The following is a 144179-nucleotide window of genomic DNA, read 5'->3' on the forward strand; positions in this document are numbered from 1 at the left end:
CGAGGTCAGCCGCCGCCGCCTGCTCTGCCTGCAGACGCTGCGCGCAGACTCCCCAGCGAGGCCTCTCTCTTGATTCAGCCCATGGGCAGACTTTTAGCCCGGGGGGGTCCTGAACTGCAAGTGAAAGAAAACCCAAATCCTCCGGATTATTTCAGGTTCTAAGTGTGCTCCAAATGCGAAGACTGCAGGAACCAAGCATTTCCCTGGGGTCCTCTGATGAAGGAAGGGGAAGGACAACAATGGCCATTTGGAAAATGCCGGCTATGCCCTCGTCAGGCACCGCTGGGTCCCCCCGATGAACTTTGTTACCAAAGGCTCAGAGGACCCCTAGGAGAGGCCCTGACCGAATCCTGTTTGAAGGCTGGAATTTCAGACCTCGTGGCACAGGTCCTATGCTCAGAACTTTCCAGAGACACTTGAAAGAGTAGAGACAAGCCAAGGGTGTCAACACAAGCTCCTTGAGGACAATTGCAGGTGACACTGTAGTCACTGCAGGGCGGGACTTGCAAAGACCCGAGATACTGACCATGCGCCGCGAAGCTTCTTTCTGCCTTCACTTGGATGACCAGCAGGTGGCAGCAGAGCACAATGCAAAACGGAAAGCCCATTGGCAGGCGCGCTGAGAAAGAGGTTGGAACCATTATACTTTCTAAAATGATTTACTGATGTTTTCTTCACTTCATAAGTAACTTAATGAGTCCTACTCCGATGGGCCACCTCCTGATTGTTTCCTAACCCCTTGGAGATGTGGAGTCTTCTGACATCACCCACCGTCCATTCCAGTTTTTACAGCAGGAAAAGCTTTCCTCTCCAAGCAGCACACTGTTTAACAAGCTGGTTTTAGTATGTACAGGCCTTTAGACCTGGATTCCTAGTCTGGTTTTTCTATTTACTATTTATAGTTATGCGTTATTGGAAAAGTTACTAAGTCCCCCATTTTCTCATGGGGGATCTTAAGCATTATGAGAATGTAAACGAGAACATGGAGTTGAATGACCTGCACAAGGCTTGCCACATGGGAAGTCTTTAATAAGTGCCGGTTATCTTGACCCTTCTCAGACAAGTGAGGTGAATAAAGAAAACAAAATGTATTATGGGGAAGGATGTCATTTCAAATAGTTTAAAAGAGGAAGAGGAAATGCTTCTTAAACCAGAATTTTCCTTGTTAAGTCATTTTTAATTATCTAGTGGAGTGCAAGCAATGTAAGCACTTCATTGTCCTAAACATTTCACTCAATTTTATTGTGTTCAACTGCATTCAATAAAAATTTCCCAAAGATCTATTATGTACCAGGTTTTATCATAGACACTGGAGGTACAAATACAAGTAAGCCACTGCTTTGTGCAGCTCTCTGGAAAGGGACAGTATAGCAGAAAACCAACAGAACTAATAAAACAAATAATCTGCTAGAAGAGCCCCAGTTTCAAGAACCAGGCTCACAGTGAGCGTCCAAGACTGGGGCTGGTCCAACACAACAGAGGATGTCCTCTGCTCCCACCACGAGCCCAGACTCCAGTAACAGACAACAGCAGTCCACCACTGGGAGAGAAGCCAGTGAATAGAGAGACCTCTGTGGGGAGACAGACCTGCAGGGGTGGCTGAGAGTCCAGGGAGCAGCTCAAACCCAGAAAAACCCTAACCTAAGGCAACAGTGTCGCAGGATTCCATCTAGCCTTCCTGCCTTTCATGTTTATAACTTCATTCTCCCAGTTTAAGAAACCTAGCTCTTTTAATTTATATTTATTTGTTTGTTCAATCCTAGTATCCAAACAAATTAGTTTCAGAATTTCTAACCCATACTTCTGTGAGAAGCAAATGTATCAGCTAGAGTACAGTGTTTGTGTATAGTTCTTTTGTCTTTAGTCTTACAGCATCAATCCAGTTAAAACACTTTTCCAAAGTTCCATAGATCAGCTGCTTTCTTCCCCATGTCACAGCTTTCCATCATGTCCCCGTATCTAGCTAAGATCTTTAACTTACATGCAGCAAAATTCACTTTTTGTTGTGTGCAGTTTTACAGGTTTTGACAAATGCATAGAGCCAGGTATCTACCACCACAGATCTATTATACATAAAACATTTCCATCATACATCTGCGCCTCCCCCCCATCCCCCAGGCTTCTCCTTTATACAAAATCCCTCCCTCTCCTCCCCAACTCCTTGGCTCCTGCTGATCTGTTTCCTTCCTGTGGATTTGCCTGTGGAATCAAGCAATATGCAATCTTTCAGTGTGGTTTCTTTCCCTTAGAAAAATACATTTAAGATTCATCCATGTTGGTGGGTGAATCAATGGTTTGTTACTTTATATTGCTGAATAATATTCCATTGTGTGGATGGACCACAGTTTGTTTATTCATTCACCAGGTGAAAGACATGTGTGTTGTTTCCAAGTTTTAACAATTATAATTTCGAATTATAAAGTGGCTATAAAGATTTATGTACATACTTTTATGTGAGTGTAAGTTTTCATCTCCCTTGGGTAGATAGCTAGGAGAGAAATTGCTGGATCATTTGATGGTACACTGTGTATGTTCAACTTTATAAGAAACTGTAAAACTGTTTTCTAAAGCAGCCAAATCCTTTTCCACATGACCAGCAGTGTCAGAGTTCCAATGGCTCCACATCCACTCCAGCACGTGAAAATAACAGGATTTTTTTAAAAACTATAGACATTCTTGTAGATGTATAGTGGTATCTTATTTTATTTTCCCAAATTTTTAGTGATTGTGAGCCCTTTTCATATGCTTATTTCCCATCCAAATATCTTTTTTGGTGAAATGTTTGTTCAGACCTTTTGCCCATTTTTAAAACTGAGGTTTTCTTATTGTTGAGTTTTGAATATTCTCTACATTCTGGATGCAGCCCTCAGTCAGAAATGTGATTTGAAAATATTTTCTCCCAGTCTGTGGTTTGTAATTTTCAAATACTTAACAGTGTATTTCTCAGAGAAACATTTTAAATTTTAGTATGAAGTCCAATTTATAATTATGCCTTTGGTGTCATATCTAAAAATTCTTTGCCTAACCCAACACTGTGCAAGTTTTCTTTTAGGGTATCTTCTATATGTTTTATGATTCTAGATTTTGCATTTAATCTATGATTAATTTTTAGTTGATGTTCTTATACAGTATAAGGTATAGACTATAGACTAAGATTCTTTTTTGTTTGTTGGCATATGTATGTCCAACTGTTCCAGCACCATTTACTGAAATACTATCCTTTTTCTATTGCAATGCTTTGCCATCGTGTCAAAAATTAGCTGATTATGTTTGGTTGAATTTATTTCTGGGCTTTCTATTCCACTGATAAATTAGTGTGTCCTTTTGCCATTATTACATTGCCTTGATTACAGTAGCTTTGTAGTAAGCCTAGAAATCAGGTAGCGTGAGTCCTTTAAATTTGTGCTTTTTTTTCAAAATTGTGCTGGCTATTTAGTTCTTGTGACATTTCATAAAAATTTTAGAATTAGCTTGTCTAAATCTATGAAAAAGTTACTGAGATTCTGATTGGAATTGTGTTTATTCTATAGATCAATTTGGGGAGAACTTATATCTCAACAAAACTGAATCTTCTAATCTAGCAACACAGTATATCTTTCCATTTGCTTAGGTCTTTGATTTCATTCATCAGTGATTTATAGTTTTCAGTATACATATGTTGCATATATGTTTGTTAGATTTATACTTAAGTATATTTTCAGTGCTATTCTAAATGGCATTTTAAAAAATTTCTAATTTCATTGTTAATGCAAATACAGTTTATTTTTATATGTTGACTTTGTATCCTGTAAGCTTTCTAAAATCACTTCTAGGAGCTTTTTTGTAGTCTTTGGTATTTTCTGCATATATAATGTCACCTTATCTAATAGACGGAGATTTTTTTTTTCTTTTCTTCTGGTTTGATCTTTATGCCTTTTCCTTTTTCTCTTTCTCCGCTTTCTTCCTTTTTTTTCTTTAAATCATAGTGGCATGGATTTCCAGTGTGATGGTCCATAGACATGATGAGAGCAGACATCCTTGGCTTGTTCCCAATCTTAGTGGAAAAACATTCCATCTTTCACCATTAAGTATGGTGTTAGCTGCAGGGATTTTTTAGATGTTCTTTATCAGGTTAAGCACCATGTATAGTCTACCAAGAGTTTTTACCATGAATAGGTGTTGAATTTTGTCAAATCCCTTTTTCTGCATCTTTTGAGATGAGCATATGGTTTTTCTTTTTAATCTATTAATATGATGAATTACATTGATTGATTTATAATGTTGAACCAGCCTTCTGTCCCCAGAATAAACCCCATTTGGTTCGTATATAGTATCCTTTTTATATTTAGCTAGATTTGATTTGTTAATGTTTTCTTGAACATTTTTATGTCTATGTTTATGTCTGTAGTTTTCTTTCTTGTAATGTCTTTGTCTGTTTTTTGTATTGAAATATCCAAAACCAATAAAATGAATTGGGAAGTGTTTTCTCCTCTTTTTTTTATTCTGGAAGAAATTTTTTAAAATGCCATTTAGAATAGCACCAAAAATATACTTAAGTATAAAGCTAACAAAAATATGTGTAGGATGTGTATGCTGAAAACTATAAATCACTGATGAATGAAATCAAAGACCTAAGCAAATGGAAATATATACCATGTTAATAGATTAGAAGACTCAGAATTGGTATTATTTCTTCCCTTAAGGTTTGATTGAATTCACCAAGGAAACCATCTGGGCCTAGAGTTTTCTTTATGGGGAAGTTTGCAATAGCAAATTCTACTTATAATAGATATAGAACTATTCAGGCTATTTCTTTCTTCTTGAATAAGCTTTAGTAGTTTGTGTCTTTCAAGGAATTGGTCAAATTTATTAAGTTGCTGTGTCCTCTAAATTTTTATTGAGCTGTGCCACTCCGAGCTATTGAACAGAGAGCAAGATGGGCAGAAGATAATGCTTAGAAAAAGGCTGCCTTGGAAAACATCTGGCTTAAGAGGTGGCGAGAAACTCGGTGGTGCTGCAATTATAATTAGGCTTCTGGCAACTCAGTATGTATTTAATTGGGAAAAAAAATAACTGGTTTACTCTGTTTCGGGCACTCTTCTAGGAATTCAGGTTCACAGAATTGAACAAAACAAATCCCATGCCCTCTTGAAGCTTATAAGCTTAGATTTCAGTGAGACACACAGACAACAAAAAATATAACTTTAATTGAAGAATGGTCTTACAGAAAAAGAGTGAAAAGGCACAACTTTAGGTAGTTTGGTTTTGGATGGTCTCTCTGAGGAAATCAACTTGAGCAAAGACCTGCCTGAAGTGAAGGAGTGACCCAGGCAAAATTATGGGGAGCGGCATTTCGCGTTGACAGGTACTAAGTGAGAACCCAATCATCGCGTTCTGTCAGCCCAACTCCAACAGGTTCTCATCCAGGTTAATCCCCTTTACTTCTTGACAAGGACTTTGAGGGGAGGGAGTTCTCTTCCTCTGTGGGTTTCTCCAGCTTCCTTCTCTCTTTAGGTGGAGCAGGAAAATACTATTTTAACATTTCTCTATTTTTTACATTTATCTGTTACTAACGCTGGAATAAATACAGCATTTTCATTTTTATTTATAAAATTTGTCTATTACCAACATGTTGGCAGAAATGTAGCATTTTCATTTCTACGAAGTCACTACACTTATTTATGAATCTCCATTTCTTTTCTGCTGAATGGAGACCCCCACCTTTCCTTGTTGGTTCTCCCATCTTTCCACAGCTCCCTCGCCCTCCTCCCGGGGTGTGTTTGGCCACTGTGGTCCTATGAGAAAACTGGGGGCAGGTGAGGAGGGCGATGCTGAGGTGTTTACTCCCCTGGCCCCTTCCTGGATCGCCTCCAGCTTTCTGCATCCCTCAGCGGAAGTTCATTACTCCTCTCACAGTGGCTAACTTTCATTCTCTTCTCTGGTGAGAGCTCCCTTCTCTCAGCTTTTTGAGCTTAACGGTGATAAGAGATTGGCTGCTATCCTCTTGACATGCCTTTGGAAGAGGAGTCCAAAGTCTCAGAGAAATCAGTATGTTGGAATGGATCTATGATGTGCAACCTGCTCAGCCATCTCTTATCACACCCTCCTCAGAGGACGAGAGGATACCTCCTTCACCAAGTAAGAAATGTCTGGTGACTGTCCTCTGAGGCTGGAAATGACCATGCCCTGTGATGCGGTGGAATCGGGTTCCCTGACTTCAATGGGAGGAATAGGGTAATGGAGTGGTAGGCGTCGGTTAATGGCACTTAAAAATCAGTGGTAAGATGGCACAAATACCAGAATAAACCACAGAACAGGAAGCTAATCAGAGTGTTTAAGAGTGTTATTCAACCAGCAAAAGAGGAAAGATAGCTAGGAAAATAAAGAACAAAAGAACAAAAATTAAAGCATGACCATCTATGGTCTTGTTCCATAGAAAGCTGTCTCTCTTTCAGGCAGTCATCTACTTGGTTTGAAGGTCTGGGGTGGGAGTTGTCACCTTCCAGTAGATCATCAGTTTCTAGAAGGTCCCTAAGAACCCCCAGCTTGAGATCTGGTAGGAAGCACCACACGTGGAGTTCCAAAGTCTCTTAGCAGTGGCAGCGAGCTCTGCAGTTGGCCCTAGGGTTGGAGCAGTTCCAATAGCCAATAGCTCTCATTCCATGGCTCAGAGGCCCCACGTGGTGATTCTGACAGTTACAAAGATCTATTTCCGCTTATACAGTCTGAGACTGGGAAAATTAACACAGAAATATGTGAAGCTCAGGCCAAGATTCCATCTATCACTGTCCTCTGTAAACCCTCCTTAACCTGTGGAACAAAGTGGTGTTTCTGATCTCTGGAAATCGGTGTAAATTCAGAGCCAGTATTTAATAACTCCTGGAAGATCTAGATATTTCCCTTTCCCCAGTGTACAGTCGATTTGCTAATGGCTGCAGTTCTCAGTGGAGAACACTGAATTACTACTACCGATAGGATTAGTATTACATGTCTGTAAGGGATTTTTATTTTAGAAAATTAATTTCCTCATATGTGTTTTAGAACCATATATTTTTATAGCTTTAGGAGTGTATATGTCTAGTGAAGTTAAGGGTGATATGTCTGACCTACATCTCTTCTACCTCCAGGTACTACTCAGCATGAATCTTTTCCTTCCAGGCCTGGCTATTTTTTTCTCTGAAAATTTTCTCTTTTCTATTATACCATGCTCCCCACAGCCATACACCTCAATCAATTCCCTTACTCTCTGGCACTCTTGGCCTACACATCTGGCTGAGCTATTGAATCCAGCTATAAATCTCAGTTGGAAGCAGTTTTTCTGCTCAGTCTTCAAGACCAGAATGTGCGTGGTAGATAACCTTGTACCAGATAATGCTGGGCACATGTTGCTGAAGTTACTGAAAGGGGAATTTAGGGAATTAGAGCAGTCAATTGGCACAAGAACTCTAATGGGTCAGTTGCCCTGGAGAAAATAATTAGTATTTCTCACTTTAAATGCCTTCTACTTTGGGTCAATCACCTCCCAGCTCTGAAAGAATAACCTCCTCCCCTGCAACTCTGATCCACTTCACCAAGATTTCCTTTCAGCTTTCTCCTATATTAATGGTCTGATTTGTTAGATATGAATCATACCTTCCTCTGAAGTTTTGACATTTGCCTTATGAAGTGCAAGAGATGTGATAATTCCATGTGTAGGTGGTATGGGGGACCTTATTAAAGCCCATAAGAACTTAAGCACACAGCACTCAAGGTGCTCTTCTGCCTTAAATTCCCTCCCATCCCCATTCCTGGGAAGAAGTAACAGGTAGTTCCTTCTATAGTGTTAGCCAGTGATTGCCAAGAGAATATCGGCCTGGAATTGAAATGTATATTTACCTTGTGGTGAGTAAAACAACAAGCTGAGAAGTTAACATTCTAAAAGATTAGTAGTGCCCCTGACAGGAGGCAGAAGGATATGCAGATCCACTCTGAAAGACAGCATGCTTAACTCAGACCTCTTAGAATTTCTAAAAATTAAGTTCAGCCAAACATGATTCCACATTGAAAAAATATATAAGAGTAAACAACCCACTATGAGTTAGAGTTAGCATAAATAACAATATATTTAGGTGACCTAAGATTTCAAATATTGGCATGCAACCCTTTAGACTAGATGATGTCACACCCCCACCAGAACTGTCACCCTCACATACCCCCAAACTCAGCACCACTGAACACCACCAAAGTAAGCATCATCATATCCCCCACCCTCCCAAAATAAGCATCACCATGTCCCACTGGACCCAGTGCTCACACATGGCCCTTTAGTGCCTCCAGACTCAGCACCACCATGCACCCCACCCAGCCACTGCTCTTATACCCAGCCACTGGTGAAGATCTTTCCCTATGGATTAATGACAGTCAATAAAGTCTGAAAGAGGTGACTGCTTCTTCAAATTTACAGACATCAACACAAGCCTACAAGGAACACACACACAAAAAAAAATCAATAAAATGTGACACTACAAAGAAACACAATAAATTTCCATTAACCAATCCCAATGAAATGAAGATCTGAAAATTGCCTGACAAAAAAATTAAAACAATTGTTCTTAAGCTCAGCAAGCTACAGAGAACACAAATGCCAACTAAATCAGGAAAACAATACATGAACAAAATGAAAAGTTCAACAATGAGGTGGAAATCATAAAAAAGAGCCCCCCAAAATCTGGAGCTAAAGAATGCACTGACTTATATGAAAAAGGCAATACAGAGCTTCAGCAGTAGACTCAATCAAGCAGAAAAAAGAATCAGTGAACTTGAAGACAGTTCATTTGAAATTATACAGGAGAAATAAAAACAAATTTAAAAGAGTGAAGAAAGTCTATGGGGATCATGGGACACCATCAAGCAAACCAATATGTGCATTGTGTGAGTTCCAGAAGGAGATGAGAAAGAAAAGAGCAGAAGGCTTATTGAAAGTAATAATGTCTCAAAGTTTCCAAATCAGCATCTAGCGAAATATCATAGAAGCCTGGACTGGAAATTGAGGCCCAGAGATTGGGCAAGGGCGGGGTATCTACAAAGGGCACAAAATGAGGTAGAGGCAAAAACAGACTGCAAATCTAGAATTGTTCTGGGAATCCTCAAAACAGACCACCTGTTGGTATACAAGAGAGAATATTTTCGGGAAAGTTTTACTGGACACTTTAGCATAACAATTTCCAACGGCATTCAACACACTATCCTTTTGTATTGAGTCCTATTTTGTGAGAAGGAATTGGAATATACTTCCTGTATCAAATATCCTAAAATTTTCTGGGAGAATCCAAGTTCAACTAGGCTGGCTAGAACCTCTTATGTCTCTTTAGTTTTCTTTATCTGCATTTTATCTCAGGGTCAACAGATGCTCACTTATCTTCATATTACTGCTTGAGGCATGGTGTGCAGTCAGAAATTTCTATATTAATAACTATGTGAATTGCATTCATTCTTTCTAAAAGAAGAATAAACATTTACTAAATATTCCTCAGTTTTACTGGGCTCAGAATTTGTGTTGATTTTTAAGACTGTGATTTTCCCTCAACCTAAAATTAGTCTTCCCCACCCCCACCCCCAATTTACTAGGGCTGGTTCTCCAAAACCAGAAACAGAATAACTATCTGTCTGCCTTCTAGGAACCAATCACACTGTGTGGCTATTTTGTCATCACACTCACCCCACTCTCAATTCAGTTTCTATTTCTCTCTCTCAGTTGAGATGCTTCTATCAGTAGATAGCCAATTGAAATGGCCTAAACCAGAGGTGGAAAGGATCTCCTCCTTTAGGAGTTGAGAAGTAGGAAGTTACAGGATTGGCTCAGCAGTTCAATACTGTCTTCAAGCACCAACCCTTTTCCCTTTTCCCCTCTGCCTTCCTCCAACATGTTGGCTTGGTTTTCCGGTCTTGGTGGTTCTCATACTGTCATCTTTTGTTCCCACTGACTTTCCCTAAAGGGGCCATGTCCTTGTGTGTTAAGTGATTTTGTTAATGACCTTGAATTCCTTGGAAAGTTAAAATTTTCAGGATGTGAGCTGAGGACAGATTTCCCCAGAGGCTATTTGCATGTGTTTCTGTGATGTACCTTAAAGGCTCAACCAATCTGGGACTCTTAGAACTAAATAATTCGCTTTTTGTTTTTCTGTATCACCCAGGTAGCAGGAATTCCTGCCCCAAATCCATGTGAATGGAAATCTGAGAATAGAAATCTGAGTGATACAAACCTGAGGGAAGGGCAGCTTTTTTTTTCCTTTCATTTTTTTCAACTTAGTTCAGCGCAATGAGGAAAAGAAGCAATAAGCCCTGCCATGTTCCTCTGCTGGGCACAATTTTATCCTGCTCACTTCTGAGGTCCTTGGTTTAGGATAAGGTCTCCCCCTTTTCTTTCTCCCTCCATGTTGCCCTCTCAAAACACCCTATATATGGGGAACAATTTCTCTGAACATCTAGTTCACCACATTGCTGGGTAAAAAAAGCTTTTATCTTATTTTCAAGGAACAGATACGGATATACAAATATATATACAGATATTTGCTAGTAGGCAGCTGTTTTCAGGTGATACAATAGAAGTAAATCACTATCTTTATGTTCTTCAAAGTACACCATGATTTCCAAGAGTTCTGTGCCTGAACAAATTTGAGAACCACTGGTACGTTATAGTGCCAAAAGCAAGAGTAACAATTATCGTCAGCAATTCCACTGTTAGGTATATATCCAAAAGAAGGGAACTCAGTATATTGAAAAGAAACCTGCACTCCCACGTTTATTGCAGCACTATTAATGGCCAAGATTGGCAATCAACCTAAGTGTCCATCAACAGCTGAATGGATAAAGAAATCACAGTACATATATACAATGGGATATTATATAGCCATAAAAAGAATGAAATCCTGGAGAACATTATGTTAAGTGAAATATGCCAAGCACCGAAAGACAAATCTCACATGTTCTCACTCATATGTGGGAGCTAAATATTAAAAACAATTGATCTCATGGAGACAGAGAGTAAAATGATAGTTACCAGAGCCTAGGAAGGGTAGTGAGGAGGGAATGGATAAAGTGGGGATGGTTAATGGATGTAAAAATATAGTTAGGTAGAATGAACAATATTTGATAGAACAACAACGTGACTATAATCAACAATAAGTTAGGATATACTTTAAAGTAACTAAAAGAAGGGAATTGGAATGTTCCTAACACAAAGAAATGCTAAATGCCTGAGGTGATGGACACCCCAATTATCCTGATTTGATTAATTCACATTGTATGCCTATATCAAAACATCACATGTACCCTATAAATATATACAACTATTATGTACCCATAATAATTTAAAAAATTTTTTTAAATAAATAAAATATTTTCAAACCCTTTCCAAATGCAGGTTTGTAGGAATTTTGAAGACACAATCAAAGGCTAACGATGAAAGAAAATCTTATAACTATTTACATAACCTACAAGGGTTACTTATTTGTATTTTCAAATGTTAGCTGAAATAATATTGTATTGTCATACAATCAATAAAATAATCCTAGAGTAACTTAAATTCATAATAATTCCATTTGGACTTTCACTTCTCAAAATTCTAACATTTCTTTTGATTAATAATGACAAAAAGATGAGTATACAGTCACAATGTACACTGCTTTCTCCATGACTTTGGAAACATAAAGGAGAATTATCATAATTAAATTTTATAGAACAATTAGAGATGCGTATCTCAGCACTTTTGTTTATAACATTTATTAACATACCAATTGTGACTAAAGAGAAAATGTTAACTGCATGCCAAACACTTAATGACAGGTTTTTAAAGTGCAATATCTACAATACAGGTATTTCACTGCAAAATTAAATACCTTGCAAATTTATTCTCAGTTCCAGGTTTTTTGAATAAACATGTTATTTAAAATACTCTGGCCGAGAGCCTCAAAAAATTGAATTTAATGCCATACATGTTAATTTTGAAAAATAAACATTTTCAGCAGCTTTCCAAAATACGTATTGATAAATTTTGTATAAAAATAATTCATTCAATATAAAACTCCATGTAAACCATTTCTTGATACGCAAATACATTAACAATATCTCAGTTCTAATGCAGACTTTTATATTTTACATTGTTCTCCCAACATTGTGATTAAGTACGAGTGCTATTTTTCTAACTAGCTGCTCAAAAAGAGTAAAATTACTGACTTATCTAGCTTCCTTTTATAAATAGGTATTCACATTTTTTTGGTAAGTATGCTTAATTGTTTTCTAAAATGCAACTTATTTTAATTATAATAGAGTGAGCGATTTCCATTTTGTGATTTAAAATTTGAGTATTTATTGTTTCTCAATAATGAATACTTAAGAGTTTGTTAAAGTAACTATTGAGATGAGTCATAAAAGATGAAATATAGAAGAAATTTCTTTTAAAGCCCGCAGAAAATAATTTAAAAAGAGGTCTTTTTCCACCCACATTTAGGTGATGTAGAACTTTACGGTTGCCATCAGCATGCTGTCCAGCTCTACCTGTGAGCACTGTACACACAACTCTCAACAAGTCTCACAGCCTAAAGTGTCTCTTTCTTCAGCTTTCAAGCAGTTAATATGAATATTCATAAAGAAATGTGACCATAGTTTGATATTGGGAGAGAGGGAGTTGGTTTTATTGGAAAACAGTGAAAGGAAGTAGAAGAATGTCATGCCTATGGTTATAAAACCTTAAGTCCAGTGAAGTTCACACTGATTTGGGAACTTTATCCAAGTCCTTTTACTACTTGAAGACTAGGTTTAAAAAGAAAAGAATAACTGTTCCTATTTCTCTTGTCAACATGTGGCTCATCTCTACATGGGACATAGGGCTCCAATAGCAGGTCCCTACCCTTAGTGATGTGTGCCTCAACGTTTTTCCAATCTTTGTTCTTGGGGACGGTTTAAGCTAGGAAACCAATAATCCTGTTAACTTGACAAATGCTTTATCTTCAAACAGGCTGTTTAAACTTGAAGCCATAACTCAAATTATTAATTTCTGAGTTGCTTTTCATGAAGTTCAGATTTAGGGAGACCATGATTAGTAGCTTGTGTTGCAATTTAAGGCATCTATTTATTTATTTATTTAGAAACAAGGTCTCTCTTTGTCACCCAAGCTAGAGTGCAGTGGCACAGTCAGCTTACTGCAACCAACTCCTGGGCTCAAGCAATCCTCCTGCCTCAGCCTCCCAAGTAGCTGGGACTATAGGGGCACACCACTGTGCCCAGCAATTTAAGGCCTTTAAATGAAATGTTCAAAATTTCAGATTGATCATAAGTTTAAAAGTCCAAATCTAATACTTCTCCTTCCTTTAAAATTTATCTATAGAAGCCCTGGGAAGAAATGGACAGTGTCTGACCATTTTGAAATATAAAACATTCTAAATTTTCCCTGAATTTTATGAAAATCCACTATTTAATAGCAGATAATTTTCACAAGGACTCATAAAAACATAATAATGTATACAGTGAAATAAACCTTCAGGAGTAGAAATCAGAACTCAAGCACACTGACAATAAATATGATCTAATTCTATATACGACCATAGGCCAAAGTTCAACTTTCTCCATGAAAGAAAGTACCTTGGAATTTCAGTATTTCTGAAGTGCTCTTTTGTTTATCTGTGTGCTTGTTTTGGGAACTGAAGCTACAGCAGGATGGTATCAGTGATCTCAGGTTAATATGCTGTCACTAAATTCCTTTAACTCAGACCTGCAGCACTGCAGTGCTCCTGGGACATCTGGGTCACACTAGCATACACACAGCGTGGTGCATCCTTGGGCTGACTGGAACACCTATCAGTTTCTCTTTCCTGTTGTTCTGGGTCTCAGACCACAGGAGAATGTTGTGTGTCAGTGGACATGCTCAAGGGTTAATCTCCCATTACATGCAGAGTGGGGCAAAACATAATTTTCTACCTCTTCTATACTGTACCTTCAATTAAATGTCTACATTCTAAGTACACATTAAAAATGACAATAGTCAATTTTATGAAAATTTCCATACATGTAATAATTTCTGTCTGTTTCTGAATCTCGAAAGCCACTTGAAAATCAGTGAAAAAAAAAAATCTTCTCCATTTATCTTTGCATAGAACTAAGGCTTTCCTACCACACTAATTAATGGGTTGGTATGGGCCCTAGACCTTTTTCATGTAAGAGAGTCATCAGTTCAGTATGTGAAATCCTGAGACCTTTTAACAATACTTATGACATGAAACAGTTTTATTGATTTCTGAGTGGCAAATGATCATGAAGTGCGAAAAATATCTGTCAGATAGGGCCTGGGATCTTTGTCATTGTTTAGAACTGCTCATTTCATATGGCTACAACTGCAATAGAGTTGGAATGTAGAGATTTATTTAGAGTAGCAGTAAAATCAGCAGAATCCTGTCTCAGTTGATGTATAAAACCCTGATGATGTTTAGCAACCCACAGGAATATTTTTGAGCACTAACGTATTTATTGTGATGATATCAATAATCTTGAACATCTTACTTCTTACCACTGAACATCTACATGTACGGGTTTCTTAATTTATTAATAGTTTGTTGTCCAACAGGCTGCCTTCACGTTTTCTTGCCCTATAAAGCTGTATAAGTGATAAACTTCTGCATTGATCTTGTCTTTAAAGTTAAGCATGAGATTTGTGCAATTCTCACTTAATTTTTCATGCAGTATTATACTTCTTCTTAATACATTTTATTTGATTACAAATCAGTGTTTTAAATGGATGGCAATGTAAGGTATAGGTTTAAAACATAATCATTAGCATTACAAAGATCTGAATTGAAATCTGAATTCTGGTTCCATCATCCACTCTGTGACCTTGGGCAAATTACTTAATCTCCTAATCTTTAAAAGCGGTATAATATTAATAGTAAAATATGTCTCATACAACCATTGCAATAATTAATTGACTTAAAGTATACAAACTATTAGCACAGTGGTTGGTTTATATCAAGAGAACGCTCGGTAAATAAGGAAAAAAACAGTGTATGTGCAAGTGGGTATGAGGAAAGACAATTCCAGGGTTATATACAGAGACATTTGACAGTCTAACTGTATAAAAAGTGATGATTTCAACATTTTTTGAGAGAAGAGCCAAAATTAACAATATGCCTTCAAAAGTGCTGTGTTGTCATTAGAATACTGGTTATGGTATTGCCATTCTAGTAGGTGTCTTCATTCTATGGTATGTATCTTAGATTTGGTACATACCAATTAACTTAGTTATTAGTCTTCACAAGTATCACCCCTTAGACAAGGGCTAACTTTTCTATTTATCTACAACATTTAGGGAAGTGTCTACTTCAAATCACACAGTCTGGTAGTACAAAATTCAAACACATCACATACTCTCAAAATGCACAAGGACACCCATTAAGTATAAATTGTGTGTGTATGTGTGTGTGTGTGAGAATTAGCACAACACAAAGACAACGCAAGGTGAAACAAACACACCCCTGAAAGAACAATTACATCTCACAAATATTAGTTTGAAGCCTTGTTTCAGAAGTAGGTGTAATACAAAAGATTAGCTCTTTCTACACAGGTCTAATGTTCACAAAAGATGGTATTTGTTATTTGCTAGCTAATTTCTAGTTAGAAACAAGAGCCCTTCCCACTACAGCTTGTGAATAGAATCATTATAAGAGTCCATCTACACTATGAGGCTCATGAAGGCTTTCTCACATTTTTTGCGTATGTTACTGAGAGGACAAATGGACAACATTAATTTTCAAACAATCATTTTCCAATTTGACTCTGACCATTTTCTTTTCTTTCTTCCATCTTTCAAAGTAATATATACAGCTATGGAGTAATATATTACACTTCATATGACCCATTATAATGCAAATCTGAAGATGTCTTGAATGAAATTACACAGTTAGATCACACATCTTGTTTTCCATTATCTTATGAGTCTGAGTGGAACAAGTTTGAAATTGAGGCATGTAAGATACAAAAGTCTTCTTACCAGAAGTTCCTATGTTGAAATTATTTTCCACAAAGTGTGAGCAACTCTCCTGGAGGAGTCTGATGTCAGTGAGCAAACGGTGGGCTGGGAATGGGCACAACACTCTGGACTCATCAGTCAGAAACACATCACTCTCTCTTTTTTTGATTGAGGTGACCCCTAAATAATAGATAGACTTTTCAACATTATTTTCTTCAGGAAAATTTCCCTCCAGTTTCAAAAGTTCATCCAATCCTTCTGGGAATGTAAGGTGTGGTGATATTTTGTTCAGATGTTGATCTGATAACATAAGAAATGCCTGGCTCTCTATTTCCCAAGAGCTATTAGAGAAAGAATCTTTCAGTGGAGAATTTTTGCCAGAGAAGCACTTGCTGACCGAACTATTTATAAGCCCTTGTTCTTCATCAGTTTCACTTGATTTAGAGTTACTGACCAGCGTGGCATATTTAACAGAGGGTTGTCTCCTGCTGTCGTCCTCACAGGTTACCTGGGTGCCCTCAGCCTGAGAGAAGTTAGCACTGTTGCATTGATCACTAATACAGACAGAACCCTTTCCAACATCGGGAGCTGTCAAAAGTAGAGGGACCACAGTTGCTGGCACCATCTCATCTTTATTTTTCCAGGATGTATCAACACTGATATCTTCTGAAATGGTTTCAGGCTCCAAAAGAAGAGGACCAAATGTCACTGATTCTGTATGCTTGATAAAAAGATGCTCAAACGTTTCTGGCTAAAAGAAAAGACACATTTTAATGCTCTATTATATTAAAATTTTTTTTTCATTAAGTCATGCTTGCAGAAATGGAAGTGTGGAAGGTTAATAATAAAGGACATAAATCAACCACAAATTTAATTAGTTTCATACTGAAACAGATATATAAAAAAAATTTAAGGGACAGACAGTTTAAGATAGTGTTTAAAACTGGGACAAGACAGACTTAGGCTTGAGTTCTAATTCTTTGACCATGAACAAGTACATTCACCACTCTGCAGTTTCTTCATCTTAAAAAGATGCTCAACCCTTGCTTCATGGCATTATGGATAGAAATAAATTAGTGTCTGCAAGTGCTTACCTCTTGGTTACTGAAATTGGAAAATACTGTCTTCTGAAAGAATCCCTAATTCTTTATAGCAAATCAACCAAAAATTTAAGCCCCAAATAGAAGAAAATGAAATAAAATCAAATGAGGAAAATGACTTGTCCAAAGATAGTTAAAATGACTATTTTATGACATAAGATATGGAATGAAAGTAAAATAATTGTGACTGAAAATTAAGAACTTATCTGCTTCGCATCATAGTGAGAATTTGCTTGAGATTATCTGAAAAAAAGAACTAATAATCCCTATTTGTTGAATATAATGATGGTGAAAGAGATGATCATATTGTCAATTCTATTCCTTATAAATAACTTCATATAAAAATATATACTATGGAACATGTGGAATGAAGACAAATACACAAGACAAATGTACATCATATTTTTTATAGGAACAATGGTTACATCACAACAAAAATCCTGCTAAGCAGCTACAAATCAAGAATACGTATGCAAAAAGCTCAATTCATACAATGTACACACGTTGAAAAAAATGCAAAAATAAAAAATACTGTCAATACATCACATTAAAAAATTAACAAAACTAAATTAAGTGCTATAAAATGTGTTCAATTTATGTATCATATATGTAATTTAACTTTTGAATTTTACAATTTTTAAACTTACAGAATGAATTCAGATTTATTGCCTGAAATCGCCATATACTCAGCTGCTCTTAATAATGGCATATATATTCCATATAAAAATACAATTTATTTAGCATAGTTTTGAACTCTTAAGTGAAATATATTAGTGGTTAAAAATGATAAAAGAATAAATATACCAAATACTAAATATGATAATGTAGGTATTAAAATACTACATAATGACAAATACTGTGTTAATACAACTTTTTCTGTTATTCTATGAACATAATACATGAAGAGAAAAAACTGTTCATATGCCTGTTTTTTTCTGACAGAAATCTATAGATGTGTGACTTCCTTCAAATACTTGCTTGCTCATTTTGTTTTTTGTCTTAAGGTTTCTACTATATACGCATGAATTGTCTTGTAAATTTAAGTGAATCTAGAAATTAAGGTTGCAAAATAAAGGAATTAGATGCCATCAATATGAAAACAAAAAATACATACAGATAACCCATAGCATGCAGTCAAGCTCACATATATTCTTCAAATGACATGCTTAGTATATTTCATGCTCTCTAAAACTTCATAATTGGTAACTAATTGCTGAAACAAAATATTGTATTTGTCTTCAATGAACTCAGCTGGAAGATTTCACTAATAATTAATAAAAAAATCACAGACTCATATATTATTGAAATATATCTCATCAATGGGTCACAAAACTTTATTAAAAGTATGTTCATTAAAAAGTTATTTCACTAATTCATCTAAGTTTTTAGAATAGTCTGGGCACATATTAAATATGTAGTCATTCAGCTGCTAGGAATTAAAAAATATCCTTTCATAATTTCACACAGATTTTACATTCCAATGACATTTGTTAATAATCAACAAAAAGAAAAACAGACATGTTCTTCCTATTTTTTAGCTTTTTTTACATTCAAAGAAAACTATGAATAAAATCTAATTATAAGTGATCTTAAATTTCAATGCTATTTGGGTTCATCCAACAGAGGCTTTGGTTTTATCTGAATGTGAGCAACACAGCACACTTCATCTGCCAAATTCATAGAACTAGTGAGTGGTCTTTTTTCAGGTAGAGAAGCCCTGTCCTCACCATGGACTATTTGCAAAAGCTCTAAAAAGTCTCCCTTTCTTGCATCACTGCCCATTTCCCTGCCTTCCAGAAGTCTTGGATGGTTCAGTGGAAATAAATTAGATTTAGGGAAGAGTTTCACAAGGAGGTTGGACTGGAGGCTGATGTTCTCTTCTGATCTGGTCAATCTGACCTAGGTATGTAGGATTATGCTGATATGAACTGTGACTTCCACTGGCCTGTGACCAGTACTAACCACAACTTTTGGCTTTCTCTGAACTGAAAGAGAAAGTGCTAGCTCGGAGCTAGCACTTAAGCCATTTTCAAGGATATTGAATATTGAAATTCATAGATTGACCAAAGTTATGTAGCAAAAAAGCTATAAGATATTCAAAAGAACAGCCAAATGGGTCAATTTGTAGGCTGGAGTGTCTATAAGGGAATCTAAGATGGAAAAATTTGGACTTAAAAATATAAACTAAACACTTTGTGTTCTGTACTTAGAGTCATTGTATTTGCCAAGCTATGTGTCAGAAGTGGTAGTTTTAGAGTTCACCTAGTTACAGCACTGCCTTCCACATATTTGATGATATTGAATAGATATGTAATGACAGTAACAGTCACAACTTTTTAAATGTTTTATGACCAGGAAAATGATAAATCAAAAGCCAGAACTCATGAATATTACTTTTAAACTTTAGATGACCTGGAAATTTATCACACATCCAAACTGAACTGGACTGGAACCTATGTCTTGACCCCAAATGTACATATCTATTTTAAGTCCTAAATCAACATGATGCACCATATGTTAGTTTTCAAAAGTTCAACTGAAATGTTTTTAGATTTGCTCCCCTTCTTCAAAATGTAAAAATCTTCTAATACTCTACAGACTGTTGGGAAGTTGGTACAATGGGTTCATCTGTAGTGATCATGATTAGACTTCAAAGAATGTCCGTTCTCTGTTTAGATAAAATAAAACAAAATAAGAATGCAGAATAAAAAATCACTCAGAAAGCAAAAGATAAAAGATTTTAAAAACATTTTCTGTCAAGCATGGGTTCTGAATTATAAATTCTTATGTTATATTATAGTAACACATCCTTTTAGAAAAGAGTAAAATTTTGTGGAAGGCTAAAGCTCCCGTTTTCTTATACTCTAAGGACATTTTTAATTACCCCAGAAAAGGAAAAACTATAGAGGAATAACAGCATAGCTAAAAGGAGAGAAGAACAAAGAGCTGGGAAAATAAAATGGAAGGTGGAGGAGAACCAGTAACAATATTGGAACAAGAAAGAGTAAAAGAGTAGAACAGTGAAAAGAAAAATTAAAAAATAAAGAGAAAGAAGAGCTAAAATAGAAATAATGAAGAAGAATAGAATCATAGAACCATTATTATGAATTTTTTAATCTAGACATAAGACCTAAGAACTCCTCTGGTCCAAATTTCTCTCTCCCTTTTCTTTCTAGACAAAGCAATTGAGTCTTGCCAAGATTATTTGCTTAAGGTCATAGAGCTAATTAGAGCAGAGTGAGGATCCTGACTTAGTTCTTCTTTTTCCTAGCCCAACAATTTTTCTATAATGCAATGGAAGATAAAAAGATGTCCCAAACACAAACAGAAGAACATGTTCTTTGTTTTCCTTTTACTACTTGCTGTGATAAAGCTGAGCTGTTTAATTCATACTCTCTCCTGGTTCCTTATAACTGGGGGGCTACGAGGAACAAGAAAATAAACAAAACTGAAGTCATATTTTAAAGGAGTGAAATATAGACCTCTAGGCCCAGTGATATGCACTTCAGAGCATAGAGGAGATGGTTACTGCTAAATAGAATTTCTAACTAGAAAATGTACCAGCTCTTCCACACATTCGCAAGGCCATTCTAGCAATTTCAGGGATGCTTCTGATTCAGATCTGTGAAGATGGTATTCTGGAAGTCCACGGGTTGGTGAGATGCTTTTCTGGAGGCTTACGGTAAGCTGAGGAATCTAGGATAGCTTTTAGATCCCAAGGAAAAATCTATTTGTTTTTAGCTTTCGCCCTCCTAAAGTAAGTTGTTAAGTGGAGTACACTCTTGTGAAAACTCACATCAATGTAAGCGAAGGAGCAGAGTTGGGCCAAAAAAAAAAAAAAAAAAGAGAGGATGAGAAAAATATTGCAAAATAAATAAAGAATAAAAAGGAATGGAATGAATTAAAGGTAAATTAAAGAGGCTTAAAATATCTTTAAGGGGAAAAATTCAGATGATTCGGATTTAAAAGAAAAATAATTAATTTGGCAAAAATATTAAAGAAAAAAGGTACAAAACAAATTGAGAAAGATAATAGTCTTTTACACTGTGAAATTTGAACTGGAAGAAAAGTAAAGCTATTGTGTCATTATAGTACATTTTCCTACAAAAATTCAATCTATGTTGAAGATTCTAATTGTTAAAGTACAAAGAGAAATGGCATAGGGAGGTACATATTCTAATTCAAGGTGGCAGACTGAACATATGTTTCTCTCTTGTCTCTACAGAGATTCTGTTACAATGACAATATGTAAATAAATCAAATACAGATCCACAACAAAGATGATCTGAGAGGGCTAATATGGAATGAGTAATTTTCATACATTCCTAAAACGTGAAAAACATTCGGAATAGTGTAGGCCAAATCAAATGAGCAAAGGAAGCTGATGACCAGAATATAACCAGAGGGGGCTACATCTGAGGAAGAAGTCAATTAGCCTGCTGAATACAGTAGAGATGGCGGGTGAAGAAATGGCAAAAACACATAGAGAAACCAGGCCTGAGGCTGGAAGCCAGGGCCTGAGGGCAGTTCTGCATGTGGAGCAGGGGCTCTTCTACTCCTCCAGCGAACATGGAAGAGCCGCTTCATGCCCAGATTGAGGGTTTGTTCTCAAAAGCAACTAAGGAACTGTGTGGGGAGAAAGAGAGCAGCCTTGGGATACTACTAGCTCAGAGTACATCTTTCCTCATCTGGCCAGGAGCCCTGTCTACTCACATGGAGCAACAATCCCTGCCTATACGCATGAGGCTCCAGGGCAGCCTGTCTACTGTTTCATCCCTAAACATGAAGGGAAAACAAAGGATGACCAGAGGTGAGAAAAGAAAGGCCAAGATAAACAAGAGAGAAACATGACCTAGCACAAACACAGAATTCAGGGAATAGAGTAGAGAATTTTTAAAACAAGTAAGCAAAAATCCTCTAATTGGTATTTTTAGTAATTAAAAAAAAATATTGCACACAAAAACCAGAACAGAATACTCTGAAAAAGAATACTTGGAAATTGACAAATATAATAGAAAATAAAACTTCAACAGAAGCACTGGAAGAACAGGATGTGGCAAGGTCTCAGAATGTAAAGTAAAAAGACAAAGAAACAAAAGAATATTATTTTTAATTTTTTTAATGACATCCCTTGAGTCATAAGAAACAGAAAATATTATATAAGAGGTAAGAAATATGAAAAATCTATGCACAGGGTGCACAGGGCCTAACATCCAAAAAATACAGATTCTAGAAAAAGAACCAAAGAAACATGAGGAGAGGAAATTACCAAAGAAATAATATAATTTCTCAGAGTTGACAAGAGACATGGAAACAAAAGTCTGACAACCAAGTTAAATGAAAAAAGAACCACCCTAGACTCATTAATGAAATTCAAAACCATAAAAATATTTTAAAAGAAAGAAAATTGCAAATAACCAGTAAGGAGTAAAAATCAAATGGCCTCTGACTTCTCAGAAGTCACACTGGATGGTAGATGACAAGGCAAGAATTTTTCGATTGGAAAGGCTTTTTCAACCTAGAAATTGATATTCCACTGTCAAACTGTCAAACGAGCAAGTTAGAATAAAAAATTTCAGGCATGGAGAGACTCAGACTTATCACACATTTCTTAGGAGGTTACTTAAGGATATATTAATAGTTAAGAAGGAGGAAGGAAAGGACCCCAGGAAACAGTGCCGACTAGAAATCAGTGAAGGGACAGTTCAGAGTGACAGTTTATGGCAATTTTAGAAAAGGCCTAGTCCAGATCAAAGTAGAAGGACAGAGGATTTTCTCGACAGTGAACTAGAACAAGGTCTCCAGTAAAGATTGGAACAGGATAAAATAGCTTAAATAATAGCAACACACAGAAGGAAAAAATAAAAAAAGAAAGAAAGGGGGGAGGAAGAAAGGAAAGAAGGAAGGGGCAATTAGAAACTTTAGGAAAAGAAAAAAGGATGCAAACCCAAAATGAAGCCAACTAAAATTTGACACAATGTTGAACAAGTAGAATATTCCTAATATCTTTTTTTAAAATTCCTCTTTGACATTGTAATCACTAAAAAGTGTAATCACATTATATTACTCGGTTCAGGAAGGAACAATATTTATATAACAATGTAAATTCAGTTTATTGGTGTTCTATTTTTTAAATGAACCTACAGACATATTACAGCACAGAACATAATGTCAACCCTGGCTTAAGGAAAGGTGTAAAGTTTGAGTTTACAAGAATTGGAAGGCAGAGGGAGAAATGGAGGGAAGGGTGAGAGGGCTGATGTCCTTATTTTACAAAAAAAAAAAAAAAGTAGTGGAGCTCCAAGAAACAGTCTCTATTTGATATAACAAGGAATGGAAGTTTAAGTAGATCTTTCTGAGGTTGCAGAGGTGACTACTCAAAGAACTGAAAAAAGGGACAAAAATAATATTTGCCAGAAGCATGAGGAAAGGAGAAGGGGAGGAAAAAGTATGTGCATGAGTAAATCCCCATTGTAGCCAGAAATCAGTAGATAATGTCTACATTTCATAGTGGCACAAGCAAATTATCTTTAGAAATATAGAAGTGACCTGCCAGGAAAAGTCAAAAGTCAGACAGTTCAAACCAGTAGTATTGGGACAGCAGCACTAAATGTAGGGAGGGGTGGAGGAGGGTAAGATACTTTTCAATAAATGTTCTTCCATACTATTTTATTATTAAATCACACTCACATATTTTTTTCAAAAAGCATTTTTTAAATAATGAGAAATATCAAGGCATATACCCTAGAGAACAAAGAGACATATACAACCATACTCCTGCAGTATTGTTTGTAATAAATAGAAAAAAAATGTTCAAGCACCTTAAATATCCACCAGTAGAGGAATGGAGAAATGAATTCCACTATGTTCGTATGGTGGAATACTATGACTAGTCCAAATGAGCAAACTAAATTAACTATGTCAACATGGATAGGGCTAAAAAATGCTGGAATTGGAATGATATGAAATGTACCGTAACATGAACAATACCCCAAAGGATTACTGTTCATTGGTCATGGATACACACATGTGGATGTAAGAAAGTACAAAAGCACAAACTATACAAACATGTACCGTATTCTTAAAAGTGGGTTCCTCTAGGAAGGGAAGGAAGAACTGGAAATAGTGAGGGGAACAAGCAGTACAAACTTTATCTGTAGTGTTTATTTATTAAAAAAATGAGGAAAATATGGAAAATTTTAAGATTTGTTGGTATAGAACTGTTTTTATATTATTCTACATTTATATTATCTGAAAAATTAATTTTAAAGGAGAAAAGGAAGTGGAACATACAAAAGAAAGAAGATCTGGGGGAAATTATATTAGCTAAATTATCTTTAATCACATATAGTATCCTATTTTTATTAGCAATATCTAGCATATAGTAGTTTTAAATAAATGTTTTATTTTTATTTTTCCTTGGCTCAAAATATTGGCTCCTTTTTTTCATTTTCAGCATCTAGCATATTTATATGTTCAGCATAGATTTAGATTTAATATAAACCAAAGGGAAGGAGATAGATTAATTTTAGGGAAAATTTTAGAAATCAGATTAGATGTCTAGGAATTACACATATAGAGCACATTCATAACAATCATTCAAAAAATCTAAATATGGATAACAAATTAAGGAAAATACTTTATATAAACAATTGTTACTTTCTTTAAAAAATGCTATATTTGTATTTGAATTGTTTTTAAAAACAATGGGATCCCCTGGCTATTTTCTTTGTAATATATTGTGGCTTTTTTGTTTGTTAGGTTGGTTGGTTGGTTGGTTTCAGAATTGGATGTATCACATTTTGTTTATCCATTCATCATTTGGGTTGCTTTCATGTTTTGGCTGTTATGAATGATGCTGCTATGAATATTCATGCTCAAGTTTCCATGTGGATATATGATTCCGTTTGTGTTAGGTATATACCTAGGAGTGGAATTGCTGGTTCATATGATAATTCAGCATTTAACACTGTCAGACTATTTACCAAATGGGCAGCACTATTTTATATTCCTGTCATAAATGTATGATAGTTCCAATTTCTCCATATTCTCACCAACACATTATCTGTCTTTTTTATTTTAACCTCTGTAGCTGGTGTGAAGTGGTATCTTATGTTTTTTATTTGCATCTCCCTAATGTCTAATGATATTGAACATGTTTTCATTTGTGTTTATTCGCTATTTCTATATTGTCTTTGGAGAAATGCCTATTCAGATCCTTTGCCCATTTTTAATGCATTAAAATATACACAACAAAATTTACCATCTTAACTATTTTTAAGTGTATGATTTAGGTAGCATAGTACATTAAGGAACACATTGTTAATACAAAATTGATGGCAAGGGTATCACTTTGAGTTGGATGGCTCTGTGTTTGAACCGTGGTTTTTACATATACAGGCAGGGAGGTCAAGACAAGCTACTGAACCACTCCATGCCTCGGTTTTATCATCAGAAAATATAAGGCTATTAGCCCTAAAGAATAATTAATAAAATAATAAGAATATAAAAGCACAGAGTGGATAGTAAGTTTGCCTTGTCCTCTTTAGTAATATAAAATGAGTTATGCTGTATTATTTTTCCTTAAAAAAGTAAATTTTAGTTATTTAGAAGATTAAAGCAGAAGTCTAGATAGAATAAAGGTACTGAATTTTAGCAGATTTTAATCATTTATAAAATCTTTGAATTTATATTCTTCTACACTCTTTAAATGTTCTCATTATATTTCAAAACCTGATTTATCCCTAATAGTGTTATTTATGCACCTGTTAAGCTCTAGTAATAAACTAACTGTGGGTTAGCTGTGCTTAAAAAATATACAATTGGAAAGTCAAATATTCGCAGAGGTAAAACAGTCTTATAAATAAGAACATTCACACTCACTGTATCTTAAAAATTCTTCACATTTCTTTAATTTATCAGAACCTGAAAAGATCTGGAAATATTTTAGTCTACTTGTATATAGTGTCTGTCAGATGATCTGCTGCCGCAGGATCATGCTTATTTTCAGGGAGCGTAGGTGAGACGGTGAGTAGTACATAGACTACAAGTATTTCCCAATTCAACCTGCATCCACCCAGTAGTTCCTCTGAGCCAGACATTTTCTGGAAAAGGGAAAAATAATACGGTGCAGGTTCAAACTGCATTTTGCTGATTTGGGCCTGATAATTTCCTTGCTCTAGTAAACACTTAGAAACCATTTTCATGATGGTTCATAGGTAAGATTTCAGAGCTTAAATGCTGATGCTGAAGAGAGTTTTAGCTTCTTTTTAAATGATAGTAAGATGGTCATTCTCTGAATTAATATATAGTTATATAATGAAGCTTTAAAATTTTTATTAGGCATTTAGGGTTTTTTGACAAAAAAAATTCTCATATTTAAGGGAAAAAAATCTCCTAGTTTTTGTCTTAGAGTCTCCCTACTGCCAGGTTGTGAATGTGCTCTGGTCCTTCCTGCCATGTGACAAGAGTCCAGGTGTTCTCTCCTGGACTCTACATCTTCACCACAAAACCTGGTTAATGACTATTCATCTACCAGATCTTGGCTCAAATGTCACTTTCTTAATTTCATCTACTCATTCCCACCCAACACGCTAAGCCACATTCCCACATTATAAACTCTAAACACAGGGTCTCCTTCTTTCACAACATGTAGTTTATAATTGTAAGGTTATTTCCATGATACATGGATTAATGCTTCTCTTTCCCAGGAGACTGTATATTCCAGAGTGCACAGTGTTTTCTCTAGCATAGTGACCAGCATAGATAGGATAGGTATTCAATAATATTCTAAATGGATGAAATGAATACATGAATGAATGAATGAAAAAAATAATCTATATTAGAGAGGTACAAGGAGACAAGTTCTTCCTATTTCTTCAACCCAGCCACTCTTCTCTGACTCCACTGTCTTATTTCTTGGGTGGTAAGAAGAATATGTTTAAAATCTACTTTCTCAAAGCCTAGGAATAGCCTAGCCTTACATATAAATATTCACTATGTGCTTGTTGAACAAATGAATGAATGACATATATATATGTATATATGCCTGAAATATCACCATAACTACAAGAAATGTTACTGTATGAATTCATAATGGAAGGGAAAGAAGAGGAATATTTTATCAATTGAAAAAATCAGCAACCCTGTTTTAATGAAAGAAGACTCCATTGCTTATACTGAGCACAGCTGAGGAGTGCATAAGCGAGGGTGGTTAGACTCAGGCCAAGTGAAGTTTCCATTAAAAGAATGATTTGTACATAAAAATACACTGCCACCTCTTCTGAAGACAGGGAATTGTTTATTCTGCTGAAATATTACAATTCAATCTTTTGTATTGCTCATTATGTCTACAATATTACTTGTTTATTCACTCATCAATAAACTGTAGAACACTGTTTTTCTAACTGCAAATTATAGGCAATTTGAATGTTATGAAATCAATTTAGTGGGTTGCAACCAGCATTTTTAACAAATAAAATAGAGTTTTAAAATATTCTATTTTGTGCAAGTAGTAAAAATGTTTCATTCATCTTGCATTTCACTTTTGCATATCCATATCTATGTGTATACTGGGTTGGAAGGTAAAATGTATTTCTCACTGTGGGTGAATCATGGTAAAAAAAAATTCAAAGCCACAGAGAACAGCTGCTATTAATATATATAAAATTACGTATTATATGTATATAATATATATTTTATATACATGGAACAGGCTCCAAAGTCAGACAAATTGATAAACTAATCCTGGCTCTAAAACAAGTTACCTAACCACTATAAGCTTTAGTTTTTACTTCTATAAAATAGAGATAATAATACTTATCCCAAAGGGTAACTGAAACAATAATAATAATGTAAAATATGTGTAATAATAACTAATATTTATTGAGACCCTACTATGTCACCAGTACCATATTCTTTAATCCCCAAATCCAATAAGGTAAGTGCTGTTAACCTTATTTTACAGTAGAAGAAAGTGAGACACTGAGAATATGAGTAATCTTAATTAATGTAAGAGTATGTATCTCAGCAATTTGCACATAAAAAAATGGACACTGTTGTTATGAATTGCTAGCAATTATTTAATGAACCACTACTTTAATATCTTGTACATAGCAGGAGGAGTTCCACAAATATTTGTGATGGATAAAACACAGTCCTTCAATTCAGAGAATTATCCACAATAAATTAAACAATAAAATGCTCTAGGAACTTAAAGGGAGTAGAACTTCTTCTGAATTACATTTGTTAAAGGAAGGCTTAGGGAAAGAAGGGTCTAGAGCAAGATATTCATCAATGAGGAAGGCTCTGTATAGGCAGAAGGGTATATAATAAAGGCCTAATCAAGACCCAGGGACAGAAAAAACTGGATATGTAGGTTGATAACAGATTGTAGGAAGAGGTTCCTGAATACTAGCTTAAGGGGACTGTATTTTCTCTTGTAGCCAAAAGGAAAATCACTGAAGACTTTTTAACAAGTGACTAATGATAAAAATGCAATCCTTGAGGCTGCATAATAACCTTCAAATAAGTACTGTTTTTAAAATCCTGTATTTTTACATGAAGACTAAATTCTGTTTTTCCAGTCTTATGGGAGGAAAGCCAACTTTGCTTCAAGGGAAATTATGAGAATTAATAAAACATTCATTAAACTCTAGAGCTTTCTAAAAATTTTCACTGTAGAAGTACAAATTATTTTATTATAGTTGACTAATTGTCTCATAAGGTACTTTTACATGATGAGACTATCTGTAGACATATGAGTTTTATTATGATAATTGCATTTTTCAGATTATGGTGTTTGAGGATAAGATTATTTATTTAATACTTGAATTTATTTAAATAATTATGGAGGTAATTATAGAGTTTAAAAATATTGATTCTCCAGCCTTTTGCCTAAAAACAATTTATACCAAAAAAGTATATACCAATTGCTGTTCTCCATCAGATTTGACCTTTCATATTCTAATATTTATTTTGTTTTGCACTATGACACAGTTGGCAATATATGTATATATAGTCAACTCTCATATGACAAACCATGTACTGAATTTTGTTTCCTCCTGTTTCCAAATCCCTGCATCATGCTATTCTTGAAAATATGTAGTAGATTAAAAAGACATATTAAAATGGATTGAATAAAATAAAAATTTTTAAACCCTAAAAATGTTTAAAGCTCTAGAAGACATATGCATCTAAAATGCACTGTGATATATTCTAGATTTTAAAAAAATTGAAAAAGTGACCTTCTGAAAATTAAGTCCTTGTGCCCAGGAACAATTCTTGGGGTTAGGAACATCTTCCCAAAACAGCTTTTTCATTCTGCAAAAGATAGCAGGCATCAGAACTACAGAAAATCATTCAGATTGAAAATGTTAACAGTTAAGGAATACACAACCTAGAAATTAGTCCACTGGACCAGCTATGCTTCAGTAGAGTGAGATTCAGTTTCACGTGCTAGCCCACAAAGATTTCCACCAAACTTCATTCTAGAGCAAAGTTAATAAGCCCTATAATAATAAAAAGCTAATATTTATGAAAAGCTGTGTAGTAAGCATTGTGCTAAAACAGTACATAGGTTTTTCCTGGAGAAAATGAAATATTAAATGGCCATCAAGTGGGTATCAGAAACAATTCCACTTGATATGACCCCATCAACTCAATTAACTAAAATTCAGATTCTAAAATATCCTCTCGCTCTTTTTTACTAAAAGAAGTTTCTATAGAGATTTGGCACGTGTAAAATAACGTCATTGGTCTGGACTCAGCACAGAGTAGTGTGGCATCCATAGAACCATCCAGGGAATTCAAGGCCATCTGCCTGACCAGTCAGACAGACTGGAGTCACACAGTGCCAATCTCTAAAGAGCAGAGAGCCTGCTGATCGTAAATGAACTGACTGCTCCAGGTCGCCACTAGAAGTCTTCTTTTAACCTCCGCTTCACCATGAAAGTCCTCCACTCAAATTGAAGAACTCTGAAAGCTATTTTTTCCACCTCGGAGAATATATTGCCCAGGATTTTCTGTTACAAGCCTCTTATTTCCTGAATACAAAAAAACTAAATTCTTCCTTGAGGTTTATGTTGTCCTAGCAAAATGAAATGTCATTTCCTGAAAACGGGCCTTTCTTTTTTATATCATCTTAATTGTATACTGAATATACATAAAACCATTTAGAATAATTCAATATTCCTGATTTAGGCTTTAAATCAAGGTTTAAATACGGTTAAGGGCTTTTGCCATGAAGGTTCTTAACACCAAGTACGATACCTTTGGTGGGATATTAACAATGTTCCAACCAGTAAGATGGAAGAGGAAATAATTATTGGCACAATTACATATAGACCTGCATCGTTCTGGTGTTTTTCAATATCATCTGAAAAAGAAATACAAGTCACACAACTCAGAAGCTTGAGGAAATATTAATTTCTGTCTGTATCAAAAACTATAGTAGACTTTTTTCTGTATTACCTTCAAAAACATAGAAAAGGAAGATAAAATTGTATTTTGATCATACTAATAAAATAATTATTATTTTATTCAGTATTATACCTATAAATCAGCAAAACATTTTTTCAAAATTATTTATTTGCCAATCTTCTCCATCTGGTCACTTTTAGGCTATATGAGTCAAAGGTGTCCATTAAAGTTGTCATGATGACTCTGTGTCAGCATTGGCTTCGACACCTGCCAATTTCTACTTTGTTCACTCCAGACACACAGATCTCCTTGCTGTTTCTTGAACCACCAAGCATACTCATCCTTCAAGGCCATTGCCACTATCCCTTTGCCTGAACCGCTTTTTCGCTTTGTACAGTATGTTCTCACTTCACATCGTCCATAGGTTCTTGAAAACTGCAACTTTAAGTGAAATGATGTATAATGAAGCCGATTTTTTTTTCTCATCAGCATTTTAACACGACTACATCGAAGGAAACAATGTAACAACATTATTCAAGGACCTGCTATACATACTTTCACTTAAAGTTGCGGTTTCCAAGAACCTATCTATGGGACACGAAGTGAGGCCTTACTGTACTTCCAGGGCTTTACTCAAATTTTACCTCCCCAGAAACACCATTTCTGGCTGTCTTGACTGAAACACCACGTTTTAACTCTATACCTTCTTCTTACTTTTATTTTCCTTCATAGCACATGTTTCTATCTGACACTATATGATACATTATTTATTGTCCATCACTCCCAGAAGAGCACTGGAGTTTAACAGAGTCTTATGCTCGGTATTCAATCCCCAGTGCTCAAAACAGTGCTCAATAAATATTTGTTGAATAACACAAAAATGAATATTTTTAATTATTTTTATTTATTTCATTATTGGATTGCTTGGATTTGAAGACAATTTTGAAAGTAATAACAAGATCCAAATGTTGGTACTCCAAGTACAGTAAGATGAATCAGAAATATAGGAGGCCCAGTGAGTTTATTTCTGTAACTATGTCTCCAGTTTTATTTTTAGAGGAAAAAAATATTTCTTTCAGAATCACCTCATGATACATCTACTTAAGACTGTAGACTCTTCCATAATTCCATCAGAAAAAGAATAAACAAATGGTAACATTACTGCTAACAAATTAGGTAACATCCGTTGCTGTAAAAAGAAACTAAAATTGAAAATTTTACCTTGGGTGAAACTATTAATTATCTTCGGTTTTCCTACTCCTTCCATAAATATTGGATAAAGACTGAACTGATACTTCTCAATGGGGATAAAATGATCTGAGGAGAAAAGTATATAGGCTCATTTGTACTTAATTAACATCAATGAGTGAAACATATGTTAAAAACAATGAAAGTGTCTATCCTATTTTTCCAAACATAAAAATTAGTTGTTATTTATAGATTGAACTGATGATTAAGGGAATTTCAAAAATGATGGAAGCAAATTCTCTAGTAATGACAATAATTTTCCAAATAATGTTTTAAAAACCTTACCCAGAAATAGAAGATTGTAATTTTTTCAAAGGTTCGTTCCAGTGATAGCCAATGTGTTCAAGTTCAGTGTGTATGAGCTGTTTCTGTCCCTCATCTCCTTTTCCAGGACAATATGTTCTACCTCCTCTCTCTTAGCCCCAAAGCAGGCAATATTCCCTTTTTATAGGAATTTAGCTTACTTAGTTTCCCCATTCAAGGTAGCTGGGAGACTAAAGTCTTGTGAAAGCCTATACAAAGAAAATGGCGGTGAAGACCAGGAGTCCCCTTGCAATATCTAGGATTTAGATCCACAGAGAATGACCATCCCCATAACAAAGCTCCAAATGGATCTATCAATGATCTTCACAAATGCTAATAATATATATCATTCCATAAGAATAGAAGAAGACAAATCTCTTTGAAGCCTAAATTTTACATCCCCATGCTTTACAGAAAAGCACCGAGAGTAATCACCTGGTCAACAGTGATAATGGACTGAATTCAGTTCTCCATCAATAATTTGTAAATACATTTACCCTGATGCTAAATTCTAGGTCTCTGGAATGCAATAAAGGTATGAGTCCTTGAGATGACAGTATATAAAAAGATCATGGCAATCCTTAGCTTCCCTACTTAACTTCCCTTAATCCTTACTCAGATTTAGAGATGCTATACTCTACAATTATACTTTGTGCTTTACTCACCTCCTGGAATAACTGGTCTACCTTTGAGAGATTATGCTGACCTAGCCCCAGGTCCTAGATCCTCAGACCTTCAGCCTAGCACTCCAACCCATGATAAATGGCATTATTAATTGGTATACAGTTTGGGGAGACAATTCAGCAGTAGACATCAGGAGCAATTACAAATGATTTAACAGAAGGCAAAGCTAGAAGCTACATTAATAATCTCAAATCAATAAATAGCTTAGGTAGATTATGGAATAAAATGTTATATGATCATTAAAAATAATGGTAGAAAGGATTAGAGAGAAAAATATATGATATGATATAATTACAACTGTGCAAAATATTAAAATGAAAAGGTATCAAAGGAAATAGAATTAAAGGTTTTGATAAGGTAACAGGATTATATGTAGTAAGATGGTAGGACCATCTATATTTTTGAATTTTTCATTATCTACAGGAATTGAATTAATAATTTGTAGTGTCATACCAATCCATGAGAGAAACTTACTATAGTAAACTTACCATGGATATAATACTTCTTAAAAGATGAAGGGATTCTAAGCCATTTAATTTCATCATCTTCATTAAGATTTTTCCACTCAACAATAAAATACATTAGATTGTAATCACAGGGTGATAGTATCCAGGAAAGAATCACACAACTGCTGTTTAAAGGATAAGCGCTGAGTGACTGCACGATATTGACTGAGGGGGAAAACAACAAAATTTATTTTTAAATTCAAAAATTAATGAAAGTCTACTAATACCCTTGAGGAACTTATAACCTACTGGAGGAGGGGAGAAGGAAGAGAAGGCAGGCAACTTATACAGATAAATGTAATACATGGCAATCATTTTTGTATCATGAGAGTCATATAAGCGGAGAAATGTGGTTCTTTCTAAAACCTAAAAAAAAAAAAAAATTGTGATACAGTCAAAAAGTTTTCTCAGCTGGAATATTGCATAAGCCTACTAACTATCCTCTCTGATTCCTTCCAAACTCTTCTCTCCCGCTGACAGACTGATGCTTCAAAGAATAAATCTGTTATTTTAGCACCCTCTGCATAGAGTCCCACTTAAAAGCCTCCAATGGATTTCCACAATTGAGGATAAAATTCCTATCATGCCTACAAGGCCCCAACCTACCTCTCTGCCTTTCATGATTTTGCATACCAGAGCCAACCTGGTCTTCTTTCATTTCCTATCCTGGGCCATAAAGACTTCTGATCATGCTGTTCCTGTCAGGAGCCAATGCTTTTCCCACCCTTCCTCTACACCTCCTGTGAAAGTTTAATTCCTACTCACGTTTCAGATTTCAGTTCAATACCACTTCCTCAATGTGGCTTCTCTGGCCCTCAATGCCAGGTCAGGTTCCTTTTTTCTTTTCTTTTATAAAATTATATTCCATTCCTTTCCTGAGGGCACTTATCTCAGTTTGAAAAGATACATTCACTTGTCTGATTATTTGATTAATATCTGTCTCATCTATTAGATTCTGGATGCTGTGACCCTTATGGTTTTCCTCACACTGGAATTCCCACCACGTAGCACACTGCAGCACTCAACAAATATTTCTAGAATGTATTTATTGAAAAAATTGTAAGTGCAAGACATTGTGCTAGATGCTATGAATTTACAAGAAGCTCACACTATAAATACAAAAGTAATCATAATATAAGGCAGACATAAAATACCTTAATAAAGGTAGAAAGTGCTCTGAGATTTAAAGAAGGGATAGAACATATTCAATTAAAGCAATAAGGAAAGACTTCATGGAGGACATAACACTTGGAAAGACCTTTATATATTGGTAAAGATATAGAAAATTTCTGTTTTCTATTAAAAATTTATACTTTGAATATATAATCTAGATTAGAAACTCCTATGGAAAGTGGTTCTCAATTCTCTGATTAATCAAATATATCAACATTAATGCAGGAGAGTTCACCATTCCCATTAAATGAAGTCCACAGTAATTTTTAAGTCTCAGCAATTAAACTGCATCCATATAACATGTCATATTATTACTATTATGTATAGTATTTTACATATATAATATTGTATATATACTTATTTTCACAAATTTATTTAAATACTCACAGACATTTTATTTATACATACATACATATATGTAGAGAGACAGATGTTGACTCACAACCTCCATTGGCCCAACTCTAATACATCGATTTAAGCATTAGATTTATTAGAATATTCTCATTTATTGTAACACTGTTTCAACGATGTTCTACCACTTGAATTCAAGGACTGTATTACATAATCAGTACACAAGGTATTTTGTTATTTTTCAGACAAAGAAGAGATGAATGGTGAAAGAGAGACTTTCAAATGCAGACAATTGCAGGCTGCTTGGAAGATAATTTAGAATGGGAAGAGTTTACAAAGGTTGAATATTAAAAGGGGCAATGGATTATTACTTTGTACATCTTCTTACCTTTGCTCATAGGCCATGAGAAGGTTAAATTAAAATTTGCAAAAGAAGCACCAATTGAATTGATGGCCAGAACTGTAACCGTATGTGCTTGTTCTGTCCACAGGAAAGTGAATTTAGTGTGATTTCCCACATCTTCTGACCATGTTCCATTGCGGGAAGTATAATGGCTTATTACATATCTCCTCACACTGCACAATGAGTCATTTTTCATCAGGGGCTGTAGTAAACATAAAAATTGATTAATTTAAGGACTGCAGGGCTTTTTATACCAACCAAGCTCATGGAATTCTTATTGTACATTTCTCATCAGGAGGCAAGGATCATATCAGGACAGGCACTCCATATCATGAGGCTGGGGACTGGGAGTGGGAAGGTGGGGGTGGGGCAGGATAGAGGCTGCCTCTGCCACAGTCTCCATGAAGATGTCTGGGTGGTTATGAAGCACAGGAAACTTATTTTTCCCTTTTTGGGGTTTTCCTTAAGACCCAGAGAATAAATCACTTGAAGATAATAAATTAAGGATATAATTAGGACACTCTTCTATCAAGCAATTTCACTGTAATTTTAGAGAAAAAGACTGACAAGGAATAGTTCGCTTATCTAAAAAGCAAACAAGGAATAACCCTCAGATTATGTAAAGCCATGACAAGAGCTGAGAAGATGTTAATCATCACTTATACTAATCCTAGCAAGACGTGTCATTCGTTTTCCCTTCCTCTGATTATTTAAAATGAATAGGAAGAGTTTGCAAAGATTAACAAGTGACAGAAGCTATCAGAACAGTGTTTATGGCACTCCAGAATTTCTGATCTATAGTTTAAAAAAATTATACCAACCATTGGAGATTCTGATATAAAATACACATGTAGTTCAATTCTATTCTTCCATTCTGAAGAGTCTAACAAATACCCTACTTCCCCAATCACCTTCACCTGTTGCAGGTAAGACTAAATACTGTCAACCCCCTATAAATCCCATAGACAGCTGGACTATATACCATAGACTAGAATAGTGCATCTCAATTTTTTTTTGCAATGGATATGGCTCTAATTTAGAAATGGCAGAGAAAAATAAACACATATACAAGTATCATTGCAGAGCTCGGAATCATCTGGGTAGGTTGGGAGTAAGATTTTAGCAAATGCTGTAAGAAAGAAATGCCTCAAAAGTCATGCAAATTTTGCATTTTATTTGAAAAATCCATGTCAGTTTTAATATACAAATATTTTTTATAACCACAAAGTAAAAGTAATGTTAAACTTCCTTACTTTCTGATACTGCAAGATGTTCCAAACTCATCTTGTATATTTCCTGCCCCAGTCCTAAAATTAGCCACTTTTCCCAATAGCCCTGGTTGCTTTATTGCATGATGGTATTAGAAACAAATCCGGACACCCACCCGACTACTGGGTGTTATTACTTTTAGGCTCTCTTAGCTTACAAATCAAGGAAATGTGCATGCATAATAACCCAGAATCCGTCTATACATATATTGAGCTAAATACAGGTTTATACTGATGTCTCCAACTCTAACTCATTGCAACATAGATCATTTCGTTACTTGTCTGTAACTTCCTGATGCAACAATGAGAACATGCCACCATGTCCAGCTAATTTTTTTTTTATTTTTTGTAGAGATAGGGCTGGTCTCAAACCCCTGGCCTCAAGCAATCCTCCTGTCCCCTAAAGTGCTAGGATTATAGGATTGAGTCACCGTGCTCAGCCCTAGTTTCACTTTTGAAAGATATTTTGGTTGCTTCCAGTTTGGAGTGATTATGAATAAAGCTGCTTGAACATTCATGTGCAACTTACGTGAACATAAGTTTTCAAATCAGCTGAGTAAATACCTACGAGCACAATTCTGCATCATACGATAAGGCTACTTTTAACTTTGTAAGAAGCTACCAAACTCTTCCAAAGTGGCTGTGCCATTTTGCATTTCCACCAGCAATGAATAAAAGTTCTTGTTATCCTGCATCATCACCAGCAATTTGTATTGTCAGTTTTTTGGATTTTAGCCATTCTGGTAAGTGTGGAGTGATATCTCATTTTAATTTGAAACTCCTTAGTGACAAATGATGTCGAACATCTTTTAATATTCTTATTTACCTCCTGTATATCTACTTTGGTTAGGTCTCTATTCAGACATTTGGCCCATTTTTAATTATATTATTTGCCTACTGTTGCATTTTAAGAGTTCTTTGTGTAATTTGGTTCTAAGTCCTTTATTAAATATACATTTTGCAAATGTTTTCATCCAGTTTGTGCCTTAGCTTGAGACTATACACATTTCCAAAGTTTTAATTCTCTTAACAGTCTTTCCCAGATCGCAAGTTTCTAATTTTAATCAAGTCCAATTTAGCAGTACTCAAAAATTAAAGGGAAAAAAACTCCACAACGATGGGGCCATGTCAAAATGACACGAGTCATTAAGAGAGCACACAATGACTGACGCAGGAACAATTTGAGCAACAAAATAAAGTAGCATTGGGTTATGACACAAAGTATAGAATAAAATATTCATTGTCCATACTGTATGAATAAATAAATAAAGGTGGGAGAAGAATTCTAAAGAATGTATATATATCTTCCACCCTCAGGTAGGTGGACCGTAACTTCCACTCTGTAAGCATGAGCTGCATATAGGGCCTTCATTTCAAAAAGTAAAGTGTGGAAAGGGAAAAAAGAGTAACTGTCCAGTGGGCAAGAAGACAAATACTACCTCAGCCAGGTAGGCAAGGTCAACATCAACTATGTTAAGTCATGTTGGTAGCATGTAGCCTTAGTATGATGTGATGAAATGGCACTTTATATCTATGGTCCTCCTCCCCCAAACCCATAACCCTAATCTAATCATGAGAAAACATCAGACAAACCCATCTGACAGAGATTCTACCAAATACCTGACCAGTACTCCTCAAATGTGTCAAGTTCATCAAAAACAAAGAAGATCTAAGAAACTTTTACAGCCAGGAGGGGCATAAGGAGGCATGATCACTAAATGTAATGTGCTATCCTGGATGGGATCCTGGACCAGGAAAAGAACATTTCATAAAAACTAAGGAAATACGAATTTTAATAAATTATGGACTTTAGTTAATGATAATGTATCAATAATGGTTAATTATAATAATTGTAAAAATGTATCATACTAATGTAAGATGTTAATAACAGAGAAAACTGGGTGTGGGTGTACATGGGAATTCTCTGTACTATCTTTGCTATATTTTTGTAAATCAAAACTGCTCTAAAATAAAGTTTATTAAGAGATACTAGAGAAATGATGGTTTTGTTTGTTTTGTTTTGTTTTTTAAGTTCTATACTTATCCTGTGACCTTGTGGCTTATCCTTTACATACCCTGAGGCAAATCTTAACCCAGTTTGAGAAGCACAGGTTTGGAGAACTGTAATCATTGAACTATTTAACCTCACTTTAGGAAACCAAAACAAAACAATACAAAACAAAAAGAAATTTAATGAAAGACATTTCAGCTAACAACAGGCATTCAAGTTCCTATAAGGATGTTAGATTAGCAAGAGTGCTGTCCCCCTCCCACAAATCCACCCTAAAAGAACCCATAGCGCTTTGCTGACCAATATGACAGCCACTAGCCACTTAAAATTTTAAATTCAGTTCCGGAGCCACACTAGGCACATTTCAAGCGCTTAATATGGCTAGTGACTACCATATTGGACAATGCAGATACAAACCATTTCCAACATTACAGAAAGTTCTATTGGACAGGTTTGCTGAGGAAACAAGGAATCCATGATATAAGGAAAACACAAGAACTGTCTGGGAACAAAGACAATTGTTTTGTTGGAGTGGGAGGAGAAAGGGGGAGTAGCTGCAGCCTGGACCACAGGGCAGTTGGCTACAGCTACGAAAGGATGAATTAAAGCAAAAGAAATGCTATTTAAATTCTGCTCATGGCTGGCCCTACCCCTGCCTTGGGAACATCACTGCTGGTCTCTCACTGTAGATCTGGGAGGCAGTGTCCATGGAGATAAACAAAGAGGGAGAGAGAAAAATCTGTTGGGCAAGATTGGTGTTTCTTATTCAGCAGTGCCTCCTTCCTTTTTTTTTTTTTCTTTTTGTGAGGAAAAGCAGAAGTCTTTATTGATAAATAAGTTACTGTTAAATGAACACAGCAATGGTTTGCTGGGAAATAAAAACCCGAGCTGCATCTCAGTCTCTCTGTCCCCACCTCGGCTCTAGGCTTCCGCCCTCTTGCTAAGCACCTGGGATGCCGCGGCCTTAACGGGCTGCCCAGGCTTTCTTGGGCCCATGGGGGCCTCCGTCTTCGTGGGCAGGTGTGCAGGTGCCACCTTGGACCCACCACCCTTAGCAGGAAAAGCTGCCCTGGCGTTTGGTCCCTCCCCAGACCCCGGGGCAGCTGCCCCCTGAGGGGCCTTGGCCACCGTCTTCTTCCTGGTTGGGGGAGCAGCCCCAGTCTTGCCCTTGCTGGCTGTGGGTTTTGCACTCTTACTCTCAGATGTGATTTTCCTGTGGGCCTCCGCATCTCTTTGGCCGTTCCTACTGCCTTTGACCTTTGACTTTTTGCTGAGCCCGCTGGTATTGGAAGGGGCCCGTGTGGTATTGTCTGGCTTTGGGGGGCCTTCGTAGCCTCAACCAGTTTTGCCTCCATGTCCTTGGCCTTGTTGCCTTTCTTGGGGGCCTTCTGCTTGGCTGCACATGGTTTGGGAGGCGCCTTCCTCACCTCTCCAGGCTTCTCGGCTGCCTTTTCCACCTTGCCCAAGCTGGGAAGGCCCTTCTTTGCTGTGCTGGGTTTCTTGGGGACCTTCTCCTTGGCCTCCCCAGCTCCCCTGGGGGCCACCCAGGCAGCCGTCCTCCTGGGCCGGATTTTCCTCTTGTGCTTAAGAACTAACCTGAAGCTGCCGGTGGCCCCCTTGGCCTTGGAGTTGAGCGGCCTGGTGAGGAGGCCGCGACGCATGCCCGTGGCCAGGGCCTGCTTCAGCAGGTACTTGAAGCGGGTGACGTTCACCGTCGGGTACTTGTGCAGAATGTAGTGCTTGATGGCCACCACTGACATGCCCCGGCGCTGCTCCCCCGGCTGAAGCGCCTCCAACACCGTGTGCAGCGTCGCGGGGTTGCGGCTGCCCACTGGCCTGGCTTTTCAAACCCAGGAGACCCGGATGATCCTGCCATGGAAGTCCAGGAGGTCGAGGTTTCGCTGGTGATGCCCCCAGAAGAGATCATACAGGCAGCTGCAGCTGGCTAGCAGAGGCGTCTGTCTGTTTTTGTTTTTATTTCTAGCATAATGTCCTCTCCCAACCAATCATTGAACTAGAGGATCTCTTTCTGCTCTAACAAAACTCTATTAAACCTTGTCTGTGTTTAATTTCTCATCTCAACTTGTTTTCTTCCTCAGTTCAACAGCCCACTCAATCTCTTGGAGTATAGGCCCTGAAATCCCTGGGAAATGGAGACATCTATAAGGTTCTTGGAATACAAGAAATGTTTAATAAATGTCAATGTCAGATGTTATTAACTTTAATTTAGAAATCTTGAAAAAGAAAACAGTTTAGAAATTACATTGATTATAAAGCAAATAAAATTATGTAGTAATTGGATTTACAAACTAAATGAATACAAAGCCTTATATACCCCAATTCTTATATAGAGATTGATCTTAGATCAGGAAACCATTTTCAAACATGTGCTCATTCCGCCCCTTGGGGATTAAACTTAAATTTCACATTTGGAATGACAAAAACACTATTTTATTTCATGTGTGTATTCCCAAGTCAATCTTAAATTTGGTGTCTGCTTATCACATGTGGATGGTCCTAAAATAAAAGAAAAACCAAAAAAATGAAAACAAACAAAAAATTGGTATCTACTGAGCAAATAATCTAGTCACTTGGGATAGACATTAATTCATTTGGCAGAGAGAATGCTTTGAAAATTGCTAGGCTGAATATCCATCATTTATGGAAATATCTGTTGCTTATATGCCATCCTACAAATGGAATAATCTCATGTTTTAGATGCCCTTGGGATGTGTGGGGAAGGCCACATTTACATTGTTCAGGATTAAATGTGAATACTATTTTTGGACTAGAACAAACACTAGATATCATCTAGTTGAATCTTGCATTTATATAGATGAGGAAACTGAGGCCCAAAGAGTCTAAGTGACTTTGCCAAAATACTACAGACATACTGTACTATGTTAAACTGAGAAGAGAATTAAAATCTCCTAACTCCATGCCAATGCTCCAGCCACTAAACTAGAGCTTAGCTCTCTGCAATCACATCTCAAAAATGGAATAAAAACATGGAATTGCAGAGTTTTCTGGAGATTAATAATGACAGGATTATGAACAATGAAGTAAATTTTTTAAGAATATAAACATAAAATTTAAGAATAACATAAAAAGCAGGAATACCTTCCAAAGTAAGGTGACATTTCTCTCTTTTTTTGTAATATCTCCATTAATTATTCTCCAAAATTCAGGTCCTCTTATAGGAACTGCAAAATGACAAGGAACCCAAGTTGTACATATGTTTCTGGAAGGATTATTTTTTCAGCCATGTTTTGAAACACACTTATGCCTTTCAAAACACATTTACAAAAATCTCTGCAGACCTTTTATATCCATGACAACTGTGTAGGCTGGATTGCTCCAATTACTCCAATATCCCAGTCCATCCAGCCTCTTACAGCGCACCTGAACAGCATAGACTGTACACAGGTCTGGCACCGGAAGACTGGCAGATTTTGATTTTGCATCATACACCTCGTACATCTGTAAACATAAGTCAAAGCATCAGATTGATCATCACTAACACATATGTATACAAAGGGCCCTGAAGTACATTTTATTTTAAAACTTGAACACTATTTCAAAATTAACAGAACTGATTTTGCATTTTCTGGCTTCAGAAATAGTCACATTAGGCTTGGAGTGTCAAGAATTTTCTTATTCATCTTGTCATTTTCTTAATGATGACAAGATTTTAGACTGGTTCACATGCAACCTTGTTTCCCAAACACTGTTTTACCCTGCTAATAATCCTTGTCCGCTAATCCTCTACCCACAAAGACTTTTAACCTATTGGTTAGATAGGGCCTGCTATAAAGAATCTCTGATATTCAGTCTCCCTCAATAAGCAGCTAAACTGTCATGCTTGCTTTAGTTGATATCATTGTGATCTAAGGATATAATAAGGGTCCCTGATATTTCTAGGTCTTTGCAGGCTGCCATCACAAAACTGGTATGGAGAGTCATCACAGGCACTGTTGACATATGGAAATGATTCTGGTTGTTTGAAAAGCAGCTTCTCCAAAATACATTCTGATGAACGTATATGTACTGAAACCTATTAACAGATGTCAAGGAAAAAGAGTTCCTTGAGAAAATAATTTTGGGGACATGATAAAATAAAGTCACAAATTTTTCTTTAACGTGGGACCTCTTCAAACCTTTAATGTGTAAGACATACACCACGAATCTACACTAGGAAGACACACTGACACAGGGTTTACTAAACTTACTTAAGCACGTGATCCTTTTTCAAGGAACATTTTGTGAGACTGATGCTCTGCAAAACACATTTTGGGAACTGAAGGATTGCAGGAAATTTTGTTCCTTAAAAGGGTTAGACTGAAATAAATCTATGTAATGAAAATAGCTACAGAACACAGGCAGATGTACTTTTATGCCAATAAAATTAATCTGTACAATAAACCTCTTAAACATTATAAAAACAGCACTTAATGAGGAAGGCTGAAGAAATTTTTAAGTAAAGGTACCTTCCATTGTACTTCTTTTCCCCTTAAGCCATAGCGAATCTGGTACCGAAGGTTATTTTCTGGAAAGACTGGCTTTTCCCAAGATATTTTCAATAATCCAACGTTTACAGTAATTTCTGCTTTTACACTGGATGGAGGCAGTGGCTTCACTAGAAATGTAAAAAACAGTATCATGTAATGGTAATTTAAATAGTAATAATGCTTTAAAACATTGTTATATTTTTATGCCTTATATTTATAAAGCAATATCTATTTTTCAAAACTTTCTCATTCATTATCTCATTTGTTCCCCTATTAATTTATATGATACATTAAAAAAGGGATTATCTGTATTTTGCAAATGAAGAGGTTAGCTGAAAAAAAAGCAATACATTATCCATGTTACTCTGTAAGTTAATAGTAACACCAGATTAGACATTGAGCCATTGGCTCTGCATGCAAAAGATACCACACTGAACACAGAACAAGTATCAACAGCAAACTCCATTCTACATAGAACTTTAAAGGCAAAAAAATATTCACTGCATCAATTTCCACCTGTGTGAGTTTGGAACTCTTCTTCAGTTGTCTGTTATTAAGTATTTCTAGGTCAAGGGTAGAGATAGTCTCTCAAGTAAAGCCTTGGTTTTCTATAATCTGAGGAAAACAGGCTTTTAATACGCAGAAGTAGAAGCAAAGATGACCTGAATAAAGGCGGGTGAATTTTTTAAAACAGCTTTTTTAGTTACACACACACATACACACACACACACACACACACACACACACAGAGTCATAGAAATGCACAGAAAAAAAGTTATCTTTTTTGTTTTCTTAATATCTTTCTATTTGCTGCTTTGAGAACTAAAGTCAAAACTTTATCTTAGGCTTATATTCACTACATAAATTTTCTGCTTAATTTTTTACTTTGAGGGCCACTCGTTCTAAGAATAATAAAAGGCAATATGGAAATTTGACATATTAGACACTAAAAGCCTGAAAGCCCAAGCACAACAGAGAGCTTCTGAAGCTCCTAACTTTGTCATGACTCCAAGCATCAACTTTACAATGCAGAATTATACCTACATAGTCATGTCTTGATTATCTGCACTAACAGCAGAAGATTTCATGTAGAGGACATACATCAGGTGATATGCCAAACCAGTTGTTAAAAAATTTCAGCACTTCCATACCAACTGGTAAAGAGCTACTCCCCTGAGGAACGTCTCCTCCAGAACCAGTGCACATTGAATCCACACCACCCCTGCCCAGAACTCAGCACCTAAAAGCTTAATGCCCAGTAGTACATCAGTGGCCTCCAGGACTGTGGCTGCAATGCCTCTCTTCACCCCTGGCAGTGGACAATCCAAAGTGAGAGATGGCCCTCAGCTGAAATGCACAGGAAACAACAGAAGTAGCAAAAAAGAAGTCAAAGCGCTAATGGTATAAAACCAACCAAACCAACCAAATCAAACGAAACAACAACAAAAAGAAAACACTAAATAATCCAAACCATAACTACTGACAAATATAGACACTCTGTGTAGGAAAAATTAAGAGAGAACCTCCCTAAAGGTTCTTGGGTCTACCTTATCAATCTGCTTATTTCCTCATGTTTTATAACTCTTAATATTGTTATGATTCATAGGGAAAACATAATAAATACCTAGATTGGCACAATATGGGTGTTTGTTATCATTCTCTCTCTGCAAATCTCACTTGCCAAAAACCAACACTATGTAAATATGTGGTCTACCATTTGTACAGTATTTTTTCTATCATTTTTAAGCAATCAACAATAATACTTTAGACTGCTGATAGCAAAACTACCTGAACTTTTTCCTTAGTGTACGGTTTGTCATGATTATTCAATTATTCATAGACCAAAAAGGCATTCTTTACCAACTTGGAAAGATGATATATACTGTATTTCATCTCTTGAAAAGAGAATTTCTTCTTAGAAAAGGAAGTATCAATGTTTGAGAGACCATAAGAGATTAAATCTGTGGCTGTACTTGACTGAATTTTATGGATATATACAACTTTACCCTATAGTTAAGAAAATAAAGTTTTAATTCAAATGTGTATTAATTAATTGAAAAATGATTCAAATACTGATTTTTGACATAGCTTCCCAACAAAATAGTATACAGCACCAAAAGATATTCTTTCATTTCTGTTGCACAATCATAAGTGAGTCATTTCTTAAAGATTTCACAATGATATTGGAAGGATTCTAAGGGCTTTCTTAGTATCTTTGAAATCAAATTATCTTTTGAAAAGAATGTTTTAAATATCATGATGGATATCATCATCCTGGTCTATTTTCTCCACTTCAATTTAGTTTTTTGAATGCTTCTATACCTTCCCCAGCATAACAAATTAAAACCTTGGTTTAGGACTATTCAGATTACCAAGACTCTCAGAATACCCAAATTAAACTTTTAGATTAAAATACCAGATGTTTTCACAAGTCCACTGGGGAAAAAAATAGAAAACAATGCATTATTTAGAAAAACATTACTAAAATTCATTCACAGTGACCCATGTGACTTATCAAATAGTGTGCTGAAAATATTCTATTGCTGAAAAAGTATGCTATAAACAATTTTAAATGAATTCAAAACTGCAAAACTTCCCAAGGCTGATTATCCTCTCAATTCCACTGTAAACCAGAACGATTTTTTTTTTCAAAATGTGGTATGATCAGAAAATGGCAACATACATTAACCCTGAATCAATCTGCTTCAAATCTGCTAATAAAAACAGTTTTACATACCCACGGAATCAGGGAGGACACATGTTGGTGGAGAATCAAGTGAACCTAAAGAGTGATTGATCCTAATCCACATTGTATAGCCGGATAATAGGAAGATTGGCTGAAAAATGCATTCATAAAAACCATCCCTCTGCAAATGGCAATCTTTGGGTTCAGATATGGGATGAATAGATGGAATATCAGAACAGTAAAGGCTGCTCCTTAAAAGATACAAAAATAGTCAATTATTATACAACATTGATAAAAGCAGTAAGAAAATATCCAAGAATTCTGATTTGTTATTTAAAAGAGAGAGAGTCTTACTCCATCTAAAAATAGATGTTCTTATTAGAAAGACATTCTTAAATTCCCATCTATATCCCAATCTTAAGTTTTTCCATAGAAACTGACAGTAACTCATTAAGTATTTCATTAGATACCACGTGGGGATATAAACGAAATTAAATACTCTAGGAGAGAGATAATGATCCAGTTAGAGATAGAACCTACAATACTTTGAAAGTTAAACTAATGTTATATATTAGTGATATAATATTAAAAGTATAGATCAAAAGTAGTAACAGGGCATTCCTGGAATGGGAAGGAAGACAAATTCCTCACACTTTAAATAGAAGATTAAATTCCAACACAAACTGAGACTGTAATTGACAGTAAACTAAAGGTTAGTGGACAATCCCTTAATATTTTCTAGTTCATATTAATATAAATTAAAATAATACTAATCCCAAACATGTATATGAATTATACAATCAAGTATATTACTCATTTTCCCAGAGGAGAAAATTAAGAAAAAAATTTTATAAATGAGTCCTAACCAACACTTCACCTCAGAACACATAAAGCAGCTCTCCTTTTCTTTGAAGTGGCTCTTCTGCCACTATTGGCTCTGAATACAGTATATAAGTGGCTAAAGTAGCAATTACTCTTCCCATAGAGATGGAAGTGAGGAGGTTAGAAGGAGATAAAAAATCTGTATTCTTCTCCCATTTTCCATTTTTCGTAACACTTCTTTTTCTTAGGTCCTCAGAATTACAATACATGTGTGTGTGTGTGTGTGTGTGTGTGTGTGTGTGTGTGCGTGTGTGACTAAGTGGTGGCGAGTGGGCAAAAATGACAATGAGGGATGGGGGTCGTCTGCATGTATAAGATAAGAACAGTGTAGAAGCACAGTTACAGTCCACTGGAATCCAAAGGCCACATCATTATCATCATGACAGCAATAAGCATTTGTTGAATGTTTACTAAGAGTAATTACATCATTTAATTATAATTCAGTGAAATATGTCACGAATTCTCACAGGAACCCTGTAAGTCCTATTAGTCTCTCCATTTCACACACAAGGACATTGAGGCCTGGGGAAGGTAAGAGACGCACCCAAGTATATGCAGTTAGTTTCACAGTTACTCTGTAAACGTTACTAAAGATAAATGAAGCGTGGGATTTATATGATAGGCTTCCACAAACACCTTTTTTAACATGAAAACACCACGGAAAGAACATAAAGACGGATTATAAAAGTAAAATGTCATACCATGAACACTGATTTTAAAATACTCAGGTCAGGTAGGATGAAGGCAGCTCTTATTCCCACTGAAGAAATGTAATAATTGCCACATTTTTTCTAATACTACATAAGAATAAACTAACAGCATTAGGAATAGAATTCAGATCACAGTATTTGAGGGAGAAAATTTATTTTTTCAGTTGGAAAACTTAGATTTTGAGAATAAATCAGGATATTATGCAAATTAAGTCTCTAATACAAATAAAAATACAAATTTGCAACAGTGTTTAAGAGCAGTACACATGTCTGAAAACTACTACGCTATATTTTAAAAATAAAAATGTATCTATCTTCTAATCTTCTAATGTATCTATCTATCTATCTTCTGATATCATTTTAAATAAAATGCTTTGTAGCAAGACAGGGGATTTTATAAGAAGATGATGTCCTGAATTCTTTTTAAAACAGGAAAGAATAAAAAAAAAACAGGAACAAATTGCTTCTTATTAGAACACATTATCCTCTGTTAATTATTAAGTGTTTATTTCACAAACAACCTCACCTAGTTCTAAGAACTATTCACATTGTCTTTTAAATCTTTGTTTCTACCTGTAAGTTTTTTCCAAAACATTATTCTTTAGCCAAACGATGTTAAACTTTTATAATCCTCCACGTTCTCCATTAGTCAATTCTCTAAGTCAAATTAAAATGTATTTAAACTAATTTTTCTTGTATTTCATTCAAAAGTTAAAGTGCAATTATATGGAACTGATTGTCAGAAAAGATAATTTGAAGTAAAAACAAATTACAATTTTTTTTACCTCAGATGTGAATGCTTTTTAAAAATCACCAATTCATATTATCCCTCAAAAATTCTCCAGTTAATTGTACCCTACCTTCCTCTTTCAGGAAGACAATAATCTACAAGACTACTATTATGGTGATATTTCTATAGAAAATTTTTATCTCACCATACCCACAGAAAACCAAAACAGCAAAAATAATACATACCTATGATATCTCAATTGCAAAGTGCTTCCCACAAGTGATTGGATCGTGTTGGTGGACCATCTACAAGTCATTTTAGTTAAGTACCCATCAGTTTCACAGGATATTTTGATATTGACATCTATTTAAAACACATTAAAATATTAATATAAAGCCAAAACACCAAAAAATGTTAATGAAAAAAATTTTCCTTACATCTTCAATGGGACTCTAATATAGGGAGGGTCCATAATGAAAATTTAATTTGTGGAACAAAATGAACAAAACCTCAGTATTCTTACCAATCACATATAATTCAGCATAACGGTGATGGCATTCATGTTCATTGCAGCAGTACACTGCATCATAGGTAAATTTTCCTCGAGGTTTGGTTGCATTCAAATTGGGAAAGGTAACTTTGCTGATATGGTCACTCACAACATTATACTGGCTTTGAGAAATTTTCTCAGCTAAGTTCATCCACCAAACAATCTTTTTTGAGGAAACAATCTTGTTTTCATTTTTATAGATGCAGTGAAAAGAAACGTTAGATCCAACACTTGTCAGAATTTTAGGTGGAAAGTATATGACATCTGCAAAGAGAGAAGAAAGGTAGACTATCAGATGAAAACACAAAACATCATGTAAGCAACTTACATGGTCAAAAAGATTCACAACACATTCCAGAGATACACTGCCCAAACTGAAATGAGGGTACTAAGAGACTAAAAAGTCTGTAATTGCCTGTTTGTGTACAGTTATTTGGTGTCCCAAGTACTCCCATTCTGAAGTGAATTACACTTCCATGAATGTCTTCGCTGTCTTCTAAACACAGAGGCTTTTTCATCATAAAATGTTTTAGCCAGTAACCGCCACTTGCTAACTGATAGCCAGGAAATTAACTAAAATGAAATACAGTTTAATTCCATGATGACATGTTTCCCACCAGACCCTCCTTTGAAAATCAGTGAAACTTAGGGCAAGCTCTTAAAACAGATCACTATGAGGCAAAATTCTGAAGTAAAAATGATTGCTGCTATTGCTCTGTTTTGATATATGAAAATTTCAATTACGCAGATAAAGTAATAAAATAAAGTATAAGTTAAAAATAGTTAGGAGATATAATATGAACAATGCACCAATATAAAAGCAGAGAAAATTGTAAATGCTGGTCTATAATATCATTTTGATTTATTTAATGTCAGTATCCTGTGGTTGAGGACAAGGGGAACCCACATTTTTCGTAAACATGATTTTTTAATGTCTAAACACTATTATTTCATACTATTTTTTCAGTTCTCTATTGTTGGAAACTTAGTTTGCCTATTATTTTCAGTGACAAACAAGAAAAAAGTAAATGATGATTTACATAGGAAGAAATTATTTCCACCATAGTGCATTACAAAATTATCAGTACATTTCAATACTACAATATAAGGTAAATCATTTTCTGCTGATAGAATATTAACATCTATTTTCACATGGATCTCTGCATTACCCTAAAAAATACAAAAAGAAACTTAATTGGTTTTCATTGTTTGTTTCCTTTATTCTGCAATAATATGCTAAATATCAATGTCTTCATATTTACAATCCGTACAAGACGTTTATGTTTGGTATGTCTATAGTCATATGGAAGCAGGAAAAAACTTAGTAGCGTGTAATTACTGGACAGAAGCCAGACAATTAGATTTATGGACATGACTGAGTGTAATCCTAGCCCTGGGTGGCACTCAAGCTTCGCTTGTACATTCCTTACAATTCCTTGCAAGTACCTAGCACAGACCTGAGAGACCATTAAACAAGCTTCAGCATGCTCCACAATCACATTACTGAACTGCCTCAAAAGTCTCAGGACAATTCTTATTAAAAAAAAAAAATACAAATGAACTTTCATGAATTAAGTTGAAGCTTTTCATTTTAAAGATGATTAAAAAAAGAATTCAAAGCAATTCACTTTGAGATCCAATGCATATAGTAAGGCTTAATTGAGAAATAAGATTAAAGCCATAGAATTTTGGCATGATTAGACACTAAAATATTAGCTTAAAAATAAGTAAAACAAGTTAATAAAAACCTGAAAAATCTGTGAAATTTACATTAAACAAATTTATTAAAATTGATACAAAAAGGGAGGCGCCAAGACAGCAGACTAGAAGCAGCCTGCATGCAGTTCTCAGGGAGAGGATGGAAAGTGGCGAGTAGATATTCCTCTTTGGATGGATTGTCTAAGAGACAGCACTGGGAATCAACAAAGACGGGATGGAGGCTACCTGAAGTGAAGGATGGAGAAGTGGGCAAACCTGCTTGAGAGGATTGGAGGTACATAGGGAAGGCACCTGCACCTGGGGAAGGGACAAGGGCTCCACACTTCCCCTGTGGACATTGCAATCAGAGCTGTGAGAGGGCTGCTCCACCATAGCAGGCCACCAGACTGACAGGGAGCTGACTGCAGACTGCAATAGCAGCGCTCCAGAAGGGAAGGTACAGCAGGGTCCTACCGGCTTATCTGTGGATACAGTATCTCATGCCATTTTGAGGGCCCAGAGCCCTGTATCTACCTGGGAGTCAGATCCGTTGCTGATCCCTCCTCATTGTCCATGCCAGGTTGGGGAGGGAGCAGAGTGGCCAAGTGATCTCATGCATCCCACGGGCAGGTGCTGCACACCCCCACAGATGCTGGGGCACCCAAGCAGAGTGGGTGCCCACAGATCTGTTGCCCACTCCCCCTGACTGGGCAATCCCATCCAGACTCAGCTGCTACAGGGACCCGGATGGAGAGAGAGCTCATGTCCCTGGGCACCAGCCACTGCTGTCTGAGTGGTGTAGCTACAGCTTCAAAGTCCTGGGTAACGCCACTGCCATAATTGCCTGGGTTACACCACCGATGGTCCTGGGCAGGGTGAATGCTCATGCTGCCATGTGCTGACCCCCCACTGCCAGCAATGGACCTGAGTGGGGTGAGTGCTCACACTGCTGCTCACCGACAAATGTTGCCCCTAGACCTGGGAAAGAACACTCACTCTACCACTGACAGACCTGGGATGGCCATGCTCACAACACGGGTGCCTATCATGGCTGACCACCATGACAACCACAAAGGAACAAGGAGATACAGGAAAGCAGCACTGTTAAAGGCTTAGAGTGCATCCACCTCTCTCCTGTCTGGTCAATCTTCCAGAGTAGGACTCAAGTGTGACATCCAAGGACCTCTCCTTCTCATTGCTGAACCACAGAGTTCCCACCAGAGGAGAACAGGTGTACCACAAGGCCATCTACCTTGAGCTGAGAGAAGAGGCTTCAGATTAGAAGGAACCAGCAAAAGAACTCTGGCAACATGAAAAAACACGCTGTATTGACACCACCAAAGGATCACAATAGTTCTCCAACAATGGAGCCCAACCAAAAGGAAATTGTTGAAATGTCAGATATGGAATTCAGAATATGGATGGCAAGTAAGATCTTATGGGATTGAAGAGAAAGTTGAAAACCAACACAAAGAAATGGAAAAAAAATTCAAGACATGAATGAAAAATTCACTAAAGAGATGGATAATATAAGAAAAAATATAACAGAACTTCTAGAAATTAAAGATTCATTTAGGGAATTTCAAAATACAGTAGAAAGTCGTAACAACAGACTAGACCAAGCAGAGGAAAGAATGTCAGAGCTCAAAAACAAGGCTTTTGAATTAACCCAGTCAGTCAAATATGTAGGGAAAAAATCAAGAAGAATGAACAATCTCCCTGAGAAATATGGAACTATGTAAAGCAAATGAATATGAGACTCATAGGAATCTCTGAGGGGGAAGAAGAAAAAGTAAAAGCATGGAAAACTTATTTGAATAATTGAGGAAAACTTCCATGGTATCATTAGAGATTTAGACGTCCATATATAAGAAGAAGGTCATCAAACACCTGGAAGATTCATGGCAAATAGGACATCACCAAAGCACATAGTTATCAGTCTGGCCAAAGTCAAAGTGAAGGAGAAAATTCTACAAGCTGCAAGACAAAAGCAACAAGTTACTTATAAAGAAAAACCTGTCAGACTAATGGCAGACTGCTCATCAGAAATCTTACAGGCTAAAAGGGATTGGGGTCCCATTTTTAGTCTTATTAAACAGAATAACTGCCAGCCAAGAACTGTGTTGTGTAAAATTAAGTTTCATAAAGGAAAGAGAAATAAACTCTTTCCCAGACAAGCAAATACTGAGGGAATTTGGGACCACTAGACCTGCCCTGCAGGAAAATGCTTCAAAGTGTTCTATACATGGAACAGAACAATCAATACTCACCAGTGTAAAAAAAAAAAAAATGAAAGTTAAAGCCCATAGCTCTTATAAAACAGTAACACAAGGGAGAACACACAGCACCTAGGTAACAATCAACATGATGAACAGAGCAGTATCTCAGATATCAATACTAACATTCAACATAAATGGTCTTAATGCTCCACTTAAAAGATATACATTGGTGGAATGAATGAGAAAACACAGCCCAATCCATGCTGTCTCCAAGAAAACCATCTAAATCACAAGGATTCTCACAGACTCCAGGTAAAAGGATGGAAAAAAAATATTCCATGCAAATGGAAACCAAAAGCTAGCAGGAATGGCTACTTTCATATCAGATAAAATAGAATTTAATAATAGTAAAAAAAAAGACAAAGAAAGTCATTATATAATATAAAGAGAAAGGGAGCAATTCAGAAAGAAGATATAACAATCCTAAATATATATGCACCTGACATGGGAGCTCCCAGATTCATAAAAAATGATTCTGCTACATACATCTAAGCAAAGACGTACACAGCAGCATCATAATAGCCAGGGACTTCAACATTCTACTGACAGAACTAGACAGATCATCAAGGCAGAATGAAAAAGGAAACAATGAACTTAAATGGGACTCTAGAACTAATGTACCTAACAGACATTTACAGAACATTCTACCCAAACTGCAGAATATACATTCTTCTCAATAGTACATGGGACATATTCCAAGATAGAAAATATGTTAGGACACAAAACAAGTCTCAGCAAATTTAGAAAAATCGAAATCATACCATGTATCCTCTCAGACCTCAATAGAATGAAACTAGAAATAAATTCCAAGAGGAACTCTAAAATCTATACAAATAAATGGAAATTAAACTACCTACTGCTGAATGATAGTTGGGACAATGACAAAGGAAATCAAAAGATGTTTTCAAGCTGAATAATGAATATGACATAAGCTTCCAAAATCTATGGGATATACAAAAAGCAGTGCTAAGGGGGAAGTTCATACTCTTGCCCAAATACAGCAGCAACAAAAATAAATATATGGGAATTGATTAAATTAAAAAGCTTCTGCACAGCAAAGAAAATAATCAACAGAGAAATAGACAACCTACAGAATGGGAGAAAATATTTGCAAACTACATATACAATAAAGGGCTAATATCCAGAATCTACAAAGAACTCAAACAAATCAGCAAGAAAAATACAAACAACCCCATTAAAAAGTGGGCAAAACACATTAACAGAAGTTTTCTAAAAAAAGATAAACAAATGTCCAACAAAGATATGAAGAAATGCTCAGCATCACTAATTATCAGGAAAATGAAAATTAAAACCACAATGAGATTCCACCTTACCCCTGTCAGAATGGCTGTTAATAAAAAGTCAAAAAACAATTGATGCTAATGTAGATGCAGAGAGAAGGAACACTCATGCACTGTTGGTGGAAATGTAAATTAGTGCAACCTCTATGGAGAACAGTATGGAGATTCCTCAAAAAACTAAAAATAGAACTACCATTTGATCCAGCAATCCCACTACTGGGTATCTATCCAAAGGAAAATAAGTCATCTTATCAAAAAGACACCTGCACTTGAATGTTTATTATAGCACAATTCACGATCTCAAAGTTTAAATGCCTATCAATTCATGAGTAGATTAAGAAAATGTGGAATATATATACCATGGAGTATTATTCAGCCATAAAAAGAAATGAAATAATGTCATTTGCAGTAACTTGGATGGAAATGGAGACCATTAATCTAAGTGCAGTATCTCAGGAATGGAAAAACAAACACAACATGGGAGCTAATCTTATAACTGGGAGCTAATCTATGGGCATACATGGGGACAAAAAGATATAAATGGCATTGGAATCAAGACGGGAGGAAGGGGTGAGCGGGGGAGGTGTTAAAACTTGCCTGTGAACACTGCACTAAAAACCCCAACTTAAGCATTATTATAAAAGGTATTCATGTAATAAAAACATTTGTGCCCCTCTAATATTTTGAAATAAAAAAAGAAGTAAAATGGTAAAAAATGAAGCCATTTTACTGTGGAAAGGAAACATTTCACCAGCTGCTTAAATAAAAATGGCAAGCCACAGGCCACTTAGTGCAGATAGGAGCTGTTGATTTCCACTTCCTTTGTAAAATTTCCCTTTTCCCCCCACCCACCTCATCCCATGCCACTGGGACTTGGAAAAAACCCCCACATGGGACATCTTTGAAATTTTTTATTTTTAATTCATTCCCCTCTACATGTTGCATAGCTGGTCATTAAGGCCTATTAATCAATGACATCATTGAAGATAGAAGATTAAGTCACCCTTAGAAAATGAAAAATTCCAAAAGCTGAATTGTCAGCTTCATGTTACACACATTGTGATAGTCAATAATTATTTGAAAAATAGAGATACCAAATTCATGTCTACAAAGTCTGTTCACACGAGGTCCCTGACTCTCCCAGCTAGAATTATTTGCTCCCATTGTGTAGTACTCTGTTTAGCACCTCACATAATTTTACTGTGCTCATCAATTACTTATGCAACACATCAATTTCTCACCTGCATTAGACCTTGAGATTTCAAATACTGAGGTTATAGATTCACAAGCTATGAGAGTATATAACATTTATTTAGTGCTTACTAAGGGTCAGGTGCTCTGGTAAGCACTTTATGTGCATTATTTCATTTTATCCATATAAAACATCCTTATTTTAAAGATGAGGAAATTAAGTCATAGAAAGGTTAAGAAACTTTCCAAATAAGTGGTGGGGCCAAAACTTCCATAAACTCCTTCAAACTCCAAAGTCAATGCTCTTAAACCACTAAGGCTGCTTGCTTTTTGATGAACCAGGGCTTTTAAAATAGTAAGCAATCAATAAATAAATTTCTTGAGTTAAAAGGGTTGACTATTTATTTAATGTTTTACATGGCATTTGCTATCTCCATATAGCTATACTCAATCTGAGTAAGTTTGAACAAGAAAAATTTTGCCCGTTTGACATATCAGACAACCAGTCAAAGGAGTGTTGTCTTCCTTATAGTCACAATTTAGCATGTGGCAGGACTAGGACTATGGACTATTTCCAAGGGTCCTGAGCCTCTGTGTCAAAAGTTGCACCTCATCTTCACGAAGGAGTTGTGAATAAACTGCAGTTTTTCCTGATGCTAAAAATAATCTTAAAAATATTTTAAAAAATGCACTTTGAAAACTCTCAAAAACAAGCATCTGGAGCAAATTCATTTATTATGTAATATATAATATTAACATAAATGTTTAATATTTAAAATTTATGTCAAATAAATATACTTGGTTTTCACATGTAAATTAAGAAATTATCAATACAAGTGATGTTCTGAATTTGTTAATTTGGAACTGTTATATTAACTTTTTATTTTTTAATAAGAAAAGTAATCCAACAATATACTGCTATGGAAGCACATAAACCTAGAAGCTCTGACACAATTTTTTTTTAATTTTTAATTATTATGGGTACATAATAGTTGTGTATTTATAGGGTACATTTGATGTTTTGATACAGACATACAATGTGATTTAATCAAATCAGGGTAATTGGGGTACCCATCAACTCAGGCATTTATCATTTCTTTGTGTTAGGAACATCCCAAATGCATTCATTTAGTTATTTTAAAGTATACCCTAACTTATTGTTCCTTATAGTCACTTTGTCATGCTATCAAATATTGTTCATTCTATTAATAACTGTCTAACTATATTTATGTACCCATTAACTATCCCCATTTTATCACCCCCTCACCACTACCCTTCCCAGCCTCTAGTAATCATTCTACTCTGTCTCCATGAGATCAATTGTTTTTAATATTTAGCTTCCACATATGGGTGAGAACAGGCAAGATTTGTCTTTCTGTGCTTAGCTTATTTCACTTAACATAATGTTCTCGAGGTCCATCCATGTTGTTGCAAATGGCAAGATTTTGTTCATTTTTATGGCTATATGATATTCCATTGTGTACATGTACCACAATTTCTTTATCCATTATCCATTGATGGACACTTTGGTTGATTCTAAATCTTGGCTATTATAAATAGTGCTGCAATAAACATGGGAGTGCAGATATCTTTTCACTATACTGATTTCCTTTCTTTTGGAATTATACCTAGAAGTGGGATTGCTGGGTCATATGGTAGTTCTATTTTTAGTTTTTTGAGGAATCTCCATACTGTTCTCCATAGAGGTTGCACTAATTTACATTTCCACCAACAGTGTACGAGGGTCCCCCTTTCTTCACAACCTCACCAGCATTCATTATTGTGCCTGTCTTTTTGACAAAAGCCATTTTAACTGAGGTAAGATAATATCTCATTGTAGTTTTGATTTGCATTTCTCTGATGACTAATGATGCTGAGCATGTTTTCATATACTGTTGCCCATTTGTATGTCTGACACAATTTTAATTAACAAATTAACCTGTTCAAAATTTAAACTAAAAGTTAATATTTTGTTCCCCTTATGTTTTAAGGCCATAAAATTTAAGATGCTTGTAGTAAACCAAAGGCAAATTCAGGAAATATATTTCCCTCCCAGTAGAAATTACTATTGCGTAACCTACCTTGTGTGGTCAAAGTATGAGGAGTGGTCCAGTCACTCCAGATTCCCGGGCCATGCAGCCTTTTGCCCCTCACCCGAACCTCGTACGAAGCCCCAGGAAGCACACTGTCTACTAGCAGGGAGGTAGCCCAGACAATCTGGTCCGCCTGTTAAGTATCATTTTAAAACATCAGAGCATCAGGTCAATGTGAAATCTTACCAAAATTGGTCATAAGCAAGTCTCAACAAATTTCAAAGAATGAAAATCTTACAGAGTAGCTATCTGGCCACAGTGGAATTAAAATAGAAATCAATAAGCAAATAACAAATGTTTTGCACGTAAGTCAATGAAATTTTAAATAGACCATGGGCCCAAGGAAAAAAAATCATTATGACAATTAATAAATATTGTTAACTGAATGATAATGAATATATGATCTTAAGAATTTTGAGAAATGCAGCTAAACTTGGTGGAAAGCCTCAAGCCACTGCTGCCATCTGTAACACACAGCTGGCAGAAAAGGCCATGCAGGGGTAGACCGAGAACTGTAAGTGTTCCTAGAGGAGTGCTGCACAGGAAGACATGAATAACTAAGAACCTGAGCCTGATGGCGAGCTACAGTGCACGAATCAAAACACAGTTTACAAAACAGAGGAAAAATATCTGAGACCAAACCTTGCACCTAAACAACCACTAGCTAAGAATTACTTAGTGAATGAAGTCAGTTTCCCAATAATGTATCACAAAATTATTAAATTCTAAAACTGTCGGGGGAAGTCATAAACTAAAAGTTATTAAAAGCATCAGGAATGCATGAAACGACATCAGATCACTCATAGTTAAAATCCTATTGGCTGGGCATGGCGGCTCATTCCTGTAATCCTAGCACTCTGGGAGGCTGAAGCGGGAAGATTGCTGGAGGTCAGGAGCTCTAGACCAGCCTGAGCAAGAGTGAGATCCGGTCTCAAACAGAAAATAGAAAAATTAGCTGGTGCTGTGGTGAGCACCTATAGTTCCAGCTACTAAGGAGGCTGAGGCAGAAGGATCTCTTGAGCCCGGGAGTTTGAGGTTGCAGTGACCTATGATGATGCCACTGCACTACAGCCCAGGTGACAGACTCTGTCAAAAAAAAAAAAAAAAAACCTCAAACATAAATAAATAAATAAAATCCTGCTATCTCCAGTTTACAAACCAGAAGGCTGAAGTTCAAAGAAGCCTTAACCCTGCTTTTTCCATACATGACACTGAGGACTGCCATCTTGCTGTTTGTGAAAATAAAGCCTTTTAAAAATTTTCCCAGATCTAAAATGATTGATTTTAACCTCTCAATTAAATAACACTTGGTTTCACAAAGTTAAGTGCCAAAGTATTCCATGGCCCAAGAGGCCATTTATGAGCTTCTCCTCCTTCTCCCCCACTGGTCTCTGACTTCATCCACTACTATCTCACCTTCACTCACTCCCCTCGGCCACACGAGTCACACCGGCCTCTGCACTGCTGCCCTCTCTGTTTGGAACCCAATTCCCTAGATATCTACATCACCATTTCCTTCACTTCCTTGTTCAAATGTCACCCTCTCAATGTGGGCTTTGAGTGACCATCCCCAACAGCACTCCCAAACTCCTCTTATACTGTTCTACTAGCCCAATGTACCCTGATGCAAGCAGAACAGTTCCTGGCACCTAGGAGGTGCTAAATAAATACTTACAGAATGAATTGTTAAAGAAAAAATATTCAGTGATACTTTAGTTAAAGCACAGTAAGGAAGACTTTATGCAGGGCCAGTACAATAGGTATAGGGACCACTGCAACAGGGTCCTGCAGGGTATAAGAGAGATTGGGCTAACTCCAAATAAAGCCTGGGCAAGTGGGGTTTTATAGCAAAGGAGCGGGCTGGGGGTCAGGGGATGGAAAATTACTAAGAAGAAACATCAGGGGGCATTTTGACTAAACTGACCTATCAGGATTCTTGATGAAGACAGGACAGGGTGATAAAACACTACCTGGGGGATGGTGGAGGATGAGGAACCTGATCAGATTTCAATCGGTTATCAAGGATGGGGGGGGGGGTTCTTGCTAAGATGACTCAGCAGAGTTCTCTGCTAAAACAAGATTTTATAAGGAAGTACACAGATGGGCCTATCAAAGATTCAGAAGACTGACTAAAGTTTGGCCAAGCGAAGAATCTTTCTGTCGATAGATTTAGAAAAAGATTCAAATACCATTCAGCATTAAAAAAAAAAAAGGAGGAAATGTAAAATCAGTGGTCTGTAGGTGAAAAGTACTATAATTATGAATTCAAGTTTCTGTAACTAGTCTTCCTGCAGCCATATATATATGTGCACATAAGCATCTAATATAATAGTGAATTTTAACTCATTCTGCTCTACAAGGAGCATGCATATTTAATATGCAGAGGGTAATTTCTATAAGACTTAAGAGGATCTTTAGTTGCTTCTCAACTTTTCTTTTTATTTGCTAAAATATACTTACTTCTCTTATAATTGTAGAATTCTCTGAATATTTCACTTGATATTGAAGTGGAAATGGTACCCACGGGGGGCTGGACCAAGAAATTTTTAAATTACCATCATCTGTGATTTCCGTATGCAAACCTACTGGTGGATCAGGCTTCACTTAAGGAAAAAAAGAATACTTGTAAGTCAAGTAATTTTCATGATAATCATAACTGGGTAAAATAAAATCGAATTAATTTTCAGTAATATTCTGCCTTTCAAATACTTAAAAGGCAACTTTACCCAAGGACTAATTACTGAACCAGAACAAAGCTAGAATATTCAGTCTACTTCTCGTACTTTATCATGGGAATCCATGTGTCTTCAGTTCCTTCCCTCTAAGTGGTAAAGACTATAAATCAGTAAACGAGATTATTTTGCTAAATGTGATTTTTGCACTGTAAAAATCTGCTTAACTTTAACCCAGCATTTCTCAAACTCATTTCAAGCCTCCCCACCACCCTACCCACACCACTTGTTTTAGTGGGTAACAAGGAAAGCATTCCACAGAACACTATTTGGAAAATCCACAGAACTATCCAAAATTCAGCATATGTATTAATTTTAAATCACAATAATCCAGACACACCTACTCAAATAACCCGGAGCATGTATATTCCCAGGCAATAAACACAGTATCAGCATGCTGTGGCTTGTCACCAGAAGTAAGGATGGAGTTTCTTAGCTTAATGGGGAGTTTAACTTGGTAAATGACTTCTGAGTTCAAATGTATGTGTGCACGTTTATGTACATATATGTGTATTTGTGTATACAAGTATGTGGCCATATACCTGTACGTATCGTTTTAAACATACAAAAAAATCTTTAAAATATTTAAGTGTCACTTGAATAAATTAAGGTTCATACCAAAAGGGAAATCTATAAAGCCACTTAAAATGATATTGCTGCAGACCCCATCTCTACCAAAAAAAAAAAAAAAATAGGCGTGGTGGCACACACCCGTAGTCCCAGTTACTCAGAAGGCAGAGGCACGAGGATCATTTGAGCCCAGGAGTTTGAGGTTGCTGTGAGCTAGGATGATGCTATTGCACTCTAGCCTGGGCAACAGAGCGAGATTCTGTCTCAAAAAAAAAAAAAAACAGATGATGCATTTTCTTCTTTGTATATCTCTATATTTGCCAGGTTTTCACAATTAAGAATTATACATGTACATAGAAATTACCATTACATTGAAACATTTACTGATCTGAATTTTATTTTCAATAAACAAAATGACAAGATATTTTTCACATTCCATATTTTCAGGAATTTGAACATAGTTTTCCTCTCTTCCTTTATTTGAAATTGATGAGGTTTTACTTTCTGTGACATATTACAAATTTCAGTTACTTTAAAGCAGGGACAGCTAAATACTAAAGCCTGGGAAACAACAGGTGAAATTTACTGTGTTCCCATGACCAAAAACAAAAGAAAACAAATACCCCAAGGAGAAGTGAAATCATAAAATTACAAACTATTGTACATTTCCTATCTGCATAATGTGAAAGTTGTGAGTATCAAAATGGAGTCGCTAATGTTACACTAACAAAATGGACCCAGAGGCCATAGAGGAGGGGCTCTCAGGCACAGAGGCCTATGAGGGAACAATGAAAGGAATTCCTCAAAACCACAGTATTCCACAAAAGCCGCTTGACACTTGCCTAATAATGGCTGTCTTCTTCAATGAGCTAGTGCCAACTCCTGCAACAAGCCCCTGTAATCAGTGCTTTTTGTTTTCAGTTTATGATGCAGATTTCTTTTTTTGTCTTTAGAAGCTTCCTCTCTGTCCCAACCCCCTTGGATGCTCCCATGGTCACCTGTATCCTGGATTGCAGTCCCCTGCTATTCCTGAATAAGTTTTTTGCTTTGGAGAGTTGTTCTCTATAACTCATTTTATGTTGACAATACTAATATGCATTAATATTAGAAATCTAAGAATACACCCTGGACCCCCTATATGCCCAGTCCCAGGTATACCCCTGCCTACCTGCTTCGTTCAGAGCAACGTTCCTCAGAAGGGTGGGCATTACTCACTCGCCTCATCGCATCCCATTTCCTAACCAACCTACCCTGGTCAGATCTTCCTCCTCAGCAGCCCACTGAAACTGCTCGTATTAAGGTCACTAACCTTTACCAAATCCAGTGTCAACTTCCAATTCATCTCACTCTGCCTCTCAGCAGCATTCCTCACAGCTGTTCATTCCCTCCTTCTTGGAATACTTTTTTCACTTGGCTTCTAGGACAATACCCTCTTGTACTCATTCATTCTTACCGTTCACCTTTCAGTCTTTCTCTTCCTGAACTCTAATGGGTGATCTCATACAATCCCACAAGCCTCTATATGCTAACAACTCCCAAATATTTACCTCTTTAGACTCATTTGTCCAACTGCCTACTAAACATCTCTTGGGTTTCTAATAGGCATCTCAAATACTATGTGTCCAAAGTAGAGATCTTGATTTCTGCACACACACCTATCCTCCCTGAGTTACGCTACCTCAGTAACTGGTATTACCATTCACCCAGATGCTCAGGTCCAACTCTAAGGGTTATCCTTGATTCTTCTCTGTCCTTCACACCCTAAAACTCAATCTGCTATAGTCCAGTTAGCACCATCTCCCAAAAAGATCTAAATCTAATCAATTTTTTACTTCTCCATCAATACAACCCTAAACCAACTGAACTATACCAATAGCCTCCTATCTGGGCTGCTCCTTTCACTCCTCCAACTGTCCTTCACTCCCTTCCCTATCAATTTCATTCTCCACAATGCAGGGTAAATTTTAAACACACACACACACACACACATCTGATCATATCACTTCCCTGCATCAAAAGTTTCTGTTGCAATTATTAACAGAATAAAAGCCAAACTCTGCAACCCTGGCCTCTGATATACTCTGGACCCAAATAACTCTGACCTCATCTCCTAATATTCTCATACTTCATTTACTCGTAGCACAAGGGCTTTCTCTTTTGTTTCTCAAACTACCAAGTTCATTGCATCTCACAGATTTTGTGAATGCTGTTCTTTCTGCGTGGCGCACCTTTTGTTCTGGATTTTTGCATGGATATCTCTTCTTCATTCAGCTCAAATGCTATGCCCTGAAAGAGGTCTTCTTTGAGTTACAGAGCGGAAATCACAGCCCCCACTCCTGACGCTCCATCATACCACCTGTTTTATTTCATTCATGGAACTTACAATTTTGGATATTATTATTTTTATTCAATACAAGGAAAGATTTTTTTCCCAAAATTATCTCTGTATAAAGACAAAATTAAGAAGGTTTTTCAAGTTTATAAATTCTATCACAGCACTTTCCTTTAACTACTTCATTTTGAAAAACAATAGAATTCAGTGCTCGTTCTAAATGCCACTAAAAATCACCAGGTAGAATTCGTTTTGAAAAGAGAAGATATTTAATAAAGATATTATAATTTTTTTCATGTGTTATAACTTCATGATTGAACTGCTTGGATGCCATTATAATTATGTTGTAGAGATCACAAATATATCCTTAGATGAAAAATTATTTGAAAGTTCTAAACTATGATGTCATACACAGATTCAAAAAGTGCTATTTCTCAAGTAGGTTAGAAAGAAATGGAGGTGTATGGAAAATTGTGTCAGATACTTGAAAAAGTGGCTCTAGTGCCACCAAAATCAATGATGCAAAAATGGATGTGAAGAGTTTGCATATAATTATTTCAGGAAATATCAGTGGAAAATAGTAACACTGCTAAATTATAATTTAACATATGCATACAAAACTAAATTAATAAATTAAATACTTTAAGTTAACATTTGTCTATACTATTCACATTTATAATTAATTGTATATTTAAGTTGATCAAAAGAGATTTGGGGGATCTTTGCACCAAAAAATGGGGCATTGTCTATTATTTGAGGTTTCCTTATAATCAGGTTTATACAGTAAATTACTTATTTGTTTATTTTTTTTTATCATTTGTCTCTGCCCACTATTGTTTGTTCCTGCTCTATGAGGTAGGAACTTTGCCTCATTCCCCACTGTTTCTCCTGCTCCTAGAACAGTCCCTGACACACATGAACCTCTAAGAAATACTTATTGAAGGAATAAATTCAGGTAAGAAACATGCTTCGAATTATTTTCAAAGTTAGGTATCTGAGATGCAAAAAAGTCATAACCAAACAATACATATCCATCAGACAGATTCAGGATTTAAAGAAACCAAACTGTTTTCAAAAAAAAATTTAAGTGACAATTGCAGAGATAGATATTACTGCTAAATCATTCTAGACTGCTCTTTATACCCCCCAGTATTATATTTACTATTATTACAGCATTGGTCACAGTGAAATGAGCTAGTAAAAATTTTTGTTAGTAATTTTTAACCTGTTTGTATGGCTGGTGTTGAGGTCTGTTATTATTTTAATGCACAACTTACCGACATTTATGGGATGAACTGACATTAGAGGTGACTGAAAAATTATTCCACCAGATGTGATTTTCAAATACATAAGAAGAGTGTTGTTGAGTTTGGTTGTTGGCACAGGCACAAGACATTCACAACATTCATGAACACTGCAGTTGCACTGAACAATCTGAAAACTGCCTTTCTGGGGGACCAGAGGTGAGTCTTCTAACACTTCAGGCCTATATTTAAAAAATAAGAACTAAATATTAATATAGATGTGAAAGCACTGGATAGGTTTTAAAGAAGAATACTAAATACAAATTGAGGTAAACTATTCTGTATACTCAGCTAAAAAGATATCTGAAAAAAAAAGATACTTTATATTAGAAAAACAAAGATAAAGATTACAGCAGGTTAATCATCAGAAATAACATAAGAAGATAGTAAAGTATTAAAAGGACATAAAAACTGCAATCCTAAAATCCTACACCTAGCAAAAACATCTTTCAAAATAAAGACGAAATAAAGGCTTTTTTTGGGCATACCAAAAAAAAGAATTCATCACCAACAGACCTGCACTATAAAAAGTACTAAAAGAAGTCCTTCAGGCAATAACAATCTGGTTTCACATAAAGAAATGAAATTTAACTAAAAGGATACATATTTATTGACTATTTAAAGCACAAACAATACCCAGGTAGTGTGGGGTTTATAACACTGATAGAATTATAATGTCTGACATTAGTAACAAGCTTGGGAGGGGAGACATTTGTAATGTTCTTACACCATATGTGAAGTGGTATTATAGCACTTAGAGGTATAATATCATTGGCCTATGATAAGTTAAAGACACATATTATAAATCCTAAAGGAACCACTGAAATAATAAAACAAAAATATTTACCTAATAAGCAGCAAAGGACATTAAATGTAATCTTAAAAATACTCAATCCAAAAGAAGGGATAAAAAGAGGAAAAGAGTAACAAAAAACAAACGAAATGAGAAAAGAAATAAAAAGATAGATTTAAACCTAAACATATCAATAATCACAATAAATGCAAATGACCTAAACATACCATTTAAAAAGCAAAGATTATCAGATTAGATAAAAAAAGCAAGACCCAATTATAAACTGTCTACAAGAAACCAATTTTAACTATAAAACACAAATAGGTAAAAGAAAATGAACAAATAAAAAAGATATACCATCATAAGATTAGTCAAAAGAAAATTGGAATGGCTATATTAATATAAGATAAAGTAGATTTCAAAACAACTACTATTACCAGGGATAAAAAAAAAAAGGTCATTTCATAATGAAACATGAGTCAATTCACCAATAGGATATAACAATCCAAAATATTTTTGCACCTAATAACACGAGTTTCAAAATACATGAAGCCAAAGACTGATAGAGCCTCATAGACAAATAGACTAATGCACAATTATTGATGCAGACTTCATTTCCTTTCTCCCAAAAATTGACATAACAAGTAGACAGTGTTTAGTAAGGACAAAGACTTAAACAATGCTATCAACCAACTTGACCTAATAGACGTTTCAAGAACACTCCATCCAACAGTAGCATAATACACATTCTTTTCAAGAGCACATGTAATATTTATTAAGGCAGACCATATTCTGGGCCATAAAACAAGTCTCAATAAATTTAAAAGAATTCAAGTCACATAAAAATAGAATTAATAACAGAAATCAATAACAGAAAGATGTCTGGAAAGGCACTAAATAGTTGGAAAGTTAGTAATACTCTTATAAATAGCTCACAGGTCAAAAAGAAATCAAAAGATATTAGAAGGATTTTTAAATAAATGAAAGTGCAAACGTAACATATAAAAAATCATAGGATGCTGTTTAAAGCAATAATTCCAGGGAAATCTGTAAAACACTAAATATCAGAACTAAATGCCTATATGAGAAAAAAAAGAAAGGTCTCAAATCAACAACCTCAGCTTCCATCTCAACAAACTAGAGGGAAAAAACAGCAAATTAGGCCAAAGTAAACAAAGATAGGAAATAAATAAATATAGATCAGAATATAATGAAAAGAAAACAGAAAAATAATAAACAAAGATCAAGAAAACCAAAAGCTGATTAAAAATATCAATAAAACTAATGAATCTTTAGCCAGGAAAAACTATAAAAGTCACAAATTAATAATATAAAAAATGAGGGAGGTGATATTACTGAATATTTTACAGATATTGAAAGGATAATAAGGGAATATTATGAACAATTTTATGCCATTAAATTTATATTTGACAACTGATGAAATAGAAATTATTTTAAAGTATCATTTATAATAACATCAAAAGTAGAAATACTTTAGGGATATAGTTGACAAAAGACATTTAGGATCTGTACACTGAAAACTACAAAGCATTATTGACAAAAATTATTAAGAAGACCTAACTAAAATGAGGATTAAACTGTGCTCATGGGTCAAAAGACTCAATATTGTTAATATGTCAACTCTCCTTAAATTTATCTGTAGATTCAGTGCAGTGTCACTCAAAATCCCAGCAGGCAATTTTATACAAATTGACAAGATGAATATATAAATTCATATGGAATTGCAAAGGATCTAGAATAGTCAAAACAACTTTGAAAATGAAGAATGTGTTTTGAAGAATAGCAATACCTGACTTCAAAACTTATCATAAAGTTACAATAATCAGGTCAATGAGGTATTAGTAATAGAAAAACAGATTAGAGAAACAGAACAGAGTCCAGAAATAAACTAACATATATATGGACAACTGATTTTTTACAAAGGTACAAAAGCAATTCTGTGGAGAAAGGATAATCCTTCCAATAAATTGTGCTGGAACAGGGGATATCTACATGCAAAAAAAATAACAGAACTTCAATCCATACCTCACATCAGATTCAAAAATTAATTCCAAATGGATCATAAACCTAAATGTAAAACCTAAAGCTATGAAACTTCTAAAGGAAAACATGGAGAAAAAAAATTTTTTTTTTTTGAGACACAGTCTCGCTCTGTTGCCCGAGCTAGAGTGCAGTGGTGTCAGCCTAGCTCACAGCAACCTCAAACTCTTGGGCTCAAGCAATTCTCCCGCCTCAGCCTCCCAAGTAGCTGAGACTACAGGTGTGCACCACTACACCCAGCTAATTTTTTCTATTTTTAATTGTATGGCTAATTTTTTTCTATTTTTAGTAGAGACGGGGATCTCGCTCTTGCTGAGGCTGTTCTCAAACTCCTGACTTCAAGTGATCCTCCGGCCTGGGCCTCCCAGAGTGCTAGGATTACAGGTGTAAACAACCACACCCAGCCGAGGAAATTTTTTTGTGACCAGGAATGAAATACTAATATATACAACATTAAGGAATCTCAAGATAATCATGCCATGAGAAAGCATGACAAAGTACTATGATTGCACTCATATGAATTCTAGACAATGCAAAGTAATCTCTGGTGACAGACATCAATCATTCCCTGGAGACAGAGTGGGATGGGAGTGGCACAGGTAGGAGCAAGACGGTGGGATTACAAAGGAGCAGGAAGAAATTTTGTGATGGATGATATATTCATTTTCTTTATTACAGGGATGGTTTTATGTGTGATTTCATATATCAAAATTTACCAAATTTATACTTTAAATATGTACAGTTTATTATATATCAATTATATCTCAATAAAGCTATTACATAAAAAAAGAAAATCTAGGAAAATTTTTTGCCTATTATTGTAAATTTAGATTAACCTTAAAAAATAATTATAACTAGCTGAGTAAGGTTACCTAAAAAGGCATAAAAAATAGTAGCATGCAACCAAGACACAGAAAGCTGATATTTCTTATTTGTTAGAATTTTTTAATCTGTCTGGTCCCTTAGGGAGTCTAAGCCGTGTAAGTGAAACAACGGTAGAGTGGGAGTAGTGGGGGGTGAGAGTGTCTCCTGCTCCCCATCTCACCTGAGCCACCCCATTCTGTCCACAAATGTCTGCTGCCTCATATTCAAACTCTGTGCTTTTTAAAGAACTTAGGGATAGGGAGTTAGTATTAATATTTAGGCGTAATCGTTGCCCTCAAACTCTTCTAGTCCTTCTGAAGGAAAAACAGTCACTAATAAATATAATAATTTTAAAAAATAGTGTGGAGAAAGTGTTGATTTAGAAACTGTACTAACTAGGATATACATGAGCATCCAAATATAAACACAACCTGAAAACAATGGACCCTAATTTTTCTATGCACACCCACCAGTACTAAATGTTTTGAATTATGATAGATTTTCAAGTTTCATAAGACAGAATTTATTATTACTTTATTACTCAGAAAATCAACCAGGAAGCAACATTTATAGAGCTCTAATGTACAAAGTTGTCTACTGGGAGCTGTAAAAGGGTTAATGTTATTGTAAAACGCATACTAAATTAACACTGAGGTCTAAAATCAAGTACTTTTGCTTGCTTTTTGGCCATAAGATCATAAACAAGAAAGTTCATATTTGTGAGCCACAGTTTCCTTAATCAGTAAAAGCAAGACAATGCCTGCACCATTTATCTTTACAAGGTTGTGAATATCAAAGACAATAATTACATAAACATATTTTTGAAAACTTTAACATGCTATACAGCCAAAAAAATGTTGTTTTGAATTGAAGGCAATGACTTAGCACTTTCAATCTTATCTAAATCTTTAAACAAAGCAAATGAAATGCAATTTTTTAAAATATCAATCCTGACCTTTTATGTGTTTTTCAAATATTAAAATAAAAGCTTTTACAAAAAGTATGTGAATAAATTGAATAAATTGCAGTATTTTATGACAGCACCATGCTTGCAAGGTATTATGCTTTCACTGAAGAACTCCCTAATTTTAAGACAAAAATAGAACTGAACATAAAATAGGACATAATTCTCCACTAATATTTTTTAAAGGATACGAAATTCTAGTCATATTTTTCTTTTTTAAGACTAAAAGAAAAGTTAGAATCACATTATCTTACTTTAGATGGCCTTGCCAATACCATCTTTTTCTAAATACAATGAATATTTGTAGAAAAGGGCTGATTACCAATTAAATTAACTATGATTTTTCTATCACTTCACTGTTGTATTTCTTATTTTTTAATCTCACTTTTATTACTATTATAATTTTAATATACACCAAAAATCACATATAAAGAATATATATCCTTCATAATGACTATATATGATGTAGTATATATACTATAAAATATGTATATATTATAGTAATTCATAGGTTTTTTAAAAAATGTTTTCCCAAATCACTGCAATAGATAACCCACCATGAAACTATCAGAATCAATCTAAAACAAATTTCCAAATGTTCTAAGCTAGGGATCAGCAAACTACAGCTCACAGGCCAAATCCAGACTTCCTTCAGCTTTTGTACAGCTAAGAATGGTTTCTTACATTTCCAAATGTTTTTTTTTTAAAAAGAAGATGTTTCACAATACATGGAAATTATATGAAATTCAAATTTCAGTGCTCATAAATGTAGTCACACTAATTCATTTACATATTACCTATGGCTGCTTTTGCCTACAAGGGCAGAGTTGAATAGTTGTGATAGAGACAGAGGCAGTATGGTCTGAAAAGCCCAAAATATTTACTATCTGGCCCTCTAAGAAAAAATTTGCTCACCCCAGCTATAGGCCAAAAACATTTTGTATTCCCTACTTGTGGGTACTGGATGGGCAAAGGACACAAAAATAGAAAAATCACATAAAATAATAGCATCAAATTTCATTATTACAAATTATATCAAACACCTTTAGGAACATTACCTAACTGAATTTTTCAAACCATCTTATGAAGGAACTCATAGCATCTACTTCACAGATAAACAGATTCAGAGACAATGCCCAACATGTCTTACTATCACAGATAAATTTCACTCATACCGTTGCCATTTTATATAGGGATTAATGAAGACATCAATGGCCACAACTAAAAAATAATTATAATCTAAATCATGTTAATATTTAATATTTCTATCAGTGGGAATATTAGAGAATTATACAAGTATTTCAAGTCATTTTTTCGTTGAGTAAAAAAATCATATTTTTTTGCATTTATAAGAGGGGAAGTTTTCTAAGTTTGTTTGAGACCTGGAACCCAACAGCCTTCTTACATGCCAGTCAGTTATAAGAATTTAAGAACTTTTATTTTCCAAAGGAAGTTTTAAGTCTTCATGGACATCAAATGATACTTTTAAAAATTTGGTAATTTTAAAGCCTAAGGATAAAAGGATCATCAAATTTTAAAAATAAGAGGAGATATACTTGTTTGAAAATAAGCAAATCTTAAGAATTTCTAAAATTCTTGAAAATTTCCTGGTTTCTTTCTTTCTTTCTTTTTTTTTTTTTTTTTTTTTGAGACTGAGTCTCACTCTGTTGCTCAGGCTACTGGGCTAGAGTGCCATGTCATCAGCCTAGTTCACAGCAAGCTCAAACTCCTGGGATCAAGCAATCCTCCTGCCTTGGCCTCAGAGTGCTAGGATTACAGGCATGAGCCACCACGCCCGGCCTTCTTGAAAATTTTCTATGCAACAAAATATTTTATGCCTTGCCAATACACACATACACACACAAGTTCAGTGCCACTATTTATTTAATCCCTCTATGAGTGAATAAACTTTACTTGAAAGTGAAAATAGTATATACAAACATTTGCAAATGAATTTTAAATTTGGCTTCTTTGCAAATTTTACCCTTTCAGCAATTTTCTACTCAGAAGTTAGACATATAAGTGTTTATTTAGTACTAAAATTCAGTTTTTGGTAGCCATACATGATTTATGAAAACACATTCTTGACTCTGACCCTTGGTTCCATTTTTCTTCCCAGAAAATTTCTCTATGAATATAACATTAAAACTTCTCTAAGCAAAAATTTATGCTAAATTATCAGAGGAATAACACCAAATGGGTGCCACCTTAGTTCCTGATTGTAATGTAAACTGGTAAACCAATGAAGTGAAATTGAAAAATTTAGTATTACCTCTGTAAATCATTTAGTTAAATCACTTATTTTAAAACTCAGATTGGTAATCTATGAAGATGTTATCCAAAAAAATTTACCTTCCCAATCCCAAATAATTTAAAGACTAGTGTAGTTTCCCACACTAGTCTCACCATAAGAATCACCAGAAGCACATGTTAAAGACAGATTCCTAGACCCTCCATGAGTAATACAGCAGATTTGGGGCTAAGAATTCTGTTTTTAATAAATGCAAGCAATCTAGCTCCTCCTCAGATCTACCGAACCAGATCCAGGTGAGAAGTATTGACCCAGATAAATCTTGTCAAGGAGGAACGTTTAAGAAGCATTTTGTAACATGCAAAGTACTTTTCAGATATAAGATATTATCAAACAAATGGAAAATCAGTAAGGATGAGAGGAGGAGAAAAAAGAGGAATGCAAATGGAGATAGATGAATCTTAATGCCTATCAAGTTAATAAGAAAACCACGAGGGGTGGAGGAGAAAGAAGATGCATCCCAATTAACTTTGGAACGTAATATTTTGACCATGTAAACTTTAGCCTTAGTAAAGATAAAATGAGTGTAAACAACACTGTACTCTAGTTAGTATGTTTGTTTTCATTTTCACAGTAGTATGGGTTAGCTATTCCAAAACCACCTTGTATGTATCCTAAGACTGAGCAAATAAATAATATATTGTAGGAAAGGGAAACCAGGTTTCTCACTGCTGGAGAAGGGAGTTACAAAAAAAGAAAAAAAAAGAAAGAAAGTCTAGAACCCTGTAGTTTTGGACTAGACTCGGACATATTAGTATGAGCACATACTTTTAATATATGCACATACAGATAAATATATTAATAGAAATACAGATTTTACATATTGTATGTGGATGTACATATAACTAGCTGTGTACACTGAGAGAGCTAGAAACAATGACACCCCAGTGACAATGAGCAATTAATCTCCAGACACTGGTTTATATATACCATTCTCCAATAAAAGGAACCATGGCTTCTTGGAAAAATGGCTGATTCAACCATTACATCAAGAAAAGCACAGAATCAACCTGAAACATTTTATAGTGGTAGAAATCAAGAAAGTCCTCACAAAAAAAAAAAAATGAGGACATATCAAAGGACACAGGAAACAGCTTGAATGCACTCTCACTGACCAAATATAGGACAATTTGAGTAATAAAATACATAATGATAGTAACTTATGGCTCATAAAATAAAATAAGAACCCATGAGTCCATCCTGATAGCAAGGAATGAGGAAAGGAGAACAGAAAGTGCATGCTTCACAGAGCCTTTACACTGTGGCCTGCGCACACTAAATCTTTCTTAATTGAATAACATGGCCGGGCGCGGTGACTCACGCCTGTAATCCTAGCACTCTGGGAGGCCGAGGCGGGTGGATCGCTCGAGGTCAGGAGTTCGAGACCAGCCTGAGCAAGAGCGAGACCCCGTCTCTACTAAAAAAAATAGAAAGAAATTAGCTGGCCAACTAAAATATATATAGAAAAAATTAGCCAGGCATGGTGGCACATGCCTGTAGTCCCAGCTACTCGGGAGGCTGAAGCAGTAGGATTGCTTAAGCCCGGGAGTTTGAGGTTGCTGTGAGCTAGCCTGACGCCACGGCACTCACTCTAGCCAGGGCAACAAAGCGACACTCTGTCTCAATAAAAAAAAAAAAAAAAAAAAAAATTGAATAACACTATTCCTTCAATGTCCCAATTAATATTTAGCACTGTGTTTAGTTTACAAATAATGCATTTTTCATCTCTAAAAATTGCACTTGGTTCTTTTTTTTATCTTAGATTTCTCTCTCCATTATATTCATGTTTTCTTTTATATTCTTGAGCATGTAGAACATATTAATTATAGCTTTCCTTGTCTGCCAATTCTATCATCTCTGTCACTTCTGGGTCTGTTTCTATTGACTGATTTTTCTTTTTCTCTTGGTTATGGGTCACATTTTCCTATTCCTATTTCTTCATATATATTTTTTATTGGAAGGCAGACATTGTGAATATCACATTTCTGAGTCTTGTATTATATTGTTTTGAAGAGTGTTGGATTTTGTTCTGGCAGTCAGTTACATTACTTGGGCAGAGATCTGAATCTTTTAAGGCTTCTTTTAAGCATTTTAGGGATAGTATAGAGTAGCCTTGACTCTAAGACTAATTTGGCCCTACTTTTAAAGTGTAGCTATTATAAGGTTCCTACTAAATGTCATTGGTATTCAACAAGGTCTCTCTAATCTGGTTTGTGGAAACTGAAAGGATTCTGGCCCTAAATGACTTCTGGGAACTGTTTAGCTTACAGTTTCCTGATAATTGTTCTCTTTCTAGAAGTTTTCCTTACCCAATATCATGCCCAGATTGATATTCAGCCAAAGAGTTAAAGTGACCCCACTCAAATTTCTGTGTATGTCCCTACTTGCAAGTACTCTACCTCATGAATTTGAGCCCTCTTACACTCTAAACTCCTACATTTGTCTCCTTAACTCAGCAAGATTTCTGGGCTCAGTATGAGTTTCTCAGCCCTGTGCCATGTTCTGGAAATTGTCTGAGTCCTGAAAGCCTAAGTAATGGTAAGATTCATTTTGTTTCCTTCTCTCAGGAATCACAGCTCTGTATCTCTTCGTCTGATGTCTGAAAAATAGTTATTTTCTACATTTTATCCAGTTTTCTAATTGTTTATGACAATTATTTCTAGTTGTTTTATTCCTCTCATGGCCACAGTCACTTTTATTTCTTCTTTTTCTTTTTTTGAAACACACAAAAAAATCCAGAGTCTCTTTTATTGACTTTTTATATTAATTTTTGAAGAGATAATATATTCATATAGTTCAAAGCCTTGTTTTCTTTAAAAGGAGTAGTGAGATGGGGTACTTGGTGAAAATGTGTGATCAAGGAAATTTGGTTTTTAAATGGGAGTTATTGCATCGTGTCTATCAGCTGAGAGGGAAACTCAATGGTGCAGGAAAGACAGGGGATGATGGCAACAATAAAGTCCCTGAGTAGGCAACAGGGGATGGGACTCAGAACACAGCAGAAAGGGTTCATCATGGACTGGAGCATGGAGAATTCAATCACAATAAAAGGGGAGAAGGAGATTACATGGGCAAGAAAAGCAATCATCAAAGAAATTCCATCTGCTTCTATTTCCTCAGTGAAAATAAAAAGCAAGGTCATTGAGTCTCTCTGGCTCACTCTCCGGGAAGCCAGCTATATTGCTGTCAGCTGCCTTATAGAGAGAGCCACATGACAAGGAACTGAAAGAGGTCTCCAGCCAACCGTCCAGGAGGAACTGAGGCCCTCAGTCGAACATCCCACGAGGAACGTGGAAGCCCAAGGAGTGAGCTCAGAAGCAGGTTCTCCTGAAGTTGAACCTTGAAATGACTACAGTCCTGGTGGCTGACACCTTCACTGCAGCCTTTGTGAGAGACCCTGAGGCAGATGCCCTCAGCTAAGCCTCACCTGACACTGGGAGGCTCTGAGATAATGAATGGTTGTTGTTTTAAGCTACTAAGTTTTGGGGTAATTTATTGCATGACAATAGATCACGAATGCAGATATTAGAAGCTGGAAATTGGGTGCTGCCATAACAAATACCTAAAAATGTAAAAGTGGATTTGGAACCAGGTGACAGAGGCTAGAAGGATTTGGAAAAGTCTGGTAAATAAAGCCTAAATTCCCTTAAACAGACTGTTCATACAAATCTGGACTTCAAGGACTCTGCCAATAATGGCACAAAATGAAATGAGGAGCAATTTATTGGAAACCGGTGGAAAGGGGATCTTTCCTGTGTAGTGGCAGAAAGTTTAGCAACACTGTATTCTGTAGTCATGTGGAAAACACAGAATGTGCCTACTAAAATGAATGATCTATTTAAGGAGATTTCCAAGTAAGTGTTGAAGTTGTCTCTTGATTTCTTCTTGCTATGAGAGGACAGATTGACATTGACGAAAGAACTGTTAAACAAAAGGAATGAGGACTTGGTAGTTTTGAAGTGTCCAGAGTCTCCAAATAGCAAATGCTGTTAAAATTAAGAAATGGCTTCTGAGAAAAAAAATTGAAGAGAAAATAGAGAAGGGCTTATGGCAAAGAGATTTATGGGCTTTTATTTAATGCAATGAACCCCAATAAGATTCACTGGAGGGCAAAGTGATTTTGTGAACCAAGCCTATTAGCCAAAATAGGGCTAATATAAACTGCTAATATAAAGATTGAAAGAGACAGAGACAGTACAAAGTGAAAAAAAGCCTCTGAACCACCCAAAATTGTGTTCACAGAAAGCAGGCTGCAAAAACTACTGAGCTGCAGATTCATGCTTCCCTTCATGGAGAAGGCAGGGCTGCCCAGGCCAGAACCTTGCACCCAGAAAGTGGAGCCAAGAACCATGGAGAATTATTCCTCAAGTTGGGTGATAGAGGGAATAAACTAACATGAGGGGTAAGGAGAGAGATGGTCACAGAGTGGGATTCTTGAAGTTGCGATTATAGAAAGATCATGCTTATCCACGGTGGCAAAGTCTAGAGCATGACTATGACAAAGGGGAAGCTAAGGTGGGAGTCAAAAAACAAGAATGGGCAGGCACCATGGTTCACATCTGTAAGTGTAGCACTCTAGGAGGCCAAGATGGGATGATCTCTTGAGGTTAGGAGTTCAGGATCAGCTTGAGCAAGAGTGAGATGCTGTCTCAACAAAAAACAGAAAAAGCAGCCAAGCACGGTGGGGCACACCTATAGTCCCAGCTACTTGGGAGGCTGAGGCAAGAGGATCACTGGAGCCCAGGAGTTTGCAGTGAGGTATGGTGATGCCACTGCACTCCAGCCAGGGTGACAGAGCAAGATTTTGTCTCTTAGGAAAAAAAAAAAACAAAAAACACCAAGGATATTGAAACTAGCATTCAGGAAATTGAAGAGCATCCACATTGATCTTGAAATCACCAAGAATGCTGGCAGGAGTAACGGTGAAGAGACAAAGTAAATAAAATGTTAGTAGTTATAAAAATCCAAACTCCCTAAAATGGCCTGAAGAGCTCTTCATAACATGACCCTTGCTTCTTCCTCCACTCTGATTTCTCTTCATTGCCCAGCTTCCCAGCCCAAGCACTCTGAAGTCCTCACATGTACTATCTGTGACTCTGGCCTTTGCAAATTCTCTCCACTCTCTCTGGCTCTTTCTCCTCTGCCCCCTCTTAAGCTAGGCTAGAAATTCCTAGCATATGTTTCCACAAGTCCCTATATATAATATATTACATCATAGCATTTTCAAACTTTGGTATACTGTAATGTTTTCTGTTTTATCACAGACTGTTAGCTCCAGGAGGGCAAGGGCTGAGGCTATGTTGTTGAACACTGTTTCCCACACTCAGTGCAGTGCCTGGTACACACAGTAGGCACCTAATCAAGGAAAAAGAGGATTTCCTTTCTAAGTCTAAGATAAAATGTCTACAGCAGTTCCAAAATAGCACATTTCTAGGGTATCTGTCCTTCAGATTCTCAACAAACATTAATATCTGAGCTCAAACAATGCTTTCCTTTAAGGGACACATTTGTAGGGTATTAAATTCCTTATACACACTAGGTTTTAGTTCCTAAAAAAATATACTTTTATACATAGAAACATTTGAAAGATTTCTCTTGTGAATTCTCTCATGTCCACAAAAGGTGAGTTTGATTTTTTAAAAAAAACTTTTCTATTAAAAAACCATTATTGGCCAAGTGCAGGTGGCTCATGCCTACAATCCTAGCCCTTTGGGAGGCTGGGGTGGGAGGATTGCTTGAAGCCAGGAGTTTGAGACCAGCCTGGTCAATGGCAAGACCTTGTCTTTACAAAAAAAGAACATTATGGATTTTCTCTTCCATAGAGGTCTCATTTGTTATACCGGCCAGATCTCCCTCCTGATCAGAAGAGTCTTGTTTAAATTGTTTGGAGATATATTGCCTAGAGAGGCATACAAAAATAGAAATCAAAAATAGAAATAGCATGTGGTAATTGGCATAATGAACATATTAACCAATCATACAGAGGTATAATGTGGCAGAAAAAAATGAAAGAATGCTTCTGAAATTGCATGCAATTATGACAGATTTTACTGTACTACTATTTTTAGAAACCTGGGTTCAAAATAAAAGCAGGCCAAATGAATCTGTAAAATTCATCTTATAAGCAAGTTTAAAAATCTAATTTATCACAATTTTCTCATTTTTCTGGGTTCTACCATTTAGATGAATAGATCAATGAATGTTCAACTGACTAAACTAAAGCTAAAATTCTCAGCTGTAGCTAAGTTACTATTCAAATTTATAACGCTCATATATATATATATATATATACATATATATATATATGGGGGGTGTATGTGTATATATATGTGTGTGCATATATATATACACACACATATATATATGTTTACATATACTTACACACTTTTTCAGAAAATGAAGACCACAAGACATAACTATAGTCTATACACAATAATTTAACTTTACAGATGTCTACAGAGCTTTAAAACTGAGCATATTGCCTTAACCTGTGGATAAGATTTGAAATTCTCTAAAATAGGCACCCAAATGAGAGTTTTTAATCACCATCCGAGCATTTAGCCCATCATAGGAAGGTACTACTTTGTGAAGGAATACTTTTCTCTGAACTAAAACCTACTTTGCTCCATAAAGTAGGAAACTGCCCCAAACCTCAACTATATCTTCATCCACCACAATGCTTCCTTTCTTCCCTCAATACCCAGAAGCTGAGGTGAGCCTCCTTCACTTAAAGATCAACCCTCCAATGGTGCCCTTTTTATGGAATTTGCTTATTCAATTATTCACTCTCTATAACATATTTTCAATGGGTCCCCTTCTATCATCCCTTGACCTTCTCTCTCCCTGCTGGGTCATTTTCTACAGACTAGAAACAAGTTCATGATTTCCCATCCTTTACCTATCCACCCTTGGACATCCATTACCTGTTGCTCCTCCACTTCCACCTTCCAACCTCAGCTAGGCTTCTCTGGCCTCCAGAGATTGATGGCTTTGTCATTGTTGCAATAGACATTTGTCTAGTCTGGCTGCCCAGCATCTGACTAGAGAATGTGCCATTATGCAAGGCTGGAACACTGGCAGAAAGAGCACCTTCTCACCAACAATTAATAGATACTCCCATCAGGGACATTGGCCCTCATGAGAATTGCATAAAGAAGCAGGGGCTTCTAGATTCATCAGAGTGCTGGTATCCAGTGTCTAGCATTAGAAGTGGAAATGATGACCACAGGGACACCCAATGTCCAGATGTGACAGCAGTGGCACCATATCTGGGCTACTCCCATGGGTAACTTTAAGAATTAGCCCAGTGGTCTAGTGTAAGTTACAAATATTAACCACAGCCTGGTAATCAATACAAAAATAAGGACAATGTCAGCCATGCATATTTTCTTCCTCACAGTGTGCTTGTACACATGTGTGTGTTTTTCTATACATGAACTAATTTCCTCTTGAGCTGTTCCTCCCCCTTATTATTTTATATAATAATTCTTGGTGTTGTTAACTTTATAATTTTTTATTTAGCTTCTAGAAAATTCATTTAGGTAGGACTATGAGTGTGAGGAACAAATAATATTGCCTAGAGAGCAATAATGTAAATGTTGCCCCAAAATGGATACAATGACAATTGTAACAGCATCAGGCCATTTGGGGAGGAGGGTAAGAATGTATTCTCTTGTTCAAAGTTTAGTTGCATATTACAAGGTGAAAGCAGGAAGTTGTAGGGAAATTCAAGTACATTTAGAAAGGTGTATGTGGATGTTAAGTAGCCAAAGGCGTGAATTATGATGGTGATTAAGCTATTGTCTCTCAGCTTCAAAGCCTTCCTATCCTCTTTTTGCCATGCTGGGGCTGGAACTCTGTAAACCTTAGCTCTCCTCTGCTATCTAGATTCTTGCCAAAGTCTACCTATGGGAGGACTAGAGGGAGACTAAAAGAGTAATAGAGGAACAAGGGATTTGATTCTTCCTGTTTTGCTTCCCATTCTTGAAAATGTCACTCCAGCAAAAGTTCCTCACCTGGGCAGCAGCAGTTGGTTCCAGTAACCAAACAGGTTATTTACACATTCTCAGACCCAGCCATAGTATCCTTCTCAGAGACTTCTCTCCACCAGCCATCTGGCATCCCCTCCTTGGATATATGAGCTCCACCTCTGCAAGTTCTCCCAATCAAGTACCTGAAGAACTGGTACCAACCTCCTCAGAGTCAGCTCTTCAGGGCCCTTTCCATTTTTCCCTTTGTTCTGGCAACTTCCCCTGCCACTCCCCTGAACCAGGTCTGGCCAAGGACCCATGACTTCCATACTGCCCAATCTATACATATTTTTCATACCTTATTATACCTTTCTGCTATATCTGACCACTGACCACTCAGTTCCCCCATGTTCAGATAATATTACTTCTTTATTAATAGTTTTTGGCTCATTAAGATATTCCTGGATGGTAAGCTGGCAAAAATTTTTGAGGAAGTATTTTGGCAATATTCACTGAACAAATACTGTTTAAGCATTTGTGTGACTATTCCCACTGAGTTCATTTCCAGAGGTAGAACTACTGTGAAGCACAATAAGTGTTATATGTGTACATTCAGTAAGTGGTAGTGCCAGGTAGTCTGACTCTAAAATCTCTGACATTAACCTCTACACCAAGACTTTTCAAACTTGAGTTCCATCAGAATCACATAAAGCGCTTGGTAAAACATGGATCAATGAGCCCTACCCCCAGAACTCTGGATTCACTAGTTCTGGGGTGGAGCTAGTGAATTTAAATTTTTAACAAGTTTCCAGGTAATGCTGACCTCATTCTCAACACTATACTGCCCACATATTTTCTTATTAGCTCTTATTCATCACTAAAGAGCCAACTCAGCTGTCTGCTTCCTTAGGGAAGCTTTGCTCCTCTCCTCTCTCAATGCTGAACTAGATACTCCCTATCTACAACGCCACAGCAATCATGTGCTTCCATGACATCATGCACCTACCAAACACCGGTCAGTAACGACTAAAACTGAAATCCTGTACTTATCTGTCCCAACTGTCAGCCTGTGAGCACCTCAAGGGCAAAGATCTTAACTATTCATCTTTTTTTAAATATATATGTCTTCAAGTTTCTTTCTTTTTTTAATTTTTTATGGTGATATATATTGTGATAAAACTTACCATCTCAATCATTTTAAGTGTACAGTTCAGTGATTAAGTACATTCACATTGTTATACAACAATCACCCAACTCCAGAACTTATTCCATCTTCCCAAAGAGAAACTCTGCACCCATTAAACAATAACACCCCATTTCTCCCTCCTCTCAGCCCCTGGTAATCACTCTTCCACTTTGTCTCTATTTATCTTTATATGAACAGTGCTAGCACATTGCCCTTCAACGGTGTGGTCTCAATAACTGGAGAACTGAAGAAGATGAGTCTCTTTCTCTTTAAACATCAAATAAAAGAACTAATGAGAAAGAATTTCAAAGAGTTAAAATTCACATAGAAATGGTGCTTATTATCACCGGAGTTATTAGAAAACCTGCATGATATATGGCTGTTACAATTACATAAGTGTATGGTTCTTTGAAACACCATCTTAGCTCTCTACCTAACACAAACAAATATTAGGCACCTATATTGTGACAGTTATGAAGAGCTCAAATACGAAAAAAATCACCTGAAAAAGAAATACAAAACAAGTTTTTTTCCCTTTTCCTCCCAAATATCTAGGACTCCTGAATTGGGTTCACACTTCTTTCAGACTATATACCCATCCATATCTACAATGTCTTGCTCCCTGAACCAACAAAAAGAGAAAAAAAAGGAAATTTAATAGAGAAGAATGCTATATAAAGAAATACAAACTGCCTCCTCTAAATATACATAGATATAAAAGGAAATTTACAGATAGGAGAGGTTTCATAATCCACTTCTGCTTATGGAAGCTCTTTAAAACAAACATTTATGTAGCAGCAATGTTCAAATTAATTTATTTGGTACTTACAGAACATATAAAAGATGGACTTTAAAATTATAAGTCTTGAAAAGATTCTTAAATAATGGTTCCATATAACAGATGAATAATTTCAAGTCCCCTTTCATCCAACACTGTATGTTCCAGTTTGCACCTGAATTTAAAAAAAAAAGCCACATGAAATCTGAAAAATATTCTGAACAACTCAGTGAGAGAGAAGAGCTAAATTAAATTTACCAGTGTCCTGATATAACTTCCATTGCCCATTCTGAGAGAAAAAGAACAGGCTCTTACAAGTGGTATGGGTCTGGCCAAGCCATTTAGTCCCTTTGGCCCTCGGTTTTCTTTTTTCGTAAAGTAAGAGAATTAAATTCAGTTATTGCTTCTCAAACTTTTCTTTAATCCCAAACCACTTAAGTAGGACAAAAGACCTCAAAACTCACCTAGTTCAGTTCTTTTTTACTTTTCAAGAGAAAAAAGAACATTAAATATCAAGTTATAAGCAAATTTTGAGGGATATATATATATATGTTTGCTTTAACAAATAAAGGCACAATGATTCACATCTGAACTATAATGCAAGTCTTAAATTCTTGTTATTGTCATATTATAGGACTCAAATACAATAGATGAAAGTGTATTTCACTGCACACTGAAAAACTCACCTGGGATAATGCTAAAGACAAACTATTGGTGATTTGTAATTTAGAAAGCAAGAATAGCACCAATTGAAAATCATGACTAACTTAAGACAACACTAACCTATTTCCCCAAACCATAAGGATTTTCAACTAATAGGCACTTTGCAATACTGTTGAGCCCTGTGAAGTAGACAGCCTGCTTGGCAGAATAATAAATTTAAATCCTCAGTGACCACTACATAACCTAGTAATTTCAGTTACGAAAACTTAAACTCACTTAAAAGTAACTAGTTATTAGCCTTTACTTATGGTGTAAAATTTCGATCCACAGCATCATAATCAGTTTGCTTCATAATTGACAAAAGTGCTAACATCTTTTATCACTTCAAGGCTTATCACTAAGACCAACTTCTTAAGTTCATTCTTAGTATATTTAATAATCACTAGATTGGCTAAGTTTCCTTACACTAAAAGTGTTTAATTTAAAATTAATGGCTATGAAGTGAACTGGAGACACCGGGAGTTAACTACTAACTTGTTTTAAAAGTGATCTTATTGTATATTTATGCTTTATACTTACTCCTAAACAGATTTCAACATACTGGAGTATTTCCTCCATCTACTCAATGGTGCTGAAGCAAGGACAAGTTTGTATAGCAGAGGACACGTGGCAATGTCTGCAAATATTTCTTAATTAGAACCGGGCAAGGAGTGCTACTGGCATCAGGTGGGTGGAGGCCAGGGCTGCTGCCAAACATCCCACAAAGCACAGAAAAGCCTCTCAGAACCAAGAATTATTTGGCCCAAAATGTCAATAGTATCAATTGAGAAATCCTGATTAACCCTATATAAGAATACTACACTCATATATGCCTTTATTTTCATACTGTAAGTCTTGATATATGGCTAAGTCAATTGACTTCACCCTATTTGGCTTTTCTAAAAGATTTAGAGATAATTTTGTTGTTTCCATTTCTAGATGTAGAATTATTAACTACACTAGCTCCACTCAGTATGCATAATACTTAAAATGACAACAAAAAGCCCTTGATTTAAAATTTACATTGTTTCAGAGATCCCTTGCCTGAACAAATATCATTATTCAAAACACTTTAAAATTTAACTAATTCAATAGTATTATTAGTTATTTGATATTTTATTTAACAAAAATAAGATATGTTTTTTCTATTTCAAAGTGAATCTAGAAGACTACAAGGGATGTACTGAAAAGTAAAAGAGTTCCCTTGTTATATTTTTATGAGATATAAAATAATTTGGGTCTTATTTATTAGTTTGATCACATGACGAATCCTAACTTTATTACTAATATTAAAATGATAATATACATTAAGAATCACAGCCATATGACATTTATTTTACACAGGTTTCAGAGAATTAAAACACTTTGTTCAATACAATTAAAAAATAACAGCTAACACTTAGAGTATTAAAATCCTTACCTGTTTGTTGAAAAACTAAAAAATTTACTGTTGAAACAAATGTCTTTCCTTCAATGTTGTCTGCATGTACAGAGCAGTTTTTATTAATATCTTGTTCACTCCAAAAGCAACAGTGGAAAGTTGTCTTGGATAAATCAGAAAAGTAGGTACCACTTGAATTAAATTTAGCTTCAACAGCTGTGTCATAATATCCATTCAAACTTGAAGTGTTCTTTGAGACTTCGGCAGGCAAGAGGAAGTAGTCATAGGTTGTATTTGGTGGCATGCAAGACAACTTAAATCTCCAGGGAGTAATTGTATACGACAGGTTAAATGCAGTTATCACATAAATAAATTCTGTTAGGACATTGAAAAGACACAGAAAATGAATAATCATTTTGACTAAGATATAAATAGGAAGTATCTGAGATTAAACCATTTAGTGCTCAGAAATAATTATTTAACTTTCTAAGTTCCCAATCAGTTCTCAATGAATAACTAAGTTCTCAATGAATAACTCTGTGCTTCCACCGTACAATTTGTTATATTTCAGAGGAGGCATTTATTTATAGAAATAACTCCACTCTCTGGTACCTCTTTTGGAAATTCATACGTCATTTTCCCTCATTAATATAACATCTTATATTTATATGTTAATAAAAAATTAACACTAAATATTTTATTTTCCTCTTCTAAAACATATTATTCTAACTTCTGGCATAAATGGGAAATATCTGGATGTGCAATTATATAAACAAGTATTAAAGCACTGTTTTAGTTTGTATTAAAGAGCGTAACACAAAAATGTTAACAGTGCTTTCACTGTGTACTTTTAGAAAGGGTTTATCTTCAACATGAGGACAGCTGGATGACCTCCTGAATCTGTCCGTGATCCTCCAGATATAAAAGATCATATATGACATGATCATAAGACAGTACCCAAGAAATAATGCACAAGAATAGACTTCTTAGAGGAAACTTCTGCTGATTGAATCATAATTTTTAAATATGTGAAAATTAATAAGAATTATATAATCCTGTACCTAAAAAATCCTCAAAAGTTAAATTTATTTTGAAATAAGTAATTGCTTGACATTGATGAAAGAAATTGAAGACAACACAAGAAAAATTGAAACATATTCCATGCTCATGGATTAGAAGAATCAACATTATTAAAATGTTCATACTACCCAAAGCAGTCTACAGATTCAATGCAATCCTCATCAAAATACCAATGACATTCCTCACAGAAATAGAAAAAATAATCCTAAAATTTATATGGAACCACAAAAGACCCAGAAGCGTCAAAGCCATCTGAGCAAAAAGAACAAAACTAGAGGACTCAAATTCTACTCTCTGTCTCCAAGTGATTTTAAAAGCTTCTGCACAGCAAAGGAAACAATTAACAAAGTGAAGAGACAAACCACAGAATGGGAGAAAAATATTTGCAAGCTACCCATCTGACATGAGATTAATAACTAGAATATATAAGGAGATCTAACAACTCAATAGGAAAAAATCAAATAATCTGATTGAAAAAATGGGCAAAGGATCTGAATAGACATTTCTTACAAGAAGACATACAAATGACAAACGGGAATATGAAAAATGCTCAACATCATTAGTCATCAGTGAAATGCAAGTCAAAACTACAATGAGATATCATCTTACCCCAGTTAAAAAGGCTTTTATGAAAAAACAGGAAATAACAAATGCCGGCAAGGATGTAGAGAAAGGGGAACTCTTATACACTGTTGGTGGGAATGTAAATTAGTGCAACCTCTATGGAAAACAGTATGGAGATTCCTCAAAAAACTGAAAATAGAACTACCATATGACCCAGAAATCCTACTGCTAGGTATATATACAAAAGAAAGGAAATCAGTATAGTGAAAAGATATCTGCACTCCCATGCTTATTGCAGCACTATTCACAATAGCCAAGATTTGGAATCAACCTAAGTGTCCATCAATGGATGAATGGATAAAGTAATTGTGGTACATATACACAATGGACTATTATAAAGCTATAAAATAGAGTGAAATCTTGCCATTTGCAACAACATGGATGGACCTTGAGAACATTATGTTAAGTGAAATAAGCCAATCACAGAAAGATAAACTTTACATGTTTTCACTCATATGTAGGAGCTAAATATTAAAACAATTGATCACATGGAGACAGAGACTAGAATTATGGTTACTAGAGGCTGGGAAGGGTAGTGGGGACAGGGAGATAAGGTGGGGATGATTAATGGGTATAAAAATATAGTTAGATAGAATGAACAATATTTGATAGCACAACAGAGTGACTATACTAAGAGTGACAATACTAAGTTATGGTATACTTTAAAATAACTAAAAGAGTAGAATTGGAATGTTCCTAACTCAAAGCAATGGTAAATGTTTGAGGTGATGGATACCCCAATTACCCTGATTTGAGTACTACACATTGTACGCTTGTATCAAAACATCACATGTACCCTATAAATATATACAACTATTGGGTACCAATAATAGTTAAAAATACATTTAAAAAAATATATAAAAATAAAGGAAAACTAAAATAAAAGAGAATTGAATTTTTTAAAAAAATTAGTAATTGTAAATAAAATAATAATTTCCAAAACTTTTTCTACAAGTTACCCAAATAACCCAACAATTTTGTTGGCTCACATACACACTAATGCAGAATGAGAATTTTGTATGCATTTGTATGGAATAAGATTTTTGAAGAATCAAGATAAATGTAAAAATGTAAGAAAATAGAAGCAACCAAGGTGTTCTTTAGTAGGTGAATGAATAAATAAATTATGGTACATCCAGACAATAGAATATTATCCAGTGTTTAAAGGAAATGAGACATCAAGTCATGAAAACACATGGAAGAAACTTAAATGCATATTACCAAGTGAAAGAAGCCAATCTGGAAAAGCTACATACTATATAATCCCAACTATATGACATTCTGTAAAAGGCAAAACTATGAAAGCAATGAAAAGATCAGTGGTTGCCAGGAGTTAGGAGAGAGAGAGGGATGACTCGGTGGCCCATAAAGGATCAACAGGGCAGTGAGACTATTCTGTATGATTCTATAATGGTGGATAAAGGTCATTATACAGTTGCCAAAACTCACAGAATATTCAACACCAAGAGTGAACCCTCATGTAAACTATGGGCTTTGGGTGATAATGATATGTCAATGCAGGTTCATCAGTTGTAACAAATATACCACTCCAGAGAGGGATGTTGGGAATACAAGGGCTATGCATGTATAGGGGCAGGAAGTATAGGGAAAATCTCTGTACCTTCCTCTCAATTTTGCTGTGAACCTGAAACTGCTGTAAAAAATCAAGTCTATTTAAAAATGAAAGAAAATAGAAATTTTTAAAAATCAATTTACAGATGTATTTTTTTAATTACAAAAGCAATACATGTAAAAATATTCAAATAATACATAGGTTAATAGTTTGTTTACTAGTATGTTAATAGTTTGGCTCCTAAACATTTGCATATAAATTAATGCAAATGTACAGATGCAAAAATTAAGGACAAAATTATCAATGTGACTAACATTATTGTGTCCACACTGATGACAGTTAGGTATCATAACATCATCAAAAGTAAATCCTCATTGCCACTGGATTCCTTTTGACTTCACTCCTTCTGATATATGTTTCTAAAACCAGAGCACCTTATGAAAACAGCTATGGTTTTCTTTTGGGTTTTACAAAACCATGAATATGCAATATTACTAATTAAAAGGATTATATTAATGTTTAGCTGCACACTGAGAATTCAATTGCCTGAACTGAAATTAGCCTAAAATCCTCAAAGATGGGTTCAAATTTAAAATGCAATAATGAACTTCATAAACATAGCAACTATTGAATAAGTTTAATTTAAATGATGAGTCTATTTTGTTTACATGCTTCCTTTGCAAATGATATTTCTTTCCCTCCAAATGAATCTTAAACAGCAAGATGTTCATAATATTTTATCTGAAGACTTATGTTATCAGGTAAAAATATCCCAGGATCTCTTCTAATTCAGAAAACTTTATCAACTCAAAAACCTTTCAGAAATCCAATGTGAAACATTAGAGTCTAATAAAAATTAGAGAATATGGAAGAGAATGAGTTATTCCTCTTTGATAGCCCTTTGTGGCACAGATTTTTGGAAATCTGTAACAGTGGAGCTATCCTGGGTATTGTCTGTGTGTATATAGTTGGCTGCAAAGTATGTAAACAAGAAAGACTTGTAGGGAAGCTTATAAGAAGAGCACCTTGGGATTGGAGTTGCCAAGGAGATGTTCAGAACTAATTGACACACAGGTAACAGGTGCCAGATAACCTAAATTTTGTTAAAGGTAATCTAAATTTAATTTCAAAACTTGGAACACAACCTAAATTAGATGATTTGGGCTTAAGAAAATCAGAATATCACCAGAATGTGGTCAGAAAAAAAGTGAGAACAGTATACCCAAGAGTTATTGACAATGTGTGCCTAATTTCAAACAGATACTGCTATGGTTCACAGCAGTTAAAAGAAAACACAAGGCATCTAAAGAACATCTCAAGCTTTCCCTTAAGGATATTCTTGAAAGAAGTAGGAAGAAGGACTAGTATACATTTAATTTCTGAAAGCATTCTTTTGTTGGTATTCAAGGTGGCAATTTCCAACATATACATCATCCCTTGATAATATTCCCTTATAACATCATATTGATCATCACTTGCCAGAGTTACAATATAATAGGGAATAGCATTTAAGATGGCATCTCCATTCCATTTGAGAATAAAACCATCATTTTGTGTCACAGTAATTTAATTTAAATATTATCACCAAGGAAACTGCTCCTTTATTAGAGAATTAAAGTTTTGGCTATCATTGATATATATTTGTAACTTAATAATGTTACATTTGCTAAATAAAATTAACATATTTAAATATCATTATATCTTGTTTCTAAATGTATATCCTGGAATTGGTGTGCATATATAAATTTTCTATACCATAAAAGAAATCAAAATTAAAAAGCGAATAATTGGCAGTGAGAAAATATTTGCAAAAATAATAAATTGTTAAGGCTTTCAGTGATTCATTTGATGTATCAATTTGACTAGGCCCATGGCACATCCAGACATTTGGCCAAACATTATTCTGGGTATGTCTGCAAGGATGTTTCTGAATGAGATGAACATTTAAATTGGTAGACTGAGTAAAGCAGATTGCCCTCCCTAATTTGGGTGGGCCTCTTCCAATCAACTGAAGACCTGAATAGAACAAAAAGGCTGAGTAAGAAGGCCTGACCTCCTTCACCTGGGACATGGTCTTTTCCTGCCTTGGGACTGGAACTGAAATGGTGGCTCTTCTTGGATCTCGAGCCTGCAAGCATTCAGACTGGAACTTACACCATCAGCCCTCATGGTTTTCAGGTCATTAGACCTTGGCTGGAACTACATCATCAGCTCTCCTGGGTGTCCAGCTAGCCAACTGCAGATCTTGGGACTTTTCAGCCTTCATAATTATATAAGCCAATTTCTTATAATAAATCTCTTTATACACACACACACACACACACACACACACACACACACACACACCTTACTGGTTCTGTTTCTCTGGAAAGCCCTAATATGGTGCTTGATATCTTTTACAATTTAGAAATTTCTGAAATTCAATTAAGACTAATAAAACCCAACAACAAAATGGTCAAAGTGTAAGAACTAGAAAATTACATCAGATATATAAATGTCAGTCAATAGTGCTCAACCTCACAAATGATCAAATAAATAAAACTGAAATAAGATGCCATAATTTGCTTATCAACAGGGCAAAAGGTCAAGAGAATGATAATATGTATCTTTGGCAGAAAAGCAATGGAACAACTTTCATATACTGACATTGAGACAGCAAAAGCTTTGTAGAGGAGATTTCAGAATATCAAATTTTAAAATGTGCATACTAGTCAACATAGAAATTCTTGCATTAACATACAGAAATATTCTTCCAAATATACAAAGACCTATGTATATGGATTTTCAGAGCAGCATTATTTGTTACATAAAAAGAAATGTCTATCAACCAGGAATTGGTCAAATAAATAATTTAAGATACATTTGTACAGTACATTGTCATGCAACCATTAAACCAGTAACTACCTCAATAAATACTGGAAAAAAAGCTATCATGATAAACTTAAAACCTATTAAATGGAAAAAGAAATGTGGTATAAACCAATTCTATTTTTACAACTACAGATAGGAGTATATGTGCGTGTGTATGGGTATGTACATGCGTGTATATGTGTGCTATAATTCTGGAAGGATACACCATCAAGTTGTTTCAGGAAGTTGGAAAGAGTGTTCATTTTCACACAAACTTTTGTTTGATTTGCAATTTTAACCATGAGCATGTATGAGAATTCCTAACTAGAAAAAGGACATTCCATTAGTCAATAAGTGAAATAGCATCTCTACAGGAAAAATCTCTACCTTATATAAGATCATTAAAACATCAAATAACTTACCCCAATGTAATAAAATCACACAGAATTTTTGACAAACCATCTTACTTCAGAGAAGGATACCTGAAAAACAGTAAATCTAAAGTTAAAACACACACACACACAAAAAAAAAAACACATATATACAAGCTGTCTGTGGAAAACATAAGAGGAAAAGGATTATAAATAAGTCTTTAAATTTTAATCTTCTGTAATATTCTGGGTCAATATCAGAGAAGCACCCCACATTAAATAATAAGTCATTGATTTATTACTGTACACATCCTATCTTACATGTTTAAAATATGAGCCAAAGAAAACCCATTCAGGTGTTCCTGTATGCCATAGCAAACCAGCACAGGTGTCACAGGATAAGAATGAAATTTTAACTAAAGTGTTCACAGTGTTCACTAAATACATAACAGCTAATCTAACATCATTAATATTACCATCTTCATTTTTTTCATGCTCAGTTCTTAAATTTCCCTTATTTTCTAATGCCTCTATCTTCACTATGATACTTCAAAGTCAAATGGTTATTGCAGCAGTAACGACTGCATATTTATTTCCAATAAAGAGGAGAAATTTTTCCAGTATGCTTTTGGAAATCTATTGTTCATCTGTAGATGAGGTAATAGTCACATTGGAGGGTTAGCAGAGTAATTCAAGGAAGGTCTGATGGCTTAATGTATCCAAATGAAGGGATGAATTCAGATACAAGCTTTCCCATGAGTTCTACCCAATTTGAAATACACCACGAATAACATTATTTGTAGGATTATGTCATCAGTTGCAATGGTAGTATAATTTTAATATATTGGGCTTGGACTTGTGATGAAACCCTACATAATTTTGATGTTTCAGTCTTTTGTATGATCTCAAAGGGGGGATTCAGTTTAACATATGGAAGTAATCTGGGATAAAACGCCCTGAATTAGGTGTCAAGAGTGTTGGGTGCCAGGTCTAGGCTCTTCTGCTAATCAACCATGGCACTTGGGATTTCAACACTCTAGACCTCAGGCTCTTCATCTATAAATCAGACTGTTGGATGATCTCTAAAATCCCTTTCAGAGCTGCCTATGATTCTGAGAGATTTACTTTAAAATATAAATCATAGCTTTACTATAAAGAATATTATAAAATATTAAGTGAGAAAGTGTCTCATCACTCATATCTGAGAATTGGCACCATCTGATAAGTTAATGGAAAAACATGTTTAGTTTTTATAACTTACATATTTTTAGGAAGAAAACAGGTGAGTATAAACAAGTTGCCAAATTTGTTTTTCAGACTATCAGTTTTTCACCAGAATTTTGGTTCTTTATATACTAATAGTACAACGTTTCTCTAGGATTTCCAGAAATTGGTTCGTTGTTTGGAATCCTCATGACCTAATTATATTAAATGTGTGCAAATTCTTCCCTGTTTTAGATGCTACCTGTTTCTGATATAAGATGTTCTCATAAAATAAACTCAAGGGCAAGTTTCATAATTAAGATATGTCATAGATACCACCTATCACTGGACTAAGTGTTTTGATTGAACTCACTAGTGACTAGCAATTCAGTCCAACAATTGATGTGACTCACTTTTAACTCACTGATCAAATCAATGAGTTAAGTGATCAAATCTGTTTTCCTTACATAAGACAACCATTTCTTTATTTAATGTTCCATGAAAAACAAACTATTCTGATGGTTTGGATTCTTGCAGTCAGGTTTCATTCTTAAATAACAGAAACAAGCACAAGTGTAAAAAGGACATAGATGCAACCTTGAAGAGACTGTGAAAGATGGTATCTCACATAGCTTCAGTGAGAGAAATATTTATGGGCACCCTAACTTATACCAAAAGGAATATAAGGTTTACAAAAACAGAAACAATACAGAAAAACAATGACAGAAATTTTAAAGCTATGAGAAAAAAATCAAACAAAAGGAAAATTAATAGTAGGATGGCCAAAATAAGTCTAATACACCAAACACCATTAATTTGAATACACTTCCTGAGGATGAGTCATTAATTTGTTCTAAGCTTCTTTTTTTTTTTTTTTGAGACAGTCTCTCTCCATTGCTCAGGCTAGAGTGCCTCAGCGTCAGCCTAGCTCACAGACAGCAACTTCAAACTCCTGTGCTCAAGCGATCCTCCCGCCTCAGCCTCTGGAGTAGCTAGGACTACAGGAAGGCACCACCACACCTGGCTAATTTTCGCTATTTTTAGTAGAGATGGGGTCTCGCTCTTGCTCAGGCTGGTCTTGAACTCTTGACCTCGAGCGATCCTCCTGCCTCGGCCTCCCAGAGTGCTAGGATTACAGGCGTGAGCCACTGTGCTCAGCCCTGTTCTAAGCTTTCTTATTTTCAAAATGTTCAATTAGGAATTTGCAAAGTACTTAAGATGAAACTAACAGCTTAGGGGAAAAGTACAAATAATGCTAACACTAAGAACAGTAAGAAATTTTTCCTGATTAACTTCATAACGGGTAACATCCTCACAAATGTCCTAGTAGTACCAGAGTTTCACAAGAATTTCAAAATTCAATAATTTGTCACCCCCTCCTCTGCCAATACACTATTCTAACCCACCATTATTTCCTCCCTGGACTACCAGAAGAACCTCCTAACTGGTCTCCCTGCTTCTGTCCTTGCTCCCCAGTGCAGTCTATTCTCAACAGAGCAGTCAGAGTGATCTTGTTAACCCAGAGATCATATCATGCCTCTCTTTCTCAAAATACTACAGCTGTCCCCATCACTCAGAGTAAATGTCCAAGTCTAAGCAAGACTACAAGCTCCTTGATCCCAGTCACCGGTCTGATCTCCTCAGCCACTGGTCTTCCCTTTGCTCAAGTCACCTTTTCAGAGAAGCCTTCTCTGGCCAACCCATCTAAAATTCCAACACCTTCCCCCCGCAACATGTCATATCTGCTGTTCTGCTTAATTTTTTCTGTTATCACATAACACTAACGTGAATATGATTTGTCATTTTTCTTGTTTGTTGTCTCTCTCCCCCCACCACAATTTAAATTCCACTAGATCAAAGGATTTTTTGACTGTTATATCCTTCACACATGTTAGCCTGCCTCTCACATAGTAGGTGCTCCATATATATTAGCTGAATGAATGAATGGCAAGATATGACTGTTTCTTAAAATATCTTCCAATATAGAATGGTGGCATAACACCAAGACAAAATTGAATAAAAGCAATCTTTAAAAGAGGCATTGTAATATCATCCAGATACAGCTCTTTGAGAATATGCCTTAACACCAGGGATTTCAGAATAGTGATTTTTAACCATTTTTGGAACATGGACCTCATTGAAAATTTGGTAAGAGCAAATGTTCCAACTTCCAGGAGAAGGCACACACACTCAAAAAATTATAGGGCTATAATTTAAAGGGGCTAAGAATCTCTTGAAATTTATCTAACACTTCCAGTTTAAGAATCCCTGACACAGACAAATAAATGGAGTGTGCATTCCTCAGACAGTCTTCCATAGGTATAGCTCCATGAATGCATCCATTAATAGACATCAAGCTATAAGGAGTTTGAGATAATACTGCCTAACATTCCCCTGGAATGTAGCTGTCTTAGTTCATTCAAGCTGCTATAAGAAAATACCATAAACTGAGAGGCTTATAAAAAGCAGGAATTTATTGCTCACAGTTCTGGGGACTGGGAAATCCAAGGCACCAGCAGATTTGGTGTCTGGCAAGGGCCTGTTTTCCATAGATGGTGTCTTCTAGCTGTGTCCTCACAGGGCAGAAGGAGCAAACAAGCTCTCTACGGCCTCTTTTATAAGAGCACTAATCCCATTTAATGAGGGCTCCACTCTCATGACCTAATCACCTCCAAAATGCCCCACCTCTTAATACCACTGCATGGATGATTAGGCTGCAACACATGAATCCTGTGGTGATACAAACATTCAGACCATAGCAGTAGTCATTTTATGTTGACAGTTAAAAGGAACAATATGCCTTAACAGTCATTCAAACGGAAGGTAAGGTTGACATACTCATGTGAAAACAGAAATATCTAACATGAAAACATACCAGACAGAGTACCCCCTACCCCAATCACCATCACCAATACTTAGAGCTGAGCTAGGGTAAGGGAAGGGCTCAATTCTCATTAGAAAATAATAGTGGCTCTGCCCTCACAAAAAAAAAAAAAATCAAAGTTCCAAATTTCTCCATCTATCATGACAGAAACAAGAATAGCCTGGAAACATTTTCAAAGAAAAATAAGCAAATGCCCATCATTGCCATAATAAATTATCATAAGGTAATGATTGTAGATTTGAGCAGTTCAGGTCCATGTGTTCACTTCCACAGTAAAATAATTGAAAAATGTACATTAAGGTGACTAATACACTACATGAAGGTGGGGAATGATTATTAAAAATAACAACTTAATAATATTAGACCTATAACCCCACTTCTCAGAAATATTAATAAGGCAGTCTATTGTGGCCATTCCTAGACTTCAATTATTTATAATATCATAGCTCTTTCAAGGCACCTCATGCCCTGAACTTTTCCCCTGAATCAGATTCTGCAGGAGGACCATTCATCCAGATGTTACGTAGGTCTCAGATTGATTCCTGAAGTTGGCAAATGATTTGTGTACAAAATAGCACACTTAAAAAATGCTATGCATTTTGTTTGTTGACTTCCTGTGTAAGAACATGATGTTGCTGTGTGCAATAAAATAAATTTAGCAAGCCGAACATAAAAAAGAATATGCACAATGTTTCTTGTTCATATGAGACTTTTGACTAGAGGATATTTTAACATATTCTCTGGAACATAGTAGGTATTTGTGAATAGTTGCTGAATCAATTGATGTAAATAACATCCATCCCCATGTTTTAAAAAATAGCCCTTTTACCATCTATTCAGAAATTTAGAGAGGGAAAAGCCTTTATCGAAATATACAAATATTTGAAGAAGTCTTTATAAAGTATACAAAGATTCATCCATAGACTGATCTAAATGATATATCTATGATATCTGGATATGGGTGCAATAATTCAACTTGCATAATACACCAAACATAGGAAGCATGTTAAACATGTTTACTCTTCAGTTACTATTATGAACAAAAGAAAAATCAAAACTATGTTCTACTAGATGATCACATTTTAGGTTTTCAGAGGGAAATTAGACTTTTAATTTCTATTGTAAGGGAGTATTCGTGTTATTTTTATCTTTCAGATTCTACTTAAATATAAAACAGAACAGTCGCAATCATTAAGAAAATGATTGGACAGAAATAAAATTATTTACGACTTGCTCCAACTTGCTCCAATGAGTTTTCTAAAACTCAAAAAGTCTCTGAGTTTTAGAAAAGTTTATGAAAAGCAACTTTGACAATTCTGTTGCTTTGATGAATAAACTCAGTGAGCTCCAAATGCCACTAATTATTCTTTTTCCATTCTGTTAGAGAAGCATCTCTCACTTAAGTAACAGCATTTAAGTATTGTTTACATACAACTAAAAAACTCTATTTCTTCAAGTGCCAAAAATTTAACAGAACAAATATAGCCTGATCTATTTCTAGTAGCCTTGTCATTTTAATTATGTTTACTTTTATTTCTTCACTTATGATAGAAATTAATCATGTTATTCCCATCAAGTAGCTGTTAAAGACTTAAATTATTTTTAAAATAAAAAAAATTCTTCCATCATTTTTGTGTAATTATTTGTCACTTGGAAAACATAATTTCAATTACTTTAACTCCTGATATGACTAATTGTGTGACCTTGTCACATATTAATTCCTAAAAAACGCAGAAGTATATGATTCACAGACCTCAGTAACATAAAATCAACAAAGTTGAGTCAGAGTAGGAATCTTACCTACAATGTAATTTAAAATCTGTACATAGGCCGGGGGTGGTGGCTCACGCCTGTAATCCTAGCACTCTGGGAGGCTGAGGCGGGTGGATCTCTCGAGGTCACAAGTTCAAGACCAGCCTGAGAAAGAGTGAGACCCCATCTCTACTAAAAAAATAGAAAGAAATTATCTGGCCAACTAAAAATATATATAGAAAAAATTAGCTGGGCATGGTGGCGCATGCCTGTAGTCCCAGCTACTCGGGAGGCTGAGGCAGTAGTATCGCTAAAGCCCAGGAGTTTGAGGTTGTTGTGAGCTAGGCTGATGCCATGGCACTCACTCTAGCCCGGGCAACAAAGCGAGACTCTGTCTCAATAAAAAATAAAAAATATATAAATAAATAAATAAAATCTGTACATAAACTGATTCATTTAAAATATTAACTGAATATTCATTAAACTGCAAGTTACTATACAAGGTGCTGGAAATACAAAAATTAACAAGAAACTATCATTTATTTTCAGAAATAACATTATTTTATTATTTTTTAACATGTCAAAGCACTGTGATACCAACAGGAATAAAATGCAATGGGACTTCAGATTCAAGACGGCAAACTGAACAAACTGATCTTCTCTCCCTCCCAAGATGCCTTGAGAATTACAGTTAAGTAAATCATATCAACCCACGCCAATAGAAAGAATGAGAGGGGTCCAAAGAGAGATTTAAATAAATTTCTGGAAGATGAAGCAAAAACTAATGAAATATAATGAAGGAAGTAACTACTTAGGATATTTGGAAAAGAGGCCATTCTGATTGGAAATGTTCTAATTGGTGAGGGCAGGAGAGTGAGGTAAGGCTAAAACAACAATATGTTTTAACTTGCATTTAAATGTCAACTTGCATTTTAATGAATATTCAGTTAATATTTAAATGAATCAGTTTATGTACAGATTTTAGATTACATTGTAGGTAAGATTCCTACTCTGACTCAACTTTGTTGACTATATTACTGAGGTCTGTGAATCATAGCTTATCCTTCTGCATTTTTTAGGAATTAATACATGACAAGGTCACACAATTAGTCATATCAGGAGTTAAAGTAATTGAAATTATGTTTTCCAAGTGACAAATACCTACACAAAAATGATGGAAGAATTTTTTTTATTTTAAAAATAATTTAAGTCTTTAACAGCTACTTGATGGACTGCAATATCTAACTTCTTTATCTCCTTATAAACAATTCACAGCAGCCAAATCTAGCTCCCTGTATCTGTCAGGAAAGTGATTGACAAACAACTGCAAAGAACTTGGACTAGTCTAATTAGGAAAGGGATTTATTAAAGATTATTGGGTAGCTCCCAAAATTCAGTGACTGCCAGAGAACCAGGCTAGAAAAGCACACAGCCAAGAACCACACCCAAAGTCCCACATAGAATTGCTTTAGAGAAGAAGATAGCCCATACCAGGACACTGCATGTTATGACTGAAACCTCAATGCCCACTACCTCTGAGTTCCTGGCAGCTCATCTGCTCTTTCATGTCCCATACTTCCGGTCTAAACTTTGGCATGAATGCCTCCAATTGACAAAGTCTAGTTCTTACTCTACATGCAGGCAGTCAGGAAATTTGGGAAAATAAGGGCTTATTAAGTAGGAATTCCCCAAACATAGGCAAACTATTCAAAGGTCAAAGAGAATCAAAAATTATACTACATACTCTTATATGTTAAAAGGAGGAAAGAGCAAGTTATTTGAGGACAACTTGCACTTTTCATGTAGGCTTGGCACCAATATGGTAAAGCCTTTACACATTCTGACAGTTTGGGGACAGACTTTCAGCATAAATGGCAGCTCCTTGATTAAGCGCCTAAAATGAAGCCTATTGGTTGACAAACATTGCCCATATGCACAGAATTCACAGTCTCCTTGTTTCTTCATTTAACAGCCATGCTGAATGGAGACATGAGCGAAGACATGAAGAATGCCTTTAGCATTATGGTAAATTTTTTATAAAAAGAAAGAAAGAAAAAAGAAAACTTGACCACAATCTTCTGTGATAAATCACAGAAGAAAGAGTAGCTTTAACAAATGTTTAATGAGGACACTCAGAGACATTTCAGAAGATTTTGTCTCCATAAAATCACAAAGTGATAATGAGAGGAAGAAAGAGCTTTTAAAAATTCAATGCATGGTGCAATAAAATTAAACACATTTACATAATTAGTTCCTCCACAAGGGTGGTGGGGAAGAAACAGAAAAGAGATGTTTGAAAAAAAGAAGTCACCTAAAGGATAAATCTAGGAGGTCCAAATCCAACTAACAGTACTTCCAGAAAAAGAGAATAGAGAGGAGGAAATGATCAAAGAAATAATACAAGAAAATTTCCCAGAGCTGGTGAGAGACACAAATGTTCAAACTGAAAAATATGGCTCCCAGGTTCCAAGGAGGAGGAATGAAAAACAATCCATTCCTAAATATATCTTCAAAAAATTGTCAAACAACAAAGGAAAAGAGAAAATATGAAAAGCTTTCAGAGAAGAAAAAAATCACTAAAAGAGCGAGAAACAGAATGGAAACAAATGTTTTATCCCCAAACACTGAATGCTAGAAGACAATCAAGTAATTGTCTTATAGAAAATTATTTTCAGTTTAGAATTCTAGTCAAGGAAGCCTCAGAGGGAAACAAATATATTTTCAGTAATGCAATGACTTAGAAAATTTATATAGTATGAATCTCTTTCTCAAAATTATTATAACTTTACAAGATATGCCAGCAAAATGAGGGGTAACCAAGAAAGAGGAAAACATGGATTCAGGAAAACTGACAACAAATAAGTCTAATGGCTCTGCAGCCTTGAGAATGACCAATCCAGATAGCAGCTGTAGTACACATGGCCCTGAAAGGAGATGGCAAGGAGGAGGGTGAGGATGGAAGGCAACTTAATACCCAAGATGATACTGAAGCTGGAAAACCTTGAAAATAACACAAAAATACAAAATAACACAGGGGAAAAAGGAAGTTATAGTTCAAAATTGAATCCACCAGTCCATATTAGAATATGAGCCAGTGGGCTTCAAAAAGAAGAATGACTAGATTCCAAAAAATTAAGAAAATAAGTAAAAAACTGAAAATTATCAAGGATGAAATGAAGAAGGCCCATGTAATCCTTTCCCAGTAAGAAAAAATAAAGTTAATTGAAAAAAGCTTTACTGAAAGTCATGATGTAAATATGAGCCAAAATTAAATACGGCATAATATTGAGCAAATGCTAGAACCAAAGAATCCATTTGAAAGAAGCAAGAGTCTCCTTAACCTTAATTCTAAGAATATTCTTCTTTTGGTGGCTCAGGAGTCACACTGAATTCAATGTAATATGAACACTCTTGATTCTGCAGTAAATAATATTTACAGGGTCATAATAACAATAATGTTATTTACTAATTTTTCAATTTTTAGGGTCAATCAATAGACAAAAATAAGAAATTTAATTACAAGTACTAAACATAAAATATCAATATTCTAACTATACAGTTGTCAGATTTGGGTGTTATAATTATATAAGGAGAGATGGTGGTAAGGCAAAGGGTGAAATATCCCAACCTCATGAAATAAGAAATCAAGAGAAACGTCTGTAGTTAATGGAACAAAAATAGTGGTGAAAATTACAAATGTAATCAATAAAGGAGCTCATAAAATTAATATAATTATATGTGGAAGAGGGAAAAAGAAAGGAGGTGAAATTAGTAAGCTGCTAAATTCTCATCAACCATGGTATCTGCTTAAATGACAAATGAAAAAAAAAAAAAACAACAAGCAGTATAAACACATTATTTAGTCCTGTAGAGGTAGTCACAGGAAGAATTAAAATCAGAAATGGTTCAAGTTAGTTGTTCCCAAGGTCAGGTTGTATCCCTTAGTGAGGGTAGTAGGGCAGGGAGCTACTGCTTTATACTAAAGTAAGTTTTTGTTATCATGCACATAGATTATTTTCACTCAAAATTATTATTTAGTCCTTTTAATTAAATAAAGTGTTAAGGGACTTCAGAGAAAATAGCTACTAACATAGTCCTAGGGACCAAAAAAGGTTCACAGAAGTGAGATTTTAGGTGAACTACTAGAAATACAAAGGAAGAGAGTAGGATTGTCTTTCTTCTATTTTAAGATTCACAATATTTTAATACCCTTGGCATCATGATCATTGTTTCAATTGATGGCATCTTACAATTCCTGATGGCCTGGTAGCAGCTGTGATCTTGTTGTTATTAATTACATACATCCAAACTGGGGCATTTTCCTGATGATTGACTGGACAATTTTAACTCATGTATATTTTGGTCAACAAACAATTTAAAGACCATTTGAGACAGGAATATGAACCCCAAGTGTTGTCTTAAAACCTTATGTTGACGTATTATGGTAAGATCAATAAAAAGCCACCATCAAAATGTGCAAAATAGACCAACTTGGAAGAAAATCCCAGAAACAATAGTGACACATTCTTTTTTGAATTGCTACATCACAAATATTTTTGATAGCCCAGAGTATGACATTGTTGGAAGAGGTTGACATCAACAGCTATGAACTGAAAAACAACTAGGAAAAAAAACAGATTTTAAATATAAAAAATTCCTTAACCAAAATCTTTGATTTATACTTTCCTTATAAGAATGATGTGATTTAAATAAAAATCTTTATCTAAATAATTCTAAATAAGCTCTTTCAATAAGTATAGACCTAAAATTCTAAATGATGAGAAAGTATTGTAAAATAGTTAAACAGGCAGAACTTTTTCTTTCTTAGTTATACAAAAATGGTGGTGTAGCTTAAAAATCCATGATGTCTTAGATTTAAAGAATTACACTACCTAGAAAGAGTAATAATTAGGAAAAATCAAGAGATTTCTTCTAGCTTAGAAAATCATTAATGATTTCAGAGAATAGAGATTTAACTGCCTCTTGAACAAAGGGGAGGAATATGAAGCACATCATAAATATTATAAAAGCAATTCCAACAGAGCCTACAGTCAATAGAAACAAAGATCAGCCAGAGGGTATCAGTAAATGACAAAAAGAAGTCCTGTGTAAGAACTGAATTGCAAGTCTAAAATCATATTAGTCAAAAGACCAAGATGCTACTTGCTCAAATAACTGCTTTTTATAGACTTTTTTGCATTGTGTTCTGTGCAAAAACCTTTTCTCCCACCAAATCATACCTATAGCTACCAGTGTTGTTGCAAGACACTCAGATCACTAGAGAAATACTCACCTACCTCCTGGATATATCTAATATGATAAGTATCCCACAATTCTAAGAGATAACATCTTAATAACATAACAGCAACTACAATTAATGGGTGTGTCAGTGTGTTTTCTCTCTCTGTTTTATCTGTTTATGCACGTGTGTCTAGCTATATATAAGCATTATTTACTGTCTCTTTTATCTCCTGAACACTGACCAATTTGGTCCAGAAATTCTGTTGGTGCATACAGAAATCTAATTGATTATCTCATGTTCATAGTTTCTTAATTTTCATAGGTTTAAACACCCAAATAATAGCTGCTAGTTAAAGTAAAATGAGAAAATATAATTCCAAGAAAAAGTAAGTTGTCCTATGCCCTCACAAAACAGATATTTGGTAACAGCTGTTCTTAAACTTGAGTTCACATTTTTAAAGCCTATTATAATACCATTATAGAAGTTCCTGAGAATCTCTATTTGGCTCAAACCTTTAGCTATTAATATTATCTAATACAAACAAACAAAACACTTACATGTCCCCACAAACTTTATAGAAAGTATTGGCCCAAGGGTAGGGCACACTCACTCACTCTTTCACTTGTACTTGTGTGCTCTCACTCTCATTCTCTCTCTCTGTGCACTCCTGATCTCTTTTACTCTGCTCTATTTTTTTCTTTTTTCAATCACATTTATCACCTTTTAATATATGGTATAATTTACTCATTTAGCATATTTATGTCTGTCCCCTGTTATGTTTTACAAGCACAGTGATGTTCATTTGTTTTTTTCAGCATCTAGAATAATGCTTAACCCCCAGAGTGAGCTCTCAATAAATATTTCTTAAATAAATAAATGAAATTCAAAATATTGATAATATATTTCAAGAAGGTATTAAATGGAGTTAAAGTTAAAGCCCTTGTATTTTCCTGTATTCATTATTATACAAAGTTTATTCAGTTTCAACTTTGATAACCTAAAGATTCATGTGATGACTTCTAAATAATCACTGAATGACAGAAATAAAATGTATAACTCTTAAAGTAGCAAAAGAAAATTTGAAATGATAAAAAGTAACCAACCTAAAATATAGAAATAAACAGAAAAGAGACAAATACAGGGCAAATAAAGAGGACATGACAGTAAATACAAGTATAAATATATCACTAATTGTATTAAATGTAAAGTGACAAAATTCTTCAGTAAAAAAGACACTGAATTTTAAATACTTTAAGTAATAAGTGCTGTTTATAAGAGATACATCTAAAACATAAGAATATAGAAGGTTGAATGCAAATTCCACAGACACAACTAAAACAAGTATATAGAAATCTAAAAGCAAAAGGATGGAAAAGAGATTTACTATGTGCATACTGGACAAAAGAAAGTTGATGAAGTTATATCAATACCATAAAAATAGGTTTGAAAGCTATTAAGAAGGTTACTCCAATTGACAAAAGTTTCAATTAACCAGGAATATATAATTTAAAATGCGTATATACACATAAGATAGCCTCAAAATAACATGCATATTGTAATGTAACCTCAAAATGTATAAAGTTCAAATTCAGAGCATTACAAAGAAAGAGACAGAAATACACAAATATGGCACAAGATTTTAACACACTCCCCTCAACAATGAATAGAATAAGCAGACACAAAATCTGTGAGGAAGTATGACATTGAAAGAAGAAAATTAGGAAATTTGACTTACACAGAACTATGGCACCCAAAAACTGCAGATTACACATTATTTTCAAGCACTAATATGACATTTACAGAAACTAACCATATGCAAAGACAAAAAGCATGTTTCAAACAAATCCAGAGTTAAAATCATACAGTCCACACCCTCTAACCACAGTTATTTAAGGCAGAAATAAACAGAAAAAATATAACTACATGGATGCCATATGTTTGGACATTAAGAAAAATAATTTTAAGTAAATTACTGAGCAAAAAAGATATAATGAAAATTAGAATATATTTTAAGCTGATGATAGCAAAAACAGCATCTCAAAACTTATTTCATGCAGATAAAGAAGTATGTAGAGGGAAGCTCAAATCCATAAATAATATTTTCTAAAAAGAAGAAATGCTAAAAGTTAATGTGCTATCATTTTTTATAATCAGAATTAAAAACTTAATAGAACACTCATTTAAGCAGTTAGAACAGCAAAAAAACTCTAAATAAAGTGGAAGAGAGGAAATAATACACAGATAAAATTAATGTAATAGAAAGTAAATATACAACAATGAGAATCAACAAATTAAAAATTGGTATTTTAAAAGACAAATAAAATTAATAAAACTTTATGAGATTGAAATAGAGAAGGCACAAATAACCAATATTAAGAATGGAAAAGGGACTCAAGTGCAGAATTATTTAGGACTGACTTTATACCAATAAATCTAAAATTTAATTTTAGATGAAATGGATGAATTTTTAGAAAATATAATTTACCAAGACTGACTCAATGAAAAAGGAAAGAAAGAAACCTGAATGGTCCTATAGCCAGGAAATAAATTCGATCCATCAAAAATCAAAAATCTTTGGTTTCACCAGGGAGTTTTATGAAACATTTAAGGAACAAATAATTTTAAATCAGCACAAATTCTTCCTGAGACTAGAAAAAGGTAAACACTTGCCAGCTCACATTTATAGTTAATATAATCTAAATTCCAAAACACAAGGACAATTTGAAAAAGGAAAATTATAGCCAGCCACACATATTAATATAAAGTTTCTTTAATTCTTAACAAAATATTAGTAAATGGAATTCTGCAATGCATAAAAATGATCATACTGCATGAGCGGGATTTATTTCAGGATAAATATGATTTAACAATTTAAAAATCAATTAATATAGTTAGCCCCATAATAAATTGAAGGAGAAAAGCACCTGATTATATCAGTAGATATAAAAAAAAGCATTTGATAACAGTCAACATCCATTCAGGGCAAAAACTATTTGCAAACTAGAAGGATTGCGGAAGAGAATTTCCTAAATCTAAAAAAAGGGTATCTGCCAAAAACCCATAGCAAACATCATTCTCAATGATGAAATGATTTCCTCCATGACCACATCATGTTAAACATTATACTAGATGTCCTAATTAATGCAGTAAGGGAACAGAAAAAAGTTTAAAGATTATAAGAAAGGAAGAAACAAAACAGTCATTATTCATAATGGGCACGAAAGATAGAAAATACAAAAGTATCTACATTTAAAATTTCCAATTTAACTGGAAAGTTCAGCAAAGTTGCTGGTGAAAAATATAACTATATAAAATCAAGTATTTCAAATACTTCCCTATTCATTCTATGAGGCCACTATTAGTCTAATACTAAAATCAGACAAACACATTATAATGAAACTACATACCAATACCTCTTATGAATATAGATGCAAAAATACTAGCAAACCAAATCCAGCAACATATGAAAATGATTATACACTATAAACAAATGTGATTCAGCCCAGGAATGCATGGTTGGTTTAAAATATGAAAATCAGTCAATGTAAAACACCATAATAAAGGACATGATCATCTCAATAGAAAAACATTTGACAAATTCCAATACCATGTCATGATGAAAAAAACATTCAGCAAACTAGGAATAGAAGGGAATTCTCTCAACCTGATAACAATCACATATAAAAAACCTACAGCTAACATACTTAATGGTAAAAAACTGGATGCTTCCCTCCAAGTAAGGAACAAGAATGTCTGCTCCCACCACTTCATTCAACATTGTACTGAAGGTTCTAGCCAGGGGAATTAGGCAAGAAAAAGAAATAAAAAGCATCCAAATTGGAAATAAAAAAATTAAAATTACCTCTGTTCTTTATAATATGATCTTGTAGACAGAAAATATTAAAGAATCCACAAAAAACTTACTACTAATAAATGAATTCATCAAGGTTACAGTATATAAGATCAATATACAAAAATTATTTGAGTTGCTATACACCATCAATGAACAATCTAAAAATAAAACTAAGAAAGTAATTCCATTTCCAATAGCATTAGAAAGAATAAAATACTTAGGAATAAATTTAACAAAAGAAGTGCAAGATTTGTACATTGAACACTATAAAACATCATTGAAAGAAATCATAGAATACTTAAGTAAGTGGAAAGACATCCCATGTTCATGAAATGAAAGACTTAATTTTGTTAAGATAATACTCCACAAATTAATCTGAGATTCAATTCAATCCCTGTGAAAATCCCAGCTACCTTCTATGCAGAAATTGACAAATTGATTCTAAAATTCATATGTATATGAGAGGGAATAGGCAAAATAATCTTGAAAAAAAATAGAACAAAGCTCCAAGACTCACATTTTCAATTCAAAACTTACTTCAAATTTACAATAATCAAGAGAATGTGGCACTCGTATAAGGATAGAAATATATATCAACGGAATAGAATTGAAAATCCCTTACATTTTTGGTAAATTGCTTTTTGACAAAATGCATAGACAATCAATGGGGAAAGAATAATCTATCCAACAATGGTGCAACAAGTGGATATCCACATGCAAAAGAATTAAAGCGGTCACTTCCCTCACTCTATATACTCAAAGTAATAAAAACCTAAATGTGAAAGCTAAAGATATTTATATTTTTCTCATAAGAAAAACATAGGACTAAATGTTCGTGACTTTGAATTAGGTAATGGTTTCTTAGATATAACATCAAAAGTATAAGTACAAAAAAAAAGATTCACTGAAATTAAAAACTTTTTTTAATTTCAGAATATCACAGGGGTACAAACACTTTGGTTACATATATTGCCTTTGCACTGCCTGAGTCAGAGCTACAAGCATGCCCATCCCCTGATGGGTAAATTCACACCTAATGGGTGTGGTGTGCACTGTCTGGGGGAAATTAAAAACTTTTGAGCTTCAAAGGATACCATCAAAAAAGTGAAAAGATAGCCCAGAGAAATTATTTGCAAATCATATATCTGATAAGGGACTTTTCTCTCTCTATATATATATACAATGAACTTTTACAACACAGCAATAAAAAAAAATTACCCAATTCAAAATGCGCAAAGAACATTTCTTTAAAAAATATATACAAATGGCCAAGAAGCACATGAAAACATCATTAGTCATCAGGATATGCAAATAAAAAAATAATGAGACACTACTTCACACCCACTGTAATAGTTATAGTCAAAAAGACAGTAACAGTGTTGGCAAAGATATGGGGAAATTACAAGAATGTAAAATGACACAGCTGCTTTGGAAGACATTTTGGCAGTTTTTCAAATATGTTTAATATAGTCATGTGGTATGACTCAGCAATTCCACTCCTAGGTATATACCCAAGACAGATGAAAATATATATCCACTCAAAAACTTGTACAAAAATGTAAGTAGTAGCATTCTTCATAATAGCCAAAAAGTGGAAATTACCTAAATGTCCATCCACTGATGAATGAATAAACTATGATGTAGCCATACTGTGGAACATTATTCAGCAATAAAAAGGAATGCAGTACTAATACATGCTACACAGATAAGCCTTGAAAACATTATGCTAAGTGAAGGAAGCCAGTTACTAAAGGCCCCATGATTTTATTTATATGAAATGTCCAAAATAGGCAAATCCATAGACACATAAAGTAGATCAGTAGTTGCCAGGTAAGGAGGAAGTTGGAGAAAAGGGAGTGATTGCTGATAAGTATGAGGTATATTTTGGGGTTGATAAAAATATTCTGAAATTAGGCAGTGGTGATGGTTGCATCATTCTGTTAATGTACATTAACTATGATAATGTACTCAAAATCAGTGAATTGTATACTATAAAAGGGTGAAATTTATGATATATGAATAATAGTCTAATAAGCTATTATTTTTTAAAATGCTTTTAAAAATCAAGTAGGTTTCTATATGGTACCAAGAAATAGAAAATAAAATTTTAAAAAATATATATAACTTTAAATAATTTCAAAAATATGAAGTTTCTGTGAATAAATCTAACAAGAACAGGTTCAAGAACTCCTAGGGAAAAAATTAGACAAGGCTTACAGCTCATATTAGAGAAAAACTCAGTATATAGAGACAGACAGTCATAGATTCTATGACTGAATATTTAAAAGATATCAATTTCCTTTTTATTGTTTATAGACACAAAACGATCTCAATACAATCTCTATTAAATTCCTAACAAAATTTTTAGAACTTGACAACCTTATTCTAAAAGGTATATGGAAAGTGAAGAGCAAAAGAATGATACAATACTCCTGAAAAAGATGCAAAATGGGAGAATTTGCTCTATCAGACATCAAGACTTATTTTAAATCTATGGTAATCGAGACAATGTCATATTGGCAAACATATACAAAGAGACCAAAGGAACAAATATAGAGCCCAGAAACAAACCCACACACACATCAACTCTTAATATTTGAAATAATCAGTGTTGGTTGTTTGAAGCTGCTAAATTTTGAGGTAATTAGTTACATACCACTAGATAACTAATACACTCCCGTTCACCAGTATTTCCAGATTTATTCTCCTTTTAGCGAGAAATAACATTCCCACCCCCTTGAAGTTAGGCATGACCCTGTGACTTCTTTCACTTCTCAAATGTGAGTAGAAATAGTTCATGTCACTTCCAGATGGAAGCATTTAAAGATGGTTGATGATTATGCATGCTCTCTCTTCCCCTACCACACCAAATGGGAAAGTCCTGTGTTCCAGATTGTACAGCTACAGACTGGTGCAGTTTCCCTGAACTTAGATCTCTGAATTATTACATGGAAGACGGCTGCCCTGGAAAATTGTCTTGATCCACAGGAGACTTTGCATGAATGAGGAATTGCATTAAGTTAATGATATTTGGTGTTATTTGTTATTGCAGCATAACCTAGCCTATCACAGACACCAGGCTCAATCTCACTAGTAATTAAAGTAATGAATTAATAAGATAATAATGCATACTCACCAGATAAACAAAATTAAATGTTCTGACAACACTAAGTTTTAGCAAAGCTGTAGAGCAATGAGAACAAGAATGGAAATTGGTAAAACCACACTAAAAATGTGTGGCATTATCCAATAAAGCTGAAGTGTGCAATCTCATAATTTGACCCAGTAAAAAGACTATGGTTTTATACTCTAAAGGACCTCCTGGCCCTATAAACCAGGATATTTGTAGATAGATCATAGCTGCTCTATATATAGTACAAAAAAGGAAGGTATCCATAATCAGAATCAATTTTAAAAGTTAATGTGTTTTATTTATACAATGGAATATACCTAGCTATGAAAATGAACAAGCAACAGCATTCATTCAGCAAAAAAATTACTAATCACTTCTTACATGGTAGGTCTTATTTCACACAGTAGGGATACAACAGTGAGCAAAACAGAAAAACAATCCTGCCCTCATGAAGTTTACATTCTAATGGAAATAGGGCAGGTTAAAAAAAACCAATAATAATTAAGAAGTCATATAGTATTTTAATAGGTGAATAAATGCTATGGGGAAAACCAAAGGAAAAGAAAGGAGAAAGAATATATTGCAAGGAAAGAAGATATGCAATTTTAAATCCTACAATCAGGTCGGCCTTCATTGAAAAGCAGACATTTGAACAAAGACTTAAAGGAAGTGATAATAACAGAGCAAGCCATGTGGATATCTGGGGGAAGAGCATTCAAGGCAGAGGAGGAGGCTCAAGTGCAGAGATGGTTTCTGATATATTCAGGGAACAGCAAGGAGCCCAGTGTGGCTAGAACCGAATGAGAGGAAAAACAGTAAGAAATGAGACCAGATAGGTAACGGGGGTGGAGGGACTGAAAGATCAGGTAGGGCCTTGAAGGTTATCCTAAGGACTTTGGTTTTTACTCTGTGTGAACTGGAAAGCTATTGGAGAGTTTGAAGCAGGAAAGTGACACAATCTGACATATACGGTAAAAGGAGAGCTCTGATTGCTATTTTGAGAATGGATTGGGGAGGGCAGAGGATAAAAGCAGAGATACCAGTTTGGAGGTCCTTGCAATAATCCACGTGGGAGGTGATGGTACCAGGGTAGCAGCCTTGAAGTGAGGAGAAGTCATTATATTCTGGATTTATTTTGAAGACAGAGCAAAGAGGATTTCCCAGCACATTATATATGAGGTATGAAAGAATGGCAGGAATCAAAGAGGACTCCAAGGTTCCGGGCCTAAGCAACTCTTGTAAGATGGGGATAGGGAAGACTGCAGATAGCATAGGTTTGGGAAAGATGAAAATTCCATTTGGAGCATGTTGAACTGGGGATGTCTACCAGACATTCAAATGGAAATGCTGAGGAGGCAGCTTCATATAGAGATCTGAAGTCCAGGGTCAGAAGCCAAGGTTTGAGCTATCATTTTTGGAGTCACTGATATAAAAATGAAGAGATTGCATGTCCACATCAAAGAATATAGAGAGAAAAGAGCTAAACCTTAAGGCACTCCAACGTTAAAACCTCTGACAGAAGAGGAGAGGCCAATGGAGACAGAAAGGAGCAGCAGGGAAAAAGGAGGAAAACCAAGAGTGTATATGGTGTCCTGGAAGTCAGTAAAGAACTGTTTCAAGGAGCGGAGGGTGATAGCTGTGACAATGCTACCAACAGGTATAGTAAGGTGAACTCTGGCAACTGACTACTGGATTAGCAAAGGTGATCTCATTGGTGACCTTGACAGCAGTACACCCTGAAGTAGTTTAAGCATAGTATTGAAAACAGAAGATTGATAGGAATAGGTTCAAAAAATAGTGTGAAGAGAGAAACTGGAGACAGGGAATATAGACAACTCTTTCAAATACTTGTGCTGTAAATGGAGGAGAAGAAATGGTTTAATCTCACAAACATAATGTTAAGCAAAACAATCTATGAAAGAATGACTGCTATAGTCATATAATTTTTTTTAAAAATAAAAGGTAAAACTGGGCTTGTGATGAGGAAGGAACAAGCAAGAAGCTTTTGGGTATTAGAAATGTTCTCTGTATGGGGTGGTAAGTAGTAGAGTATTTGCCTTATAATTATCTGTTATAATGATTTGTTATATTATTTGTCAACCAATAAATTTGTTTTATGTACTTCTCCCTATATATGTTATAGTTCAAAGTGTTAAAATTTTTTCAAACATTAATAAGATCATATATGTGAAAAAATAACAGATAATATCACTATTGAGTTACAAAAAGTATTTGAGAAGCAATATCACAAGTTATAAGCAAATAAAATTTGAATAGAAACTCCAAAAGGTTGTATGTACTAAGTCTGTCCAGTAGGTGAACATTTGCACCTTTCTAATTTAATTAAAATTGGAATTCGTAAATCACATAAAATCTTAAGAATTAGAGCAGACTGTAAGCCTTTTTCTTCATTTTTAACTCCACAGGACATTTTTTTTAGTGTGCATGTTTGGGTCTCAGTATGAAAAATGCAGTATAGTATCTGCCAAGAATTCATTTTTTTCTGTACACTTTTAGATTTTATTTCCAAGACTTCCCAGAGATATCGCACTTCACAAACACAAAACATTTGGTGCTATAATAGTGATCTAAGTGTGAAGAGATGACTGGCTTTTTTGTCGGTAAATTCAAGGGAGAGTAAGGCTGCACGCTACAAAAGAGAAACAGAGCCTCTGCCAACCAAATGACACGCCCAAGTCATGAATGAGTTGGCTGTGTACCATGAGTGATCGGATCCATCCACTATTGCAGTTGTTTTCCAAACAACTAGCAGGGTATTTGAGTTCTACTACTCCCAGTTCATTCAGCAAGCAATTTTACTTAATTCTCTGAGCATCTCTTTCTAAGGAGATGACCATCTACTTCACCAGAGAATATGAGCGAGGGAAAACAAATGCCTGAATGACTGGTGACAGTTCCAGCCAAAAGACAAAATGGCATTGAAAATAAGTTAAAATGTGTTCATAAAAGAGTACTTCAAATCCACTCCATTCTCCCAAACTGCATACAAAGCACATGTGGGTGGGAAGAGACTATTTTATTTAGATCAAAGCCACCAAAAAGAGCTAGAAATATTTCTAAGCCAGTCCTAACTAGTGATGACTAAGTTTCAAATAATTTTGAAAATACTACCAATAAAACATGGCAAGTAGCAACAAAAGCTATTCCCACATTCTCTGTCGCTTAAACAAGCAACATTTTTTTAAATCAAAAAGAAAATACAAGGCACACTGACACTTCATAGTACATACTCGTTGTACTACTTGCGTGTGTGTGTGTGTGTGTGTGTGTGTGTGTGTGTGTGTGTGTAAATTCCTCATTTTTTGCTTTATCTATTTAGTTAACCTCTGCTATTTTCTGGGATTCATTCCAAGACAAGGAAATGCATTACTAAAATTGGCATCTCTGTTATTAAGCTTAATACCAGAAAGGCTCTGAAGTGGTCTGAAACCATGTTTTAAACATTCTGCACACAACTTTATGCTAAAAAGTAATGAACACTGTTCAAAAGCAGTAATTGATAGGAAAGGTACAATTTCTGTTTTCCTCCAAAACAGTTTTTATTTCCTCTAACTGTACAATACTGAAAGAGAATAAGTGCTATGCTAAAGCCATGTGTTTTAGTTGCCGGGTTGCCAGTGTTGGCTTAAAGACTCTTTAAGGTAGTATGAGAAGGTGATCTAAATATTCATATATAAACAATACATTTCTGAGCTCCTTATAAATATTTTTCTGTACAACTTTTGGTTAGAAAATCCTAAAAACATAAGTCACAAATGCATATAAACCAAATGCCAAGATCAATATAGTTTTTTTAGTTTCATGAAATTATGAAATTAGCAATGTTTATAACAGGCTAAAGAGTTAAAGAGCTATACCTTTTTGATCTGGGACACACTTTACATATTATCAAAAGGCCCTTAAAATTACCTTAATCCAACCCTCTAACTTGGAAAAAATGAGGAAACTGAGGCCCAGAGAGGTTAAGTTAACCACAGTGTCACAGATAATAAATGGGAAATCATACCAAAACTCAGATTTTCTGATTCCAAGTCCAGAGCTCTGAAAGAGTATTTGTTTCAACATACTTTAATACTTACAGAAATAAATGGTAACAGAAGACACTCCAGGCAGCCCCTCAGTATAAAGAACTCCCTCAGGCTTCCGAGACCCTGTCTCATCTTCTGTTTGCAAACACAAGTTCTAGAAATAGCACCCACAATAACCAGTTTCTTAGATGACATCATCATACCTGGGGTTTCCGAAATGATTCCTCAGTTGGTCTCTTTCCCTCACCACTACCAATGCCCTTAAGTAAGTGCTTTGGTTGGGGTTGGATTTGATCGGGATTGGATTTGGTGGTGGCTGTTGTTTAATTTGCTTGCAGGGAGGAGGGGGAGAGAGTGCAAAACAAAAGCTGAGGTTTAAACGATCCCTACACTATAAATATTTTCCTTGGTCATTCAAACCAACAAATCTGTCCTCGAGGCCCCAGGGCTTACAGGTTTGCTCCACAGTCCCTTCATTTTCCAAAGTTGGCAGGAGGCCTGGAAAAGAAGTTGGGCGGCTGGCACGTCTTCTCGGTGGCCTCTCCGGCAGGTGCGCGCCCAGGCGCAGCCGAGTGCTCTGGGCGGCGCGCCCGGATCCCCCTGGTCCCGGGGAGGCCAAGAGTCGCCGGCGTCCCACCCACCCCGCTCCCTCAGCCCGCCCGGCGCCGGCCGTTCTGGTGGCCCCGCCAGGCTGGCCCCGGACTCCCCGTTTCCAAATGGCCCGCAGGCTCCGCGCCTCCCACGCGCGTCCCGACGCCCAGCTCCCGAGTTACCCGGAGCAGGAAGAGGTGGCAGTAGGGGGTGGAGGAGAGAGAAGCGGGTTCCACTTGGATCCAGGGGTCCAAGCCCGACGAAAGGCAGAGATGGCGGAGGCACGGGGGCTCGGGCACCTGCGTCGCTCGCGCTCGGCCGGCCGCGGGCTCTGCGGTGGGGCCGCTCCAAACTCCTCGCCGAAGGTGCCGGGGAAACTCTCAGGAGAGAGGACGGCAGCCGGGTGTGAGCGGAGGAGGCGCTGAGGAGGGGCAGGCTGGGTGGGGAGAAGGGAGGGCAGGGCCGGTGGCCTCCCGCGCGCGCCCCGCGCTCTTCGCCGCCGCGCCGGGGCGGGAGGACGGCCGCGCAGGTGACTCGGGGCGGCGGCGGCGGGAAAAGCCACTGCGCGTGGCCGCGTGCCTGGGGTAGGAGAGAGCGGGAGCTTGGGGACGAGGACCCCCTGCCCGCAGGAAGGCCGAGAGCCCAGGCGAACCCAGCGGCAACGCGGCGCCGCCAGTTCCGCCAGCAGTCAGCTGCACGCGCCCACCCGGGGCCGGTGGCTGTCAGACTTTCCCCCGTCCCCTCCCACCCCCAGACTTCCAGGCCTCTGCTGCAGCAGGTGTGGAAAATACTACGATAAGGAGTGCGGTAATTGGGAGGAGTGGGAAAGGAAAGAGAAATGGAAAAGACCAAAAGGAGTGAGGGAGTGGGTTTCCTTATCCCCAAGGATGTTTGCAAACCAGAATCTTGGTCATGCTTGTCAGGAAGGCTGAAGAGGGCATGCACGCTTCTGGTTGGGGGTTGAACTAAACGCCCACTTCTCTTTCAATCCTGAAATTCACTGATGTTTGATGTATCAAGTAAAAAAAAAAAAAGTGCTCTTGAACAGTCTGATTCCAACCCCAAAGTGAAAGACATTTCTTTGCTCTCCACTCAAAAAATGTTCATTCATTTGTTTATTTATTTAATATATTTTTACTCCAAACACACTAAGTGCCAGACAATATGCTAGGTTATTGTGTTCCTTGAACTTGGAGTTGGAGGTAGGAAGATAGATAAGCAAGTATCCATAAAATTACCAATTGTGCTGGGTGATATAAAGGAAACCACCAGGGTAAGAGTTTTAAGCCTCTAGAAATTAATTTGACTAACATCCTTATAGAAAGATCCATCAGGGGCACCCAGAGAAAGTGAGGTGCCAGAAATAGTCCAGAGATGGGTAGGGCCAGAAGCAGGGTCTCCTGGCTCCCTGGGCCAGCTGCTTTGCATTATAGAAAGAAGCTGCGATAACTTTGTAAATGGAACTTTTCCTCCATAGGAACGTCTTCTCAGAATCAGTGTCACTTTCTTGAAGAGAATTTGGATCTCCAGACCACTTGTTGAAGCCACTTTATTCAGAAATGTCATATTTGTGCACTAAGTGAACTTTCTGGGACATCTATGGTAGGCAAAAATAACCCAGAAACACTAACCTTTGGGTTTTCAACAAACTTCAAAAAACATATGTTTCCATTGGATGGAAACAAGAAGTGGAGTAGAGATACTGGCTTCTCCAGATTATTATGACACAAAACAACACAAAAAGAATCCGTAATTAAATAATCAGAATGAGCTAACACATTAGTTTACTAGGGCTGCTGCAATAAATTACCACAGACGTGATGCTCAAAACAGAGATTTATCCTCTCATTCTAGAGACCAGGAGTCTAAAATCAAGATGTCAGCAAGCCTACCATCCCTCCCAAAGTTCTAGAGGAAAATCCTTCCTCGCCTCTTCCAGCCTTTGGTGACTTCAGGAATTCTTTAGCTTATGGCTGCATAACTCCAATCTCTGCCTTCATCTCCACATGATCTTCCTTCTCCTCTGTATATGTCTTCTTCTCTTCTGTTTGTTGTAAGGCCACTTGTTATTGGATTTAGGGAACATCCACATAGTCCAGGGTGATCTCATCTTGAGATCCTTAACTTAAAATTACATCTGCAAAGTCCCCTTTTCCAAATAAGACCATATTCACAGCTTCCAGGGATTAGGATGTGGAAATTTTGAGGAGAGAAGTCAGTATTTAACCCACCCCAACTAGTAAACTGATAGAGACAAAAATCATTGTCTGTTGTGGTATCAGGATGTCATTCCAGCATCATTATCCAGAATTGTGTTGACACTAAGTATAATTAATTATTTCATTATGAACTACTAAAAATATGTATCATTAAACCTGGGCATTACAAAGAACTGCCTATGGAAAAGAAATATAGGCCAGGTGCAGTGGCACATGCCTGCAATCCCAGCACTTTGGGAGGCTGAGGATGGAGTTCAAGACCAACCTGGGAAACATAGTGACATCTCTATAAAAAAAAAAAATTTAATTACCCAGGCATGGTGGTGCACTCTTGTAGTCCTAACTACTCAGGAGGCTGAGGTGGGACTATCACTTGAGCCCAGGAGTTCAAGGTTACAGTGGCCTATGATCATATCACTGCACTCCAGCCTGGGCAAGAGGAAGACACTATCTCTATTAAAAAAAAAAGAAAGAAAGAAAGAAAGGAAGAAAAGAAATGCAAAGGCCCATGCCCTCAACTAATGTTTGGGTCACAGGCAATTACTTAAAGGCCAATCATGGCACCTCACAAGCAACCATTGTTAAGAGAAATGCATCCTACATAGATATGGATGGATTTCTGACAATGTGCCAATACTGAATGTCTGCTACACACCAGGCTCCAAGTCAGGAGCTCCTAATAGAGTTTATATTCAAGGCTAGGGGATGCGTGTGAATCTCATTCTGTCTGGCACAATGCTTGGTGCATATCTGAGGCCTCATAAAAGCTGTGAATGAATAAATGAGAAAAAGTAAATCACTACCAATCAGCTAGGCAATTATTACCACATTGAAAAAATCTCTATAATAAGAAGATAGAATTTACTAGAGCAAAACAGATTAACACCCTGACTCATTTATTATTTTCTTGAGTGAAAAAAATCCCTAAAAGGAAATCTTTGATGTGAAAAAGAAATTAATGAGATCACCTATCTTCTCTTTTGAAAAAAAATCAATAATATACCTATTTACACAGATGCAGATCCTGCTGGGAACAATCAATCATGATTGAAGTTATAGTTACTTAAAGTGGGTAAAATATTTTATCTAAGTATTTTGGTTGTTAGTTTCAAAAACATAAGCATTGCTCAATATTAAGTTGATAATATTGATATATCACTTCCTGAAACTCTACAATGATTTCAATGACTCCACTCTTCTTGGCTCACCTCTTTTCTCTTTGACTTTCATTCTTACTCTTCCACTCTTACAGTTTTAAACAATCAACCACTATGTTAATAAATACCAAACTGAGCCTCATTCAGTGACTTACTTGGGTCACAGGCCCATCCCTGAACCAGTAATGTGGCTGGTAACCTGGGATAGGATGACTGTCCAGGTATGAATCACCTGTCCACTCCTGGAAAACAAGGGATGGGAGGAGGGTTGGTCTTACCCTAATCAAATACCTGAGGGTCGGGGGAAAGTGGTACCCCAAAAATAAAATTAGGGTGCTTTCACTGAATGGGAAGTGGACAAATAAAGCACATATATCCATTAAAATAGACATTCAGAAAGTTTTGTGGTTGAACTGACAGTAGTTTTAAATAAAACAGCACCTCACCTGGTCCATGGTGCCCTAAATGTTTTTTGGAAAGTTTCTCAGAATAAAATAATAATCATAACTATTGATTATATGTCTAATTACCACACAAATCTTAAAAATTTACATTCATAAATGCATATAAAAGCATTTGCAAAATGCTTTTATGTGCATCGGAGGCAATAGAGTCAAGCATATAGGCTCTGGAGTCTGATTGCTGGAGTATGTACATTTATTGTGAGAACTTAAATCAGTTCTTTACTCTCTCTGTCTCAGTTTCCTTTTTTTATAAAATGGAGATAATAATAATCATCTCTCTGAATTGTCATGAAAAGTAATGCACTAGAAACAACGCTTTTAGAATAGTCCTTGTTATTTATCAATAGTAGTCTACTATGTTTGCTTATTATTTTCTCATTTAGTCTTAACAGCATCCCTGGAAAACTTTGTATGTATTTATTTTAGGTATCTTTAACCTCTGTGCATGATGAAACATTGAAAACTCCTAGACTTGAATTATGTTTTCAGATTTTTAGGGAGGAAAGCATAATCTGGGTGTGTGGTATGTTGTTAGAAAGAAAATGGGAAGCTTAGAGCCAGGGATAACAGTTAAGACCAGTGCTTCTCAAACTTCAATATGCAACTGAATCAACCCAGCGATCTTTAAAACACAGATTCTTATGTAGGAATGCCACAGTGGCAGCCTGGAGTCTGTATTTCTAATAAGCTTTAGAATGATGCCAATGCTGCTGGTCCTCAGCAAGACAATGAACTATTTAAATAGTATCAATGCCATCTCCAGCAAAAAATAATTTATACTGAATGTACACGAAACTTTTAAGTCCTCATGGAGAAATAATTTACAACTTGAAAAGTTGTAACTGCTAATTAAAGAACTGTTGTGCTCAATGAGCAAATTATATGGAAATATTTTTTATCTTGATTCTTAATATACCTCTGAGAACAAACCCCTTTAAATCCTGACTATCCAAGAGAAAGTTACTAGTTGGCACATGAGGAGGCAGCTTTGGTTAGCAGAAGAAGTGTGATATAAGACACTGTGATGGTCCATTTCACATGTTGACATGGTTAGGCTATAGTTCCCAGATCCAGCTGATCTAGGAGTTGCTATGAAGGTATTTTTTAGATGTGATTAAAGTCCATCATCAATTGACTACACATAAGAAAGATTATCCTAAATAATAGGAGGAGGAGCAGGAGGAGGAGGAGGAGAAATTCCACCTGTAGACAGAAGCTTCTGTCCATGACTAAGAGTCCCAGCTTGCTTCTCCTGATAGTCTGCCTTATGGATGTTGGACTTGCCTAGCCATTCTCTACAACCACACAAGCCAATTCTTTACAATAAATCCCCCACTGCATAGCTCTTCATGATTCTGCTTCTCCAGTTGAAACATGACAGATTTGGGTACCAAAATGGGGTGGTGTATAATAAAGGCCTAAAAATGTGGAAATGGCTTTGGAATTGGGCAGTGGGCAGAAAGTGGAAGAATGCCGAAGAGCACAATAGAAGCCTATCTTGTCTTAAATAGGCTTTTAGTAGAAATATGGATGTTAAAAACTCTGTTTCCTCAGAAAAAAGTGAGAAGCACGGTAGAGAAAACATATTGCCTTAGAGAATACCTAAATCATTATGAACATGCTATTGGTAGAAAAATGGACATTGAATTGGCTGCTGGTAAGGACTTAGAAGGAAATGAGAAAAATGTTATTGGAAACTTGAGGAAGTGTGATACTTGTTACATAGTGATAAAAAGCTTAGCAGAATCATGTCCTGCAGTTATAGGGAATGCAGAATTTGTAAGCAATCAAATTGGACATATAGCTGAGGAGATTTCCAAGCAATGTTGAAGATATAGCCTAGCTTCTTCTTGCTGCTTATAGTAATATATGAAATGAAAGATATAAATTAGGGAAAGAATTGTTACATAAAAAGGAACCAGGACTTGAAAATTTAGAACATTCTCAGCTTATCCAGTTTCCAGTAGATCCATAAATTAAGAGATTCACTGTAACGAAAGCACAACATAGAAAAAAAGCTAAAAGTGTGCTGGTCAACCTTTTGCTAATATCTCAGAAAAATTAAAAAGTCAGAGTATTCACAAAGAAATAAATGTAGACTTACCACTTGACCCAGCACTCCCACTACTGGATATCTACCCAAAAGAAAAGAAGTCATTTTATAAAAAAGATACATGCACTCAAATAAATGTGGTGTGTGTGTGTGTGTGTGTGTGTGTGTGTGTGTGTGTGTGTGTATGTGTGTGTGTGTATATATATATATATGTACATATATATATATCTGTGTGTGTGTCTGTGTGTGCATGTGTATATATACAGCCATAAAAAGGAATGAAATAATATCTTTTGCAGCAACTTAGATGGAACTGAAGACCATCATCCTAAGTGAAATATTCAGGAATGGAAAAACAAACACCATATGTACTCTCCAATAATTAGGAGCTAATCGATGAGCACACATGGGCACAAAGAGAGGTAAGGGTCATTGGAAATCAAGAAATGGGAAGGGGAGGGGTAAAAACCTACCTTTTGGGTACAATGAACAATATTCAGGTGATGGGCACACTAAAAGCCCTGACTTAAGCATTAGAAAAGGTGTCCACGTAACAAAAACATTTGTACCCCCTTAATATTTTATATTAATATTTTAATTAAAAATAAGTCAGAGTATTCAGTTACACAAAAGGCTCTTTGAAGAGACTAAACAGGTGACACATAGACCCCCTAAGGCATCTCAGCAGAGCCTTAAAATAGAGATGAGATTATCTAGGGAAAATCTATAGATGAGTCTCATTTCTTCTAGAATGAATTCCTCTAATACACACAGGAAATCTACAAGGTTCTTGAGAATTTTATACCAGTAGAAACACTGCTCCACCTTGAAATTTAAAGGATAGAGTACAAAATGAAAAAAAAAAATCTATTGGACCCCCAAAATTCTATAGACAGGAAACAAGCTGATAAAATTCCTCATCTGCAAATACATATCACACTACAAAATAGACAAAAATCCTAAGGCCCACCAAAGAACTAATGAATAAAAACCTCTGGAGGTAGGGAAACAGTACTCTGCATTTTAATAGACACCACAAATGAAATTAGAAAAAATTAGCTTTAGGAGAAAGGCAAGAATTATATTTCGCTTCAAGCATTGGAAGACAGTCATGGAGAAGATGGGGTAGACTATTCTATGTAGCTCCTATAAATTGAACTAATATCCATGAGTGGAAAGCATAGAGAGCAACGTTTAAGCTGAATGCAAGGAATAACTTTCTATTTCTCACAACCATTAGCAGTGTAATGGGCTACCTGGTCAGACAATGTGCTCTTCATCATAGATATGTTTAAGCAGAGACTAAATGACTGTCCATCAGGAATGTTGCAGGACAGAATTGGATGGGCAAGAGGGTTAGGCTAGAATGGTGATTAAGGCCACCACCACATCAAAGCCTCTATTATTTGCAGTTACAACTTCAGAGCATTTCTATGAAGATTTTGGGTGCAAATGACAAGTTATATAGTAAAAATATTACTTACTATCCACAGCAGAGTTGATTCACCGATAGAACATTAACAATTTTTTCCTGCAAAGTTGGTGACTGCTTTACTTTTTTTGCCCACATCTGTTCTCCATCGAGGAGGAGGGTGGGCGGGGCGGGGGGGGATAGAGAATAGAGAGAGAGATAACTTGCCTTCAAGATGGTTGGGGTGAATTGGCAAATCTGAGACAGGAAAATTAACTGATGCAGATTATTGTATAAACATATATACACAAGCCTTAACTTTAACCAGCTCAGTTAAGCAAAGAACCGCTACACAACTTGACAGTTTATCTACTCTGTAGCTATGTACCTACTCTTCTATGACTTTCAAATTGATCATATGTATGAATTCTTTAGGTTTGGAGCACCCATACCCTGCAGGACCCAATACCCTGCAGTAAATACCCCTGTAACTATCTAATAACTATATAATTACAGGGGTATTTAGCAAAGTATTTCTTGACTTTGGCCATTATGGGATATTCCATATTAGTAGTGTCAAAGAGCTCTCCAGCAAACTGGTAGAGGTGAAAGGACATTACTATTAATATTAACATCTAAAAACTGTAAGAGATTACCCAAACATTAAAATTTCATGACAGTGATTTGAGATTACTTGGTTATCATGGTCCTAAAGAACACTACTAGGCTTCGTTTTTCTTTTGTGATTTGATACTGCTACACTTGTCCTGATTTATTCTTGCCTTTGGAAGGCAAAAGGGTGATGGGGTGGCAAAATTGAGGTCTCAGAATATGTGCTGAGGCTTGATGAAAAACGTACAGAAGCACTTAGACCTAACAATAAAAGAGCTGTATTTGCAAACTTAGAAGGTGTTATGGTAGAAAAGAATTCATCAATACAATTAATAATAATAGATATTAAAGTATATTCCAGATTTGAGTAAATGCCTTCTTATATTTAATTGTACTGAGTTGCATTAGCTGGATAAACAATATAGATGTTTAATTAAATAATGGATTCTGAGACCAAAGTAAACATTAGAAGAGAAAACCTTTTATATAAAGATGTTTAAACTTTGGGGTCACTGGACATGCCATTTGCAGGTAATTAGCAGACCTGCTTATTTGAGTAAATGGTAGTCAGTACTTCTGCCTGCACCAGAAATACATTTAATGATGGAAAGTTTTAAACAGATAATGTAAAAACTGATTTAATGAAAGCCTAAAATAAAATTTCAACATTAAACACAAATGATACCCCTAGAACACATTTCATTTTTCAAAAAGTCTTAGAAATTCAAAGTTAAAGAAAATAGTTAATAAGCAATGAAAGAAAAGTACTCTAAAATTTTAGAAAGTAATTTGAAGAACAAATAAGGAAAATCTGAGCTTCAAAATATTTAATAAACAGGATAATTAATATCAATGAATGAAGTTTGGCTATCTTAAGTACTAATAATTTTTTTCTTTAAGTTAATGATATTTAACATATCTCCACTAAAGTATTATCTCCAGGCCTAGAATTCAACCCAAATCATCTAGAGCAAATAGTTCCTATAATGTTCACTATACAATACAATATTGTACTCTTATACTACAGTTTCTCCATAAATGCTTTTTGAGTGATGAAGCATTTTATGAAGGAAAGACAAAGGGAATAAATATATACAGAATAAATGGGCACTTTATTGTCAAGCCATAAATTGAGAAAAAAATACTAATGATAAGGAAGTTTAGATTAAAATACTTCAGAAAATCCTATGCTCTTTTAGGCAGTTCTAAGAAGGTATTATTAGGGTGCAAAATTTAAAATAAAAATATATCTATAACTTATACTAAAAAATAAATGTGAGATATTTAGAGAACAAAGAAACAAATACCTACCTACACATAGATGGTCATGTCATTCCTCCTAGGCATTTTAGGTTCCATGTAACATTCTCAAGGTACAGCCCTGATCATTTTATGCCCTTGCTCAAAAGTATCTATGGTTCTGCACTGCCCACAGAATAAAGTTTAAACTAAGTCTGGCATACACATTCATTCTCAGTGTACTGTCTACTTAGTTTCCCAGTACATTCTTCCACTACAGGAGACGACTCACAGTTACCTAAACACATCTTTGCATTTTTTTTCACTTCCTGATTTTGTTCATGCTATGCTATCCTGAAAGTTCTTTCTTCATTACATGACACACCTCCCTCAACCATCACCCATTACCATTTTCTGCTGGTTGAAATCCTAGCCAATATGCCAAGATCCAAATAAAGGTTCTTTACAATCTCCCAAATTGAAACTATGGCCTATGCTTATTCAGAAATTGATTTTGTTTCTATTTTATCATGAAACAATGATTCATTTAATGATTAGTTGTGCATATAAATGCTCTGAGGGCAAAGATTGTGTCTTATCAATGTTGATGTTTTTTTCTTTATCTCCTAAAGTGTTTATGACTTAATTAAGTATATTAGATGTAGAAATTTCCCAATTAATATACATTGGCCTGAACAAGAAAAGGTAAATAGCATAGTTTTTTGTTTGTATAGTTAAAAAGAACAAAAACAGGCCACTTCTCTTCTCCTCCACATACAGCAAATAAAACAACTACTTAAAAAAAAGAAGAAAAACAAAAGTACTTTAATTTATGACGCTATTTCACAATGCTTATATATCTGTAGTAGTACTGTTTAAAATTCACATACCAAAGGGATTTTTATTCTAAATTTCCATAGAACATATATTAGAGGAATTATATATGTAGCATAATCTCAATGGATTTTAAAATATATATATATATATACACAGGGGAAAATGATGAGAAATGCACCAAAATGTTAACTGAGGTTATGTTTGAATCATGGAATAATGGATGAGTTTATTTTGCTGTTTATTTTTATTTTTCCAAGTTATTTACACTCATCATATGTTACTTTTATGGTCGGAAGAAAAAAGAGTTATTTGAAAATACCTATGTAAGATCATGTACTCTTTGGAAATTATTCCTGGGAACTAGAGGCATTCAGATGCTCCCAAAGGCCTGGGGCAGCCCAGTTACTGCTAGGTGCTGTTCACAGGCCAGTTGCCCCAACCTGTAATTCATTCAGACTCCTGATCTGTTGGAATACCTTTCCTCACCCTTTGGAATACTGCGCACATAAATATGAAAGAATCCTATTACCTTGACTGCCAACAAACCTACATAACAGCAGTAAAACTCACAGCAGCTATTTATACAGTGATCAAAAAGCTGTTCAGAGTTGAAAGACAAGTCAATTGGATTGTTTGTTTACAATTTCATACTAAGAACAAAAATTATTTAACCCCAGTATTAAAATCAGTACTGCAACATGGACTAAAATATGACTTTTCCTCAAGGAATTTTTTTTTTACATTTTTTAGTCCTTCATGCTATGCCTTTATATTTATTATCTATGTACCTATTTATCAGAAGTGAGCGCCCTAGCGTAAGAAAAACTATAAAATTCTCCAAATTTTATACATAAGCCAGGTTAATTATTATTACCTTGCACCTGAAAGAATATAATGAGAGATTAAGTTAAGAGAATAAATATTGGGAAATTACTCCTAGAATATTACCTGAAAAGGCTGCTATGAATAAACAGTTGGCTGGAATAAAATCATTTCAGAATTATGCAGCTAAGTGAAGTTTTTATAAAAAAGTATTTTAGATTTAAGTCCCTATAAACCTTAAAAGAAAGTGGCCAGCATTTCTGATAATACTCATGATTGGTACACACATGCTACAAACCAATTTTCACATAGCACAAAGCACTTTGTTCTCTGCAGGAATATAATGGGATTTGAGAGCAAAAGCCACCAGGCCCATTCACTGACCTATAAACCCACTCTCCTAGTTAAACTGCTGCAAAGTTTACAAATTTACAATGAAAAAGCCGTGTTTTTTTTCTTCCTGAGCCCAGGTTCTAGTTCTGAACTAATGGGTCACAAAAGACATAGTATCTTGTTCATAATTTTAGTTTCTGCCCTTGATCATATTAATGTGACATTAAGGACACCTTTATTAGTATGGACATATGAGATAGATAACCCAATTCAAACTGTTTTATCAGCCAGCTCTCCTTCTCCCCTTCCTCTGGTCAAAGTATTGATATTTCCTTTTGGCAGAGGAACTATTCCTTCTCTGGCTCCAAGCACACGGATCCATCAGGGCTACCAGTTACATAGCATGTCAGATTCAGAAGCCACGGAGCATGTGGTCCAAGCTGGACTTATCACAGTATGTCACATTCCTAACTCTGTAATTGGTAGATGGCATGGGACCATGACTAGAGAAAGGCCACTTAAGACTGTCCTCTGAAGCTTTTTAAACAGGAGCTTGGATGAGAGTACCTAGGTGTGAGTCAAAGGGATGAAGAGCTGCTTCCTTTCAGACGGTGGATACATGCGGTTGTGAGCTGCGGCTGCTAGCAGCCAGGTTCTCTGCCATATGCAAGGACATGGTCTGCAGTAGAAAACACAATTTGAATTTCAGCCCACATAAGCAAGCACTCAGAAAGTGTGGCTTAAATTTTTTGTGCAACTGAACTTAATTTCATCAAAGAGATCTTATTTTACCAACTGATAGAAACTAAACTTCAATGAATTCAGGTTACCATTTCTTTTCCTTGAGTTCTCATCTAATTTCTAAGCAGGGGACAGGGGAGAGGAAGGAAGGCAGGGCCAGGATATGAAAAAGTTCTGATCCTTGGTCATCTGTTGAATTTGGCATATGACTCCTTGTCCTGTTTTTTCAATGTTGGTCTATGTGGATCCATGCCAAAGGTCACTTAAAGATCAATGATTCTCCTTGCTTAACCCTGTTTCTCCAACACCACTCTGGGCTATGGACACCTTGCTGAAGTTTTCCAAGGCCCAACCACATGTCTTTGCTACACTCAGAAATCATTCTACTGCTCCTACACTTTGCTGAGTCAAGTTGGAACTCTACAAGGCTGCTTCCAATTTGACTACCTTTATCACACAGCTATTCCTACATACTGCCTCATACTACTCCAAGTTGCAGAGAACACTGGGGTCTTCTTTCCACCCTTAGCTCTATCTAGGATAAAGGACACTAGCTCTTTCTACTCTGTGATTCTCTTGGTTCGTGGGTTCCCTCCAAACTCATTGGGAATGTCTATTATTCCTCCCCAACAGGGCTCAGGCCAGAGAGATTAGCTGTCCTTGATATTAGAAAACACATTCAATTTATTAAATAAAACAGTAATAAACACAAATGTTCAATGTGTGTTTATTAGTAATAGAGTCATCTACTAGGTTCAGGGCTCCTTTCCCAGTGGTACCAACTGAGCTCTATTTGCTTCCCTTTTGGCTTTCCTCTTTTCCCTGTAACGTAAGATAGATCTCTTAATCTTCAGAGCCTGAATTCACTCCTGGTTTGCATTTCTGACACTCAGAACACAGTGTGCTATAATATCTCCTTCTGTGTCAATGGACACAAAAATTTCAGTGAGTGGAAGAGGGTTACATGGTGCAAAAAATAAAGTACTGGGGAAAACACATCAGATAAGAAGGCACAATGGCCAGAAAGAAAAGGAGCAGAAGCCACACGAGGGAAAAGTGTGTCACAATACTACCTGGCTCCTGGCCCTAGCTCCAAGTTCCTTCTAAAGAGTCTGCTCCTGCCTTCCTAAAGCTTAATTGATCAAGTTTTCCTTTAAATCTGTGAGCCACCCGAGGGTCTTTCCTCAATCCCCTCTTTTATTTAAGCTAATTCTAGTTATATTTTCATCACTTGCACCCTATGGAGTCCCACCCAAAAGAATAGCTTAGCAAAAGGGGGAATTTTTATTTCATGGAACCAGGAAGATTTCAACAGTCAAATAACAGGAAGAGCGTACATGCTGATGGTCCTCAGGACCCCTGAGATCACCAGTTACTTTCTCCATCTTTTATCTCTGCTTCTTGAAATAAGTGATTTTCATTCCCTCTTACTGACCAACTCTTTCCACATAGGAGAAAACATATTTCTACCATTCCCAGGTTTTCCACAGACTGGTTTCCACCATCAGGTAGAGGAAGAAATAAATCAGTTAATATTATTTTGTTTCAGTAGTAGAAATGTAAAGAGAAAGAAAATTCTTTCTTTCATGCTATAAGTACTACAATAGCTTGTGTTTGGATTATAACTGTAAAGAAAAACTCCTCTTTATGACTAAGCTATTCAGCCTTTTTAAAGTTCCCTTTTAAAAGTGTATAAAGGAAAGAATAGATTTAGAAAGATTGCTTTGTGCCTTAAGTTAAATGCAGAGAATAGAAAGTAATGAGAATAAAAACAATAAAAATAGTTTTAAATAGATAAAAACTAGTGATGAGTTAATGCCTTGGCAGTCAAAGTTAAACATAATACAATACAACAAAGAAGGATATTATATTCCAAACATAGAAGAATTTTAAAGTCAAGGAGACTAAACTATGATAAATACATGCCCTATGTTTTTGTGCCTTGCCCAAGCATAGGTTACTTCAAAAATTTTGTTTCAGTTATAGATTGGATGTACTTGACATTATAAAACACATTCAATTTAAATCACTAAGAAACACAAATGCCAACAAAATGAAGGACAAAAACCATATGATCATCTCAATAGATGTGGAAAATGATCTGACAAAATTCAACATCCTTTCATGATAAAAACTCTCCACAAAGTAGGTATAGAAGAAATGTTCCTCAATACAATAAAGGCCATATATACCCAGCCCACAGCTAAAATCATTCTCAATGGTAATAAGTTGAAGGCCTTATCTCTAAGATCAGGAACAAAGCAAGGATAGCCACTCTTAACCACTTCTATTCAATGTAGTACTGGAAGAGAAGGCCTAGCCAGAGCAATTAGGCAAGAGAAGGAAATAAAGAGGCAACCAAATAGGAAAGAAAGAAGTGTGATTGTCTATTTGCTGATGACATGATCTTATAGATAAAAAAAACTCTAAAAATTTCATCAAAAAATTGTTAGAACTCATAAACTAATTCAGTAAAGTTTCAGGATACAAAATCAGCTTACAAAAACCAGTGCTCCTATACACTAAAAATGAACTATGTGGAAAAGGAAATTAAGAAAATGATCCCATTTACACTAGCATAAAGAAAACTCAAAATGCTTAGGAGTAAACTTAACAAAGGAAGAAAAATATCTGTATGGCTGAAAATTATAAAACATTAATATAAGAAACTAAAGATGACAAAAACAAATGGAAAGATATCCCATGTTCATGAGGTAGAATAATTAATATTGTTAAAATATCCATACTACACAGAGAAATCCATAGTAAAATGCAATATCTATCAAAATTCCAATGTCAGATTAGGGTCAAGGTATAGGATTAGAAGCAGCCTACACACACCACTCACATGGAGAGGATTGAAAGTGGCAAGTGGATATTCACCTTCAGATTGATCATCTATGAGAGAGCATTGGGAATCAACATAGAGGTTGATAGAAGGCTCCCAAAGTGAAGGAGAAGGAAAAGAGGCAACCTTCTGTATGGGATTGGACTCACATGGGAAGGTACCCACACATAGGGAAGGGACAGGAGAGAGAATCCTGGGGCTCCACACTTCTCCTGAAGACATTGCTATCCAAGCTGTGGAAAGGACCCTCCACCACAGCAGGCTGCCAGACTGACATAGGAAGTGGACTAGAGACTGTGCAGGAATGTTGTTCCAAAGAGAAGGAACAGTGGGGACCCAAGGGCTTGCAAACCCTATGCACTGTGTCTGACACCATTTTGGGATCCCAGGCTCAGAACACAGCATCTACCTAGAGGTCAGATCAGTTGGTAATGCCTCCTTATTTCTCCTGCCAGGCACAGGAGGGAGCGGGGAGGGCAGGCACTCTTGCATGCCCCATGGGCAGGCAAGAATTACTCCACCACCACCAGGGGACCTGGGCAGGGATGACAAACCCCAGATCTCAGTGGAATAGGGCTCAAGTCAATGCAGGCCAATAATCACCACTGCCCCACAGACTTGGGTGGAGCAATCCCTCACTCTGCAGTGCATGGACTGCCCATGACAACCACAGGAGAATGGTGTGACATGAGATGCAGGAGATGGATAGTGTTAAAGGCTCACAGTGTATCTACCCATCTCTTGCCAGGTCCATATTCTTGAGTAGGACTCAAATGGACCATCCAGGGACCTCTTCCTCTCTTCACTGAGTAGGAGAGTTACCATAAGAGGAGAACAGGTACACAGCAAACCTATCTTGTCTGTCTTAGGCTGACAGAACAGTTTTCAGATGAGAAGGAACCAGCACAGAACTCTGGCAACATGAAAAAAAAAAAAGCTGTTTTGATCACAATAGTTCTCCAGTGACTGACTCCAGCTGAAAGGAAATTGCTAAAATGCCAGATATGGAATTCAGAATATGGATGACAAGATCAACAGGCTTGATGAGAAAATTGAAAACCAATACAAAGAAACCAAAGAAATAATTCAGGACATGAATGAAAAATTCAATAAAGAGATAGATAAAATAAGAAAATATATAACAGAATTTTAAAAAATGAAAGAGACATTTAGGGAATTTCAAAATAAGGCAGAAAGTTGTAACAGACTAGACTGAGTAGAAGAAAGAATTCCAGAGCTTGAAGACAAGGCTTCCAAATTAACTTAATCAATTGAAAATGTAAGGAAAAAAAAAAGAATGAACAATCACTCTGAGAAACATGGGACTATGTAAAGTGAAAAAAATATAAGAATAATAGGTATTGTTGGGGGAGAAGAAGAAAAAGCAAAAAGCATAGAAAATCTATTTGACGGAATAATTGAGGAAAATGTCCCTTGTATCACTAGAGATTTAGCTATCCAGATACAAGATGGTCATTGAACACCTGGAAGATTCATGGCAAACAGGACATCACCAAAGCACATAGTCATCAGTCTGGCCAAAGGCAAACTGAAAGAGAAAATCCTACAAGTTGCAAGATGAAATGAAAGAGTAACTTACTAAGGAAAACCCATTTGACTAACAGCAGACTTCTCAGCAGAAATTTTACAAGCCAGAAGGGATTGGGGCCCCATTTTTAGTCTTTTTAAACAGAATAACTTCCAGCTAAGAATTTTGTGTCTTGAAAAACTAAGTTTCATAAATGAAGGAGAAATAAAGTCTTTCTTAGACAAACAAACACTGAGGGAATTTATCACTATTAGACCTGCCCTACAAGAAATGCTTAAAAGTGCTCTATGAATAGAACAGAATAATCAATACCCACCAGTGCAAAAACACATGAAAGTTGGCCGGTTGCGGTGGCTCACGCCTGTAATCCTAGCACTCTGGGAGGCCGAGGAGGGTGGATCACTCGAGGTCAGGAGTTCAAGACCAGCCTGAGCAAGAGTGAGACCCCGTCTCTACTAAAAATAGAAACAAATTAGCTGGCCAACTAAAATATATATAGAAAAAAATAGCTGGGCATGGTGGCACATGCCTGTAGTCCCAGCTACTCAGGAGGCTGAGACAGGAGGATCGCTTAAGCCCAGGAGTTTGAGGTTGCTGTGAGCTAGGCTGACGCCACAGCACTCACTCTAGCCAGGGCAACAGAGTGACACTCTGTCTCAAAAAAAAAAAAAAGAAAGAAAAAAAAAAAAGAAAGTTAAAGCTCATGGCACTTATAAAAAAGTAATAAAAGAGAGAAAACAAAGCAAGTAGGTAACAATCAACATGATGAACAAAATAGTATCTAACATATCAATACTAACATTGAATGTAAATGGTCTTAATGTTCCACTTAAAAGATACAGATTGGCTGAATTAATGAAAAACCACGACCAAAGTATATGATGTCCCCAAGAAACCGTCCAAATCACAAGGATTCTCATAGACTCAAGGTAAAGGGATGGAAAAATAGTCTACACAAATGAAAACCAAAAGTGAGCAGAAGTAGCTATTTTCATATGAAATAGAATAAACATTAAATGAGAAATAGTAAAAAAAATACAAAGACTGTCATTATATAATGACTAAGAGAGCAATTCGGCAAGAAGATATAACAATCCTAAATATATATGTACCTAACTTGGGAGCTCCCAGGTTCATAAAATGAATTCTACTATATCTAAGCAGTATCATAATAGCTGGAGATGTCAAGACTCCACTGACAGAACTGGACAGATCAATGAGGCAGAAAATCAACAGAGAAACACTGGACTTAAATAGGACTTTACAACAAATGGATCTAACAGACACTCACAGAATATTCTACCCAAAAACTGATGAATATACATTCTTATCAACAGCATATGGGACATTTTCCTAGAGAGATCAATTGTTAGGCCAGAAAACAAGTCTCAGCAAATTCAGAAAAATTGAAATCATACCACGTATCTTCTCAGACCACAGTGGAATGAAACTAGAAATCAATTGCAAGAGGAACTGTCAAATCTACACAAATAAATGGAAATTAAACTACCTTCTGCTGAATGATCCTAGGATCAATGAGTAAATTATGATGGAAATCAAAAGATTTTTCAAACCAAACAACAAAAGGGAAAAAAACACACACCCAAAGTACCAATGAAACAAAAGTTTTGTTCTTTGAAAAGATAAATAAAATTGATAGACCAATATTTCTAGCTAGATTAACTAAAAATAGAAGAGAAAGGATTCAAATAAGCTCTATCAGAAAGGAAAAAGGAGGCATTACAACTTATACTACAGAAATACAAAATATCATTCATGACTACTATGAAAATCTCCATACACACAAACTAGAATATCTAGAGGAAATTAATAAATTTTTAGAAACACACAACCTCCCAATCCTGAACCAGAAAGAACTAGAAATCCTGAACAGACCAATAATGAGAAGCAAGATTGATTAAAAAAAAAAAAAATCTCCCAATAACAACAACAAAAAAATCCCAGGACCGTATAGATTCACAGCCAAATTCTACTAGATCTACAAAGAAGAATTGACACCTATCCTACTGAAACTGTTCCACAATATCAAGAAGGAAGAAATTCTCCCTAACTCATTCTGCTAAGCCAGTATCACCCTGATACCAAAGCCAAGAAAGGACACAACAAGAAAAAAAAATTATAGACCCATATCCCTCATGAACATAGATGCAAAAATCCTCAAGAAAATTCTAGCAAACCAAAATCAAGAAGCCATCAAAAAGATAATTCACCATGATCAAGTAGGTTCCATCCCAGGGATGCAAGGATGGTTCAACACACGTAAACCCATAAATGTGATTCACCACAGAAACAGAATTAAAAACAAAGACCATATGATCATCTCAATAAATGCAGAAAAAGCATTCATTAAAATCCAGCACTCCTTCATGATAAAAGCCCTCAATAAACAGACATAGAAGGCACATACTTCAAAATAATAAAAGCCATATATAACAAACCCACAGCCAACATACTGAATGGAGAAAATTCGAAAGAATTCCCCCAAGATCTGAAACAAGACAAGGGTGCCCACTGTCACCACTTCTATTCAACATAGTACTGGAAGTCCTACCCATAACAATCACACAAGAGAAAGAAATAAAGGACATCCAAACTGGGAAAGAGGAAGTCAAATTATCCCTGTTTGCCAATGATATGATCTTATATCTAGAAAGCCCTAAAGGCTCCACCAAAAGACTCCTAGAATTGATAAATAGATTCAGTAAAGTCTCAGGTTATAAAATTAATGTACACAAAATCACTCACATTTCTATATACTAATAACTGTCAATCTGAGAGTCAAATAAAGAATGCAATAACATTTATGATAGCTGCAAAGAAAATAAAATACCTAGGAATATACTTAACCAAAGAGGTTAAGCATAGTAGTTCTACGGGGAGAACTACAAAACACTGATGAAAGAAATCACAGATGACACAAACAAATGGAAAACATCCCATGCTCATGGATTAGAAGAATCAACACTGTTAAAATGTTCAGGGTGCCTAGAGTAATTTACAGATTCAACACAATTCCCATCAAAATACCAATGTCATTTTTCCATATCTAGAAAACATAATCCTAACCTTCATATGGAACCAAAAAAGAGCCCAAATAGCCAAAGCAATCCTAAGCAAAAAGAACAAATCTTGAGGCATCACATTACCTGAATTCAAATTATACTACAAGCCTATATAGTAACCAAAACAGCATGGTACTGGTATAAAAGTTGACATGTAAACCAATGGAACAGAATAGAGAACCCAGAAATAAAATATTATAGCTATGACCAAACTGATTTTTGACAAAGCAAACCAAAACATACACTGGGAAAAGGATGACCTATTCAATAAAAATGGTGCTGGGAAAACTGGATAGCCACATGTAGAAGAATGAAACTGGATCCCATCTCTCACCATATACAAATATTAACTCAAGATGATTAAAGACTTAAATGTAAGACCTGAAACCATAAAAACTCTAGAAGAAAATGTAGAAAAAACTCTTCTGGACATTGGCAAAGGCAAGGAATTTATAAATAAGACCCCAAAGCAAATATAACTAAAACAAAAATAAATAAATGGAACTTAATTAAGCTGAAAAGTTTCTCTACAGCAAAATAAATAATCAACAGAGTAAAGAGATAACAGAATGGGAGAAAATATTCACAAACTATACATCCAACAAAGGGCTCATATCCAGAATCTACATAGAACTCAAAAAAGTCATCAAGAAAAAAACAAATAACCTCATCAAAAAGTGGGCAAAAGACATGAACAGAATGGGAGAAAATATGTGCATGCTATATACCCAACAAAGGGCTGATAACTAGAATCTATATAGAACTCAGGCAAATCAGCAAGAAAAAAATCAAATGACCCCATTAAAAAGTGGGCAAATGACATGAACAGAAACTTTTCAAAAGAAGATAGAGTAATGACCAACAAACATATGCAAAAATGCCCAACATCTCTAATCATCAGGGAAATGCAAATCAAAACCACAATGAGATATCACTTAACTCCAGTAAGAATGGCTTTTATCAAAAAGTCCTGAAACAACAAATGTTGGCAAGGATGTGGAGAGATAGGAACACTCATACTCTGCTGGTGGGACTGCAAACTAGTACAACCTCTGTGGAAAGTAATATGGAGATACCTCAAAGAACTAAAAGTAGAACTACCATGTCATCCAGCAATCTCACTACTGGGAATCTACCCTAAGGAAAATAAGGCATTCCATAAAAAAGACATCTGCCCTTGGATGTTCATAGCACAATTCACAATTGCAAAGATGTGGAAACAACCCAAGTGCCCATCAATACATGGATAGATTAACAAAATGTGGTACATGTATACCATGGAGTACTACTCAGCCATAAAAAAACAGGGAACTAATACCTTTTGTATTATCCTGGATGGAGCTGTAGCCCATTCTTATAAGTGCAGTATCACAAGAGTGGAAAAACAAACACCACATGTACTCACCATTAAATTGGTACTAATCAATCAACACTTATGTACACACATGGAAGTAACATTCATCAGGTGGGAAGGAGAAGGGGGCATGGGTAAATTCATACCTAATAGGTGCAGTGTGCACTGTCTAGGGGATGGGCATGCTTGTAGCTTTGACTCAGGTGATGCAAAGGCAATTTATGTGATCAAAGTGTTTGTACCCCCGTAATATTCTGAAATTTAAAAAAGACATGAATAGATTTTTTTCAAAATAATATAGATAAATGGCCAACAAACATATGAAAAAAAATGCTTAACACCACTAATTATCAGAGAAATTCAAATGAAAACCACAATAAGATGCCATCTTACCCCTATCAGAAATACAATTATTAATAAATCAAAAACTATGGATGTTGGCACAGATGCAGTGAAAAGGTTACATTTATACACTGTTGGTGGGGATGTAAACTAGTACAACCACTGTAGAAAGCAATATAGAGATTCCTTAAAGAAATAAATGTAGACCTACCATTCAATCCAGCAATCCCAATACTGGGTATCTACCCAAAGGTACACAAGTCATTTTACAATAAAGATAAATGCACCCAAATATTTGTTGCAGCACAATTCACAATTGCAAAGATAAGGAAATAACCTAAGTGCCCATCAATGGATGAGTGGATAAAGAAAATGAGAGAGAAAGAGAGAGAGAGAGAGAGATGGTATACACACACACACACATATATATGCATATATATATATATATATGTATATATATATATATATGCATGCTCCATGGAGTATTACTCAGCCATAAAAAGGAATGAAATAAAGTCACTTGTAGCAACAGGATGGAACTAGAGACCATTATCCTAAGTGCAGTATCTCAGAAATAGAAAAACAAATACCACAGTTTCTCACTTATAAGTGGGAGCTAAATAAGGGATATTTCTGGTCATAAACTGATGTAATGGACATTGAAAACTAAGAAGAGGAGAGATTAGGAGGAGGATGAGTGGTAAAAATCTACCTATCATGTACAATGTACACTATTCTGGTGACAGGTACACTGCAAGCCTTGACTTCAGCATGATACAATTTATCTATGTAACAGAAAACATTCATACCCCTAAATTTTTTGAAATGAAAAAAAATTCCAATGTCATTCTCTACAGAAATGGAAAAAAACTGAAAATTTATATACAATTACAAAAGACCTCAAATAGCCAAAGAAATCTTGACCAAAAAGAACAAAGCTGGAGACATCATACTACTGGATTTCAAAATACATTACAAACATATAATAATCAAAACAGTCAATTGTTTTTCAACAAAGGCACCAAGAACACAAAATAGGAAAAGCCACTTTCTTCAATAAATTGTGTTTGGAAAACTGGATATCCACATGCAGAAGAATAAAAATGGACTGTTATCTCACTTTTTATACAAGAAGCAACTCAAAATGAATTAAATACTTAAATGTAGAACCTGAAACTATAAAACTAGTAACATAAAAGCTCCATGACATTGGTCTGGGCAGTGATTTCTTGGATATGACCCCAAAAGCACAGGCAATGAAAGCAAAAATAGACAAACGAGATTGCATCAAACTAAAAAGCTTCTGCACAGCAAAGGAAACAATTTACAGAGTGTGAGGACAACCCACAAATTGGGAAAAAATATTTACAAATCATACACTGGAGAACGGGCTAATCTCCAAAATATACAAGGAACTCAAATTACTCAATAACAAGAAAACATATAACCGAATTAAAAAATGAGCAAATGATTTCAATACACATTTCTCAAAAGAAAACAAATGGCCAAGAGATATATATTTTAAATTCTCAATATTTCTAATGAACAGAGAATTACAAATTAAAACCACAATAAGATATCACCTCACACCTGTTAGATTGCCTATTACCAAAAATATGAAAGATAACAAGTATTGGCAATAATGTGGAGAAAAAGGAACACTTGTACACTGTTGGTGGTATTGTAAAGTAGTATAGCCATTTTGGAAACAGTATGGAAGTTTTTAAAACAACCTACAAATAGAATTACCATATGATTCAGCAATCTCATTTCTGGGTATATACCCAAAGGAATTGAAATCAATATGCTAAAGAGATGTCTGCACTCCCATATTTATTGCACCATTACTGACAATAGTCAAGATATGAAAATAACCTAAATGTCCATCAATGGATGAATGAATTTTTTTAATGTGTTATATATAATGGAATACTATTCAGCATTAAAAAAAAAAACAGGAAATTTTGTCATTTGTGACAACATGGATGAACCTAGAGGATATTATGTTTAGTGAAATAAGCCAGGCACAGGGAGAAAAATACCATATTATTTCACTTACAAGTGGAATCTAAAAAAGTTAAATTCAGGCCAGGTGCGGTGGCTCACGCCTATAATCCTAGCACTCTGGCAGGCCGGTGGATCACTCAAGGTCAGGAGTTCGAGACCAGCCTGAGAAAGAGCGAGATCCCATCTCTACTAAAAAAAAAAAAAAAAATAGAAAGAAATTATCTGGGAAACTAAAAATATATATAGAAAAAAAAATTAGCCGGACATGGTGGCACATGCCTGTAGTCCCAGCTGCTTGGGAGGCTGAGGCAGAAGGATTGCTTAAGCCCAGGAGTTTGAGGTTGCTGTGAGCTAGGCTGATGCCACGGCACTCTAACCCAGGCAACAGAGCGAGATTCTGTCTCAAAAAAAAAAATTAAATTCATAGACATAGAGAGTAGAAGATTTGTTACCACAAGCTGGTGGGGTGTGAGGGTGTGGATGGAAAAAGGGAAAATGTTGTTCCACTGGCACAAAGTTTTAGGTAGGAGGAATAAGTTCTGATGATCTATTGCACAGCATGGGGACTATAGTTAATAATAGTGCATTGCATATTTCAAAACAGCTGAAAGAGGATTCTAAATGTTCTCACCACAAAGAAATGACAAATATTTGAGGTGATAGATATGTTACTTAGCCTGATGTGATCATTCCATAATATACACATGTACCAAAATATCACATTGTATCCCAGAAATGTATATAATTCTTATTTGTCAATCAAAAATAAAATAAAATTTTTTTAAAAACCACAAATTCCCAATGTGTCTTGCTTAGTGATAAAGTTATTTATAAATGAGCATTTGTAATTGTTTATAATAAAAAAGACTTAGAATAGTGTAAATGTAAACATTTATGGATATGTGAAGTGAATATTCTAAGTCACTGTCACCAAACATACATACTTCATTGAAGAGTCCTTTCAACTTCTTGCTGAAACTTTCAGATGCACTCTAATTCTCTTTTTCTATTCCTGCTCCCATCAGAACTCCAGGAAAATACAATACTCGTGTGTGTTCTTGAGACTCAAAACACGGTGCGCTATAACATCTCCTTCTGTGGCAAAGGACACAGAAAATAACTTCTTTAATTTTTATAGTTCATTCTATTTTCTCTGATACTATTTCCTTCTTTACAAGCAGCAGGACAATAAGTTACGCAAACAACTGAACCCCGGTAACTTGCATGTCTTCTGTGACAGCCATTGGCAACTTTCACCAGATTTGTAAGATTCTTGTGGTAAAATGAATTACAGCTGAATCCCTGTAGTGTTTCAAAGTTGAACACTCATTTAGATCAATGGTTCCCAGAGTCTGGATCTTGAAAGGGAAATTTCAAAAATATGTGGGGAACCAGTGTCAGTTTGCCAATTCTTTCTTTTTGCCAAACAAGGATTTAGAGAAAATAATGTTCTCTACTATTAGCATCATTTCACAAAAAGAAGAACATTTTTAAGACCAAAACAGTAGACAGGACATTATCTTAGCTCAAAAAGGGGGGAGAGGAGTTGCCATTGGCAAGAACAGAGAGTTGACAACTACAGACTTATTGTATCAGTCAGAATTCTGACAGAACACAGGTGGCACCTTCAAAGGGTTAAACTAAAAAATATTCCAGAAAAGAAACAATTTACAGAGGTGTGGGCAAAGTAAAAAATAGTAATAACAATAATAACCCAGTAAGGGGGGGTGAGTTACACAGAGACTAGCACCAGCAGGAAACCATTACTCCTCAGCCTGAAGGGGTTAGGGAAGGGAACCGTGTTTCCAGAGCCAAGTGACAGCTGCAGTTGCAACAAACGCAACCACTGCCAGAACCATGATGAGGAAGAGAAAGAGTAGGGCTAAAAATATGATACCTATCTCCTCCATCCTGCCTGAACCCAACTGGAAATCAGAGGGCAAGGAGACCCGAGGATTGCGGTCCATAGCGCTAGCCTCCTGGAGCCCAGCGCAGGTCAAAGATGGCAGAAACTGGAACTGTGGTGGGATCCAATAGAGCGTGTTGACATGCGCTGGTAAGGGGATGGGGATTAGATGGAGGAAAGGATGGAGTGCATGTGCATATCCTTTTTTGCTTTTTCTTCATTTCAACTAGAGGACAATTACAAGATACAATACTGCTTATAATTAGATGTTTGATACATATGTCAATTAGAGGCTCTATTATCCAATAGTGTAACATCAAGTGGTGCTCAAATGAGCAACTTGTTCCAGTACTTTATTTTTATCACACTCATTATTAAAAATTCAATTTCACATAGGTATAAAATAGAAGCAACAGTCAACACATTCATTTAGTTCAGAACATTTTGCATGAATTAAAGACAGCCAAAATATTACAGCCTCTGTGGCTCAGGGACTTCTCCTACCCTAGAGGTTCCCAAACTTTGCTACACACTGAGAGCAACTGGGATGTTTAAAAAATGTTAATACCTGGCTCATAACCCCAGACATTCTGGTTTAATTGATATGGAATAAAACTTAGCATACAGATTTTTAAAATAAACTTTTTATTTTAAGTTTTCAGGTTTATAGAAAAGTTGTAAAGATAGTAAAGTGTCCATAGACCTCACAGCCAGTCACCCCATCAACCTGCATTAGTATGGTGCATTGGTCACAATCAATGAACTAAGAATGATATATAAATTTTAAGTAATGTCCATAATACATTCAATTTTCATTAGTTTTTACTTTATATTCTTTTTCTTCTCCAGAATCCCATCCTGGATACTACATTGCATGTAGTAGACAAGTCTCTTAGGCTGCTCTTGGCTATGAGAATTTCTCACACTTTTCTTGTTTTTGATGACCTTCACAGTTTTTAGTACTGGTCATCTATTCTGTACAATGTCCCTCAGTTATGATTTGTCTAACCTTTTTCTCATAATTAGACTGCAGTTATGTGTTATGTGGGGAGGAAGACCAGAGGAGTAAAGCGCCATTCCCATTATTTCATATCAAAAATAAATACTATCAACATGGCTTCCCACTGTGATATTGACCTTGATCACCTGGCTGAGGTAATGTTTATCAGGTTTCACCCCTCAAAGGTATTCTTTTTCCCCTTTCCATACTGTACTCTTTGGAAGGAAGTCATTATGCCCAGCCCACACTTAAAGAGTTATATTCTACCTCCTTGAGGATGGAGGAGCCACACAAATTACTTGGAATTCTACTGCATAGATCTGTCTGCTTCCCCATTCATTTACTTATTTAATTATTTATTTATATCCATATAGACATGGATATTTATTTTATATCCTGGATTATAATACAATGCTGCTTTATTTATTTTGTTGTTCAAATTGTTCCATCTTAGGCCATTAGGAACTACTTACATTGGCTCATGTTTCCCTTTGATATGCCCCATGATTGTGAGAGTTTTTAAAAGCAATTCTTTACTTCATGGCACTACAACATGCTCCAGACTCATTTTGTACATCTTCCTGATAATCAGCCATTTCTCCAGGGCTCCCTAGTACCTTTTATTGAAACAAATAATACTGGAAACAAAGATCTGGTGCTAGATGTGTTCTTGCTTCTTAATCTTTTCAGCTAACAGAGCAAAATGTGTGTGTGTGTGTGTCTGTATAGCTAACTTCTGAATGTACGCCTGTCTATAAATATTTCTATATGTAAACATCCATATCTATAATAATGTAAGCATGAGTTCACACTGCTATCCCCAACTCTAATCCATAACCCCATGAGTCATTCTTGCCTCCTTCCCTTGCTTACCAATAAGCTCACACTTCAACAGCAACACACCTGGCTCCCACTCTCCGCATTCCATTTACTCAATTGTTCAACTCCGGTATACATGTATGGTGGTTTCAGAATTGCTAGCCCATTCCCCACAGGAAACTTTATCAACTAGGATACAGTGCTGACATACAATTCCTTTTCCTTTAGTCTTACAGTCTCCACTCATTTCCAAAGTTACTTAGGTTAGCAACTCTTCCCCGCAAGTCCTCTTGGTCACTTTTTTCAGAGATTTGTAGCAAAATTTGTTGTTTTGTCAGGTTCTATATTCCACCCTGGATCCCCTAACCTCCTAAATGATTATTTTTTTAATTTTTATACATTAAGGCTCACTCCATGCAGTAAAACACTATGCATTGATAAATGCATAGTGTTGAGTACTCACCATTACAGTATCATCAGAATGGTTTCACCACTTACAAAAAAATACCCTCTGTGCTTCACCTATTCAACCTTCCTCCCTTCTCATACCCCAGTAATTTGGGGTCAGATCATAGATGTCCCTTAGATGCTATGATGAGGAATTTGAATTCTTCTCTAGAAAATGAGACAGGGCACAATATTAAGTGTAGGTTAGGAAGGTTGTGTATAGAATGTTGTACAAATACTGGGGTGAAAGCAAACATTGGTGAACTGTAGACAAGGAAGATTGGAAGATATTAAAATGTCCAAAGAAGAGATTCTACAGATCTGAACTTAAGTGACAGTGGGAATGGAAATGTAGTTCCAATGTTTGAAGCCTAGCATATGCCAGACCCCCTACTGGCTGCTTTGTATATTTTATTACACTAAACCTGATAACATGTCATGTCTCTGTGGTAGAATTTACCATTCTAATTATATACTTGTGGAGACTGAGATTCAAAGACATTAAGTATCTTGCCCGAATTCACATAGCTAATAAATGGTGGGGCTGATACCTATACTCAGAAATTTGGTGCATTTTAGGCTCCTGCCTAATCAACTTTCCTCAAACCATCCTACAGCTTACGTTGCAAATTTTGGATTATTCAAAAAACTTATTAAATGAACCTCTCCACATTTTTCAATTTTATACCCTTTCTCCCCACACACACAAAAAAGGGAAGAATATTGTGAAACACTGGAATTCTCTTTGGGAAACTCACTGCATTCTTAACTTGCAATTAGTTTGCCATCTATTTTCCCCTATCTTTCCCATCTCCTAAAATACAATGTTTCACTATTACAAGTATTTAATAGCTTTCCTTTTCCAACTGGCACCAGAGAACATTAAGGGCATTTTGACATAGTAAAGAAAAGTGCCCTTTGAACTACCCATAAAGTGAATGCTGCCACTCAAGTGCACATTGGTTTTCCTTTTAGACTAGGATCACTTAGTGTTTCTCTGCCACAGACGCACGGATGACCATTTACACTTGAGACATACGTGAATGAGCCAGACCATTTTCCAATGATACTAAATTGGAAAGAAAACTGTACCTTGATTCCTGCTTGTAAGTTTATTGCCTCAAAATAAAGATACAAACTTTTAAAGAGAGCATTCTGTGCTTGACAGAAGAGGACTCCAGCTATTCTTTGATGAGCTTTTAAAGAAATCCTTGACTTAATTATTTTTAAACAATAAAATATCGTGGAGTCAAGTATATACCTGTATATTTGAGGCATTTAAAGAAATGATCGATGTCATTGCAAGGTAACTGGCTACCTTCTTTTGAGAATCTAAACTAAACTGAAAACAGGAGAACCTGAGGATTTAGAAAGAAAAGCACGGGGACCAAATGAATGCCTTTCCTTCTTCTGTTTAGATAATAAATGCACTTATTGTTGCCATGGCAAAAGAGCCAGTCTGTTTTTCCCATTCCTCTGTCTCTAGCCATTATTATATCCAACACCAGAAAATGTCATATTTCACCACCATCATTCTTGGATCATTGTGTTTATCCATCTACTCTGCATTTACCACTCTCCTCCACAGTTTTTTTCATACTCGGAGGACAAGTGATTTCAGGTGAGGGAAGCAGCTTGCGATGCAGTTAGAAGAAGGAAGCAAAGAAGGTAGAAAGGAGGTAAGGGGAGGACGTCAGCAGTTATTTAGCTGGAGGGCCTTCCTAACCTTGTAAACCCTCCAGATCCCCCAGAAAACACCTAAAAATTCCATTTAAAGCATATTCCACCTATTGATAAGCTAAATCAACTTCCTAGAGGTCTATTTTGGCCTTTTTAACACAGATAGCCATAATAATGGAGGTCATATTCCTGTTTGTCATTATTAGGCTGAACTAATCAAAACATAATGTCTAAGTTAGAAAAATTAATAATTCTACTACTCTATAACAATCAAACAATATAGGGAGTATTCTACCCAATTTATGATGACACATTTTATCAGCGACACCCTAACATGTTTTCAGGAGATGGCAATGAAGGTCTTGCAACCACATTCCTCCATTCATTAATTCACTTGTGTATTCAAAAAAAACATTTATTAAGAGCATTGTATGTGCTAGGCACTGATTTAACTCGAAATTTTTTTAAGTAAAACTTTATCCCTACCCTCAAAAATTTCACATACCAGTCCTGCCATGCAAAAGGCAGTTGAATGAACAAGGTATTTTCTGTTTAGAAGGGAGAAGACTAAGTTTTAAGAGCTGTCCCTGAGAGGATAGCAAATTTAGGAAAATGCCACAATCAGTAGAAAGCATCACTAAGGGTGAGATAAGTGGTCTCATCCTGTTTATATGTCCTGAGGCTGGAGTGTATAAACAATCAGTTCATAATGTTCTTTCCCTCTCGGTCCCATTCCACCTATCATCGGGGCAAAGGGATGAGCAGCCTGCCTCTCTTTTCACAAATCCTTCAGTTGCAGACCCTGATATTCATGTTAACACAATCCTAAAGAATAAAAGTACTTTCGGAAGGCTCAGGACAGGAAGGGTCTCTAGCCTTGAACAATCTGGGAAGAGTCCAGCCAAGGAAAAATTTGGATTCTGCCTTCAAATATTTGAACAGTTGTCATGTAGAATAAAGAACAGACTAGACTTACATAAAGTTACACGAAACCAAATTGAGACAAATGGGTGGATATTATAAGGAAGCTTATATTACAAGCTTTCAAGTGTATGTGTGTGTGTGTGCGTGTGTATACTTTAAACTCTAGAGCAACACTTTTCAACTTTTAATGTGCACATGAATCACTGGGGAACCAGTTGAATGTAGATTCTGATTCAGGTCTGGATTAGGGGCTGAGATTGTTTATTTCTAACAAGATCCCAGGTTGTGCTGATGCTGCTGGTCCTAGGACCACAACTCAAGTCACACTGCTGTAGAGTTATCTGACAACGGGCTCCTTAGGACATACAGGGTTGCAAGTCACTGTAAGTATCTAAGCAGAAGTTAATAACTATCTGTCAGGAATTCAACAGAAAGGATGTAAGATTGTTAACAATAGGGGAAACTGGGTGAAAGGTACATGGAAACTTTCTGTACTATCTTTGCAATTTTTCTTTAGACCTAAAACTGTTCAGAAATAAAAAGTTTTTAAAAAACCAAATTCTTCTTAAGAAGATAATTTTCTTTTAGGGGGAGGATTTTTTTACTGTGGCTTTTTAAAAAATTATAATTGACACATAATGACTGTGCATATTTATGAAGTACATGTGATTTTTCAGTACATATATGTACAATGTGTAATGATCAAAACAGGGTAATTGACATATCTATCTCAAACATTTATAATTTCTTTGTGTTCAGAACATCCAAAATCCTCTCTTCTAGCTATTTTGAAATATATAATAAATTGTTAACTATAGTCACCCCTCTGTGCAATAGGACACTAGAACTTATTCCTCCTATTTAATTATAATTTTGTACCCATTAACCAACCTCTCCCTATCCCTCCACTCCCTCCCACTTTCCTCACCTCTGGTAACCACTATTCTACTCTCTAATTATATGAGATCAACTTTTTTGCCTGCCATATATGAGTGAGATCGTGCAGTATTTGTCTTTCTGTGCCTGATTTATTTCACTTAACACATGACTTCCAGGTTCATCCATGTTGCTGCAAATAACAAGATTTCAGGTTTTTTATGGTTGAATAATAATACCACATTTTCTTTATCCATTCATCCATTGATGGACACTTAGGTTGATTCCATATCTTGGCTATTGTGAATACTGCTACAATAAACATGGGCAAACATATATTTCTTAAACAGATTGATTTCCTTTCCTTTGGATATATATCCAGTAGTGGGATTGCTGGAGCGAATGGTAGTTCTGTTTTTAATATTTTAAGGAATCTCCGTACTGTTTTCCATAATGGCTGTACTCATTTACATTGCCACCAACAGTGTGTTAAGAGTTCCATTTTGGGCCAGGTGCGGTGGCTCACGCCTGTAATCCTAGCACTCTGGGAGGCCAAGGCGGGTGGATTGCTCGAGGTCAGGAGTTCGAGATCAGCCTGAGCAAGAGTGAGACCCCATCTCTACTAAAAATAGAAAGAAATTATCTGGCCAACTAAAAATATATTTATAGAAAAAATTAGCTGGGCATGGTGGCGCATGCCTGTAGTCCCAGCTACTGGGGAGGCTGAGGCAGTGGGATCACTTAAGCCCAGGAATTTGAGGTTGCTGTGAGCTAGGCTGACGCCACGGCACTCACTCTAGCCGGGCAACAAAGCAAGACTCTGTCTCAAAAAAAAAAAAAAAAAGAGTTCCATTTTCTCCACATCCTTGCCAACATTTGTTATCTTTTGTCTTTTTGAATAATAGCCATTCCAACAGGAGTAAGGTGATATGTCATTGTAGTTTTGATTTGCATTTCCCTGATGATTAGTGATATTACCAATTTTTCATATATCTGTTGGCCATTTGTAAGTCTTCTTTTGAGAAATGTCTATTTAGGTCTTTGGCCCATTTTTTAATTGGGTTATTTGGTTTTTGCTATTGAATTGTTTGAGTTCCTTATATATTCTGGATATTAACCCCTTATGAGATGTATAGCTTACAAATACATTTTCCCATTTTGAAGGTTGTCCCTTCACTCTGTTGATTGTTTCTTTTGCTGTGCAGAAACTTTTTAGTTTGATATAATCCCATTTTT

At 35.7% G+C, this 144179-nt stretch overlaps 1 protein-coding gene across 3 annotated transcripts; it reads right to left on the bottom strand.

Annotated features, from left to right (window-relative positions):
- Window positions 1–15866: 15866 nt before the first annotated feature.
- Window positions 15867–112467, bottom strand: LEPR (leptin receptor). Of its 3 annotated transcripts, none has more exons than XM_045547820.1 (19): window positions 112403–112467; window positions 89565–89624; window positions 83055–83390; window positions 80984–81107; window positions 63979–64187; window positions 59528–59670; window positions 57056–57200; window positions 48479–48769; window positions 48201–48318; window positions 45685–45884; window positions 42927–43075; window positions 41760–41919; window positions 41560–41642; window positions 35146–35362; window positions 33216–33398; window positions 31714–31809; window positions 30343–30448; window positions 29319–29394; window positions 15867–16724 (listed from the first exon to the last, which is right to left on the bottom strand). In XM_045547820.1, the coding sequence occupies exons 2-19, from the start codon at window positions 89602–89604 to the stop codon at window positions 15897–15899; spliced, it is 3504 nt and encodes a 1167-aa protein (XP_045403776.1). In that variant the 5' UTR covers window positions 89605–89624; window positions 112403–112467; the 3' UTR covers window positions 15867–15896. The 3 variants fall into 3 exon arrangements, with proteins under 3 accessions (XP_045403776.1, XP_045403774.1, XP_045403775.1); XM_045547818.1 differs by lacking the exon at window positions 15867–16724 and adding an exon at window positions 19595–19741; XM_045547819.1 differs by lacking the exons at window positions 15867–16724; window positions 112403–112467 and adding exons at window positions 19595–19741; window positions 112083–112136.
- Window positions 112468–144179: the final 31712 nt, after the last annotated feature.

This window comes from Lemur catta, chromosome 3 (assembly GCF_020740605.2).
Source record: "Lemur catta isolate mLemCat1 chromosome 3, mLemCat1.pri, whole genome shotgun sequence".
Taxonomy (NCBI): Eukaryota; Metazoa; Chordata; class Mammalia; order Primates; family Lemuridae; genus Lemur; species Lemur catta.

What these genes read in the sequence shown, in the direction of transcription:
- LEPR (XM_045547820.1), bottom strand. Translation starts at nt 89,604, where the DNA reads ATGGTTTGTCAAAAATTCTGTGTGATTTTATTACATTGGG. An exon ending in GAAAAGAAGTACAATGGAAG is followed by an intron (nt 41,920 to 42,926) that starts GTACCTTTACTT and finishes TTATGTTTACAG; the next exon opens with ATGTACGAGGTGTATGATGC. An exon ending in TTGTTAATATCCCACCAAAG is followed by an intron (nt 29,395 to 30,342) that starts GTATCGTACTTG and finishes TATCTTTTGCAG; the next exon opens with AATGAAAAAGCTGTTTTGGG.